At 40.0% G+C, this 144179-nt stretch overlaps 2 protein-coding genes across 4 annotated transcripts; one reads left to right on the top strand and one right to left on the bottom strand.

The window, feature by feature from the left end:
* Positions 1–5051: 5051 nt before the first annotated feature.
* Positions 5052–30875, top strand: GSDME (gasdermin E). 2 transcript variants are annotated; one of them, XM_075745991.1, is made up of 10 exons: positions 5052–5165; positions 7602–7832; positions 8963–9155; positions 18334–18505; positions 19488–19608; positions 23850–24038; positions 26014–26141; positions 26257–26440; positions 27962–28035; positions 28848–30875. In XM_075745991.1, the coding sequence occupies exons 2-10, from the start codon at positions 7622–7624 to the stop codon at positions 29076–29078; spliced, it is 1503 nt and encodes a 500-aa protein (XP_075602106.1). In that variant the 5' UTR covers positions 5052–5165; positions 7602–7621; the 3' UTR covers positions 29079–30875. The 2 variants fall into 2 exon arrangements, with proteins under 2 accessions (XP_075602106.1, XP_075602107.1); XM_075745992.1 differs by lacking the exon at positions 5052–5165 and adding an exon at positions 7040–7156.
* An 8323-nt stretch (positions 30876–39198) lies between these two features.
* Positions 39199–98246, bottom strand: PALS2 (protein associated with LIN7 2, MAGUK p55 family member). Of its 2 annotated transcripts, none has more exons than XM_075745994.1 (12): positions 98035–98246; positions 64026–64147; positions 59478–59630; positions 50449–50601; positions 49735–49962; positions 48405–48536; positions 46316–46415; positions 45701–45769; positions 44751–44912; positions 42063–42265; positions 41528–41656; positions 39199–39426 (listed from the first exon to the last, which is right to left on the bottom strand). In XM_075745994.1, the coding sequence occupies exons 2-12, from the start codon at positions 64140–64142 to the stop codon at positions 39250–39252; spliced, it is 1623 nt and encodes a 540-aa protein (XP_075602109.1). In that variant the 5' UTR covers positions 64143–64147; positions 98035–98246; the 3' UTR covers positions 39199–39249. The 2 variants fall into 2 exon arrangements, with proteins under 2 accessions (XP_075602109.1, XP_075602108.1); XM_075745993.1 differs by having other exon boundaries at positions 64026–64144; positions 98035–98204.
* Positions 98247–144179: the final 45933 nt, after the last annotated feature.

Genomic DNA, 144179 nt, shown 5'->3' on the forward strand with positions numbered 1-144179 from the left:
ATAAGGCTGGTTAGTTGATTTGAAAGACACAAACAAAAAACTTGCTCAGATCTTCTATTCTTGCAACAGGAAATGGAGGAAAAAAGTTCATTCTTTTGCTGGTGATTTGGCTTATGTTGCTGGACACCTTTAAAAAGATGTGCTGCCCCAAATATCCTTCTTTTCTAAATGGAAGCCCAAAATAGTTTCACACTTTCTTCCCATTTCCTCTGTAGAACTGAAGCCAGCAGACCCTTCTCCAGCCAGTGCGAGGGTTTAAAAAAAGCCTAGCATGCAGCAACAGAGCACTTTAGACAGCCTCTGGACACGCCAATATACAGGCTGAATTTCAGTCAAGTCTCTCTTTTATAGAGAAAGAGACCCAAAAAAATAGCCATTTAAGAAATTCCCCCTTGCAGCCAGTTTTGGACTTCCATCCTAATGTCAATGGTTGAAAAAAATAAGGCCAGATTATACCATCATACCAAAATTAAAGATTTAATACAAAACGCTTATAGGATGCAAAGACCTTTTCTGTACCTGGTAGGAAGAATCATTCTGCAATGCTGACATCTTGTGGCGGCCTGTTCAATGATGTCTTATCTTAGTATCACACCTGAGGAGTTTCACAGAGGTGTTCAAAGAGCATACAACTATTGTGTTGGGTTTTGTGGTTTTTTTTCTTTCAAACTACTATCTTTTGTGTTATTGCTCACTTATTATGTATATTACTCATTTTTTAAGTTGTGGCTGTGAAGTTCTCATGTCGATTGTCTCATTTATTTAAATAAGGTAGCCAAATCTTGTCCTATACGAAAAGGAGTTTGTCCCAGAGGCAAAAGCTCTGGTTTCCTCCTTCTGCTCTTTCTGCTAGAGGATCTGCAGTAATGCAGAAGGATCTTCTAATGCAGAAGCGATGCACTTCATGCTTCAGCTCAGGAGACGGAGTGCGTGGCAGACAGATCCCAACACAGACAACGCTCACAATGCGTATTTGCAGTACACCTGAAGAGCATTTCCATGAAGACTCAAGGTGGGTGTTCAATCCTAAACAACTGTTTGCAGCCAGTTTTGGTAACAGTCTTAGAAGCCTTTAAATTAATTGCTGCATAGCCCAAAACCTGTCTGCTAATATCCAGACTTATGTTTGTCTCTTCTAATTAATGAGAAGCATCTGAAAATGATCCTACTTTGCCTTGTGTCTTTCAAGTGGATAGAAGATTTCTGCTCCAAGTCTTTTCTTGAAAAGATGGAAGAATTCCTGGTGTGGGCACCCTTTATTTGGTGTGCACGCAACTGCTGGTAGCATCCTTAAAATAACTAGCAAGTTTTTATTTGTGTCCTCCCTCCCCGGTGAATATTTCCATGGTAATCTTGTTCAGTGCAACTTCCTGGCTTCATTTCTCAAAATATGCTTTAGCAGACACTTGCAATTGAAATGAATCACACATTGCCACTCCCTGGAAAAACACATGATAGCTGATGAAACGTGTGCTATTACTGGCCACTGTGGGAGATTATTACAGGAGCTAGCGATTCTGCAGCTTGGTGCTCATCCTAAAAAGAGATCTCCTGAGGATGTGTGGGTGCTTTTTCTCAGGAGGAGGCTCTAAGAATGGAGCTTTATATATTAATCCATAAAAAGTAAATTATCACAAATGCAGATACTTGCTTAGTTTCGTCCAGTGTATTTGTTCAAATTTCTGTAAGCAGGTGGAACCCCTGAAGGGAAATCTGTTTATCATTGATTTGTTATCAAGGATGTCACCGGGGGGAATCAGAAAGGGGTGATGGATTAAAATCTGCTGAAAATAATTGGAAGTTTTGGATAATGTACATAGTTAAACAGAACCAAAGAAATGAATACTACTTTAGCTATATGCGTTAACTGTTAGCTCTCACCCAGGAATATTGATTTAAGGACATGCAACTTTCAACTTCCCTTTGTTCCAAAGCCCAAGTGTTACTGTGTTAAGGTCTGGTGATGTGACACTTGGGACTGTATCCCACAGCCTCAAATGCTCTCTCTTCAAACCACAACAGAAGTACCTGGCCTGTGGCATGGCTCACTTGAAAATATTTTTTTGAGGGTTATTATTTTGGAAAAACTACTCCTTGGGTTTTTGCGGACTCATCTTTTTCTCACTGGATCAGTCCAGTTGGTATCATAAACAACTAAGTTGTTTTATTTTGGTGTTGCATTGTTTTCAAAAGGCTGAGCTATGGTGACAGAACTCAGTATTTCACACTGCAGTTCATGAACCTGCTCCCTGTGTTCCATTGACCACATTTCTCATTTTCCACAGTGCTGCTCTTCAAGGTCCCCAGACTGGGGGAAGCTCCCACTCGGACTGCTGCGACTTCGCAAGGCCAGCAGTGCCAACCCCAGAGCTGCGAACCCGCAGCCAAAAATGTGGCAGGGCTGTTGCTTCCAGCAGACTTTGCATGCTGGCTGCTGATACTCTGCATTTCTGACCACGGGCAATCCGAGACAGATTTGAGAGGATGTCACAAAATTTTCAGTTTTAATTGTGTCATAAAACATCACTGTCAGGCAATTAGCAGTATGGAAAGGAAGCTGCCTGTGTTATTTGACTGGAAGGAACCGTGCGAAACCAGCTGTTCCATCCCCTGGCTGGGCTGATGGCGACAATTGAGCCTTCCATCTCAGCCCCTCACAGGGCCGCACCACCATGCAGGGCAGCCCCCATGGACACCTCTGGCCGGGTGTCTGTGCCAGACAGCTGCCCTCAGCACGGTGGGGCCAAGGCTTGGTGTGCCACTCCCGGCAGAGCCCGCCATGGCCGGCAGCCCGTTCCACCTGTCCCCTGCATATAGCTGCCTCACAGCTGGATCTTCAACCCCTGAGGGAAGATGAAGCAGGCTGGAGGGAAGGTGAGGGAGCCAGAAAGTCAACAGAAGCTGCCCCGGGGTTTCACAGGCAGACAACGGCAGCGCCCGGGCCTCAGCCAGGCGCAGCCCAGCCCAGCTGGCATGAGCTGGGGCGGCGGCCCTGCGCACCAACATGGCGGCGCCGCCTCGACCAGCGCCCCAGGGCACCGCCACCGCGCGCTCCTCGCACGGCCATGAGCACCCGGGCGGGGCTTGCGCTCTTCCCGCCTCGCCCCTCGCCGCGCCATAGCGCCGGCAAGAAACCCCCTCTGCTGTGGAGGCTCTCCCTCTGGCTCCTCGCTGAGCTTCGCCCTTGGCATCTCGCCTCGGGGCGCGGCGCGGCACGCCCCGCGGGCGGAGCTCGCCGCATCCTCGGGGCCCGGCGGCGGGCATCAGCGGGAAAGCCGTGAGTACGGGAGCGGGCCTGGAGAGGCGGTGAGGGCCAGCCGTGCCGGGCTCCGGCCGCCGCTGCTCCTCCCTTCCCGGCGGGTTGACCCCCCCGCGTCCCGCCGGCTGCCTGGGGCAGGGGGAGCGGGGCCTCGGCGCGCCGTGTGCCCCCCGCCGCCCCGCCCGACCCTGTCACACACCCAGGGGGAAGCTGCTGCGGCCGCCTCGCCGACTGCTGGAGCTCCGCTTTCCTTCCCTGTCTGCCTTTGTGCGCCCTCCGGCTTCGCGGGGAGAAGAACAAGGCTGAATGGCTGTAATTCACGTGTGGTGGTTTTGAGAGGGGTTTAAGCGCGGCGTGGCGGGGCCGCAGTAGCGTTTGAGGGCGATGCCCACGTTGGGACGTCTCCCTGAGCAGCCTCAGCACAGCTTCGGTGAGGTGGGCAGTGTTTTGCTCGCCAAGGACAAAGACAGCTTATCTCCTCATGCTTTGAGCCCATTGCCAAAATGCGCGGCCCTCATGGCGTCACCTTGCAGGTCGGCACCCTTTTGGGTGCATTGAGCCGCCGTGTTTTTGTGTGGCGTCGAGTCTTTGGAGATGAGAGCTGTGAAGTCCTGGAGGCACAGAAGAGGGCTACGTCCAGGGCTAAAGTTTATTGGATATGTTTTCAGGGACCATGTACATTCAAGAACTGAAATTCATTGTGTGAACATCCCTGCTAGGCTTTGCGTGTTAGCTTTTGTGGCTGTTTTTTATCTAGAAAGGAGGTGAAAATAAGGTTTTGTAATAAAATACACATACTGCTTGTCATCACTTCTACACTTGCAGTTGCCTTTCGGGATAAACTCCAACTTCATTAGGATTCAAAGGCCGTTACGACCTTAAGTTAGCGAAGTTAATGCCTAAGCTCTTCTGACGCCATGGCTCCTGCATGGCCATCTTTGGCCTTTAGGGATTGTCCTTTTAACCTGTTTCGTTACAACCTGGGTTGGCAGTGGGTGTACTAACGTATTTGGCAATCCAGTTGTCACCCTTTTCCCAAATTCCCTGTATACTGTGCCCGGTGCGATAGGTAATCTTGTATTAAATGAGGAAAAAAAGAGGTTTTTTGTATTTTTTGTAAAGGTCAATGTATGTGTATACAGGGTGTAAGAAATATCAGGCAACTGTTCAGAACTTACTTTTGTGCTGACAAAAGTAAGCACTGATTATTCATAAAATGTTTCTTTGGATCTAATGTCCCACTCTGTTGAGCTGTGATAATGGAAGGGAGCAGAGTAAGATTTGTTTGCTTAAGTAAACAATGAAGTTGCTGTAAATATCTTTGCTTGAGCTCATCCTCTTTGTCGAATAACCTACCCATAGCCCAGGTTCAGGCTAATTTTAGATTTCTCGGTAGGCGAAGAAGGTACTCCTTCCTTTTCTGCTTTCACGCCTAGCTATCAATCTGCAAGAGGTAATTCACTCTGACAGGCTTTTCCTACCAGCTTTGATATCTCTCCTTTTAATTCTGCCAAACCAAGCACAGCTCTAATAAAATTTCCAGAGAAAGAAACTCCAAAGGCAGAGTTTTCTTAATGCTGTGCCCGTAACCGCTCCGTGTCCGTTCAGTCAGGATGCCATCGATCCTGGTAGCTGTATTAACTCCGTGATGTTGGCTAAGGGCATATTCAACTCCTCTTTGTTTTGTGAACTAGTGAAACAAGGTATTTGGGTGCATTTTAGAATTTGTGTTAAAGGCACTATAACCAAAGAGACATAAACAGGAATTTAAATAGATTATTGTTGCTTGCAGGTACAGCTGCACAAGCAAATATGCTTCCTGCAAAGAGGTTCCCAGCACAGCAAAGTGTGGGAGACACTGACATTGCCACTCTGAGGCTGAAGACAGTCCCACCTCTCCTGCCTGGTGAGTCTCAGCAGTTCTCATAAGCACTCTGTAGTCTTTTCCGGATGACCTTTTTGCTAGTCAGAAGTGTGGTGACTGGGAGTGAAGACAAACCACCATGAATCAGGAGTTTTATAGAATGGTGTTAATGGTTCTTCTCACGAGATTCAGTGAGTGTGTAACAATGCCAAATCATAGGAACTGTTTTTTGCATTTTGTCTTATCATTAACTCCTCAGAAATTGGTGCGTCTTTTTCTTTACAGAGACTATGCCCATGTGAGTTGGTTATGTAGGAATGGGATCAGAATGAGTGAACAATCATGTAAAGCACGGAAGTGTTTCAGGGAGGTTATGCTGGGAGAAAGGAGCTAATGCAGGCAGTGAGAATTTTTTTGATGGTCCTGTCCATTACAATTCAGTCATCTGGTTGGTTATGAAATACAGTGTCATGCAAAAGAAGTCCCAGGGAAAAAGAATACTAGTTTTTTGGGCTGTTGGTTTGTTTGGGTTGGTTTGGGGTTTTTTTGGTTTGGTTTTTTTTTTTTCTGGTGCAGTGGAGCTGCATTGCTTGTTTTGTTAAAGTGTTCTCTCTGACATTAAACCCATGGAAATTAATGAGGAGAAATTTAAGAATGCAAAAAATCAGTCTCAGTTCAGAGTTTAGGAAAAGGTCAGAGAATAAGAATGTGAGTGGAAATATTCCCAGGGCATCTAGCTGGGGCTGTGCTGCGTGTTTGTTGCAGCCGCAATTACAATGAAAGTCCCAGAAGACTCTGCAGTGAAATGTGACATGACTTTGACATCATTCAAATCCTTTCCTTGCGGCTGTTGTGGGAAACACCCGTTACTTGCTTACCTAGAGAACTAGAAGTAGGTCATCGGGGTTTAAGGAGTTGGTAGATACTTCAACATGAATTGCTAAATGCTGTGGGAAATACTATCTGAAATGGGATATTTGGGAAACACTAACGGAAGGGGAAGTTCCCATCCGCAAAAAAGGCTTTTTTTTCCTCCAGCTGATAATAAAACATGGAGCCTGTGGTCCAGCCACTAATATCTATTCAGTTTTCCATTTTTCTCTCAATAATCCTGGAGTGCCCACTGCAATATCAATTTTTATTTGAAGTCTGTTCTAACTTATTCTGGCCGGTATTTGTAAATGACAAATCTAACATCTCTGTGGAGCAAGAAATGTAGCTGATCGTGAACGGGTGGATAGCCAGCTAAGACATCTTATGCTCTTAGTTGAACTTCCCAGTCAGCGTTAGTTGGGGGATTCAAAGGAAATGCTGCCAACTTTAAAAAAAACCTGATTTAATTCTGGAAATATCATGAGGTCAAGTAACACAGAGTTGAAGAACTAAAAAAGATTAGATTTTTTAAAAAGATCAAAAATTAGTTTATTAGAATTGTGTGTTTAGCACTTGTGAATGGTCATTCTTACCATTTCTCTTGTGAGTTCAGCTGGTTTCCAGTATTGAAAAAGTTCCTTATAAATACAGCAAAATGCATTGCTTAGGATAAAGGAAACCTTACACAATAAGAGATGCCAATATTTTTTAATTTGAGAGCTAGAATAAGATAATATATGTAGCTGTTTAGCAGGTACGAATAACAGTTGCAAATAACATGTTCAATTTAGCTGTAGTTATGCTAATGGCAAACAGAAGATTGGAAAACATTGAAGGTAAAAAGGTTCAGAAAGAAAAAAATTAATTGGGGCATAGTTCAGAAACAAAACTTAGTCACAAAGATGCCAGCACAAATATTTGTTGCTTTTTATAGAATAATTTTTATTATCCTTATCTGTGTTTACTCACTATTAAAAAGGTCAAGATAATTTGTGTGAATAATACCCAGTTACCTTATATGGAGTAAGATAATTTTATCTTAGGTAATAAAAGGATTCTGTGTCGAGGCAGAAATCCTCTGCCATTGCACCAGTGCTCTCCTCATCCCAGCCAGTCTCTGTGGGGTGCTCATTAGTAGAAGCTTTTACTTAGGACTTCAGGTAAGCTGTGTAAGTTTTTTCCTCCCTAACAGATTAATTACCTGTGAGCACTCCTTGAAGGAACTTTTCAGCTGTAGATGGGAATATTTATTTTCTCACACATCTATTTTCTTTCTTCATTATCTGTGTGATCATAAATTTCATACATTGTCTTCTAATGTTTAAGACTTGCATATTGTGTTTGCAGTGCATTGTTCTTTGCTTATTCACTGTTGCTTATTTAAAATTTCAAGTGAAATTCTTTCATCTGTTATTATGAGAACTTTTTAACTTTAGGGTAAGTGGTTTAAACCATCATGATTCCTAGCTCAGAGTGGAGAAGGTGGGGTGAAAACACTAACTATCCCTGTACTGATACCAATACAACTAAGAACTTCTTAAAGTGACAATGTAAATATTTATACTTTCCAGCTGTAGTTGTTGAAAAACAGATGTATTCTTTCAGGCTTTAACTGATTCCCCAAGATGTTTGCAAAAGCAACAAAGAATTTTGTGAGGGAAACTGACAGTGGAGGTGACTTGATCCCTGTCTCCCACCTGAATTCCTCAGACAAGCTGCAGCTTCTGAGCTTAGTTACGAAGAGGAAGAAATTCTGGTGCTGGCAGAAGCCCAAGTATCATTTCTTGACAGTCACCCTGAGTGATGTGCTTACTGAAGACAAACCAATAAAACCAGGTAAAGGCACGCTTGGGCAGCACTATTATTGCAGATAAAAAGAGTGCATAGCCTAATCTTTTTTTGTTATTATTCTCGATCGTGTTACTAGAGTGCTCCTTTTAGAGGAATGCTCTGAAGTATTCTCCATCTGTGGAAATGAGATGACTGGATCTTTTCTTACTTGACTATTCGTTTAACTGAAAGCAGTAATAATAAATGTGTGTTTAAAAAACATAATGTTTTGCCTAGATAGACTACTGAAATAGTGCTGAAGGTTATCAAGCTGTACAGTCCTACTGTTTAGTAACAGGGCTGACTGCAGCCACAGGAGCTCCCATAGAATATTTTTGAAGGATTCAGTATATGACAGTAGCGCAAAACCATAGTGTGCTCCAGGTCAAAAAGCACTGGACGAACAGTGTCTTGGCAATAGTTGCCCAGGGAATGCTTGCACAGGCAAGGCTGAGCAAGTTTTACCACTGCTTCCTTTCTTCTTGCACAGACTGTTAAAAATGGTTGACCCTTGTACTTCTTTCTTCATCCAGCTGCAGCAGTCCTAACCAAGTTTTAGGATTAACGATCTGGAATCCCCCATTTCTGGGCATGTCACAATTCCATATAAGAAAATAGATAAGTCCCTAAATTTAGATGTTAATTGTAGCTGGCTTGGAAGATTAGCTGATTCTGAGTCAGTTCTTTGGCTTTCAGATGTATAAGATTGAGAGTTGTTTTAAGCCAGTTAGATACTTCCATTGGTTTTCAGTCAGCTTTGGGACAGCTCTGTAATGAGATATGTCAAGATAATGGCAAAATATTAACCCTATTGTACAAGCAGGTGTGCTTTGTATTTTTTCTTTTAGCTGAAATAAGTTTCAAACATTCTTTATATATCTTCCATAGCATCTGAGCTCAGCATTTCAATCACATTATGTTTTCCTAAAATGGCAAAATATAAAAGATAGTGAAGCAAAGATGATGAAAATATGGAGGAAGCAGAAGTAAGAGTTGCAGAGCTGTAAATTTCGTTACTTACCTACTCAATACTGTTCCTTACCTTCACTACCTTGTCATATTTTCTGTAAGTTTCACTTTAGGACCATTTCAGCACTTCTCTTCACAGGTAGAAATTACTTTTATTGCTTTCCTAGTAATTGTGGAGTCTGACTTTGCAAAATATATGGGGAAGTTTGAAGATTTTCTTCAAGGAAGTATTGAAACTTCATTTGGAAAGATCAACCTGGGAGCTGGAGGGAAGGGCTATGTGGAAAACCAGTCCTCATTTGGAAACCTGAGGAAGCAGGAGATTGACTTGCAGCAGCTTATGAAAGACGTCAAGGACAGGTATGTTTTTAATGTGGGCATTGTAATGGCCAGGAAAGATTACTGAGCTGAAAAGACTTGGGCCGGCTGTGATCACTGAACAATTGATGCTATCGTGTTGCCATAGTTTGAGAATTATTTTTATTGTAAGCTCTCATTTTCAGGTGATAAATTGTATAGACAATAATGAAAATTTCCAGATTTTGAAAGTTTTATGGCCAAACCTTTCCCTTTCATTTTAAAAACATCTCTTTGCAATTTCATCTTGTGTATTTGCATGAATTACCACATGGAACAAGAGCCAAATCCTCCCGTCTTTGGGGGACTATACTGAGGTACCAATCTGGGAGAAAAATGGATTGGTTTCTCTCTGTAACTGGGGCAAATGCTATGGAAACTGAAATCAGAACTACTAATGTTCTTGTAAGCAGGCTTTATAATTTTGTGTGTGTGAGCGACTGTGCTAGAAAATTGGATTATTTGAAGTTGAAGGAATAGCAAAGGTGAGCAAGCATGGTCAATGCATATTCTATGGGTTGAACAAAATAGTTTATAGGTTGCTCACTGTTATACACTGTAATAGCTATACGGAACTAGAATCTTAATTTTACAAGAAATGCAGCGCTTCCTGTCCTACTCTGAAATTGGGACCGATTTGATCTTGCAATAAGACAGTCATGGACCAAAGCCTACTTGGCAACCAACTGACAAGTCAGGGGGCTGCTCTGTATTGCAGGTCCTGACTCGTGGGAGATGAGGGTGGTTTGTTTGTGACAGCATTGTACCCTAGGTCTGTAGCAGGTGATGTAATGCATTTTAATAGACTTTGCTGATGCTCTGAAGATAAAGATGATAGGTTTTTGTTATCAGTGCAAAAGTGGTCAGGAGCAATGTGCATTTTTTTAGATACACTGATGTTCTAGAAACAATCAATTTTCAGTGTTCACAGGAACAAATGGCTGCTGTTCTCTTTATCATGATCGTTCACAAGTCAACAAACTTACTCTAATAAGGCACCTTGCTATCTTTGTACTAGATGCCTTAATAAAAGCAGAAAATACTGGGCTAAATGTGCATACCAGGGCTGTAAAATTAGTATGCATCTGGTATCAGAAAAATAGTGTCAGCCAAGATGTAGAATCTTGTTTCTAACACTAGATAGAGTCCTATGGAAAACCAGACTAGAGTGACTTCTATTTAGATCAGTAAGCTTTTACTTAGTTTTCTGCAGGAAGTTACCTACTGTGTTCAAATGAATAATCTTCCCATAGCCAATCAGATTTACTTCAGCACATCTTAGGGTTATAATCCTGAATGTAACTAAATACTTAGAAATATATTATCTTCTTTTGTGTGTGGAAAATCAGTAGTTCTACACTGATCTGAATATACCTGTAAATGAGGTTAATGTGTGTGCCATTTTATGTAAGGAGCTACTTCCTAGTTCATAGAAAAGATGCTCATAGCTTATTAAGGCTTGTGATGCAAAATGTGTAATTGATACACAGTCTGGCTTCTGCCAGGTCACTGAAAATGATGAGGATAGCATAATTATTTTTTTTTTCTTCATCATAACACCAAGGCTTACTGGAAATTGTGGCAATGCCTTACAAATGAAATTCCAGTTACTCATTCATAAATATTCTATGATTTATGATGGACTGTGTCCAAGCTTCTAGCTTTTGTCTCGTTCATAGGGCATTGTGTGGAATTCAGGAATTCAGCATTCGGGAGTGCTGTTGTCTACAAGTTAGTGTTTTTTGGATACAAAGCATTATGGTACTAAGAGGATGTTTACTTGTCAGTCCTGGTGAGATGAGTCAGCTAAGTGTTCTTGATGTCATCTAATGACGTATGTTGCTTGTGCTTGCTAGATCAACTGTTGTTTCATTTATTGTTTCTACATATATAGCCTAATTAAGTTGTATTTTAAACTGTTGTTCTTGTATTAGGCTGTTTAAGTCAAAGTTGCAGAAAAATCTAAAAAAAAATAAATAGTCAAAGCTGATAGAGCTTCTAAACTTCTTCAAGGTTCAGCAAGCTGGAAGTGCTGGGTGGCAGCAAATCGGTTTCCTGTCACTTCTTATGTGAACCTTCTGAAGGAGAATCTTACTGATCTTTTAATTAGATTCCAGATGCAGCATTGGCTCTCCTTTTCTGAGAAGGGATGACAGCTGAAGGATGTGGGATGAGATCCTTCCTGATTTGCAGAAGCAATGACATTTTAAATGCAGAGCACACTTATTAACATAATGTGCAATATAAAAATAAGGTTAAATGGTACTTTTAGGTATACAGACTTAGCATATTTTATTTTACATTATTCTTTTCATATTACATTATGCTTGCTAATTCACAGAGTACTGTAACGTACTGCTTTTAGGTCAGGGTCCTATGCCTTTAACTCTGTGAGATTGCTATGGATTTAAGAGTATATTCCATCTTCTATTTTAAGGCTTTCAGTACATCTGCCATATCGAGAAGCTGATGAAGTGTGGACTGGATGAGCAGACAGTGAGGTGGATTGAAAACTGGCTGAGTGGTTGGGCCCAGAGGATATTGATCAGTGGTACAAAGTCTGGTTGGAGGCCAGTGACTAATGATGCTCCCCAGGGGACAACACTGAGTCCAGTGCTGTTTAACATCTTCATTAGTCGTCTGGGTGGTGGGGTCGATGAGCGTACCCTCAGCAAGTTTGCTGATGACACAAAACTAAGAGGAATGGCTGATACACCCAGAGGGTCATGCTGCCATCCAGAGGGACCTCAGCAGGCTGGGCTGGTGGGAATGTCATGCAGTTCAATAAAAGGAAATGCAAAGTTCTGCATGTGGAACAACCCCAAGCTCCAGTACATGCTGAGGGCTGACTGGCTGGAAAGCATCTTTGCAGAAAAGGACCTAGGGGTCCTGGTGGACACCAAGTTGGACATGAGCCAACAACGTGCCCTCGCTGCAAAGGCGGCCAACAGTATCTTGGACTGCATGAGGAGTATTGCCAGCAGGTTGGGGAAGGTCATCCTTCCCTTCTACTCACCGCTTCTGAGGCCACACCTGGAGTACTGTGTCCAGTGCTGGGCTCCCCAGTACAAGGGAGAGATGGAGCTACTGAAGAGTCCAGCAAAGGGCCAGGAAGATGATGAAGTGACTAGAGCACCTCACTTTTGAGGAAAGGGTGAGAGAGCTGGGACTGTTCAGCCTAGAGAAGAGAAGGGAAGGTTCAGGGGGATCTCATCAGTGTGCATAAACACCTGAAGGACGGATGCAAAGAGGACGGAGCCAGGCTCTTTTCACTGTGCCCAGTGACAGAACAGGAGGCAGTGGGCACGAACTGCGACACAGGAGGTTCTGTCTGAACATCAGGGAATACATTTTCACTGTGAGGATGACCAAGGACTGGCACGGGTTGCCTATAGAGGTTGTGGAATCTCCTTCCTTGAAGACATGATCCTAGGCAGCCTGCTCTGGATGGCCCTGCTTGAGCAGGGGGGTTGGACCAGATGACCTTCCAACCTCAACGCTACTGTATTCTCCCCTCCAGTGACAAGGATTATGAGAAGGCTATAATCTCTGTAGTTTTCATGGATTAACAAATTTGCTTGTTTGTTTTTTAGCATTTCACTAAGTTGTGTTAGGTGATTGAAATAGAAGTTCTGAGAGGACAGTGACAGCAGAGGGAAAGAAATATGACCAAGTGGCAGCAGTCAGTCAGACCACATCAACTGCAGAAAGGTTTGCCTGTCACACTTCCATTATTTCATTTGAATGATTCCTAACTCTATGATTAGGATATTAGAAAAACAGGGTGTTAGTAGTAGTATACACTGGCGTGATTGAAAGATATTTTTTACACTATTGCATATTGCACTTTAATATGCACTGTCATTGATTCAAATATTGTCCACACTGAGACAAAAAATAGGTGCCTGTTCCTAATCTGAGTGCAGTAGAAGTTCAGCCCATTTTGTTATTTATTCTTTAAAACTCCCGGAGCATTTATGTGTATGATGAGAAAACTAGTCAGTTTTCTACTGAAGTTACTGCATGGGTAATCTGAAGTCATAGAGTGTTACAAGACAGGATTGAAAAAAATCTGTTGTGTGTGTCTGTTATTTAAAAAATGAGGATGCCAAATAGAAAATAGAGGAACTATCTGTCACTTGAATTCTCAAAAGTCTCCGATATTCTTGGGGAAGATGTTCTATATTTCAGGGTATTCTGTAGGGAAAATTGTGAAATACTATCAGTAAACTGACTGTAGCAGGTACTGCGTTCTGGTATGACTGTAAGAAGTAGGTCAGAGAGGTTATATTTGAAATGGATTAACAAAAGAAATATTATGCATCTGTGCTTGGTGGAAAGTGACAGAGTGAGGTCTGGTGGATTTTAGTCCATGGCACTCATCATCTAGAGGTCTCTTAATAGAAGGAACAAAGGTAGGTGAAGCCTCTCGCTGTGCAGCACGCATCATGGGTATGGAAGACATCAGATTATAACTGAAGTGTAGAAGACTGAACAAGCTGAGGAATTCTGGCCAAGCAGTGAAAGATGTTCTGAAGTCAGTCACGTGAATGTTATGGAAGAAGTTGCATTTGGGCAAGGCTGTGAGAGCGGGCTGTCCATGTCTCTACAGGTGGGAGAGGAGGTGTGTTGAGGTGACATTGCCCAGTGCAGGACTGAAAAGGTTTTTCACTTGTGGGTAGTTTGGACGAGTGAAAACTTGTGCAGGCAGGCAACAGTGCTGACTTCAGTGTGAGAATGGAGAATACTCACAGCAGCAACTGTTCTTTTTGGTATTCATAGTAAATTGGCAAGCACCTTGCTTTAAGGATTTGTAGGGTGGGTTACTAAGAAGGCTAGACAGGATTTGATGGAAGAACGGTCCTAGCCCCCCTCCTTTGTAGACGGTCTGGTCAGAGATTCTGTGCCTAAAGGAAAGACCCTCAGTTGCAGCTGTGGGGTTTAGAGCAGGCTCCTGCTCTCCTTTAACTGTGAGAGCCTGCTCTATTGCTGGGTGTTGTCTGCTTTCTCTTGCCTTCCATGGGTTTCTGTCTTTTTCCCTTCTTTTCTGCTTCCAGTCTGGAGCAAATTGCCTTTGTGCATCTCTATTCTCCACTCCTGTCCTCATGCAAGAAGAAAAAGGTTGAATAAAAGTGAAGGAAGCCTTTGCATTGTAGGAAAGTGGAAGTGTTTAATCCAGTTAAATGTGGAGAGAGACCAAAACTCAAAAGAAATTGTTTTCTGTTTCATGCTTGACCTAAAGAGCTTCCAGCATAGTAAATCATTGATCTCAGGAAGGTTATTTAAGCAGAACAAACAATCAAAACCCCATAATCCTTATATTTTAAATTATCTTTATTTATACAGGCTCATACTCTGTGTGTTGATAATGGGACTTAGCAAACCAACATCTCATTGTGTTTTATATAGTGTTGCTTTTGAGTACTTCAGCTTAGCTTCTCAAGGTGGGAAGAAGTACGCTGATGTAGTAGTGCAGGTCACACAAGATTGTTGAGGGCTTCTGTACAATAGGTGGTGACAGAGATGGTAAGAGTGGTGGTTGTAGAACAGAAATAAAAGCTCTGAAACGTGACCTGTAAAATAAAAAAATGCAACGCGTGTGCCTGCATGCATGTATTCTCAGGGATTTAACTCAGCCATCTCTTGTTACTTAGATATCTTCGTGACAGTCAGAGTGTTATGCTAGCAAAGTAGTTCAGCTTTTGCCAAAATCCACTCACAGATTCAGTGGCCATTGTCCTGCAATACTTTAAGCTCTGCTCTGCTTGTCAAACTTTAACCCTCTTGCATTTTCCTCCTGATGATTATTTTCAATGGTAATTTAGATAAGCTGGGTATTTGCTTACCTCATGTTGTCTCCTGTTTGAGTTGCTGAGAAGAGCAGAATGTTTTGTCTTCCACAGGCTGCGCCCCAGTGATAACATGATGTCCCCACACACAGCCCTGCAGTCTACAGGGTTTTATGATAGTTCAGTGCCAGAAGTCTAGAGGAGATCATTTAACTGTGCTATCCTAACAGAAAAGGTATTTGCAGCTGTTGGTGAGGGTATGCGTTTTAAAACTCTGAATCCAGCGGGTTTGACTCACGAAAGTTATTGGGAAGAGGAGAGCATTTCTGCCGGCTTTGCAGCAGCAGCTCATCCTGCGCTGCCTGAGAAGTTTCTTCACTGCACCTATTTGCAAGTTTACCTATGTCTTCTGTCTCTTGCACTCTGCCACTCTGTTGTTAGTTCTGAACCTCAAAGCCCGGAGCACGAGAGGGCCTGAGGGAGTCCCACCTCAGGCAGAATACTGTAGAAGTAGATGGAAGAAAAAAGTCTCTTGAATTATTTTGGTCATTAATTTGTATAAAGTTAAATCATATTCTATATGCTTCTGATGTTAACACTCATTCAGAAACAACAAATCTCTAATCTGTATTTTTCTATCTTTCATTGTTTTGTTTCTTTTGCCCTAACTTTTAGAGATATCCAGTGAGTTTGTCATCCTCTAAAACAGGCAAAAAATACATCATATGAGAGCAAATGACAAATTGCTTTTGTGCTTCTTCATTGTATTCCTCTGTGGCTTCTTTGGTCAAATGTTAAAATTGCAAGTTCTTAATGCCTTAATTTGTATTTTCAAGATGCTTAGTGCACCTCTTCAAAATCATAAATAATTACTGTGAAGTGTATGATAGGCTTGATGGTCTGTTACTGTGATAACTAATAGCTCTGGTTTGGCAGACACTTCCAAGAGCAGCGGTGTTTGTGTTTGCGTGACATTTCTTCAATTTTTGCCTAATCCAAAGATTCATTGCATTCCAAGCATAAAGCATGGCATTGCATCAAAAGAAAAAAAAGTTATATTAATAACCTCAGGAATGTTTGGGGGTGCTTTTCTAGTGGCTACTACGTTGCTTCAGAGGTATTTTCTTTCCCTTGTTTAAACAATCAACTTTAAGGTTTTCAGACAGTTCATTCCAACTGATTGAACTTTCACATAAGCATGTAACTCTCCAAAGATCAAAAATTGCCTCAGGATATTTTTAATTTAATAAAGAACCTAGCTGACTACAGACTTATACAGACTGCATAAATCCCAAACTCCAGAATCTAATAAATCTAAAACTTTTTAATTAAAAGTGGAGATATCTTGATTTAAATGAAGCGGAGTCAGACGTGTCTTTCTGTCATATTTTGGGGGAATTGCCATTTAGCCCCGTGAATAGCCATTTACAGTAAAAGGGAGAAAGACTGAATAAGTGAGCCAGGGATAGCAATCTTTTAATTTTTCGGCTGTCTTGCTAGAGTTATCTGTTCAAAGAAAATATGACATCTCAGATGAGGACCACCGATGGGTATTTTGCAAAAGCGTAATACATTTGACACGTTTTAATCAATCAAGTACAATTAAGAAGTTGCTTTAACTGTTACCGGAAAGCCTGTTAACACCCCAGAAGACAGGATAGCGAATTTTGTCATCTTTTCTTAGAAAATAATCCTCTCATATTGTTTCTGGGAGTTCACTTTCTTTCTCCCGCTCATTCTAAGAAGAACCTAACTTTAGAAATATCTCCAGCAGGATTTAAATGCACACTGAATTATGTTGTGGAGTAGGGATGACTTGTTAAGTTGGAGGCATGGGCTGGAGATTTGAGGTCCCTCCCGCAGTTCATTTTTCTTTTGACTGTGAGAGTCCTGGTCAATCACTGTAAATTGTGCGGTTATACCAATGAATAACACAAGAGTTTATAGCGGGTGGGGTTTGGGTTTTTTTTTTTTCAGTAATCGCCTCCAATCCCAAAATCTATGAAGTATTTTCTGTGTTTTCTCATCCAGCCCTATGAAGTACTTGCTCAGTGCTGATCCCACTCAGGCAGTTTAGGGTTTCAGCGAACACCGAAACAGATCCATAGCAAGCTGTGAGGGTTGGCATTGAGGCGTCACTCAGCAGCGTGTCAGGGCACTCCTTTGCCTGCACATGGGCTTTCAGAGGCCAAACCAGCATTCCTAATGGTGATCACCTCAAGCTGTCCTAGTCCAGGGTGAGTCTGGACATCAGCACTTTGGCAGGAAGGAGCCCGTGTCACCTCCCCTGTTGAGAAGCACCTGGATGTACAAAGGATATACAAAGACAAGGGTGACAGGACTGAATGGTGACAAGGAGATAAATGAGACTGAGCTTGGCCAGATGGCTGGAAAGTGCTAGCCATGAACTGTGAGGAGGAGAGACTAAGGCTGGAAGCCATCATCAACAGCTGGTGTCACCTGAGGGTAGAAGATAGCAGCGAAATCACATGAAGTGGGACTGGTGAGCTGGCTGGCTGTGGGACAAAGCTGAGATGAATGAGGAGGGGGAAGAAATGGGACTTGATCTGATCAGGTAGAAGAGAGAAAACCAAGAACTATTGTAAGGAAAAATGGGGCTCGATTACAAAGAGAGAAACTAAGCAGACTGAAAGATTGCTTGCTATGTATTTTCTAGCTTCCAGTAGCTTGACTGCAACTTCACTCTTTCTAAGCAGAGCTTTGTGATGTGTGGATAATACTATTACATTACGTGCTTATTATGTTTTACACTGTTACAGGTATTTTTAATGTGTGCGCATGCATAATATATGCAGTAGTGTGGTAGGCTGCAGGGAGTTCATAGTACGGACTATGAGAACAGATCTTTTGTTTGTACTCCCTGGTAACTTTTTTTGGTTGAAATAATTCTTTTGAGTAAAGACTACAGGATGCGACCCATTGAATTATCGACACTTTTTGTGCTAACGTGAGACTTGGAAGAGAATGGTTAGCTGGCATCCCATGCCATGGCCATGTTAATGTCAGTGTGAGTTCACAGTAGCAGAGGATTAAATCCAGTGTCCGTAAGCCTGGCTGGTTGTTTTCATATTACACTGGAAGCCTGAAGTTGTCTTTAGTTCTCCCTTGCTTTTTTTTGCTTAGAAAGTAGCCAGACAACTGACATTTTTACACAGAGTAAGGAATCAAGAATTCAATACATGCGTTGGAACTCACTGTGGAATACAGATATTTACTGCTAGCAAATAACAGAAGAGGACATAATAATTTTGAGGAGACTGCTCATACAGAAGCATTGTTATTTTTACAATAAAAGCTTTTTCAAGCAATTAAGAAAGTGTTTTTTCTCAATTCTAGTATTTATGTTGTTAATGGCGTCTTTTCTTTTTCAGAACAATAAATCTAAATAGTAGTTTACTGCAACAAGTAATAGAAAGAAAACGTGAAGTGCTGTGCATCTTGAGAGAAAAGATAATAACAACTCAGAAGTGTACGATATCTGAACATATCCAGACTGAAGAAAAAGTCAGTGGTGTGATGGGATGCAGTAGAAAAACAGTAAAGGTAAAAGATATTAAAAAATCTACAAGGTATATAACATTTGCAGATTATCTGAGAAGAAATTACGCTTTCTCATGATAGATTTCAGAGTATTTTTCATGCTTACTTAATATGTTGAACTCTCCCAATTGCAAGAACTCACTGCACTGTTTAGTTTTGGAACCTCAGAAAGGTAAAATATTTTATTCCGTTGTCTCACTGGCAAAAGATGCCATCTTTTAGTGTGAGCCTCGAATATGGTTTCCATCAATACTGTCAAATTGTGATTCAGTTTCTGTGTAGATTCCTGCCTACAGCAGAACATAAACCAAACATATAACAGTTTAGTGAAATCTGAAGAACAAAAAGCATTGCTGAAGCATATGTATTTGAAAACCGAAGTAATCATTCATCAAAAATGTTTGCAGTGTTTTCTACTGAGAAGCTATTTGTTTTCGATCATGGGAGTAGAGATAAAATACATGATGAGGCTATCTGAAAAATTGCCTATGAATCGAGAGGGAATTACCAAAGTCAAAATATATGCTCGTTCATTGTAAGTTGTTTTTTTTTTTTTTTTTAAAAGCTGCAGATGAGTCACTTTTGTCTCCAGTAGCAGAAATCTGGGAATTGCAGTTCAACAACCCTCTTGTGCAAATGCTACCTTTCTGGTACCAGTCTTCAGCTGGGCAAAAGGGGTGTCAGGATAGAAGAGGGCAGGGCAGGATACTGGAATGGGTACCCGTTTCCTAGTGACACAGGCAAAAGCTGCACCAGGAGCTTGACTTTGTACAGGACAGTGTAGCTAAGAGTTTGAGAGCTGCTCTTGGTATTGTGCTTCTACCTCGCTGCTCCATCTATTTCCTTTCATAGGTGTAACCTGTGCTTTAGTTAGACATCATGGAGAATAAAGCACATTGTTTCTCTGTATTTGTTTCCCCTTAATTCTGTGTTCAAGCTACACAATAGCTGAATCAGATAAACAGTGAATAAATCTGTCCCCTAGGTTTCAGTGAGTGAAAATGGAAGTATGCTGAAGGATTCTAGTGTGATCCTTGAAATTCCTCCTGCAACCACTATTGCCTATGGTGTAATTGAACTCTTTGTAAAACGCAGTGGCCAGTTTGGTAAGTATAAAACTCGTTTTTGGTGTCACGCAGTTCAGTGTGGACAGAGCTGTCTGTTGTGCAATGATGTTTGCATATCCCTGTGTATGAAGGTGATGATCTTGTATGGTCTCCATTGTCTTGATAGTTATTTGTGCTGTGAAATGCTGCTCTTCTGATTTAGTAATGCTTTTTCCCTTGTTTGAATAAGAAGTCATAAACTCAGAATAACTTAGGTTTCAGGGGACCACAGGAGGTCATCTAGCTCAAGGCAGGGCCAACTTTTGAAGTTTGATCTAAGTTCAGAGTTTGATCAGATTGCTCGTATCCTTATCTATTGAAGTTTTTATCATCTCCAGAGACAGATATTCCATCACTCATTTGGGCAGCCTGTTCTTCTGTTTGACCACCATCATGGTAAACTTTTTCTTTTCCTTCCTTCCTAATGAGATTTCCCTTTCTTTAATTTGTATCACTTGCCTTTTGTCCTCTCATCATACAGAAAAGTCTGGCCCTGCCTTCTCTTTGTGTTTCCATTGGGTAGCTGTAGATAGCAATTATGTTCTCCTTGAGCAATATTTTCTCCAGGCTGGATGACCTCAGTCTCTCAGCCTCTTCTCATACACAGTATTCTCCAGCCCCCAGCAATCTTGGTGACTGTTAGATTTGCTTCAGTATGTGAATGTCTGTCTTGTACTGGGGAGTCCAAAACTGGACACAACACTCTGATTGCAGTCTCCCAAATGAAAAATCATTTTCATCGATCCACTATGTACAATCTTGTCAGTACAGCCCAGTATGCAGCAAACATCAATAGCTGCAAGGGCACACTGCTGAGCCTCTCAAATTTGTAGTCCAGGTCTTTCTCTGCAGTTTTGCTTCTACCTAGCTGGCCCTCAGCCTGTGCTGTTGCCTTCACCTGTTGGCAGGGAGAGTGAACCAAATACAAATCAAGGGTCAACGAGGAATGTTTAGACAACAGTCGTGCTAAGAAAAGAATTATGTGTAAAGTATAGGACTGGAATTTAAACTTTTCTGTCTATTTTGCACTTTCAAATATAGGTTGTTTTCTGAATGGTGGCAGAAATGTCTTTGTCATGTTTTTTGGTTATACTTATTTCAGGCTGAATACTTCCAAGTGTCAAAAAAAAAAATAATCTTGCACTTGGCTTTGGGGGGAGTAGTAACTCTGCTCTGCAGAATCACCTGGGTTTTTCTTTCTTGCCTATCCTCAGTTAAACTCCCTGACCTAAAGGACGTTTCAGGGGATGTTATGCAAGAAGGAAACAAATCAGATGGACTGTGTAGAGCTGGAAGTTGGAGAGGATTTATGTGGAGAGAAACAGGAGATACATTGAAGAAATAATTGAAGTGCAGTTGAGATTTAAATCCAGGATGCACCTTATTTGGATAAGAAGTGCAGAACATACTCTCCATCATTCTCCTTCAGCTGACTTCTGGTATTAAGGAAGTCTGTAGGTTCAGGAATATAAGTAAATATTATGTAACCTGTAAACCAAAATTCTGCAGTGTGTAATTGCTGTGACGTAGACTGAACACAGAAATATGCCAGAGGTCATTGACTTCATGGTCATAATAGAACTGTAATTCAGAGTAATTGGGTGCAATTAAGGTTAACTACCTAGGTGTGTGGCTTGATAGCCTACTTACGTGATTTCTAGATGAAAATTCCTGTGTTCTGCTAGCTGATAATACCTGGGTCTTGTTAATGATCTGTATTTCTCTGCTCTTTTCCCACTTCTGCTTCTTCTTTCACTTTTTTCCCATATTTAATGTTACTTCTTTTAAGCTTCAAAACCAGTACAGCTTGTTTCATGATTTATCTCAAACAACCTATGTCTTGCTTTTTTTTTTTTTTTAAATTTGTGCTATCCTCTCTTGCCTGAGTGTCATTGAGTAGGTAAAGTGGAAGAACTAACAACAGAATTAGAGATTTGCCAGCAAGAATTAAGTATGGTGGAGCCTAACCTTCAACTTCTTAACGTCTGAGCAGTCATCAGTGTCTCTTTATGGAAATAAAAATAGGCTTTGAAGTTAAATACAGAGACTAATGTAGCTCTTTCACATGAGACTGAAAGTGACCAGTAGCAGGTGTAACATAATGGGATTCTCTTCATAGATAATTACAGAATAAGATGCATGTAAGTTGTTTGTTGTTGTGTTGTTTTTTCTTTCTTGTTTCTTTTTCTTGGCCACTGACACTGCTTAAGTTATTTTGTAAAGAAGAATGGTACATAAACTTTATTAAAAATGTTCTGGCTAGTTTGACTGGACATTCTTGGACATTTTTATAAATTAAAAAAAAGAAAAGGTCTGATCCTTTTCTAATTCCTTTACCACAATGTTTTCCTGTAATCATTGTGTTTGATTTCTGTAGGCTAATTTTCCACATTTAAAAGCTGTTCCTGTTAAAGGTTTTGCAGTTCTGTGTCTCTAAAGTTTCACTGCAAGTCCTCTTGTTCTTGCTTTACAAAACAGGAGGCATAGTAGCACTTGGCTGATTTGCTTTGGTCTGTTCATTGCTATGTACGATAGAATTCAATAGAGAAAACATCACAGTATTATGTATGTTCTTTCATTCACTTCTTTTCCCTTCTCTTTTTTTTGAGTATCACAAAATTAATGAGATACAAAATTAATTAACAGTCCTATTAATACAAAACTTTTCAGAATCCTGAATTTTCCTCTGAATTGAGTCCTATTACAAGATTTATCAGCAGACTCTGTATCTCTTAAAACTTTTCACATGATGCTGTGTATTGGTTTCCCTTATTAGCATCATTCTGCCTTAGGAGGGCAGGTAGTTTATTAGCCCACTCTTGTTCCTTCAGGGTTTGTGTGAAAGCATTGTTACCATCAGTGAAGGTAACGTGAGCGTGTTGGCCTTATGGTGCCTTGGCTGCTGTCCGGAGTCTTGTTGCTTTGGGAATTTCTTTAATTTGTGTTAATCACTTTTTGCTCCTCTGTAGCGTGCTCTTCTCTGTGAAGGGTTATGCAGGCATAAAGGTCTCTGTCATCTTTCTTTCTCTGTGGCAGAGATTTCTTTGTCTGCTCTCCCTTTGAAAAAGCTTTTTGCTGATGGAGTGCTCTCTGTGCTTTCTCATCTGCTTTGAATGTCCTTAATTTGGTGAGACAGACTCTTAAAACTGCAGGAAGGTTATATTTAGGTTTTTGTGCCTGGTACATGTGAGCACTGTGCTTGATTGCTTTTTTTTTTCCCCCCTTTGCTGTCAGATATTACTTTAAAATTGAGTTTCTCTTGGTAGCCTGCCTGTGTTCTCAGACCTGCTGCCAAGTGCCAGGGGTACAGTTTCAAGTCTTACATTTGAGCCAATAAAAGATGATCAAAATATGCATCGGGCTTTGATTATATTCTGCATCTTTGGGGCACAATATGGAACACATGAACACAGAACTTGATATTCCAGATTTCTCAGCATAACTCTTACAAAGGCTCCCTGTGTACCTTCCAGGAGTCCCTTAGCTTCATCAAGTTGGGGGTTATTGGGGTGGGAGGAAATCAACAGTCCTGCTTGGTAGAGATAGGCCAGTGCTCATCCTGAAGACGAGGCAGAAAGGGTAATCCAGCCAGGGTGTGTTATTTTCTCCATGAAGTTATTGCAAAGAGACAGTGTGTTGCAGAGTGAATTCTGTTCGTGAAAGTGCCTGGGTGAGGTCCTTCAGAGACTCTGAAAAGCCCCCTATTTTCCACTCATCTGGAGAACTTGAGGATGGACCTGTGGCTTGGCTGAGAAAGAGGAGTCTGTCAGTGCCATGATCAGAAGGAGCTCTGTCAAGGACTCTCGGTGTTCTTGCGAATCTCAGAAAGTGCTTTCATATGTCTCCATCATGAGTGGATCCTGTAGCCCACATTACAGTGCATCTCTTAATTGGTAGAAAATGTGAAGAATTCATACCCACATCTCTTGTATGCAGCATCTGGGTTTTCAGTGTCAATGAGAAGTTTTCATGTTATTTGCTGTCTACATGAATTCACAGGAGTTGGTGTCACATTTTGTAGTTGGTAGCAGTACCACAGGACCTTTGTGCGCTGTACCAAACATCAGGGCTGCAGTAATGCTCAATAATTCACATACATAGCAACCATTGCAATTCTTTCTATCTAGAAGAGATGAGACATGGAGAAATCACATGCGAGAACACTAGATAATATAAGCTAGCATCTTGTTCAGTAATTGCTTGTTTATTAATTACTTTTTTAATTGAATTTTTAATTACAGAATTCTGTCTGCTAGATGAACAGCAAGGAGGTTTTGAAAAAGAAAGCACAGAAGGCTCAACTTATCCCCATTCAGCACTGTTCCGAGATGCTTTGTTTCTCTATCAGCCAGATGCTGTCGATAATGAGATGTACTCTGAGGCTAAAGACCTCATTCCTAGTGATGCTTCTTTAAGTGTGCTGAAACAAGGTATTACCAGAAATGCTTTACATTGTTTACATTACAATGAGTTAAGCAACGTGACAGGAGGAAATAACCTGGTACAATAGTACATAAGAAATTATGTTAGTTCATTTTAATAGCCCTTATCAGGAACTTTTGGAGGAATGAACTGAAAGAATACAAAAATTTACTTCTGCAATAGGTGTATGCAGCAGACTGTTCCCTAGGAACATCCTGAATCCCTTTGTCATAAATATGATCTTACAAAATTAGTTTTTTATGCCAGTTCTGTTACATTCCAGATAAGCACCATAAGATTAGTGATGGTTTATGCTTTCATTCAGAAAGGGTCACTGAAAGTATTCTTTCATGATTTGGAAAATACTCTCCGTAAAGCTTCTCAGTTAAAGATTATTTGAAGTCTCAAAAATTACTAAGACATCTCCCCTGCCTTCAATTAGCCTTCTTATTTTCTGAGAAACTTTATAGAAATCTTCGGTATCAACTAAGGCTTACAAAATAAAATGTGATTTAAATGGAAGGTTGCAAATTGGTATAACGAGCCAGGCACACCTTCTTTATTGTAGGGATGTGGAAGGAAGGGGCAGGATTGTCGCCAGAGGAATAAAAAAGGGGAAAACAAATTAAGGTCTTGGAACACACTTCACTTTTCATCAGTTCTTGGTAGAGTTCTTACAGCCAGTTCTAATGATGAACATCACTTCTGTTGTCTCTGAATTTCACCTTTTGTTCAGTAGACTGTAACCAAAATAGATATTTGTTGTCCTGAAATAAATTCTGTCATTCTCCAATGTAGACTTGTTTGAAAGGAGTAACTGTTCCTCCATGTTATTTCTGAGAGACTGGTGTGCCACTGTTTTGTTTTTTGTTTTAGCTTGACATACCTTTGTGCCTTTCTTGCTTAAAAGGCTTGGAGGTTTCTTTGAATTAATTAACCTGAACTATCTCTTGGAAAAAAATTTTAAAAATGTTTCTACTAAAGCAATTTAAAGTAGGTTTCCTCTTCTGTTACTTGTATAAGCAGTCGTACAATTGCAGCAGGTATAAAAAATATCTGCCTGTGGCTGGGCTTTTTTTTTTTCTTCTTTTTTTCCTGCCCCAGTGAAGTAATTTTTAGATACAAAAGGCATCTTTAAAGAGAGCATGTTTCTTGACCGGAGTGACATGAAGGGAAATTTCATTTAAACAAGGTTAAGAATGCTTCCATGCCCATATTTTTGGAATGTGGAAAAATACATTCCAACCTTCCAGTTGGCATTATTGACTTGAAAACTTATTTTCTTTTAGCAAAGTGGTAATTCGATGTCATAAAACATTTTGGTTTAGCGTTGTAGTTGAATTGTGGAGAAAGAAGTGTAGAGAACACTCTTGTGCTTCTGTTGTATGTATTGTAATCGATTCAGTATTTCAATCAAGATGACATTTTTGTCCTGGTTTTTGTAATAAGTCTTTTTTGGTCAGGGGTGAAGGGCTGTAATTCTTTGATGCACTCGATGAAATACGAGGACAATAAGAATTTAGCATCGCAATAGGAACTTTTAGTTCTGTGTGTGGACTTATACCATTGCCTTTGTAATTCCCGTTAACCTACAGATTAAGTAGTAAAGTTAGGAGCAGAACTCTTCATACTGCCATATAAACGAACATTCTCTGGAGATGAACTTTCAAGTGAGAAACTTAATATATGGTTCAGTTAACATCAAAATACTGACTTGTAAAATATTAAAATATTGAACACTGAATGTTGATTCTTGATAGCTATTCTTTTTTCTCAGAATTTTCATTGATGCTTCATTGGCTCATTAGGAAAATACAATGAGAGGTGTTGCAGCCTTGCATTATAATGTGTGCTGATTGAAATTAGGATGTCAGGATGTGGTGATAAATAAGCTTATGAAATGCATAGCAAAAATGTTAACTGTTTTGACTGGCATTTGTGTAGAAATACTTAGTTTTACTTTTTACTGCTTTCTTGGGAAAGATCTGTCACGGTTGAAGACTCAGTTCCAGCCCTTTGTGAAGCTGCAGGAAGACAAGCAAAGAGCTTTATATAAAACCCTTTGTGAACTCTTGCTCCGTGAAGAAATGGTAACTGCCCTGGAGGACATGGTAAGATGAAGAAACTTTGGCTTGCTTCCTAAAAGTAATTTCAGGATACAGCTAGCACTCTCTTTTGTTTGAACTTTTCTCTTTTCAAGAAGTTTTACTTATCTTTTGCTTCCAGTTAGATGCTATCTGCACAGGAGACAAGCCAGATCTGAAGGAGTTAAAACCTGCACAACAAGGAGACCTCACTGACTTCTTGCAGCTCTTAGGTTACAGTTTACAGAGTGAGCTGTTGCAGAAATATCAGCCTCAGGATGAAGAACTCTTCTCAGCTGCTCACCTGCTCATCAGTGCTATCTCTGGTATGTTGTGAATGAAGAGAAGAGCCTTTTTTTTATTTCATTTTCCTTTTAGAAGCTTCCTCTGTATTAAAGTGTTTATGGCTCGTTTGGTGAGCTGAGTGAACATAATTTGTTCTGGTCCTTTCTACGGGTTTTGTGTACCATGCTTAGCATTCTTGGCTGTGAATTAAACTCAGCCCTCGATCACTGACAGATTTTGCTTGTAAAATACGCATTTTCCCCAAGATTGCTCAGCTCTACTTTCTGCTGAGTGTGGGCATTTCCAGTTTGGCAAGCTAATTTCTGTCCTTATTGCATACCAGAGTTCTTCCCGCCTAAATCCTGAGAATTACAAATTAGGTGGTGTCTTCAGTGTAACAATGTTTATTGTCGAGGTACAAACTATATTTAGCAAAAATGAATGTAACATAGAGACACTGCAATTAGAGGGTTGTTTTGCAGCTGCTGAAAAAGGAGATTAAACGTAAATGTCAAACAAATGCCATGCTCACAATCTAGTTGGCACCACAGTGTTAATTAAAAGCTACCTGCAAAGTCCAAGACAGGCTCCTTCTTGGCGTTTCCTCCTGTCTTATACAAAGAATTTCCTGACATTAAGATAATGAAGGGAAGTCCAGTGCAATATTACTTAATGTGGCACGGTGCAGCAAAATGTCACTGTGCATCCATATACGCATGATACCCAGGTAGGAAAGCTTAACTCATTTGTGGAGACAGAAGAGAAATAGTAAACAGAAACCTGCTGATGTGCTAACACTTGTCAGATGCTATTAACAGCAGGGCGCAGTTAATTGAGTGTGTTGCATTATCACCTGGCTTTGGACATAATGTCTACTGCTAATGTCCAAGCGTAAGTGCAGCTGGATCAAGAATCAAAAGCTGATTTATGCCTGTTGCTTCTGTTAGGAATTACAGCCTTGAGTTACAGAGCTGACAGGCACCACAGGGATAATTTGGTCCATCTCCCTGCCCCAAGGCAGTCTCAGCTCTGTCATTCCTCATAAATCGTGTTTTTGCTGAAGTCAGCATCTCGTATAGATTTTGAGAGTGGAGGTTCTTGTTTTATTTAAGGCCTAAATCATTCATCCAGCCTGCAGACTCAGAGTGAAACACTGCAGAGACAAGACACTTGGGGAGGAGACAAGAATGATGGGGAGGGAATCGCCTTTCCTATAAGCTGCCTCTTTTCAAGGGCAGGGATAGTCAGTATGGGGCTTGTACCTGTTGCCCATCCCACTTTATTCAGCACTCTGGGAAGCAGGCAGGAAAGGGCTGAATGAGCCTCTTCCAGAGTTCCAGCAGAGCACTTGTGACAAGTGTCCTCAGCATTGGAATCGCTTTGGTCTCCATTTCACGAGGTGCCGTACTTGCACATGGGCGTCAAAAATGCAGCTTGTCTGTCTTTGCTCAGCAGGAGAACCCTGTAACAAAGCTCACTGTTAAGAAAGTTCCCTTTCCAGCAGCCAGCCTGGTGCAGTGTTCACTGGAAACAATCTTTCCCTTTTAATGTTTCCTTCACAGAGCTGCCTGATTACACTCTCGTCCTTCTGCGTGCCTGCTGTGATCTTCAGGTTGTTCCGGCATTGTGTTGTTTGGTGAGTAATCAAAATGTGACTGTGTAGTGTGTGGACCCCAGCAGCAGTAATGGCTCTGTTCTCTGCCTTACTGAGTTTCTCACCCAATTAAGAAGATGGCAAGCTCCAGTGTGAATTTCAGCTGTAGGCATTGCTTAGGCACCGTCAGAGTCTGACAATGGCAAACGATGCAGGTAATTCACTGCAGGTGGATACCTGACTTCTACAATGCTTTATGTATTTGGGAGATTTCATGGGCTGTGAGCAAAAGAAAATTGTAACTTAAGCTCAAATGTTAATTTACTAATAGTCTCACTAGCCCATTTTAAAGTCTCGGTAATCACCTGCCCTTGGGAAACAGAAATTTCAGTTTGATAGCAGCAGTGCTTGGGCCTTGGCAAATTCCAAAGTTCCAAAACTCTGAGGCCATTCATGAAACTGCTGAAGCAATGTGGGGAGGGGCTTTTAAGCTTTTCAAACTCACCGACAAAAATGATAGTAAAAACCTTTACATATGTAGGGCAAGGGGTGTACTACTCTTTGCTCAGAGTAAGAGTGAGAGTTAAGTGTGATCTGCAGTGAGAGAAGTTGGACTGGGGGAAAGGGTGCGGTAGGAGAGGTGTTTCTCCTAAAAGGGTGCCATAGAGCTCTGGTTCTGGATGAGTACGTCTCACTTGTCAAGGCTAACAGTAAAGGGAACCTTGCCCTTTTGCTGCTGCCTTGTAAGCTCTCCGGTGGTTTTGTAAGAAGGAACTGAGCTGTGCCATGGCAGGAACAGCAGTGCTTGGAAAACCTTTTTAATGTCTCTGTCTTTTGCTCTCTCATAAATACAGCCTAACATCGCTTCAGCCGATGGCACCGTGGCGCTGAGCAGTCCTTTGGTGGCTACTCTCACTGACAGGGGAAGATTCGATGTCGTGCAAAGGCTGTTTGCTTCATCAAACATTAATTTGGAAATGACAGAGTCTTCTGTAAAAGCTGTAACTATGAAAGAACCTAGATTCCTCCCGCTTGTTCTTTATGTTGCATTATATGGATTTTACGCATTAGCTGGGAATGTATAGGAGCTTTGCTGCATATCCACTTACTGCTCGAGCCTGTTCTTTCTTCTGTAGCTCCGCAGCGTAGCATTGGTGTGTTTGAGCTAGCAGTACAGCCACATAGTCGAGTACTTCCTGCAGTACAGCCAGGTGGTGCGGAGGTCTGGGTGGACTTGGCACTGCTGTCAGGTGTGCTGCTGCTCTGCAGCGTCACTAGGGTACGTCTGCAGTGGAAAATATATAAATAAGGGGTGAAGGGGAGGAATTAAAAAAAAGACAAGCCTGGAACAGAAATTGAACACAGCTATTCTGGTAGTTGTCAGATCTGCAGGGCAGTAGAAGCCTGATTGCTTGTATTAATATGCATGGGAGAAAACTGCAAAGCTCAAACTGCTTTTTGTAAGCAAGCAAACAAGCAGGCTGTGGAAATCCAGGGTTCTGCAACGCAGGAAATGTTTTGGTCATTTAAGACTCGATGTGCAGAATGCCTTTACTCTGGAGCAAGTGGAATGGAGGGCTCTCAGAGAGGTACTTGATTAGGTTTTAATTTATTAAGTGTAGTCTGGCTTTATGGATGTGAACCGCACACTGCAGGAAATAAAACCTATTTTTCAAAAACTAAGATCACCTTAGAGACTTATGCCTCTCTACAGCGTTTCTGTTTTCTGATAAGTTTTTACTCACAGCAAGTTTCAGCTGTTTAAATTGCATTCTGAACTTTCTCTTTGAGGTACAGTGATGCCTTTTGGTGTGTGCACATGAAACGTCCCTGCTGCACTCCACACAAATAATCATTTGACACTTTAAGCGCAGATGTTTTGCTTGTTTCTTTGACTAACAGCAGTGTTAGTAGACCACTTTGTACTTTGAACTATTTTGCCTTTTTTTTCATTGTAATGTTTTGTAATCACGTGGATGGGACAGAAATGCAACAGAGATCAGTGTAAATAAGGGCTTGGGAAGATGATGGTCCAGGTAATGGAATATCAGTGCTATCAGATGAGATTGTGAGATGGCTAACAGAGGACCAGGCAGGCACCTGTGTGGGGGGCGATCAGTCAGCAGGCCCTGCAGTTGAGCTGGTGGGTAGGAGTCCTGGGTTCAGTTTTCTGCTGTGCTCTCGTGTGGCCTTGAGCAGATTGTCTGAGGCCCATAAAACCGCATCGGTTCAGCTTTCCCTGAGGAAGCGGACTTTGCAGAAAAGCACTGTGGTACCTTTCTGTACCCTGAGAGTGCAGGACGTACCCCGAGAGCCTTGCATACTGAGCTGTTGGCGTTTCTGTCTCATCTGTTCCATGAAGGTGATGGCGTTGCCTGAACCTTGCGCCGGTGCACGTGGAAATGGCCTTTAGGAGGATGGAAGCACCTTACTCTGCTTCTGGGAGGGATGTGTCTTTGTAAAGGGGAAAGTCTTCTTTTGCCAGTCACTACTCAGAAGTTGCCTCTGTAACTAAGCAATTTATCAAAACAAACCTTTGTATTAAATGTTATGTTTAAACAATAGAATAACTTATAACCTCATACATGTCATTTCCATTGTTCTTTTTTTTGGGGGGGGGGGATTCCAGTCATTCCCCTGGCCTTGAAAGATGGTGCACACAGATGGCAAATGCGTATGTGGGCATCCACGTAGTGCCACTGTCCACGTGCTGTAATCTTCCTTAGAGCTGTGGCGTAAGCCTTGCGCACGCTGTATCACGTATCTGCTTTCAGGGTGTGCGTGTGGTCTTGTATATGTAGGATAGGGGATTTGTTTAAGGGGGAGCGGGGAACGGCAGACCTTAGGTGTTCTATAGAAACATCATTAAAAAAAAAAGAAAAGGTTTTGTTTGTTTCCTCCTATTTTGCTTTCAGATGTAGAACAGTCTTTTGCTTCAGCTAAATCCACTGCACAGGTTCAGGCTGAGTCATCTAAAGGTTGCCAACACCCAGAAAGGAGGAGTGCAGGGGGACTGGGGCCTCGGCTCAGGAGGACAGAGGCAGGACTTGGGGCAGCCTTGCACTCCCATGACATGAAGCACTTGGGCAACTGGTGGTGTGCCTCAGGGACCCCCCCTGCTTCCTGCCAGTCATGAGGATGGCTTGGGCTCCTCCCTTATCTGCTGCCATACTTTGAGGATTGATCTGCACATCTGCAGAAGCCACTGGTTGCACTTCAGTCTTGGCTTTGTCCTTTCCGTGCTCTCCGTGGAGGGGTTTCCCAGCTTTCCTCCATCTGGCAGTGCTGCTGAGACCAGCAGGGAGCCTCGGGTGGCCTGTCTAGAACTGAGCAAGCAGTGCAGCCGGGGAAAAAGAAACACTAAGGCAGTTTCTGTGTTCACCATTTCCCCCCAGTTCCTTCTGTGCAGGATCCTTATGCACATTACTATTAAAAATAGCTCAGGCTGGGGAATTGAAGATCCAAGGGAACAGCAGAAGCGATCTGTCCAAGTAGCTTGTGTCCTGCCCTTCCCCAGGCTAAGTAAGTGAGGACAGCTGCTTCAGGGACCCAGCCTCAGCTGCGCTCATCCTCATTAATTCAGAATCTGCTTCAGAAGAGCTGGATGTGCATCCACTGTGTCTTGGATCAACCAGCAATTTCCTGTGACAGGCTGGCCTCATACAGAAAAAGCTTTTTCAAAGTTAGATGGGGTCTTCCTTAGAAAAGGGAGGTGGTGGAAGGGCTGAAGGGTCCTTCAGAGAAGACTGGAGCTTGTCTCATAAAAGGTTTGATTTCACACCCTGACTTCCCGCCCGAAAATGGTGCTTCCCTGTGCTATACTTCCACATTCCCCAGGAGGAAGGGGGAAGAAACCACCCCAGCACAATTCAGGACCTGGGAAGATGAGGCCAGCAGGCTCAGCCCTGCTGCCAGGAACCAGTGTTCACCTAATACAAGCTGTGGTCCAGACTCCCCTGGGCTTCTGTATGCTGGCTAATTACTGTGTGGCCCCAGAATGACTCCCTCCATGCTGCAGCACTCAGAAAATAAGGACCCAAACTCAGGAATGACATTTACAGGATGGTTGAAGAGGCCCCAAGAGGTCTATACACCAAAAAGGGATTCAGCACATTCAAGAACATCAAGCTAAACAAGCCAGACTGAGGTGTTTCTTTTCTGAGCTCTGCGCAGTAAATAAGGCTGAAGGTGCGATTCCAGCCCTGTGTGAGGCCTGCTACCCTGACCAAACCAAAGCAGTGCGCAGTGAGCAAAGCCCGACCTGCGCAGATGAGGTGGTCAGGGTAGTACTTGGTACTAGCCCACTAATACACTGGGGTACTGGCAGGAAGTACTTCACGTGTGTTCATGTGGAGCCCATTTTCAGCTATAAAGGATTAGGTAAAGATAAAAGGCAGATGTGTGCAGATTGCTCCTTGAAAGCTTCTTTATATCTGGCTAAAACTCAGAGCATGGCCAAAAAAACCCCACCAACCCAAAAAAAGCTAATTACATTTTTTCAATATTAAATCTTTATTATATACAAAAATATTTTGTTGGGAATTAACAGAATTTCACAATTTGTACATTAACACTTTTATGTTTGGCTGTGTTTATTGTGAAAATATTAGCTGTGAAAAAGACGAGGGGTTTTAGAAAACAAGTCACAATTTAAAAATGTCCTATGTACTAGCTGACTTGATCAGTATGAAGTCAGAATGCTAACAAGTCCCATCTCCTAGGCCTGCTCTACAGTATTGTATTCAAACAACAATTACGTACTAAATCATCTTCAGGTTTACATTAGAAAGTTTAGCTAAGAGTTAGGGTTTTTTGGTAGGATGTTTTCAGCTAAAGAAAGAGTTTTGTTTTTTTTAACAGGAGAGCAGTTTTTAAGTTTTACAAATGTGAAATCCAGTTTAATTTCATATGCTGTAGAAGAAAACAAACCACAAGAGCTTCCAGTAGGCAAAAACAGTTGTAAGAAGCAGCAAGGTAAGGAAGTGCACAGCGACAGACTTCTAATTCACATTTACAGCCAAACACTTCACCAAGTTAAAAGTTTACAGGGATTTCGGAGTGGGAGAGCGGCAAATTTTATTGTATTTTAAAACCTAAGGAAGCAGTGGCCCTTCTTACACCGCAGTATGCCGATGTTACACCCAGGCAATATATGATAAGGGCGTGGGGGAGGGGAAGGAATGCTCAACATGCATTTTTCAAAGGGGGAAAAATACACGTCAACAGTTACCTCCATATATTGTAGAATCACAGAATGGTTTGGGTTGGAAGGGACCTCAAACATCATCTAGTTCCAACCCCCCTGCTGCAGGCAGGGACACCCTCCACTAGAGGGTTGTTGCATACAAGAACTAAACCAACAAAAATCAGTCCAAAAACATTTTGCAAACAACAATTGTGCTGTCCCCCTGCCCTAAACGGTGCCATACCCTGTGCTCTTTGGTACGTATCATGCAAGAGGGCAAATCACAGAGAAGTTAGTTACGGTTTTGGAAGAGGTTTTTAGGGTATTCTAGGTAAATGTTGGCTACTTACAGAGTAATACTTGGGTCAGGCGTGAGGACAGCCAAACGTGTGTGGGCAAGCATTAGCCAGGAGCTAATGACATGAAAAGGATAAATGGGAGAAAGCGTTTCCAGGATGCCTTTCACTATTTTAGCCTTGCAGGTCGGTCGGGAAGTATTCCACACCCAACCACTGCCTTGGCAGCAAAAGGAACTCCATATCCAGCTATCACGAGAAAGGATTAAAAATTTTGAGAACAAAATTCACATTTACTTTAAATGTAACTTATTCTATAAAATACAAATATTGCTGAGACCCTGCTTTAAAAAAAATTCTGTTTGGAAGTGAAACCGCTTAGCAGCCTTCACCAAGCTGGAGTTTATTTTTAAGCCTGTAGAGGTAAATTCCAGCTGCAGTACCAGCAAGCGAAGGAGAATTCAGCTGCTGAACGTGTGACAGTTTGGAATAGTATCCCACTGTGGAGAATTCAGCTAAATCAGCAGATACTGTCTGAATTACTTGTGGTACTTAGCCCTAGGTTTCATTTATATATTTTTATGTGTGTGTGCACAAGCACGAATGCACTTTTAATATGTTTGGAAACCAAAGCTGCCTCTGAAAATTTGTCCTTGACAAGTGCTTTCACTTTTTTTTTTTAAAAGTATCTGTTTTGGGACTGAAAGCAGTGTTACACCAGTTGAGAATCCCAGACAATTCCCATCTGTGAGCTTGTTAAAAATACATGAAACCCAAGAAGGGTAGGCCAAAACAGAAACCTACGGAAGAAAAAAAAAAAGCTGGGCCAGGACTTGACTTCACCACCTTCAGTAATGACAGTTCACCAGAGAAAGCAAAAGCAAGTACCTTTAGCCACCGAAATGCTTTTAATGGCCCAGGAAGTTATTTCCGGAGGGATGTTTAAGGCAAGAGAGCCCACAGATTACAAGTCTTTGTACCGAATAACCACTACCTCAACACCAATAAACTCGTTTCTCACCACTTTTGCAAAAGCAGTATCAGGAAGTTTGGCAATAACACCAAGGAACTTTAACTCTTCAGAATCTGAGTGAGGATATATGAAGCAAACAGTCCGTATACGTTTGCACAACAGATGCTACAGACCTCCACCTGCAGTTTGTCTTAAAGCTGCACCTACAGGCACAATGAGTGACGGGGAATCAATCTACTGCAGTAGGCACTACAGCTGTACTGAGAAACAGCATCTGCCTCAAAGCTCAGTCTGGACGATGAACCACGATAGATAAAGGCTGTATGGTAAAGGAAGTCTGAATGTGTCGTGTTCACAGGAACAGCTCGTGCCAAGACAGGTAATAACCGCCATCCCCTGACTTCTGGAGTGGTGCTCTACTTCATCACTCTCCCCCGGTCCTTACGTAAGCATAGCAGAGAAGAAAGCTTGGCCCCAAGGGTGCCTAGCCAGGAATCTTGTGTGTTTAAAAGAGAAAAAAGTTTCCTATTTCTTATCTGAATCACCCTGTTCAAAACAAAACCAAACCCAGTTGACTTCCTGAACACTGAGCTGCAGGCAATTCGCACAGCAAGTCATGTAGGTTTGATTTTAGAAGATGCAATGAGTTAGAATTGTACAGAGGATTGGGAAAAAAGAAGTGTCACATTCTGGGCCTATCCAAGACATGACAGGTTATATAAAATGCACATTCAAAAGCAATGAACTGCTCTGCCCTCCTGCTCCACAAAGCTTTGTACGGCTAAGCACACAGAGCTGCGCTGATCTGCGAACACGGTGCAAGTTAAGGGTACTGCATTGGTTATAAATGCGGTTTCCCTTGCCTATGGCGGTCTGTGATTCTGCTCCAATTTTACCTTAATTTTTTATGTGCAGAACACTTCGAAAGACCTTTATAAATCTATGCAAGATGACACATCCCATTATAATTATCCCACTAAACTTTAACTGACTGCATTTTGTCACATGATGTAGAACCTAAAGTGGACCTGCTAGTGGAACATTTAGACACAGCAAAGTACTCACTGGGTACACACGCACCAAAGTATTTACATTGAAGTTGAGACTGGTGCACAGTTATGGGAATTTTTGGTGCATTTAAGGAAACAACTTAGGGGTGTTGGCATACTGGCTGTACTTTTACATAAAACTTTTCATTCACAGGGCAACTACAGTGTTTCTTCTGTAAGTCTCTATATGTACAGAATTTTACAGCACCTCATGCACTGTCCAAAACAGATAGAAATTACAGATAAATATAGAATTTTTAGATTGAAATATCTGTATATTTAGAAAAATATACATTAGTAAACACAATAAACCAGGTAGAGAAGTGTACCAGTTCTAAAGTCTCACATGCAGGTACATTTCTGGATTAAGTCATGGTAGCTTAGTAATGTGATATCAGACATGAGCAATTTTTGTTTTACCATCCACATACACACATATACACAGACAACTATTTGATAATTTACTTTTCTAAACTACTTAAATATTTATCTTGTGATACATACCACATCTTAAACATTTAGCAGCATCTTCACCTCGCTCAGACACACCTATTGTTATCATTAACAGTCAACGTAAAAAGTTTTCCTGTTAGTAGCTGGAAAATGAACGTTTAACAGAATGAGATACATGAAACCATGTTTCTTTTACCCCCCCCCCCCCCCAATACTTCAAACAGCCGTTACATGAAATATTTTCACTTGCTCAAAACTAGCCTTCCATAGCATCTTTCTCCCCTAATTGCCTGATGTACAGGTCTAACATCTGAGCTAGCCTGCCCTAACAGCTAGAGACTGTCACTCCCGTGTATATGACCAGAACAGCACCACCATTCTAGGAACCTCTGAGAATGCTCTTTTGAAAAAAAGGAGCTGTCATTCTCACTTAGTCATCCTACCAGGTAGTGATAAGCTAAGCAGAATATCTGATGAAAATCAGATTTTACTAAAAAACAAAACAAAGCCCACCACCACAAAAACAAACCAGCCCCTCTTTCCCCCCCTCCAACACTATATACCTGCCAATCTGAACTCTCAATTGTCAAGATTAATTTAAACAGATGCAAGGAGTGTGGGGTTTGGGTTCTTTTTCCTTACAATCTGCATGTGGAAATCCCATTAAAACCCATGTGCAACCTAAGCGAGCCATCTTCTCTTCCTGCTTCAGAATTGTACTTCTGACTAGCATCAACACTCACACCACCAAATGGTCAGTCACAAGGCTCCACTGTGTGAACTGCTTGATGTTAAAATGCTCTGTGAACCTGCAGTGAAAGCTAAAGCTTTAGGCTTTAGCAAACACACGGTTAGTTGGAGATTGCTAACTAGGGAGGCTCTTTTGACAGTATTCTCTCTGGGATGGAAATAGGAGCAGCAGAGAGGTTTTCCTGACTAAAACTTGGTGCCCATGTTTCATTTGGTTAAGGAAATTTATTGAAAAAAAAAGATGAAAATAAGTGATATGTGCAATATAAAGTACTATGGTATAGAAACTGAAGAATCTTCTCATTCCATTCATTAGGGAAGAGTGAGCTCAGCCCACTTTTGGCATCACAAATAGAGTATTTTCTAACTCATAATGAAAAGGCATCATAGCTGTCCAGATAGCACATTTACAGCATAGGTAGCTCTCCTATTACACAGCACACAAACACAGTTTAGTCATGTTCAGCGTATAGTGCCAATAGCAAATCATTAAAATAGTCAAGCAATGGTTCTGCTATCATTGCTGCTACATACAACACTCGATTCATTTCTCAAAGCAGCCTCTGAGGGACAGGATCACAGAACATGTCTCCTGGGAAAGGAAAATAAGTGTCATGCTGGTGCCACACTTAAAAGCTCTGCCAAACTTAAAACAAAACCAGAGAAAATGCATGCTGAAAAGTATAACAATAAAACAAAGCAGCAGTACAAATTTTCCTTAGAGAATTTCAGATTCCCTTTAAAAGACTGAAATCTCAGTATTAAAAGCCACAAAGATTACCTGTGCTATACTCAGTTTCAACTTAAACATTTTCCACATACACTGGGATCTCAAGCCCTCCCTGCCCCTTTCCCCCCACAACAACCAACTTTATAGGCTTTGTAAAAATCATCTATAGCATACGAGTGTTTTGAGGTTTTTTTGAGATTTACACTTTTCCTATACTGCATCAACTCCATTTTTTTTTTCCTTGTGCACATGAAAGTCTTTAAGAGCCCCAGGAAGCTACACTGTTTTACAGTGCCTAAGCCTTTTTTCCTTCAGAAATACTTCTGAGGAAGTTGCCTTTTGACAGCATTCCATGTCACACTTTGGTGTTGAAAAAGAATTCAGAAGCCCAGTGCCTGTCACCGGATGGAAGAGAAATTAAGCAAATAGATGACTTAGTTGAGACACCTAACCTGGTAAGTGATGATGAATGTTACTATATACAACAGCTGACATTGTAATATAAAATATGGTCACAAAAAGAGCTAGTCTTAGCGACAAGCTATATTTTCGTTTTGTTCTTGTTAAACAGAAATGTACATCAGCATAAGTTTTGATCGATGAACTTGAACCTAATATGAGTTATATCAATGAGCCTACTAAGTGGAGTACTGTCACTAAACAAAAGGAAATATGCTGTAAAACAAAAAGTTATTAACATCATTGCTTTTTAGCAGTAAGCTTCCAATTCACAAGCTAGCTAATGAAAAATGCAATTAAAACCAACATAACAATAAGTACAGAAATTCTATTACATCACACTCATAAAAATACAGCAGTTAGTTACACACAAATATTCAAAAAGATAATATAGAACCCAGCTAGATCTCACAGGAAATTAAGACACAGATCACTATACAAATATCAAACAATGTCCTAAGAAAAGAAAATGCCGTTTCGTTTTGTTTTTTCAAAGCAATGCATTTGCACAAGTGTGAATAAATCGTCCTAAACACTAAGCGTCACTACAAGGCTCCACGTTCTCAGGTTCTCTCTCAGGCTACCTCACCGCTATTCAAATTGCACTGAATTACCTTGCTAACATCAGTGCTTCAACCATAATGGGCTGACAGGCTGGCTCCCAAAACAGCCTAAGCAGCAGCTTGCAAGGTATTGCTTTGCATTATTTCAAGAGACACATATAAGGGAACCTAGACAACAGTTGTCTAAATCAAGAGACATTAAGAATTTGTGAAACATCAAGAATGCACCAACATTAAGCCGAAAGAAGCTGGAGCAATGGAGCTGTGTATTGGTTGCTGCTTTTAATATTTAAAATTCTGCTCCCGTGAAATTATTTCTTTTTAAGGAAGAAAAAAAAACCCAAAGAAATTAGTGTTCTTTCGTAGTAAGAGCTATAGACTTTTGACCAGTTAAACACTGACATTAACAAGTTTTACAAAAATGATTTCAAGTATCCTTTTTTTAATCACAGTGAAAATGTAAGACCAAGATGTAAATGTTGAAGTGAATGAAAGTTTCTTAGATGAAAAAGGCAAAGGTACTAAATCAAAACATATAAAAATGCTTAAACGCATTTCCTTCATGTGATATGAATAGAAAGGTTATCTGTAAAAAGTTAGAAAAATTAAAATAAATTACATATTTAAGTACACTTTCCCTTCAACATTTTTATAAAAATTCAGAATAGTGTACTTTTGAATATACACAGAGTAAAAATGCACAGGTGCTGTAGGTTATTGTCGGTATCTACACAATGTCACATTAGTGTAGTTGCTGCAGTTGATTTTATTTGTTACTTAAGCCCCTCTTGAGAAACCTCAATATACCCAGCTAATTGGGACCCACTGTGGTTCCAGCCTCAGTCTCTCGATAGCAGTCTGTAGCTTCTCGAAGGCTTTGTCTAGGTTGTCATTTACAATGGTCAGATCAAAATAGTGGTTGTACGCTCTCTGGATCCGTGCACTCTCATCCACTGTTTTTTTCAAATCGGTGTCCTAGTGAAGAGAGTTTAAAGATTACTAAGAACACAAGACTTGGCAAATCCTTATAAATTTGTACGTGCAACTGACCATCCAATCAGAATAAAATTAATGCTTTAGGAATGACTGAGTCAATCGGTTATGTAGATATATTTGTGCCCTTTATTATTTCCACAGAAAGCCTGAAAAATCAAAGAATTTAAGTTAGCATGAAATGAAAGACAATGAAAGACACATTTCTGGTACAATAAAGCTCTAGAATACTTTACTGCTTTTAGAGGCTACATTTCAGCTTTGCTCACCTGACATCAGCTCCTCGTTTGTAAACTACAGCTACATTATTTTAGTTCTGACACGAGCTGCAAAATATGCAGGAAATTTATATTCCTACATTATGAAGCCTTCATGAAGTGCTGCCACTGAGCATTTTTTTATGTTTCATTAGTCCTACATTCTTAGAAAATTCCTCTCCACTTTTGCACAAAAGCAATTTTTTTGTAAGCAGTTAAGAAATTTGTCCCCTTGACAATATTTATTGTACTATTTTCAAGTCCTGATACAGTTGTAAATACAAAAGCCAAAATTAAAAAGTTTGTGAATAGCCTTTCCTTCACAGTAAATGAAGGAGAGAAGCAAATGTAGCACCACAAGAGCCAGAATTCTTGCAATGCCCTACAATGCTAGAAATAATGTAGGTAGTCCCACTAGCAAGCAGAACATAATACTTTAAATGACTTTTTTTTTTTCATTTGTTCAGGAAGTACAAGAATATGGAATGGTAAATCATACTCTTGATATACATGTACACAGATATGATTTAGAATCTGTAAAGATATATAAACTTATATTTTAAATGTCACTATCCACTTTTTTTATTCATAAGTAAAACAAAGGCAAGGATGTCCCTTAGGGAATCAAATATTAGGAAGTGCAGGAAAATATTTTTATACTTGTCTGAACAGTTTTAACTTTGCCTTCTTGTATATGCATCACAAAAATCAGGTTCATTTGGGGCAGGAAGGAGGAAAGGCAGAGCACCCACAGAGATACTAGAACCTTTAATAACCAGAATCCATGACTAGGACTGGACAGTCTCTCATGTGGTTAAGAGAATGAGATCTGACAGGTTTGAAAAGAAAAAAAAAAGAAAAAAAAGAAAAAAGACTAAAAATCTCATATTCATTTACTGGAAATTAACCCATCCCCCATTTTATTGCTTCGAATGCCCCATCAGCGTTATACAGCTACTGGTACTATCTAAGCTGCAGCACTATCGGTGTGAGTTGTCAGCATCCCATGGGTCTTCTCAGATGGGGAAGCTGTAGTGCTGAACACAGAGGAGAGTTTTCTTAGCTGCTCAGTCTGGCTTCTTTCGCTTTGGTCCTGCAGCTGGGAAAGTTCATGCCCATACAGAATATTTATAATTTGCTGCACTGGATGAAGCATGTCTCATTTCCCTCTGCTACATACTGCATCTCAGAAAAGGAGAGAAGATCTAATGAATAAAATGCACCACTTTGCTTTATATGACAAATCCAAGGAACTTAAGGGGAAGAGCAGCTTTTCAACACTTCTCATTCTGGCAGCTCCCAGCCATTCGCAGCATGCTGAAGCACGTGCTGCTGCAGCAGTGGAAACAAGGCCTGGTTGCATTCTGTTGTCGGTTGTTTGTTTTTTTTTTAATGCAGGCTGCAATATCTTTTCCTAAAGATTACAGATCCCATTTTTAAAGCATGCCTATACTATAAGGCAAACCTGAATAAAACTTTGTGGGAGAGATGGAGGAAGTGAAGGAAAGACATTTACATAAAAGAATTCCACCATCAAATATCTACCATTTGCTGCAAATAATCAAAGGTGACACTTCCCAAAGAACACATTACAAGTAATTTTTGTAATCAACACTTCTCTGTAAGAGGTCTATTTTTGAGAAAGCAGCGATCTGCTTTATACATAGTATTTGATTAACTTCTACTAAGTAATCAGCAAAAGTCTTGCCTATCTTTTCTTAGAGACATTAATTTCAGAGCAAATTCCATCTAAAATGAAAGGTTAAAAAAAATAGATCTAAGAACATCCCCTTCGAAGCAAACTAAATATGAAATAATCTGCTTACAGTGAGAAGTTTGGTTGTAATTCCGGCATCTACCACAGCCTTGTGCATAGCGCGCAGAGTCTCCAACTCTGGAGCAGCAATAAACACCACATAGGGCATGAATTCTGAAGTCCTCAATATTTTCAGGGCCTAGAAGCAAAGAAAAAGAAAAAAAACAACTAAGTTTGAGAATGACTCACTATATATGCCCATTACTTAAGGGGCACTGCAAAACTAGTCTGTTACAATGGGCAGAAACACCTAAGCGAAGATTCTTACTTCTATTTTAGAAACTCCTACACTGCTTTTTGAAATGCTCAACATCATTCTTACCTTGGCCAAGAAGATTATTTACTACTCTGCAAGACTCCTCTTCCATGCAGAATCTAAGTTAGTTAGAATGAGTTAGAAAGAAGGAAGAAAACTAAGTGCCACAAAGGCAAGAATCCAGTTGATACTGTAATCTTTAAACCAGATAAGAAGCCCTCAAATTTAAAGGCATACCTCTTCACCATTATACCCCTACACTTGTAGTATATCATTATAAATGACATACCTGTGGATTCACATCCAAAATGCAGGTCCTTCCTGTCTGAACAACTTCAAGGATGGAATCAATTTTGGTGCCATAAAGATTTCCTTCATATTCTCCATGCTCTAAATATCTGCCAGCTTTAATATCGATCTCCATTTCAGCTCGTGACACAAATCTGTAGGCTTGCCCATCCTTTTCATCATCCCTTGGCTTTCGTGAAGTAACTAAACAAAAAATTTAGAATAGAAATTAAATGTTTTCTTTTTATATTTGGAATACAAATAGGAGACTGGACTCCCTATTAAGTTAGGGAGAGTATAATACACATTAATATACAATTACAATTGTTCCACATACAGATTAATTATTCTAGGATAAGTTTCAAAACTGAGCACAGCCCCTCCTGTTCCCTTTATTTCTATTTCTATTCTTTCCTATGTGTTGCTTACCCACCTATTTGTTTATTTCCTTTGTATTACTCCTTCACACCATACACAATACTCATTCATATAATCTTTTTAATTATTCACTTAAAATAATTATTTAACTGACTTGGAAATCTAATGGAAATTTAACTCTGAAATGCCATATGTACTTCTGAAAATAACTGAGCACATATCAGAGTCTGCCTCCACCCCCCCAAACCTTAGCACATACTTTGCTCACTGTATTTGCCCTGTAGGGTAGAATTACCTGAGCTAGCTATAAAGAAAGTTAGTTTAAATATCAGAAGAATCCCAGCCACTGCAGCAGAATCTTAGTAGAAGCCAGCTAATGCTGCTTTCCAGAACAACTTACCCTTTAAAGCAAGATAAATTTGTTAGCAGCTATCTTGGGTATTGGCTACACTGTGCAGTGCAGACATTATTTAAGCAAGAAAGTGAAAAATAAAATAAAATATATAAAAAATAAAATAAAATATTATTACTGATTTTGCTGTCCTATCACCATATTATCTGCCCACCACTTGCATTTAATTAGATTTGAACTCTAGAATATATTAAACATAACCCTTTGGTAATCCTTGTATCACCACTTGGCACAACTTGGTAATACAAGTGGAAAGCATTTTCCCCCTTCTAGTAATTCCTATCACATCTAGTTTTAGCCAAGATTATACAGAAAGATTCAAACTATAATGTTTATTACAATAAAAAAAACCAAAAACAACACAACAACATATTGGTTTCAAATAAACTTTGGAGAATGAGCTTTAACATTTTACAGCCAGAAGATGACTTAACAGTTCAGCTAGCCACACTGAATTAAAAACACAGTACCAGTTGCTAAATTAGAACTCAAACACCAGGGACGTGCTTCTTCCCATAGCAAAATGGATCCATCTCAGCCATTTAAAAAAAAAATACAACCAAACAACCCCACACATACTTGTTCATGAATAACCAGGAGAATTTTCTTCTAATCAAAGAAACTGAGGCCAACTAAGATTATGGATTATCCTACTTAAAATCTGAATATAAAGAGGAGAGGAGATTCTATGTACAATAAACTATGTACTACATGTGCATTAGATTGTCAGATTGCTAGGTTGGAAAAGTTAATTTTTATGCCTTTGAAGGGTGTTCAAGAGCTCCAAGTAAAAGCATTTTAACACTGTTTTGCATTACTTATCATATTTAAGCATCTATATAGCATTTTAAAGAAACCAGTAATTTTGAGAGCTTTTTTTTAAGAAGGGAATGAAGAATTTTAGAAGTAATTAAAAATTCCTTACTATTTGCCAATATAAAATAATGAGATTCCCAAGGGAAGATTTCTTTTAAAAAGTAATACCGAGAAGTCAACTTTGTTATCAGTCACACATAGCAATTCTTAGTGCGCTGGCCAGTTTTGCTGTTAAGAGATTCAGCAAATGAGAGAAACTGGTTCTCTCCTGCTGTACAACCTATCTTTCAGACCTGTCCCTCCACCCCTATTATCAGATCTACTTCTTGCCCACTGAAAACAGAAGGGAACAGTTTGGTTTTGAAATTCTGAAAAGCAGGTGGCAGGAGGAGAATAATAATGTAGTGCTGGTCAGCAGTCAAACAGGAGGAGGCAGTTAAATAAAGATCTTGTGAATGAGCAAAGTAACTATCTGGAAGGAAGGCAAGAAAACAATACTTCAGTAAGAGAGGAGGTTTTTTTCTGAAGTTGATAAGGAGAAAAAAAAAGAAAGATCATGGGCTTGAGGCCAGATGTATTAAAACATCAGATTATCATACAAATCTTGGAGATCACAAACACTTCAGTTTTATTGGAAGTTTGTTGCTTTTCCCTATATTTCTAATACTAAAGTAACAATTTATAACACCTAGGATGCTGCTACAGATGGAGAACTGAACAGCAGACCTGAGAAACTGCATGGGCTGTTCATTACAGAAGACTACTAGGGACTTCTAGAATCCCCTCAGTAACTGATGGTGACTGACACCGAAGAAACTTAGCAGACTGAAATACTGCACATACAAAAATTGTTCTTCTGCAAGATCAGTAACATTTAACTGCTAGTTACAAATATTTTCACTGTCATCATATGTTAGTTCAGTTGTCTGAGAAGATGAAGAACCTTTTGTTTTCCCACTCTATACAATTTTTATACTCTGACAAAATTACTCCTACCGTGAATCGCCAGGATAAACATCAGGTATTTTCCAGATAATCAGAGACTCAAAGTATGACATTACAATAGGAATGCTCACAACTTACATGGCACTGTAGTTCCAAACCTAGTAGGATTTAGTACTATAAACCTGTTCTTCAAACTTCTTCGCCCCACTCCTTGGGCTCCAATTAAGACAAGCGTTTTCCTCTGAAAAGGAGGCATTTTGGCTACTTCCTCATAGATCTGGATTTCATGACGATCAAATTCTACATTGAGAAATGTAGAAAAAAAAATAGTTAATACATAGTCAGTACTACGGTTGAGGCTGGAAGATAGCTCTGGAGGGCATCTGGTCTAATCCCAATGCCCAGGCAGGGCCACCTGGAGATGGTTGCTCAGCAGTGCATCCAGATGGCTGTTGATGTCTTTAAGGAGGGAGACTCCACAACCTCTCTGGGCAAACTGTGCCAGTGCTCAGTCAGCTACACAACAGAAAAGTGTTTCCTGATGTTCAGAGGGAATCTCCTCTGTTGTTGTTTGTTGCGTCTGGTCCTGTCACTGGGCTCCTCTGAAAAGAGCCTGACTCCATCCTCTTTGCAGCCTCCCTTCAGGTGTCTATACACACTGATAAGATCCCTCCAAGCCTTCTCTTCTCCAGGCTGACCAGTCCCAACTCTCTCAGCCTTTCCTCAAATGTGACGTGCTTCAGTCCTTCCATCATCTTCAGATGCCCATATCTCTCTTGCACTGGGGAGGAGCCCAGTACACCTCTCCAAGTAGAGGGAAAAGATCGCATCCCTCAACACACTGCCAACAAAGCTTTCACTTTTTCTCTTTTAACACACAGTTCTTCTCTGACTTCTACCTACCAAAAGATGTCCTCAGCACAACCATATCTTTACTGGTCACTATTGCTTTTAAACCATTACAACTACTTGATCTATCAAAATTATAATCAAATATTTTACTGCAATTCTTTCAGCTTTGGATACACTAGGCTCTGCAAGTTTAGAAGCGTAGAGAACTTTGACTCATATGTAATATTAAGAGATACCTGCATTTCTTGTAGTGAGATACATCATCTTTTTCTTTTTTTTGCTGCTTATTGTTCCGCAGAAAGGCCCTAGAAATAAAAATTGAGACAAATTCATCATTTTTGTTAAATACGTTTTTCCAAAGATTATTTGCATGAACATATGCAAGTTTAGATTAATTAAATTTACAAGGACTATTTTATAATTTTATATATTCTAGGGCAGGAGATCACATTTATTTTTATACACATCAAATGGTATAATAAGAACCGAACACAGAGATAAAAGTAATTTTCCTAGAAAGCTTTGTAAAAAGCAGCAGAAAAATCCATCAAATATGTTTAATTTATTTCAGTGCATATCATAAAAACTTAATTAAGAAAAGAGCTAATTCTTATGCCTTTCCCACCTCATTTAGCTTTTTATCAGCAGGTGGTAAAACTGATTCATGTATCTATGAAGACTAAGCATAGACTTTAGCCTTTGTCCTTCAGTCAAAGCCAAAATATAATTAGCAGCACTTTGCAATATTCTGTATATTCTCACACATCAGTTTTCTAGTATCTATAAAGGCAGAAAAAGCAAAACAAATGGAGTCAGAGCAAAATTTATTCCTAAAATTCATTAAATCTCACCTGAGTTGTCCCAATCCCTCCTAACGAAGGCCTTTCTCTTCTCTTCCAGGAACTGGCTAGGAATTAGCCCCGCACTTCCGCCTTCTTTGACATGACTAGCCTGGGGGGGGGGGGGGCGGGAAATCATAGGTAACTTGTGAGAAGCATTTTTCTCATCGACATGGTGTTGACTGACTTTCACACTGCCAGAGTTTCTCAATGGTGAGTATTAATACATCTACTACTGAGATTTGGAAATTCAAACCCAGATGTGGATATTAAAATGCTGTCTTACAGTAACAGTGTCTTGCCACTGAGTATTAAAATTCAGGAAACTTAAATAAAATAGATAGAAGTTTCATTACTGGTTCCCATTAAGTTAGTAAGCTCCTAAAGCCATAAACTTTTGGCATCAAAATCCTAAATGGAATTCTACAGCTCCAGACATTGAACTCTCAGGTGACAAAACTCAAGACTTTCTAGTACACAGTACACTTACTTTGTGTATTTTCAGCTGCTCCAAACAGGTTCCAGTGCAGCTTACTAACTGTCATTTTGCAGTGAATGACATTAACACATGCCTAATCATGCCTTCAAGCTTTTTCCACTAAGTAACTACAGATTTAAAATCTTAGTAATTAAGTATTCCTGGTAATGAAAGTTTGGCTAAGATTCTCTGTAAAATAATTTCATGGCACACTCAATCCTCAGCAAGCTTAACACATACAAACACACAGTTACAAACTGTTACACTTTTCTTCTCCATAACTGGTTGGCCTGTCTCTTGCTAACAGGAACTGTTTGCTTTTCAACTTGTGTGCTTTTGCCTATGACTGATGTTTTACAGTTTGCAAGTTTTCAGCACCAGTCTAGCATTTCTAGAAGGCAGAAGGAAAAACTAACTTTTTTCCCGGTGGCATGATCTGCATAGCAATACTTATAACACACTATGCTGGTTTAATGCATTTCATTTTTGCCACTGATTGGGTGTTTTAAGATTTATTTCTCCTGGACTCCCACAAGTTACAAGCTAGAGAATTTGAAAAGCAATACAGAAGACAGCATATAAGCTAAATGTCGAACTACTCCAGAGTTTTGGAATTAGTTCTGAAACTAATTAAATTGGCAGTAATACATTTTCTGCCTTCCCTCACGCTTTTTATTCTCTTTCTTTCTATTACCGTCACTGACAAGTAACAGAATTCAGCAAGTTGTTGATGCATATTCAAATATTTTTGTCACTTTTTAAAAAGTCATATATGTATATATATATTGCTCTCAAGTAACATTTGGCTCACTATCTAGCAAAGGGTGAGCTATTTAGGGGTTGAAAGGAAAATTAATAACGCTAAACTCTTTGCCTCGATTGCCACTGCCTCTTGCAATTTTGAGTATCTCAGTTGAGAAAAGTGTCTTAAATATTCACTCATCCCACTTTCAAAGGCACTGATAATGTTTAATTGTGTGTATAGTGTCTTGAAAAAATAAAAATAGCATAAGCACTGGATTACATTTCCACTGAAGGACTGAATGTAGAAATACAACCTTAAAGCAGGATGAACTGTTAATATTTGAAATAGTGTCAAACACTGTGGTTATGAAGATGCATGTTACAGCTCACAGACATTGACCACCATGGTGGAAATAAAAGATACAGCTTCTCCAAGTAGCTATTCTCACCCCTCTTCAAATCCACAGGGTTAATTGCCCTCTCTATCCTCAACTGAGCACTCAGGAAGGGGTCAGCTTCTTCCACAGTCACTGTCAGGGAAGGCTTACCACAGTTAACTTAGCCCACCTAAGACTTTTGGCTAGAAATTGTTCACTTAAACCTGAAAATTCCGAAATCAGTTTATGATACAAGAACAAAGACAAATAAATAGTACTAATAGCAAAATGAGTGTTACATATACAATTTATACCATTCAATTTTTCTCTAGTATTTCAATTGTTAATATCTTGATATTAGCTTGAAATTGGATTGCAGTGCAAATATTTTTTCTTACATCTACTGTTAAATGGAAGTAGATCATAATTTAAAGAGTTTATTATTAAGGCAACTAGTGAAAATTTTTGAGGTTTGTTTTTTTTTTTTAATCTTTTTACTAACCTGCCACCAATTTGGATCTTCCCGGTTTACAATCTGAAGAATTTCTCCTTTAGAAAATTTCAAACCTGCTTCTTTGCATGGGATGAGGTTGTCGTTATATGGATTATAATCAAAATGACACTTCACAAAAACCTGGAACGTGTAAAAATTTACAAAGCTTAAACATTATAAAATACATTCTTACTAATTTATCTGTCAAACTGAAGTAATGTCTTTACCTATAGCATAAAAAGTTTGACATGAAAAGTTTGACAAGTTGCATTTGGCAAGTACAATACAATCTATGCAAAAAACCGATATAGACCAGCTGAGAGAGCAGAAATAATCAGCAGTGCAAACCTTGGCTGAAGGAGCTTCATGATAAAAATAAAAAGCCAACTGTTCTATTTGGACAATGTATTACAAAAAACCTCATTTTTGCATTTCAGTATATACAACTCAATTAGTATTCTGACTTTAAACTACTTAAAAATATATATATATAAATCTCAGGATGTGAGCACTGTATTCAAAGCTTGTGGACTCTTAAGAATTATTTTTGCCATGAACTCAATGTTTTAAAACAAACAAGGTAAGTGACTGCTTAAGATTCAAATTTGAGGCAGAGGAAGAAACAGCAAGTTGCATCAGTAGACTGGAGACATCTCTGACTTTTTTTCTACCAGGTTGGGGAACAAAGGAAGCAGTGCACATGCCCCGAATACAGCACATTCCCTCAGCATCTACTCAATGTAAGCACAGTCTATTATAGTCGCAGGCATTAAGACCCACTACTTGAAGGAGTGTCTTACAAGATGTTGCTGATTTAGAGCAACAAATTACTTCTGCAGTGGAGAAATCGACAGCATCCAGCAACAACAAAAGGATAAGGAATAGCTACCATCCAAGCTCCTACTTAAGTCAGTGAGTTCAAGCTCATCTGTTGAATTCAATATGTTTCTGAATTCTGTGAAACAGATTACTTGGACACCGATCGTGTTATAAACACGTGGGGTTCACTGCTGTTCAGTGTGACTGTGGCTAGGCCATCAGAGGTCACTGGATGTCAAAGAAACATGTTTTATATGTAGTATACAAATGCTTATCAATCTTAGATACTAATTAGAATTCTTTAGGCAGGCATATTAGGTGTGGTATTAATCTACTGAATAAACCCATTTCCAAAATGTACTTAAAGGTGAATACAGGTATCTACATTTTAGCCTTCCTGCTAGCATTAAATACACCAAATAATCAAAATATGTCTTATCCAAAATCTTAAAATAATCTTATGCAATAAAGTACCAAGCAGAAGTTCTTTTGACAGAATTGTTAGAAATGTGCTACTGACCTGTTGAGGAATAACAGTGTCTCTGTAGCTAGGGAGAATCTTCAGAGTGACACTGCCACTAATATTTTTCAGCAGTTCCTGCAATTCTTTTGGATTGTTTCCAACCTCATGGCCATTCACCTCTTTAATAATGTCACCTACATGCAGAAGACCTTGTCGATCTATCATTCCACCATGAAGAATTCGTGCTATTACCAGATCATTGTTCTCAACTCTAAACGTAACACCCTGAAAGAGGTATGTGACACCTAGTTTACCATTGTTTGAATTTCAATTTACCATTATCTCAAGCAAAAATATACAGCTATGTGATATTCTATCTACCCCAATGAAAACAGACAGTAATAGTTACTATAGTGTAAGAGTTCCTAATACACAGATAACACCAGGTTTTCACATGACTGAACAATGACTCTACTGTTCTTGATTGCACGCAATCCTGTCATTTTGTATCAAGACCAAACAGATGTTGTGTTAGTCAGTTATGCTAGCAAGTCATTCATCCTATTCACTATCCCATAATTTCTTAAAGAGAACAGGATGGAGAACACCCAAATGCCTTCTTATTTCAACCTCTCAATACTGATCCTATCACCCACTAAATTACACAACATAATAATGGAAATAATTAAAAGGTAATGCAAGAAATCAGGCACATGTAAACATTTTCACTTGCACTTTAAATTAAAGACACACTCATCTTCAATTACTCACCAGTGGTTCTCCTGCTCTTTTGTGAATTCCAAGGATACGAATGGCATCTACTGGAACAATCTGGTTGTTCACTGAAGAATTATTGACTTCTGGGCTAGAAGGAGCGGAATCGTAACATTTTGAAGCCACAATGTCATGTGCTTCCAAGAGTGACTGCAAAGGAACAGAAAAAGTCATTTTTTAAATCATGAAATAACCATTTGCAAAAGGATTTAGTGCTGAATAACCACCCAATCTGCCCTTTTGGGACCAGATCATAAAGCTCTTACTTCACATAAGATGGAGCAAAAATTGACATGAAAATACTCACATGGACCAATAAGCCTACTGTCTTGGCAAATATGCTCTCTTTTGTAAATACAAATGCTTCTTCTTAAGGAATTATAGGAGAAATGTAATGAATTTGGGAGGAATATGAGATCTTGCAGGGAAGAAGATGGAAAAAGAAGTCCCTAAAATAGTCTTGCACTTAACGAGACAGTATCCAAGCAAACGGTTAAAGTAAACAAACAACTCACTACAAAAAGTGAAGATAAACTCATCATTAGATACTTGTGTTTAATGTAATAAAATTTTCCCCCACTGTAATTTGGATAATTGCAGGTACGCAAGGGTTTCTAGCAATCTGCAGAATGAGTGCTTTCTGCTTGCATAAAGCCAAGGCAGAATTCTAGCACCAAATCAATCTAAGTTGACAGAATTCGCTTTCTGGAAGACAAGCACTCAGATGTATAGTTAATGGTGTTTTCACAAGATCACATACATAAATACAAAGCAAAAGGAGGGGGTCCCAATAAGTATAATCATCTTTGGAAGACAATGCAGTTTAGACTTGATTTTCTCATAGAAGATACTTTAAGATTGAAAGAAAAGATTTGTAAGACAATATAAACAGGTAAAACAAAATGAAACTCGTGAAATTAGACAGTGGAGACTTTCTGTCTTAAAGAGGAAAAGGGACACCCTATAGCCACCATATACGGTAGTTCAAGATAAAGCATCCTATAGCACAGAAAGCCTCACTGACAGAAACAGAAAGAGGAAAAGAAACAAGTAGAGCAGATGCCTACTAGGCCTCAAACAACCTAGCTTTATTTCAAACAGTGACCTGATGAGATACGGTTTTAAGTCAGATCACTGGTGTCAAATAAGTAGCTAAAAAAGAGAAGACACCATAGGGACTACCACTGATAGTGACATGCACGTGCCAGCGGAAGACAGCAAACTACTAGAAAGCAGAGCAGGTGAACAGGCAACATTTAAGCAAATTTAACAATTTTGCTATGTAGCCTGCTCCATCCTTCTGTAAGCCACCTCTAACCTAAAAGTTGCGCAACTATACTAGTTTAGTGCTAAGCTCAACATGCAAGCCCTCAAAGTGTCACAAACCTGGAGAGTCATTTTAATCTGCCCATTACAGGATGACCTTGCTAATATTTCAACTTGAGGTTACAAGGAGGCGCTAATTCACCAATCCTGCCCCTGCCATCATTAAGACTGTAAAGACAGTTGCTTATTGTGGCTGCTCTGATACTGTGGAGATAAACCAAATCAAATTAAATAGGAAAAACAATCATTTATTTAAATCAAGCAGCTGTCAGATGGTAGCAATTGCTAATTCTTCATTATCCAAGACACATCCAATCCAGAAACCAGGAGAACAGATCTCTCTCTGCCAATGTTTGCAAGCAACATTTCTGGATCTTTCTATATTTCCAAAATGAAACCAGCTAGCATCAAGTACACATTTTAACACATTACCACTGACAAAACCAGGTAGATACACCAGTATAATACTTCCAGTTTTCTCTTTTGGTCATATGCTAGAACATATTGTTCCCAAACTTTCTGGCCACAAACCACTAGATTTCTCATGGAGCCTTACACATAACCACGCTTGTACAGCTCCCTGCCCTTAACAGTCATATAACTGATGGATTATAATCTGATCCACAGTCAAAAAAGACTACTAAGCTAACATTCTGTGTCAATGTTTTCAAATTAACATGCTCTGTAAGATTCTTCAGTTCTTAAATCTGATCCCATTTCACATTCTGATCCTATTTATTCACTCAGTTTTATGGATAAGCATTAATTCTTTCAAGTCATACTTAATCACCTCTCAATCACAAAATCTTTTTCCTGCTATTTACATGATGGCTGAGTCACAGAAGGACTATCAGGGACAGTACATTCCTACTCACAATTGTAAAATGGTTTCTTTAAGAAAAGCAGTTCATTGGTTTCCTCAAAACAAGCCATAGTTACTACCTTCCCATACCTAACTCTAAATTCTGGAACTCAAGAATCTATACCAATTTTACAAGACTGTTTCCAGTCAGCCAGGCAATGGCATACAGTCCTGAAGAACATTTAAACAAAGCCACCTGGCAACAGGGGCCATGTGTCTGTATCCACTGCCACACTACTCTCCAGCATTTTATGTCGCTCAGTTACTTTCTTATTTCAGTAATATGGTTGAGTGATCTGTGAAGTACAGTTGCATGAACTTCACTTGTTTCTTATGGTATTGGAAAAAGTGATATCCTATGCTCCTGCAACTCCAGAGCTCCCCTAGAATCCAACCTTTCCCATACTGTGCTAGAACACTTACCAAACCACTGCCAAAGTCTGCAAAACAACATGAACTGAATAATCAACAATGATAAAATGGGTTGGTTTCCTCCATACAGCTTATGTAAACAGGATCACCTAACTATCCAAGACTGGATAACTGCAGAAAGGTTCTCATGGCAAAAATGGTAATGTTGCCAGAATAAGGCATTCGCAAGAACTCTCTGCATATCACAAGAGATACTGCACAATGGACATACCATTCTGTGGCAGAAAACTTGCCCCTTTGGGCAAGATACTGTAATAAAGTAATCCATAAACTTAGAACATATTGACTTCTTTATAGTAGTTTTATGTGGCTGTACTTACTTCATAGAATAGCATCATATAGAACCTTTTTGGTTGGAAAAGACCTTTAAGATCATCAAGTCCAACCGTTAACTTAGCACTGCCAAGTCCACCACTAAACCATGTCCCCTAAGCCCCACATCTACCTGTCTTTTAAATACCTCCAGGGATGGTGACTCAACCATTTCCCTGGGAAGCCTGCTCCAGTGCCTGACAACACTTTCAAAGAAGAAATGTTTCCTAATATCCATTCTAAACCTCCCCCGGCACAGCTTCAGGCCATTTCCTCTTGTCCTATCGCTTGTTACTTGGGAGAAGAGACCAACACCCACCTGGCTACAACCTGCTTTCAGGTAGTTGTAGAGAGCGATAAGGTCTCCCCTCAGCCTCCTTTTCTCCAGGCTAAACAACCCCAGTTCCCTCAGCCGCTCCTCATAAGACTTGTGCTCTAGACCCTTCACCAGCTTCGTTGCCCTTCTTTGGACATGCTCCAGCACCTCAATGTCTTTCTGGTAGTGAGGGGCCCAAAACTGAACACAGTACTCGAGGTGCAGCCTCACCAGCGCTGAGAACAGGTGGACAATCACTTCCCTAGTCCTGCTGGCCACAATATTTCTGATAGAAGCCAGGGTGCTATTGGCCTTCTTGGCCACCTGGGCACACTGCTGGCTCATATTCAGCCAGCTATCAAACAATACCCCAGGTTAAAAAAAACAGTAATTCAAAATTCAGTAAACATTTAACATTCAGGGCTCTCCGCAGTGCTGAAGTCAAGTTCAAGTTCAAAACTTGTTTTTCCTAAAAAAATTCTCAGCACGATCTATACAAGTTATGCAGCATTGCCTGCCCTATATAATAACTATTTCCCCAACTGTAATCCAATAGAACAATTAAACTACAAATTGGAGGGGGGTGTGGGGAGGGCTCGGGGAATACACAAGAGCAGAACAACTCTATGGTCTTGAATTCAGGACTCCTTTCCAAACACTTCAGGCCTTAAAATATCTCCGTTCCTCTCTTATGCAGTAAATATGTATTAGTCTTCTCTGATAACACTGTTTAAATATTAGAACTTACTAAATGGACTACAGGCCCCTAAAGTGAAACGGCATTTTTAAAGGCTGCTCTGGGAAAGTGAGGAAATCATCTAAAATCTTAGAGAAATCGGGGGGGCTGGTAAGGAGGCATGAATATGTGGGAAAAATAATCCTACAAATTAAGATCTGTCTAGGAGGCAACTTAAGATCACTTTTCTAAATGAAACATTTTAAAGATACGATTAGCCATTATAAAGCTAAGTATCAGAAGAAAATATTGGCTGCTTCTCAGATTAAGTATTTTATTGCCAGCAGAACCTACTATTTAGGATGAATGGTTTGCATAATTCTCGGAAAAGTGAAAGTAACTGAACAAGTTCTTCCATAAGCAGCAGAAGTGATTCTTCTGCATATTTAACCACTCCAATGGTGCAAACTTTCAACTCCTCCCTCTTCCCTCAAGGCAGCCTCTCTTATCACTCCTGTCTTCTGCTCTCCAGGTACTGTCTGGCAAGACTTGCTAGAGCCTTTTCTATGCAGTGAGTGTGCCAGCTGGCTCTTCAATACCTAGTAGCCTGATGGCCAGCCATCAATACTGTGAAACCCATGAGAACTTAGTATCTTCCACACTTTGACCTCTGGAAAGTTTAGGTAAAACTAGTGGAAGGGAAGAAAAAGAAAGGAATGAAAGGACAAAAGAGAAAAGGGAGATAATCAAACATAACAGTATAACCATACATGCACCTGTACTCCAGAGACCAGTCCCTCCCCAATGTATCTTCTGTAAAAATGTGTAAAAGAAATTAAGTAATTTAGTATTTTCAGCGCTAAATGATACATTCAAATAAGTTATTGCACTGATGACTTGTATACCACATTTGATACTTGTATGCCGAGGTAGGTTACAAGATGACACTGTGATAAACTGGCACCATTCATTTGTAAAATACAGAATCAGCCTCTAAAACAGTTACACAATAGTGTCCATGAAACTTTAAAAGAGTCAAAGTGGTTTGTTTACACATTTACCAAAATGGAGAAAGGATGCAAATTACATTTTCTAAAATTGCAAATGACACTGTATTTTTCCTTTCTTCCTTATAGGTGCCTTCTTGCAGATTTTGGAATATGCCTCCTTGCACCAAATGAGGCAGAAAGGATAGCACTTATTTCTTTAGTATTTAGTTAATTTCTGTTTCCTTTTCAGAGAGACATATAGCCTCCCCAAGCCTTAGAAAGAATATTGTATCCACATTTTGGTCTGCAAATTTTCCTAGAAGCTCTTCTAGAATGATCTAAACTACAACATCAATTAAATAAAAACACTTAATCAAAATAATACTACTTTGGCCTTGGTTGTCTTTGTTGTCTACCTCCAGATGGGTAATGGAAGCACAACATTAAGGGCTGAAAAGTACAGCCTAATTTTAGGCTTCCAAACTGAATTACATCAGATCTACTTTTAAAGAGTAAGTAGCTAGCTGGTTTGTCCCTGTTTGCAGCAGCCAAAACTGTTCATTGTTTCTGCAAATAAGACTGAAGGCCTCACAACAGGCACTTAGAAAAGAAAAAAAATTGCAAGTTAAAGCTACTTCAGACTTTTTTTTTTTTTTTAAATGAACTCTAGTTCTGACAGAGTGAAGAATAGGTTAGTTCTTCAGGGCAGCATTTAACTATCTTAACCATCAAATAGTCTTTTCTCTTCCCTTCGTACCTAATTCTTTCTGTACCATTCAGGTTTTGCAGCAAATGAAGCAGGGAGCTCTAGAAATAGCTTATTTCTCTTCCATACCCATGACTCACACAACAGTATAGTGAAAGAAGCAGTACGCAGTCTTGTTCATAGCATGCAATAATCATGACATGACTTTTTAAACTGGGTTCCTAGGAAGAATCAACAAACTGCAAACCAGTAAGTCTGATGTTGATACTAAACAAATTAGAAAAAGTTTCCATAAAAAACAGAATGATTGGACAAAATAGATCATGGGAAAGCATCAACACACTTTAATAAAGGGAAATCACGCTTCTCAAATCTAGTTAAGTTCCATGAAAACGTCACCAAGCATGGTGGCGAGGCAGTTACAGTTGATAATATAGATCAATTTCCAAAAGGCATCAACTTTGATAGAATCTTTTATCAAAGCCTTTTAAAAGGCAAAAGAAAAAAAAAAAGGCTATTGTAGGATAAGCAGTAAGGCTTTCAAATGGATGAAAATATTGGTTAAAAGACAGAGAAATTTGGGCCAGGAATATACTATTAGTTTTCACAGTTCATGTCACCAGAGGATTTCCCACAGACATCTGGGCTCAATTCTACATCTGCCAATACACTAACATGTCAGATAAGTGATCTAGGAAATGGCGGTGAGAGGTGAAATGACAGGGTTGCTGACGCTGCTAAACTATTCAAGGAGTAAAGCAACTGATTGTAACCTGCAGGAGCAACTCATGGACAACAGAGTGAGAACAAGGCAAAGAAATTCAACACAAGACTGCACGGAAAAATACAATCCTAATTTAACACATTAACTGACAGACTCAGAAGTGGTATCTCAGAGGTGTCAACAGTACAAAATCAAACCAACCAAAAAAAAAATCCACTCCTATATTTACCAAGCCTACAGGTACCTCTTTACCAAGAGGGTGGTCAAACACTGGAACAGGCTTCTTAGAGAGGTGGTTGATGTCCCAAGCCTGTCCATGTTTAACAGGCATTTGGACAATGCCCTTAATAACCTGCTTTAACACTCAGTCAGCCTTGACGTGGTCATGCAGTTGGACTAGATGATTGTTGTAGGTCCCTTCCAAATGAACTATTCTATTCTATTCATCAGGTGTTAGAAAGGCAAACCAAATACTAAGAATTTTTAAGCAAGGAGTAGGAGATGCAATGGAAATTATCACACCTCTTCATAAATCCATGCTGCTGTGAATGACTCCGGGAAGCTCTATACAGCTTTGCTTCCCATCTTTTTATTTGAGACAGATAGACATACATATACAATGAGGTCTCTCAGATCACGAGTAACATGGAAAAGCTGATTAAGAAAAACTGTTCACTCTCTTCCTACACAAGAGCAAAGGGATATTAAGTGAATTTGACAGGAGACAGTCTCAAAACCAAACCAGCATAGTCTCCACTCTGCTGGGGGATGATGTGAATGCCGGATTTTTACATGGGTTCAAAAAAACAACCGAACAAGCTGACGGAAGAGAACACCACCACAGGTGGATGATACTACTTCTCACACAGAAGCCTGAGCAACCAATCACCAAATCCTTACAAAACATTTTTGGATGGTATCACTGTTGGCTCATCCTAGCCTTACAGTCTTCCCTAGATGCCCGCTGCTGGGGACAGGGAAGGAAAACAGAAGAGATATTTGTTAAATGGACCTTTAACATACAATTAGGAAGTACTAACAGAAGATTAGAACAAAACTGTAAAGTTAATGTAGTGTATATGCAATTTCAAGTCTGCTCTTTATAAATCAAATAACAAAAAATGTACAAGAAATAGTGTAAATATTGGCATTTTTGTTCACCAGCTACTTTGGAACTTTTAGATTAAATGTATAAGTTGCTTAAGCCTGAACTAATGGAGTAACTGACACCAGCATCATGTTGTGTCTCTCTCTAAATATGACCACTGAACAATAATGAACACTGAATTTTCCTTAGCATTGGCTATTCACCCTAATTAAAATTCTTATTTGATCTCAGTCTCCTACAGGTAATTTCTAGTCTCCACCACAAAGATTCTTTGCCCAGTTGGTCTCTGGTCTTTGCCATCTCTCTTCAGAGATCATCACTACAGTGCCTTTCAGAGGCAGTTCTTCACTTAAGTCCTTTTCATCTTCTGATTCATCCTCTTCCACTTGTCAGCTTTAGTTTCTCTATCTAACACAATGGAACTTTGTCAGGTCTGCCACTGCGCCAGTTGACCCCCAATTCCTATCTTTTTGCACTGTAACTACCAATTCCTCCAAACTCATGCTCTCCTTTTCTACTAATTTCTGCTAAGGGATCAAAGACTGATTTGAAGGTTTATTCACCAGTAAGTCTCCAAATCACAGTCTTTGATCCCTTAGTTATAATGTCCTTCTGGACAAATAAGAGCACAAGGGAGGCCAACGTACTGCTCTTCAGAAAAAGCAGAGGAACTGTCAACACTCAGAATAGCTAGTAACTCAAAAGCTGAGCTCTTAAAGTGTTCCTTCTTCCAAGAGGCCACAGCTTGCAGCATTTCCAGTGTTTATGTTAAACAGGAATGCACCTCACTGCTATGTTTGTATAATGCATAACTGAAAATTTAGGAAAAAACCATGTTTAAACTCATATATCCAAAAAATGTCTGATTCTATACCTGTCTGACAAAATAAGTACATTTATACCGTGGCAAAAGGTTTGCTTATGTTCTTCTATAGGGTACCTATAGCTTTGTACTAAAGTCAGCTGAAACCTGCCTAGAAAGTCCAGAATCTACCAAGCCTTAATCTTCAAGGGTCAGTACAGAAGCTGGTAATAGAATGGCAGCTGTGGAAAGACATCTGCTTTTTACAAGCATATATCAAACCTTCATTTATGTTAATTAGAGCAACAGTGAGAGGGATGCAGAGTCTCAAGCTGCAGTGGACCACAGAAGAATCACATTCCTTCACTCTGCAAACTGTACATCTTACATATGACTATGAATGCCAACAGCTGACCTGAAGTGCAGAATGGTCAGTATCAGGAACTGAGACCACCTGGAAATGCTAAGGATGAAGTCCTCAGGGAATTGTTATGGAAAACTCCAGTCATATACGAAGTAGATATTTGTCCAAGATTTATAACGGAAACTCAAGTGGATTTTAATACAATGATTGAAGATATTCTTGAGGTGATAGCAAAGAATAAAATTGTGCTTCTTCTTTACCCCACATGGCTTCTGCTTTACCTTTCATTTGGAGTAAAATGCTACATATTAAAGTTTGCCACAGTTCAGGTTTTATTTTATTATTATTCCTAGATCCATATGTGGACACTGATACAGTAAGTTGGCAATATACAGTAAAAAAGTGGCACCTGAAAATGAGGCTCCTTGAGTATTCCAACCAGTTCTGCAATATTTTCATCTTTATTTATTAAGGGACTGATGTCTTCAAGAATTTCATTCACCAGCTCCAGGTTGTTGTCACTGACAGCCTCAAGTTTAGAATCTTCCAGTCGCTCATGAGCCTGTAAGATTAAATATGAGACTATACTGTAAATAAGTTTCAAGTAGTTCCAATTTATAAACCTTCTAATTAATTTCTTTGTGCAACCTTTAGCAGGAAAGCCTGAAAAATTACATATAGCATAATCTGTATATTTTGTGTTTGTAACTGCTGAAGGATTTTGCATGCTTAACTACGTGACCCAACAAACTTAATAAGCAGCATCTCTCAAGAGATGCTTGTATGTCCTTATTTCCTATAACCTCTATGCTATATACACCAAAGAGTCTTCTCTGAACAGTAGAGTGCCTCAGATCTTTTCTGCTTCAGCACCCACTACAAGTACCTCTTCTAGAAGAAGGACAAAAAAGGAACTATGGGATCTGCTCAGAAAAAAAATAAAGTCTGCAACAGAAGCATTTACCTTCAAAACCAGCAAATTCTGAAGGAAAGTCTGCATAACTAAAGGAAATTCCAAATAAAAGCCTGTGGCAAAGGCAGCTAACAGTATCCTGGACTGCACTAAGAAGAGCCTTGCCAGAAGGTCAAGGTCTAACTTAGCACTGGTGAAGCCACACCTGGAATACTGTGTAGAGTTCTGGACATACCGGAAAAAGTTCAGCGACTGGAGCACCTCACATTTGAGGAAAGACTGAGAAGGCTGAGACTGTTTAGCCTGGAGAAGAGAAGGCTTGGGGGGGATCTCATCAATGTGTATAAATACCTGAAGGGAGGGTGCAAAGAGGAGCCAGGCTCTTTTCAGCAGTGCCCAGTGACAGGCCCAGAGGCAGTGGGCACAAACTGAAACACAGGAGGCTCTGTCTAAACATAAGGAAACACTTCCCTATTGTGAAGCTGACTGAGCACTGGCACAGTTTGCCCAGAGAGGTTGTGGAGTCTCCCTCCTTGGAGATACTCAAAAGCTGTCTAGACATGGCCCTGGGCAACCATCTCCAGATGGCCCTGCTTGAGCCAGGGGTTGGACCAGATGCCCTCCAGAGGTACCTTCCAACCTCAACCACTCTGTGATAACTTTTCATCTCTTTCTAGAGCTATTGCTGCAGACATAATCCTTTCCTAAACACTGCAGATACTTAAATTCATTGAAAGGTAGCAGCTTTGAGTTGCAAGAGAAACATCTCATAAATCCAAATGCTTCACTCATTTATTACAGGCAGTGCTGTACCATGAAATTAGGGACTAAGAGGAGGCCAAAGCTAACTAAGATTCTCAACACAATTAAGAGTTATTTACAACACTGTAGCAACAAGAAGTTCAAAAAAGAACAATCACTTTGGCATGTAAAAACACAACAAATAACAGAGATATTTGGGAGTCATCTATATATACTTCCCATATATATGATTTGAAGGTATGCACAACACATCTACTTTCTTATTAGTGCTTCAAAACAGATGTTAAAATAAAATTTTGCTAAAACCAGAAAGCTTTGTTTCCTGAAATCATCTGAGTATTAAATTCTACCTCATATCTATAAAATGGAATTTCTGCAGGGCTGATGATCAAACAGTGAGAAGGCTAACTTAACACAGAGAAAGGCATTTCAAACATTCCCCAACACCAACACGCGCAAACCAAATGACCATGATTACAAAGCCATAGGAAGCTTGGCTCCTACACACATTCTCCTTAATAAGGGAATGCTATTTTGTATATAATATGTGCAGTAAACAATATTCTTCTTTTAAAGTTTACTTCTGTTACAGCAAGTAAAAACATAGATCTATTGACTTTTAAACATACTCCAACTGCAAAACCTTTATATGATTAGAGAATATCTGTTACCTTCTTTCTCACTCATTTTCTTTAAAATACTAACACTAACACAGAGTATACTCTAAATACAAATATCCTCACCTTTCACTCCAAAATCAAGGTCATGTATATCCTGGGAAAGAAAGTTTACCAGTCAACAACTTCTGACCCTGTAATATGTTGGGGAGTAGCAGGATAGGGAGTGGTGCAAATAATTTAAAAAAAAAAAAAAAAAAAGAAAGAAAAAAGGAATAGCTAATGTTGATACTGCAATTATTTTTTGTTCAGTTCATCATTTCAGAAATAGTGATAATGAATTGAGTCTTGTGATTCACTTGGTATTTATTATACTTGCCAAATGTTGAAATAGTAAGGCTTTTGCCTCCAACAGTCTGACATGCTAAATACAAGACTCAATGTGTATAGATTACTCCTAAGATGTCTCCTTGATCTGGGTTAGGCATTCATCTGGTATGCTGTAGGCTATGCTACAACACTAAAGGCAATACTGTGAATGCAAAAAAGAAGATAAAATTTTGAGGTTCAAAAGAATAGTTAACAATCCAGAAGAAGAGAATTTTGATAAGACAGTTCAGTACAAAAATGAGTAAAATTCATGCATGTTCCAAATTCAACAACTGCTTTCAAAAAAGCATAGCAATTATAAAGGCTAGTTAGGATTGAGCATTAATGTCAGTAAATGACAGGAAAATGCATTTTATGTGATTACAGTTACTTCCCCTTTCCCCTACCACCCACTGAAGAATGGAAAGGTACAGTAAAAGAACTCTATCTGAAAAAAGATCTGCAATTTCTACCTTGATGTCTTTATTCTTGACAGAAAAATTGTGAAATGAACTTAACGCAATTTTAAAAGATTAGCCAAATCTTGCATTGCAAAATATTATAAGCTACCTACTATGCTTATTGCTTGCCTTCATTTATTTAAGGACTGAAAAGAAAAAATACGCTTGTATGGCTCATAGCACATTTCCCTAAGTTTCTTCTTGTCCTTTTTGGGATACTTTTCATAATGATCGGTCTTAAGAACAGACTAATAAAAGAAAATGAAAAAGCTTTTACGTTTCTGGCCTGGTCTGAAATGAATCTGCTTAAATAATCTGATCATCTCGGGCTACTGAGAATTGCCTGTTCTGTTAAAACTAGCTCTTCTATCAGAAAAACAAGTTTTATATATTTTTAGAGACAAATAGATATATATGAACTACATATACTTCATGAAGGGGTTGTCATTTTGATCTTGTCCTTATTTAGCTCTGCTGGTTAGGACTGAGTTTTTGGGTTTAACTCCAAAATAATTATAAAAGAAAATATGAGTGAGGTCATGCCATATGAGTACAATTAAAACCTTTCAGCATTCTAGATAAAGCAAGTTTATAGTTAAGAGTCTGTTTCCATTACAAGCACTTTACATCTGCTAGTCATTAAATTCCACATAATTGTAATTGGCCATTAAAGCACAAATTCTTGATAAGAAAAAATGCTTTGCAATGAACATTTTCTTCATGATAAGTATTAAATTAAAGATGACGTATGCAGCAGATACTGAAGCTGGAAACAACTCTAAGAAAATGCTTTTACTTACTCTAGTAAATTTAGTACACAAATCTTTCCCTCTGCAGTCATCTCACTAGAGATGAGACACATGTATTATTTCTAAGTTTATTACTATGCAATATCTTCCACTTACAACCAATTTTTTGAACAGCTAAACAGAAGTAAATTCTTATATGAATTCTTACGAGAAGTTTTGTGTTCCAGATTTTTATACTGAGCAAAATCCCCACACAACAATCCTTTAGCTTTACAGCTTTTTCATGCCTGCCCAGAGGGCATTGCTTTCAAATGTCTATTCATATTAAAGAGACAGCTACAACTGGTTTTTCCTCATGAAAGGAGCTTATTTTTATGACGTAAGATTAAGAAAGAATATGTGCTGTGCAATATTGACTGCATCTCCTACTACATTTTAATTACAGAGTCCCAAGATTCTTTGAAAATATCACCTTACATATTTATAAATATGTACCATCTATAGATAAAAGATTTTCATAATACAAGACCAAAACTAAGGATAACCCATGTCTCAGAGAGCCGACAATCAAAGGTCCCAATTACTCTGAGATCCAGGAAAGGGCATGGAGAGACTATGTCACTGGGCTGATCAGAAAGTTGTTTTGAGCCACAGATAAAAAGAAAACTTGTTTACACCATGGGGGGAAAGAAGGTTATTGCTCTCACTTTTAATCTTTGGCAAAACTGCTAAAAGTCAGAAGGCATATGGGTTTTGCACACAACAGTGGTCATGAAACTATATTAAAACCAGCTTCTTCTAATTTCAAGTATTTTGACATTCTCTTCGTAAATAATTTTACCATATTATTTCTGGAGTCTCTGAATTTTACTTCTTCCTCTAGATTCTTCCATATAACAATAAATCGGCATGCACAGAAATTACATTATACCAAATCTTCACCTTCAAGAACTCCGTCAAGTCTTTCAGTAAGATGTACCATACATAAAAGCCATTGTTAATACCTCGATCCATACTCAGTGTTCATACAATAATTTAAGAGTTAAAATATTCCTAGAGTCCTCTCAGAGCAGCGAGTTTAAATACCTTAGCAAGTGATCTTACAATAGGGTTTTCCATAATTCCTTTAAGAAAAATCAGGTCTATTTCTTCAGCGCCTGTTGACGTCGGCAGATCAGTAAGGTTATCCAGGACCTGCTGCATGGCTGCTGACAAAACAAAAACAAAAAGTAAGTACTGACCAAAACAGGCTTGCATAAATAGCAAAAGCTCTGGGAAACACCACAATATTAACTTTAGAGATGTTAAACAGCCAACTACATCTACTGAGAGCAAGTGGACAGAAGAGAAAAATAGACTTTGTTGTTGTTTGAAAGGTGGAAATAAAGGATCTATCCAAATCCTTATCATCACAATCATACGAAATCCACGCCCAGCACATTCCTTTCAAGATTCACTACTACTTAAAGCTTGAAAAAACCAAACAAGTATAAACTACATATAAGGTATGCATAATCTTCCAAATACAATAAAAGTAACTCATTCATGACTCTTCTCATTTAATCTCTCTTTCAGAGGAAGTTTTCAGCCCTCATACGTACACCAATGAACTACAAGTTTTACAGTTCTTGTATAGCCAGACATCACAGTTCCAAACCAATTTTTTTTAACCACAAATTTGCTTCCAAGGCAGCTCTTACCTTGGGCACATTTGCCTATGTCCCCAGCAGTCCTTTACAACCACTCCTGACTTTACAACCAGTTTCTGACTTACTGCACTCCAGCCCTTAGTGGAGAGGGTAACACCAACCTGGCACCACAACACACTGCAATAGGAAGTATATCCTACAATGTGAAACATATTGTGCCTGCCCAGTACTCTCAGTGGAGATTTTCCTAGCTACCTACAGACTCACAGAGAGAACTGCAGCAACTTGGGTGACAGCGAACAAGAGTGCCCAAGAAAAAGTCTGAAAATCCCACCATCCCAGCTCTCCTGTCCTGTGAAGTCATGAAGTGAGTGAGGAGAATTTATTTTATTACTGTGTGCTTCAACACTCCTATTTAAGATAAAGCTGAACAAAACAGATCTTTTATGTCATCCAACAGGTTCAGTATGTTCACACATTACAGAGAACTTGGCACATGGGCACCACACATTTGGGCGCACGCGCAGCAGCGCTTAGCAGGGATTGTATCAGCTAGCCCCAAGCTTACAGAGATTAATGTGTGCCAGTTTAGACTAAGCACAAAAGGGGGCACCACTGGAGACAGTTATGATGTCCCTTGCAAGGTAAATGGTCATTCTTTTCCTGTTTTCCAACACATGACTAAATATTCTTATTTTCTAGTATTATCTTATAGTGAATAACTGTGTTGGTTTTGCGTGGCAAGGTTTTGGTAGCGGGGGGCGGGGTACAGGGGTGGCTTCTGTGAGAAGCTGCTAGAAGCTTCCCCTGTGTCTGATAGAGCCAATGCCAGCCAGCTCCAAGACAGACCCGCCGCTGGCCAAGGCCAAGCCAATCAGCGCCTCTGTGATAACATATTTAAGAAAGAGAAAAAAACCAGTTAGAGAGAGCTTTTGCAGCCAGAGAGAGGAGTGAGAAGATGTAAGAACATCTGCAGACACCAAGGTCAGTGCAGAAGGAGGGGAAGGAGGTGCTCCAGGCGCCGGAGCAAGATTCCCCTGCAGCCCGTGGTGAAGACCATGGTGAGGCAGGCTGTCCCCCTGCAGCCCATGGAGGGAGGATGAGGGGGTGTAGAGATTCCACCTGCAGCCCGTGGAGGACCCCACATTGGAGCAGGTGGAGACACCTGAAGGAGGCTGTGACCCCGTGGGAAGCCCGCACTGGAGCAAGCTCCTGGCAGGACCTGTGGATCCGTGGAGAGAGGAGCCCACGCCAGAGCAGGTTTGCTGGCAGGACTTGTGACCCTGTGGGGGACCCACGCTGGAGCAGTTTGCTCCTGAAGGTCTGCACCCCGTGGGAGAGACCCACGTTGGAGCAGTTCATGAAGGACTGTAGCCCGTGGGAAGGACTCACGTTGGAGAAGGTCGTGAAGAACTGTCTCCCGTGAGAGGGACCCCACGCTGGAACAGGGGAACGATGAGAGGAGTCCTCCCCCTGAGGATGAAGAAGCGGCAGAAACACCGCATGATGAACTGACCGTAACCCCCACTCCCCGTCCCTCTGTGCCACTGAGGGGGGCGGAGGTTGAAGCCAGGAGTGAAGTTGAGCCCGGGAAGATGGGAGGGGTGGGAGGAGGTGTTTTAAGATTTGGTTTTATTTCTCATTCCTCTACTCTGTTTTGCTTAGTAATAAATTAGATGAATTCCCTCTCTAAGTTCGGTCTGTTTTGCTCGTGACGATAATTAGAGAATGATCTCTCCCTGTCCTTATCTCAACCCACAAGCTTTTCGTTGTACTTTTTCTCCCCTGTCTAGAGAAGGAGGGGAGTGATAGAGCGGCTCTGGTGGGCACCTGACCCTCAGCCAGGGTCAACCCACCATAATAACTTATACTGTTCTTTTTAACTGTATTCTTTTAAACTCCTGCAGAGTTATATATGTATACTCAGACACACACACAGATATACTGAAAAAATCTTCTGTTGAGATCCCCAATAAACCAAAAAGCATTAAAACAACCACTGTGTACTCCAATGCTCCACATGTTGCATAGCAGCATATAGCAAGAGAATTAGAAAGCCTATATGCCCCTTCTCCCACACAGGAATTTACCCTTAACTTTCCTCATTGCTTTATAATAAAAGCTATTATGAAACACTGCACATAACAGAACAAACAGCATTTCTCAACACCTACTTTCTAATTTCAATTCTTCCTAGAAAATTCCATCCCAAGAAAAAAATTTCTGGCCATTCTTTCTGTCAAGTAGAATTGACTTTTCCAACAATCAAATCGTCTTGTATGTCAGAAGACTGCATTTTTAAAAAATATGTTTTAACCATACTTCTCGTTTTCAAAAAGTGAATCTTCTTGTGAAACCATGAGTAGGAGGGAAAACGACACTTTATGCTTTCAGATTTTGAAGCAATATTATTTCTACTTTTTTTAATAGACAAAGTGCTGTTAGCAACCACATATTACGTAAAGTCAACAAATTGATCTGTAAATAGTCCACATCTTCCACAGGCTAGGTATGTCCTGTATCTTTACTAGTTCAGCTGCAGATGCAACTGCCTTGTTTCACATTTTCTCAATTCCCAGTTATAGATTCATGACTCTTAATCATAGAATCGTTTTGGTTGGAAAAGACCTTTAAGATCACCAAGTCCAACCGTTAACCTAGCACTGCCAAGTCCAACCACTAAACCATGTCCCTAAGCGCCACATCTATGCATCAGTTATGCAAGCTACAGTATTTGCACAAGTAGATAGATCTTTCTAGCCAATTTACATAGTGTACTGGGTGCTGCATAAATACTGCAGGGGTTGTAATAATAAGCTTTATTTACATTTTAAATGGTTATGTAAATCATTTTTAAGGGACTTCAATTTAGCGCTTTTGTTCTTATAAATAATCTAAGTAAAAACATAAAGCTTCCTTCAGGTTAAAGCATGCATCTCAAATACCAGTTGCAATTCCAGCACTTGATGCTGACAGAGGCGTGCATAATAAAGACATTCCTTATATATCTCCATGTTAATAAGCTGTTTTCTACATAACCCTTTCAGAATTCTGCTTAACTTAGAATGATCAAATTAAAAAAATAAAACCCCTACATAAAAACTTTATCATGAAGGAGAAACTGCTAAGAGCAACATTTAGCTTCACAAGAATGACTTTCAAGCTTTGTGCAGCTAGACAGGATATTTTCAAATTAGTATTTTATTTAATAAAGGTTTCACAGATTCTAGCATCAAAACTACTTAAGTATATTTTAGCATTCTTGGAAAGTAGCAAACACCTTCATTAACATGCAGAGTTGATAAAAAACTTCACAAAGGCAGACTTGTATCCCATGTGATCAAAACCAAAACCAGCTGTTTTCAGAAGTGTCTTCCTATTGCTGTGCATCAGATGGTTGCCTTTTCTCATGGCACAACCATCATGGCAAGAGTCTTCTTAGCTATAGTGTTGCCTCAATATTAGAAAGAAAATCAAAAAGGCAGGCATACGTAAGCTGGGATAAGGCACCTTTACTCACCCTGGATTGTTCACATTTGAACACAATGTGGGTCTCTACATTGCTTCAGTGTAGCTAGTTCCCCATCCTAAGGGGAAGATCTTTCTAAGCAGCTGAATAAAAAAATACAACTGTTAAGTACTCCTTTATTTTAACCAGCTACAAGGTTAAGTAAAAGATTTTTAGCACAAGAGAAAGCTTTAAGAAGCTTCAACAAAGTCTTTGCACTTGTGGTAACTAGAAACTAGAGCAATGTTTATATGCTTGCCTCTGTTTATACGCTTCACAATGTTCCACTGCTTTACACTCACCTGGCAAAAAAATTCAGAACATGACCAAATGTTATTTTTCAAAAAGTCATCAGGAGCATTTTCCAACAGGAATTATATCAGCTGGATTATTTAAAAATAATAGAAAACAATACATGGGTACTTCTTGTGACAGACTAGACCGAGCACTTTAGTGTCAGTGGTTTACATTTATTATGCAAGTCATGAGCCACCTTCAAACGTAGTTCCCATTTAATGTGAAATGCTAACATTTGCTCACACGTGCAAATACCTTTGAAAGTCTAAGCAACATACTGACCCACACATGCCTTAGATATTCATACGTGTACTTTCAAACAATTTGATTTATCCAACGACAATTTAAGGGGAGGAAGAAGGGGAAGACACTTTGATAAATGTATTATAGACCCTGTTTTTATGTATCTATTCAACAGGCTTTTGTTTATTCATTTCTAGTGAAAAAAAATAATCTTATTAAAATACAAACAGCAGGAGATATGTGGTTTCCAGGCTTAATTACAATGATCTTTCAGAATAATGTAGATACACATGGAATTTCAAGTAGCAGTCTTTAAAACAATTTCACTTTTTCTTTCCTGTGGCAAAGCCACCTTAGCTCTTTTAGAAAAATATTTTATCTTTGAGCAGCAGGAATGAAAGCTGAAGATGTAAGTACTCATCATAGGAAAGTTTTACTTAAAAGATCCTATCGAGCAAGAAATAGATGGAACTAAGGAGTTTGGAGACTACCAAACCTAAATACCCTATCAAAAATTGCCTTTTGAGCCTCCCATCTCTTCTCTGGCAAATCTGCCGTTGAAATGTTGATAGAGGTTACTCGCTGGGGTAAAGGGGGAAGACTTGTAGAACGTGCATTTAAGTCAGGCATACAAGAACTAAGGACTACAGTGAACAAACACACCACCTGGTAAGCAGTCAAACTGCATAAACCAGGTTGTCAGGAGTGGTCCTTATTGTTGAATACTTTGGTGTACAATAAAAAGTAAATGTATGCTTTTTCTTCAGTGGAAAATTAATTTGGTCTCTCTTGTCTCATCTTTTAGAGGAAACAGGTTAATAACATCCTAACTTTGAGAATTCTACTATGTACCTCCTTCTCTCTCTGAAGATAAGCCTTTTCCATATTCAAGGACCTACCTGGGTAAAATTTTAAATTCTCATCACAACACAAAAAGATTTGCTTTCATGAGGACAGCATGAGATAACCATTGTAGCCAACCATGCCTAACAAAACCATATAGGAACACACACATTACAAGAAACACATATTGACAACAGCATCCAGACAGAACAGGAGGAAATGAGCAGCAGAAACGGTCTCAGTTGAGGCAAGGTTTTGAAATAAAGGGATTCTTAGGAAAAAGTGCCTACAGAACTGAGTTTGAGCTGGAACTCCTAATAGAAAATGAGATTACAAAGGGACACCCTCCACCCCAGCCACTGGCTTTGGTGACAGGGAACATACACACACAGAGAATTAATTTCAACAATCAATCTTCAAAGAACATCTTCATAACCATAGAAAGCTTAAAGCCTCAAGCAAGACTCAGCAGGAGCATACTGGTCTGCTGTGTACATGCATTGAACAATTTAATCCTACTACGCAGATGATCCCATACTCAGGAGAAACTAGTTTGTCATTTGATCACTGTATCAAAAAGGGAAAGGGGGGAGGGGGGGAGTATTTCTGTGGCAAATACCATGCATCCTGAGGCATAAGAATACAGAAATTCTACTTAGGAATGCAATATTTACTAACTAGAATTAACTCCTCCTAATTTTCACATAGCTCTTCAGACAACCAAAGGGTGCTTCAAACATTTAATCTACATGCTGTACCTTACAATGGTAAATTCAGATCAAATATAAGTAAAAGATACTATGATGACTCTTCTCTTCTTGTATTTGTAAGAAAAAGACAGGTTTTTACCAAGCTCTCAACTGTGACTCTTCTATCAAATTTGATTTTACTCTTTCTTTCAGTGCCTAATTCTTGTCTACATTAATTCTGTGTAAAGGAAAGAAGAAGCATACATTTAAATAAATTTTCCAGATTTGCAGACAGAAGACAAATGTGTCACTCACTAGGGAAAATTAAAGCTTTCCAGAGTGAATACCTTGCACAGATTTTTTAGCTCAATTTCATTTTATTAGTCTCCAAGCTTACAAACTAACAGGAATTAAAAGAAAATTATGTATAGTATATTTAAATAAATGTATGCATATATATTTCCACATGGCCTACCCATCTGGATAGGAAGGTGTAACAAATACCTCAAGGACTATTGGCGAGGCTGGTCCTTCACACAAAGTCTAGAAAGTTAGATTAAAATCTCGTCACATATATAAACTTTGGAAACAATTTCTTGTGTGATTTAAAACCTTTTCAAGACGAATATATCCAAAAGAAAAGTTTCACGAGACACCCAATATGCACAGACAAAAGAAGATTCACTTGTAACTCATACAGCCATTAACCAATAACAGCTGTTTTCATTTTTTCCATTTCTATTCATGTTTTTTGTTAAAAAAATTGATTTATGCTTTAACACACTGCAGGCAAAAAAAGTTGTTTTGCATTGGCCACTTCTCTTCCCAGTTATAACATTTTCGGCAGCCTAGGTCTGAGAAAAGGAGTACCTATGAGTACCTAGTACAAAGGAGTACCTAGGAGTACCTAGTACAAACAAGTTCATTCGCTAATAGACTATTGATCAAGAATACATGAAACACTGACAAAGCCCTCTGTTGCTACTATTAGCGTAAGTTTCAGAAACCAGGTTTTAAGATAAAAGTCTCTGGGAAAGCATTATGCAGTGAGCACATACAACATTACTTTTGCATTGTCACAGCCTACAACTGTATTCACTAAGCAGAGATCACATTTAGAAATACCTCCAGAGAAGCGCTATAAAAGTGATGTACAATTGCAGTTTAGCCCCTCTGCTCCTCTATGCCAGGCTACAAATTAGTTACATAATCCCATAAAAGGTATGCCTACAGTGCTTATTGTAGTAGGGTACAATGATACTTGGGCTCTCAAGCTTCCACAGACTTCGCATCTACATCAGTGTGAGGTTTTATCCAGGCTATCTGACAAATAATTGCCAAGCAGGGAGTGTTGGGGCAATGCAGCTATAGCCACCTTAACTCAAATCTGGCCGGCAGTCCACTATAGCATCATGTAGGCACATCTTCTAAACAGGACCCCTTCCTCATTCAGTAAATACAGTGGATCTCATCCAGAAGGACAGTAAGACTGCTTAACAAAGGAAGCATGTCTGCAGCATGCGTACTTTACTGACTGCAGAATCAGAGAAATTAATAGCATGTATGGCAGTGAATTAGTAGAGGAAGGAGGAAAAGTCTAATTGAGAAGAATGAATGCTCCTCTGGATATTCAAATTCTACTCACTGGATTTTTGTATGTTGCAAAGAAACATAAATACTTGGAAATGTTTACTAATTTTTTTTACTTCATTTTCTCCAAGTCTCCTGGCAAGCCAAGATTGAGCCATTTTAGGAAAACTATAAATAGAAGCTCTAGCAGTCCTTACCCTTGTGAAACCCAGCTCAACTACATCTTACATGCCCATTTTTCATGCCTCTTAAGGTCACAAAAGCTATGGGGAAGAGCGAACAACCCTTCCCCAACACTGCAGTCATACTTCTTTCAGGCTGTGAAGTTTGTCTAAAAAAAGATGAAGCACAAATTTTCTGATGAACAGATGGACCTTACAGCTGCATCTTCTGTAAAGAAAAGCACTATTTTAAAATTATTTCAGCAAAGATAAAATGGGAACAAAGCATCACATCTCCAAAACCACCTGAATTAAAAGGTTAAGTCTTATTTGAATATATATATCATGAACAACAATAGGATATTGGTAAGAGATACACTAAAACCCAGTACTGAGGAAATTGTGTTAGACTTCTCTTTCTTAAAGGATTGTAAAGAAAACAATCTGAATTGTAAAGTACAAAGGCAATTAACTTAACTTTACACTCACTAACTAAGCTTGACGCTTTGAAGATAAGCCTATACAGGTGTTAAATACTACCAAGTTTTTTGACTTTTTTTAATTAGAGAAAGACTGATGCAAGCTTCAGGCACAGATGATGATTAACTGAAGAAGTATACACATGCACACACAGAGATATGCTCAATATGTCTTTTCTGACAGAGAGAAGCTTCTCGTATAATGGTTTGAAAGTTCTCTGCAGCAAACAAATGGTAGGACAGCAGAAACCTGCACAGTGATTCCTCTAGTGTAGTCTGAGCCATCTAATGAATTTGCTGCTTTATTATAGTATTTGTGCCACACTGGAAGAGGCAGGAGGGCTTAAGATGACTTCTGAAAGGTTGAGGAGATGCAATTATTTAAAAAGATAATGCACTTTCCCTTTTTGCTGCCTAAATAGTTTTCATACTCCACTAAAAAAGTAGCATTTCTTACTGAATTACAGCATATACAGCTGTTTGAGACTAATCAGTTAAAACGATTACTGAAAAGCAAACATTTTCCTCCCAGGAATACGTTCAGGAAAATAACTGGATCAAGTCATGAAAGCTTAACTTAAGTGGGAAGGGTCCCCATGAAGTCTCTAAATCCAACCTCATGCTCTAAGAAGGAACACCTATGAAAGCATACCACACTGCTCAGGGCAGTAAAGTCTAGAAAACCTCCCAGGATGGAGACTGTACAACTTCTCTTGGCAACTGCTTCCACTTCTTCCTAATGATGAAAAAGGTTTTCCTTTTCTCTTGATTGCATTTATGTAATCTGTCTCTTATCCTCACTGGAACAGGTTGCCAACAGAAGTTGTGGAGCCTCCATCCCTGGAGATGGACACAGTCCTGGACAAGCTGCTCCAGTTGATCCTGTTTGAGCAGGGGAGTCGGGCCAGATGATCTGAAGGAGGCCCTTCCAACCTCAACGATTCTGTGATTCTGTAATTATTTCCTGGCATCCTTCATTCTGATGGAAAGCTTTGTTTACTACTATTACTCTTCGCTATATACTCTTTCATACCATGTAAATACTACCTTTAAATAAATACTGGAAACTCATCTTGATACTATACTAAAAGATAGAAATCTCCACTCTTTCTATAATCTAAAAGGCCCTAGTTTAAACCCATAAACACCATCAAGCTCAGTTATGGATGCCTGCACTTCTCCAGGGAGACTCAGGCAACACTGAAACAGCTATGCTAGCAGTGGTCATTTTGAACTAAACGTAAGAATTTTTACACCATTAGAAAGAAGAAAAAAAGCAGACCTATGCCTCAAAATAATTCCTTTATGAATTGACACTAACTTGCTATGCTGTTTTACAGCTTCTAAATACTGTTCATCAGAAACTTAATAACTACAGTAAATCTTTGCTGAACATCACCACTGCCTGTTGCCAACAAATAAAAAAATTTACTTCTGGTTTCCGAAATCTTTACATATTGCCCTAAATATATGAAGCTTCTGCTCTAGCTGATATTTGCATTAGTCTTCCTAAAATGTAGTGCTAAGGAGCCAAATTTTGAAACGTGTACCATTTCCCATCTAAATCATGTAATACACAGTTATAGGGCACAGCTTAAAGGAAACCACTACTTTTCCTCTTGCTATTACAAATGTTCATGCTGCCATTTAGAAGAAAGAAACTTTGAGGAGATCTTTGAGAAAACTTCAAAACATAAGCATTTCTCTGCACCTGCCAAGTTGCACAAATACAAAGACCAAATATTCCAGACATTGAAGAAATTATTAAAAAAGCATTTAAGTAATCCAGAAATCTAAATGTGTTGGAGGCAGTGGAGGTCAGTGGAAAGAAAAGGAGATACTCTACACTTTTGAAAGCCTCTACCTATAGTATAGATAAGTGGGACTGTATATGTAAAAGCTTCCATTGTAGAAAAAAATATTAAGTGTTCCAAGAGGAGAGAAATTAAAAACTCTATTGTGCCTCAAACTAGAAGCAGCAGTTGCATTTGAAATAAAATATGGAATGAATTTAATACAAAAGCTTCAACCACCATAGAGCACGAACTGCAGTGTGTAAAAGCAAGTCACCTAAAAGCTTTTTAGAAAGGACAAATTAAATTATTTCATTTTTCTTGTAGTGTTCTTACTTTTCAGCTACAGATGTTAGGAAAGTATGTATTGATGTCACACAAAAACTACTGTACTTTAAATGAATACTAGCATATGCCCCAAGAGAAATTTCAGTTTTGGTGAACAAAGACTGTACTCCCTTAGTTCTTCAATGACTTTAGTACTTCAGGTACTAGATGATATTTTAAAACTGATTTTTAAATGAAGGCAAAATGCATTCAGTGGATATGCAGTCTAAGATACTACTTTGTACCCTAAGTTTCAGTACAAATTCAACAAGTTTCATGATGTTTCCTGCACTCCACTCAACTTACACAACAGGCTGACCTTACTGGATCACATCAATCATCTTCCCTGGTATTTTGCAAGAAACAGCTGGATGAAAAAACTTGTATTCTCTGCAGTCACACAGGCAATTAATGTCAGTATTTACAAAGTCTAAAATGCCAGCATAACAGATGCAACAAAGTAAGTACAGCTTTTGAAGTATGCCCCTCTCTGTATCATTTTTCAGCTCTAATGTGAATGAATCAAAAAAATGAATCAAAGATTTGTTTGTCTCTATTTCTGTCACAGGACTCTATTTATCTGTTGCAGGGTGACAGAGCCTAAAGACAGCATAACTGACTGACAGAATACTAACCACATAAGTAAAAACCACAGTTATATACCCACAGGAGTAAGTTACGTGTAACAAAAAAATAATTCAGTTTATTGTACCACCTGGTGGAAAAGTTGAGGTGAACTCATGCAGAACCATCTAAACAGTTTTATCCCATTGCTAACTTCATCCTATGGCCAACTGGAAATCAATGAAGAGATCTCCCTAAAGCAGATCCCTTTTTCACACAAATACTAAATGTACTAACTAAAAGTACTAACTTTAGACCTGAAGAGAAAATAGTGAACACCCTTCCAAAAAGAAAGGAGAATTTCACTTTAAGTGTTACATGCTTGCATCTTGTTACTACTGGTCTACAATCAACATTGCCACAGTGGATAAAGGCAAGCTGTGAGACTTCAAGTTGAATGTTTGGCCCCACTTCTAAGAACAGGCACCCCAGCAGCAACAAAACGGGAGGTTCAAGTTCTGCTAGGAACATGTTTCTTCAACCATTTGCACTTCCGTCTAGGCACACTATGCAGGCATATTTTCAAAGAAGAAAGCTAAAATTCACAAGGATTATAAGGTACTCTACTGTCAGTGCAAATGTCATGGCTCAGAACAATACTCAGAGAGCTATTTTGTAATGTGGTTTGGGTACATCTGCAAACAAGACAAGGTACTTTTAATACACAAAATTGGATACTCTACTGCATGGCAAAGGAACAACGCTGTGCATCTCCAGAGACCCACGATGAATCTGATCACAGAAATCTTGTTGGTTCCACTGGAGTCTGCATCTCAGGGGTGCTTACATCCTTTCATCTGAAAGCCACTGATCACTCAACAGAATACCAGTAGGAAATAATTTTTAAAAATCCACATTTCAGATACCTGGGCATTCCCTTAATCTTGGTTAACATGAAATTTAGTTTAAACAATTCTTTCTGCTCCCTGTTCTTAACGCTTTTTTTTTCTTTACATCTAGCAAACAATGTCTCAGTTTTCATTCTTCTAACCTAAAGAGGGTAATTTTCTGCCTTACGGAGGGCAATTTCTCCTCTCCTATATTGACTGAAGAAGAAGCAAGCCTGGCATAACTCCCCTGTACCTCTTCCAGTCTGCACCTTTTTTCAATATGGACAGTCAGAATTGTGCAAAGTATATCAGACAAGAGTCTCATGAGTGCCTTGCACACCATTAACATTTCCCTTTCTACTGATACAGACAGGGCATGAGATCTATTTTGACTTTCTCACAGTGACATCACACTGTCAGCTCAATCTACTGGTCTGTCACAAAAGAATATAACAGATCATTTTGAACCTCTGTCTCCTCCAAACTTTAAATTTGTAGCTGAACAAAGTGTCCTCTTCCTTAAGTGCAAAACACTACGTGTATATTTTGTCCCAATGCTATTACTCTAGGCTTCAAATCAGTTTTTGGCACTTTGGTTTTGATCCTCTTTTGCTTCAGTGAAAATGCTTAGACAATTAATTTCATCAGAATCCACCTTTCATCCAGATACTACTCCTTTTAACACTACCTCCTTCTACAGCTTTAAGTGTAGTAGACACTGAGGAATTATAACAATTAAGAATTTCATGATGAAGAGTTTTGATATTCAGTGAAGTAAGGCTGTATTAACACATTCCCAGACTTATTTCATAACAGCAGAATGTTTTTGTAAATGCAAGCATCCAAACACAGTACTTTCAAAAATCTGATTGCCCCATTATGATGCAGCCACTTCAAAAACTACACCTACGCCCTTTTCATATTTCACACCCATATATTAGCATTTCATGCATGCCCTGTTTCAGATTTCTGTTATTGTGAATTATTTGTTGAATTAATTATCACTTCCAACCTAAAACATCAGAGTATTTAAATTAGATCCGTGCAGTGCAGACATAAAAATATTTTTATTTGAGGTTCTATTACAGATGCTGCACAAGCATTTGAAAATTGCTCAGTAAATTCATATGCAGAAAACAGAAATGCAAGACAGCTTTTTAGAGCACAAAATAAATTAAAGCACTTTGGAAAAGATTTAGAGTACCTCAACATATTATTTAATCAAAATGAAAGTCATTCTAATTTAAAATAAGACAGATATTTGACTATTATGTGACTATAATATCTACCTCATTTTTCTAGAAGGAAAAAGACCCACTATGCAAAACTTCCACAGGGAAGTTCTCAGTTAATTCAGAGTCTACTTAATTTCACTGAAAGTCTTTCTCTGCATCACAACTTGCAAGCGAAAAATTTAAGACAGGAGTGAAACTGCAAAAATTATACAATATAAACAAAATTATCTGGCCTAGGACCCCAGTTTTCAATTTTACATGATCACCTAGTACATTTTCCAGAAGTTTCATTTGAAGTTCATTCCTAAACTCTAACACTCCCACTTGGACTAAAATAATCTCTCTTATGCAAGCATTCCCCATCTCTGCCCAAACAAACTTATTAGGAAGTTGTAAATTAACTAAATTAACGACATTACAGTTCAGGGTGACTGACAACAGGGAGAAAAAAATTAAGTTTTCTTTACTACCCTTGTCATATGATGCAGTTATTGTTTACTCTAAGGACACAAGGTAAAGCCTTACCCACAAAGAAAATTTACCAAAACACACTTCGAATGTTAGTAGTGATGCAGTGGATAGAAAAATGACTTTTTCAAATTTGTTTGCAGAACAACATTGCTGATATTTTTAAATGGTGAAAAATACCATTGTACCATGTTGTACTTTAATACAGATGGCAAAACATGATGGCATGTTAAATGCTTACTTGACCTGCATGAATGCCCAAAATGCATCTCAGTCACTTCCCTAGTAACAGACTCCTAGAATCACAGAATATCCTGACTTGGAAGGGACCCACAAGGATCATCAAGTCCAATTCCTGGCTCCACACAAGACCAGCTGAATCAGACTCTATTCAACACTTTCAATTTAAACGCAGTCAAGATTTACACAATTACCTGTTCATTATCCTCAATAGCTACCTTCCTTTAGTCCTTTAAAGGGTATGTTCAAGAACCCTGGAAAAGGAATAAAAAGATCACCTTGACAGCCAGATTGTGAAGAGAACTGAAAAACTCCATGGAGTAAGTAACACTGCACTTAGTCATGTGTTTCACCTCCCAGACTACTTCCCTGCAATATGCTGTCAGGATTTATTTAGGACAACAAATGCTTACTTAAAAGTGGGAAATTTAGTTTCAATTTAAGAATATTTGGGCACAATAACAGGGGAAAAAGCTATTTCTAGTGGTCATGGGACAGTTTGCATTAAGAACTACATGTTTTTAAGAAAATTACCACTTTGAATGTTTACCACCCTCACTTTTAAGTCTGTTTCCAACTTACTGCTGTGAACACTGCGTGATAATGTTCTGTCTTTTATAAGGTGGATGCAGACAAAGAAACTGCAAAGGGTATCTTCAAAATGGTATTTTGCACTTGTACCTGGGATGCATAATGACAAGTTTGAAATTTTCTACTCTATTTCCTTAGAATACCAAGTTTGATTTCATTAAGTTTTGCCTAAGAACTTCTAAATTGTCAGTCATACTCTGTCACCTCAACTGACGCAAAACCAGAGAACTTAAGTAAAGGTTCACTGTGAATAACTTGCGATCAAATAGTTACAAGTTTTCTAATTAAACAATGAGTTTTAAACATCTTTCCATTCAACTCTTGCTTTGGAAAGTGGCACACTAGATGACAGAAGCTGAAGGACACAAACTTCAGAGTAGTGGAAGAGCTACAGTAAAAGACAGGGGAATATAGTTCATGCTCAGAAATATAATGATCAGCTTTGTATATAAACAAAAATCTTGTTTCCAACAACTATTGATGGCTTCATTCCCAATGTCCAAAGAATATGCTTAAATTAATATGCTGGTTTTGGATGGGATAGAATTAATTTTCTTCAGAGTAGCTGTAAGGGGCTATGCTTTGGATTTGTGCTGATAACAGTGCTGATAACACAGGGATGTTTTCGTTATTGTTGAGCAGCGCTTACACAAACCCAAGGCCTTTTCTGCTTCTCACCCCACCCCACCAGCAAGTAGGCTGGGGCTGCACAAGAAGCTGGGAGGGGACACAGCTGGGACAGCTGACCCAGACTGACCAAAGGGATATACCATGCTATATGGTGTCATGCTCAGCGTATAAAGCAGAGGGAAGAAGGAGGAAGGGGGGATGTTCGAAGTGATGGCGTTTGTCTTCCCAAGTAACCATTACGTGTGCTGGAGCCCTGCCTTCCTGGAGATGGCTGAACACCTGCCTGCCCATTGTAAGTGGTGAATGAATTCCTTGCTTTGCTTTACCTATTAAACTGTCTTTATCTCAACCCACGAGTTTTCTCACTTTGACTCCTCTGATTCTCTCCCCCATCCCACCAGAAAGGAGTGAATGAGTGGCTGTGTGGTTCTTCGTTTCTGGCTAGGGTTAAACCATGACAACGAAGTACAACTTACCACCAGAACTAAAGACTAAGGGGAAAGTTGGAAAAATGTTACGTGCCCAGATATAATCTACTGCTACTGTACCAAGCCTGTATCAGATTACACGAAAGCACATAAAGCCTAATAACTGCTGTAGTGGAAGGCAGTCATCTCACTTCAGTTTATTTCTCTTCTTCGATAGCAGTACCTATTCAAGTACATACTTCCAGTCACTCACCTTACACAAATCACTTAATTACTGTTGTTACTGTTCAACAAGCCAAGTTCTGCACATCTTCAGTTCAATTATTTTCTTATTTTCAAAAGAAATTCTGGCAAATGCAAAGATAGCTGAACTTTTCTTCTTAGACAGTTCATACCTCTGCAAAATTTAATCAAAGAATACAGTCTATCAAGGCTTTTTATAATTTTCTGGGACAGGTAAATTTCTGTAATATCCGAAAGTCGAAATGTTTAAAACCACAACTTTTACTTGTATTTCATTATCTCTTTTATAACATATTTCCTTGTAAAAATGAGGCCATGATGGAACTTGGCTTTTTGAGTGCATCAGAAATATGAGAAAGTCTACAGAAGGGAAAAAAATTAAAGAAATTTTAAAATAATTTCTTTCTAGACTCCAGACTGCAATTGCTGGTTTTTTAAAAGCAGTTCATACATATCCTCATGTGCTAACTCTCTTCAATCTCATTTATAGTCAAACAATAAAGACCAGACTCTTGGTTTTGATCCAAGTCCTTTGTTCTATTCTTTCCCCCACTGCTTAGGAGTCTCAGAGAAAGGGATAGGAGGAGAGAAGAGAGGAAGGTGTTAGTACAAGCAGTATCTGACTGAGCCAAGAATCTCATTGGTTTTTGACAATGGAACCTCTCAGATTCACACAAGCGTCTAGGCCCAGTTACTTGGGTATCTGTAGTTAGAATTACTAAGAATATAACACCATCAACAGAAGAGGAAAGGACTCTCAAAATAGCCTATTAAAGTCCTCCCACGTACAATCAGAAATGGCAGGTTAGGGACCATGATTCTTCTCCATGCCTAGCCTTGGAATTCCACTGCAATAGATACATAATTCCATGTTTCAGCTTTTCCACAAGAAGGTTTTAGGAAGTCTGGGTCCTGACCTGGAAAAGAGTAATTGCCTTGCCAACCACCTTCAGCATGGCAGTTAAGAGGACTGTCTCATCACATTAAATGAGTTCTCAGAGTAGTCAGTCCCATCCATAGTCATTTCTGCTTATTATATTCCCCATTAAATTCCTCTTTACCAGAAGAGTATTGGGCCTGAGAGATATATGAAAAGAGAGCAATGTACCCTCCTATGGATAAATTGGTTCTTTGGACACAACTAGCTTTAAAATTGTGAAATAATTTAACATGAAGTTACTCTCAAGTTCCCAAGTGAACTTAAAAGGGCAATGATGTCTTCTTCCATAACGCTAAGATACCCAATATTTTCTGGGTGTTACAAGGTCAAAAAAACATTCATGACATTCATAACTACTGGCAACAGAGAAAACAAGTACTATCTCAGCAGACAGATCATACAGCACACACAAAGTAATAAGAATCAAATAGATGGAGTAGTCATGGCTCGCGCACACTCAGAACTGAAGTTAAATGGCCACGGTCTTCCTCATAATTTTGAAAGGTCTGAAACAACATGGTTTAAGAACAGAAAATGTAAATGACTCTTGATAAAAAGGAAATCAACCTGTTTAGTTGTTTTTTCAAATAATCAGCTATATTTCTTTCATTTTCCACTACACTGTTCCTGGAGACATGCCCAAGCATGTAGAAAGGTATCATGCTGGACTTCAGCTTGCTTTTTGGTCCAGCTGGGAGGGGAAAATAGCTTGAGGAAACAGAAAGTAAATGAACACCTGCCCCTGGACAGATCCAATGGCACACTAATAAAGGCTCAGCAGCCTGTTCATAGCCAGGCAAGCACTCACTGGATTGCTGGTCCACCTACGAGCGTTAGTCTGCACATAGTCTGATCCATCAGAAGCATGAGATCTTCATGTTGAACCTTCCTTTGGAATAGACCTTAGCAATAATAATAGCACACTGCTTGGCAAGGTATCTTTTTATTTTCATTAATATAATATCCTTTCCATAAGTCAAGCTTACTGATGGCACCAAGCATTTCTCTACAGAAACTTGCCGTCGTAGCAAACAGCAATGACACTTGATCCCATAAGAAGGAATTTGTGTTCAATAACTGAAGCAGTTGAAACATGAAAGAAGCTTTCTCAATTGCAGAAATGCTGGCAGAGTTTCTGTTTTTCTGAACACAGTGTCAATTTAAACACCACATCACTTCTCAGCATAAGTTTTCAGACCCAGACAAGCCAACTTTCACACAGAAGGAATCAACTCTTTAATACCAGAGACTAGTTTGAATGAGCTCCTGCCAGGAGTTCAAAAAAGAAGCTACGTCTCTGCGTTTAAAAATTCTTTTCCCAAATTACCATCCCCCTGTCCAGAACAATGGACATCAAGGGCTATGAAGGAAAAAGATACAATCAAGCATGCATCACTTTGGCTCAACATAGGATTAAATTATGGCTGAAAGGGTAGAGAATTAAATAGTTTAATGATTTTTTTAAACATAGATTCTAAGTACTTGAAATTCATGATGCAATTACATAAATTTCAGATGTGCTCAAAACTGTGATTTTCCTGTGCTTAATAAATGAATTATTAGCACACCGAACAAGTTTAAGCAGAGTACGCCAAGGAGCCCTGTAATTTCCTGGTCTTGTGTGCCTGTTATACTTTTCTTGCTCAGAGAATACTTGTAAACCCATATTCTGGCTCCATATAACTCCTCTTGACCTATTTTATATGTACATACTTGACTACAAGAAAAGAAAGAAGCATAGGAAGCAAGTCCACGTGCAGATATCCAAACTGAAGACTGGGTGTGTGAACTATGATTCAGAAACAGCCGTTCAGATTTTCACTAGTGGCAATAAATTGATTTTTGTATCAATGGATTTTACACCTCTTTAGACTCATGAGGTGTCAGTCTTCTCCATTCCTACAGGTAGTGAGTCCAAATAAAATTAAGCATTACCAAATCCCCTGACTGCCTGAAGACAAACAACAAAGTTCAATTACCCAGATACTATTGCTGTGCATGAAAAATGTCAAATGAGAGTCTCAAGACAGTCATTTGATCTGAAAGCCAGTAGTAGTCAATGGCCCATATTCAGTAGTATAACACATGGAAAGAGTCTAAACTTAAGTACAAACCGAAAAATATTTTCATCCATTCTGAAGACAATACTAACAATAGGAAACTGTAGAACTGTTCCCCTCAAGGATTTTCACCAAAAACTTACAGATAAAGCACTGTCTGTCAGTTTTCTGTTTTAATTCTTATTTAACCAAGTCCATCACTCAGTAGACAGTTCTTGTTCTAGACAGAAATCTGAACCTAAATGGGTATATTTTTTTGTGAGAAAGGAATGCTCATACAATGTTGTATGAGCATATATGTCAGATCTCTCTTGATTTACAGTATCAGGAAGCCTTCAAGACTTAATAAAATAAATAAATCAGAAAAGTAATTCTACCAGTATTGCACTTCAATTATGGGGCTTTCTAAGAATGGGTGGATACAGGTTTTTCTGTATGATGGACTGACAAGAAGAGAAGTGCATAGTGCAGCACAAATTTGCTAGTTCCGCAAAGCTGCACAACTCAATTGTAAATTTTAAGCACAGAAATATCACTGCAAGTGCATCTGAGACATTCTTGCTTTCCTTAAAAATTTTTACTTTAATCTACAGAGCTAACAGCAAAGCCAATGCAACACAGTGTCATATGATTTTTGAGGAAGAGAAATCCATCATGCTGGAAGGGGTAGTGTTTAAATGGGACTGCCACCTGCTCCACCTGCCTTCACATATACAGCCTGGCATTTCTACCTGGAAGATGACATGATGCTTACTACTCTTTCCTTGATGAGAAAGAAAGGAAGGTTCCCAAAGCTGAGTAGATCTAACTTGCCACTCATTTTGCTCCTTTTTCAGACTAATGCCTTAAAAAAGGTTTGTTAGACAATATTACAGAGAAGTGGGATTTGCTAAAATATTACTGAAATGATTTAAGTATATGTTCAGCTGCAAGGAGGTAAGTAGTCCCAGTGACTTCAAAGTTAAGGCATCTGTTAAAATTGATTTGGGGAATCAGGCTAGAGAAAAAGAGTTAAAAGGAAGGAAGTGACCTACTTGAATGAAAGACTCATTCTGAGGTTTATATGTTCAGATCCCTTCAAAAGAGGCTGACAAGAGGTATTTGCATATATTTCCTTAAGTACAAACTGTGAAATGTCACATAGTATAACTCTTGAGTAACCCATTTGGTTCACAAAGGTTATTCATACTCATACAAACTCAAGATTTTTTCCACTATCTTTCGACTGACTGCCTATTTCCCTTCACCCAAGAAAGTACTCCTCCTATTTCCTAAGTATACCCAGATGCTTAAAAAACAGAGACGAGACTAAAAACAAAATGGCAGCTTAGTTACATTAGAAGGATGAGTAGTTTGATTAAAAACAATGTGTGCTATAGACATTTAGAGATCTTTCTAACGTGTGTAAATTCTATTTTAAAAGATGGCCAGGATCTAGAGTCCTGGCGACTCTTCAATTCATTTGCCTTTCTTCATCTTGTTAACTCAGTCAGAAGCTACCAATGAACTCCAAAAACTACGTAATAAAAGTTTTACCAGGATTCTAATTTTGGTCACAGATAACCAAGTATAGTAATTCTAGATAGTATTAGCTGAGATTTATGATGCATTCAATATCTTCAGATGCACAAGAGTATTTTTGGGCATCACTTGAACAGACAATATTCAATGCACAGCTGGTAAATTTTACTCCTCTTTTTTCTCCTATTTCTATATAGGAATATACGCATGCTGCACTTTATCTCAATTCTCTTCCAGTCTATTTCTTCAGCAAGAGAAAAGACAAGTCTAGTCAAGCCTCACTTTTAAGACATCAGAAGATAAAACTATAGCTACTTTTGAGAATGGAAGTTAGATATACCATAGTTCACTTCTCTGAGCAAGAAATAGTTAGTTAGAAGAAGACCTACCCTCCTGGTGCAACTTTGGATAAGAACAGTTGGTCAATTTTTTTCTGAGCTCTGCTGTTGCATTTTTTCTAAACTACAAAAACCCCCTAACAAAACCAAACCAAACCAAACCAAACAAAAAAACTCCACAATTATTTGTTTTACCCACCACTATCAAAATCTCTTACCCCAAGAAGAAAAAGCACCTCAAAAAGCCTAGATCAAGTTCTTGGTAATGGAACTGCTTTTACTTTTATACACTTCCCAACTTATGTCAAGTGTGAGAACTTCTACATTCCACTTATTCCAAACCAGGGATTTGCCAGTGACTACACTTCTTACAAGGTAATAAGAAAGTCACCTTGAAAAAAATATTTTTTAAAACATTTTTAGAAAACTATATTGGAACAATGCTTCCTTATCACCTCTTCAACTGACTGATGAAGGGATCAAACACAAAAACTTCAACTTTTACCAACAAGTAAAGTGAAAAGATGAAATACTGAAAAGCAAAGAGGAAAGAGCTCTTTACATTCCTCTGGCTCCTTGTCATCACATTTCCAACAGGCAGCAGAAATTATTTCTATAGCATTATGCCTCTGTTCTGTATGGCAATCACTGCCTGGATTCTAAGACCTCATATCAAACTGGTTTCACTGAACAAAATACATCTCCTGTTCACTGTTAACACAAGAAAGTCTAGAAGTCCTGACTCCATCCTTCTTACTTGCATCAGAGGACTGAGCCAAGAAGCTTAAGTCATTGGGTATTACTGTAAACTTGGAAGTGTTTTCCAAGTGATACTGAACCTAACAAACCACTAGCCACCTATAGAATAACTGAAGTGAGTGAAAGATGAGCCAGTTGCTAGTTTGTTCCCAATTCTGAGTATAGATATAGGACAATGTGAAGAGGGACTTTAGGAAGAATGTTTTTTAATCACAGCAATCTAAACCAGATCACTGTTTCCTTATTTATGCATTTCCCCAGATGGGTTGAAGATCTGTTTCCAAGCACAGGCTACCATACTGTCAGTCTGACTTGAAGGAGTATTTCTATTGCTAATCTAGAAGTCTTTCCTTTAGCTTCAGACGACCACCTGTTATCAGTTCAGACATGTAACTTCAAAGCACTGAGACCAACCAACCCAAAATTCAGGCTATTAAAATGTTCTTCATTTAGCCCCATCACACTGTATCTTTCTGTGTTTATTAAAACCCCACATTGAGGACAGAAGAACCTTTAAAGCCATACCAAGATCTTGGCCAGGGCTAGGTCCACCTTACAGAGGGTGCCTGTATGGAAGATGGGGTCAGGGGGAACTCATCACACAGCACCAGTGAGATGTCTGGAGAGCAGGTAAATATGTAAACAGGCATATGGGCTCCAGTGCTTGGAGGCTAAATACCTAGTTCTGCTCTTTCATCTGGACACATAATTAGGCAGAATGGAGAAATGGTCAACCAAAGAACAATCTGTGGGTATCCTGGTCAGTCTGACATGCTTCCTAAACTACATATATGGGTAATCATTAATATGCTGCAAACTTACCACCAGCTCTATTGCCAAAACAAGAACTAGTACTGGCTCAATCTTCACAGTAGGCTACAATGACACACATAACACAGCTCAGTTATCAAGCACTCCAGAGAAAATCCATGTCAATTATTTAAAGAAACTAAAGAGTAATCCAGTTCAAGGTTAAGAGTTTCTCACGTTTAATCAAACAGATCTCCAGTTCACAGTAGCAAATTATATATAAATATTAGTTCATTAAGAAGTTTAGACTTGTTTTGAAATGGAAGCATCTTGAATAGTAAAAAGCACACAATATGAATTACATTAACAATCCTCAAACTTCATTTGGTTCAAAAAGTCTTGAAGTTAAGCATTAGCTGGATTCTGGGAGATTACCTGGGGAAAATATCATGTATGCTTACTTTGGTTTTATACTTTCCTAGATGGTTTATGGATGCTGGCCTTTTTGTTTACAGACAGGTGTTCCATTTTTTAAGGTATATATGTGTGTATATACACACATACACTCTTAACACATATAAAGTACTATACTTTATAAAAAATGCCCTGTTTTTAGTATGTATGCATACAGTCACACACACGCACAAACAAAAATAAAATATATATATATTTTTAAAGAGCATTTAACGGATTGATTCCCAGCTCCAACCCATTACTGATAACAACCTCATTCAGTTCAAACGTGTAATATCTCAACATTGAGTACGACATCAAACAGGAGAACAGTCTTGATGCAGGGTCCTTTTTCACTGCAGTATTAGGGAGTATATTTTTTTCTTTTTCTTACAGGTAGCCATACCCACAGCTGATTACCTGTGCCTGGTATTTTAGGTCATCCTCTTGCATTTATACTTGCTCCCTAACAACTTGTAGAAAAGTAGAGAAACAGTGGCAAATGTGTTATCTTTTTTGTCTACAAGGGGATGGACTTTCTGAAGACCTTCAGACTTATGCCTTTTTAGCATTATCAGTCATTCTGCTGTCTCAGTTTTCAATCCCCTCTGCAATTACATTCAGATCTTTTTGGAAGCTGTTAATGTGCAGGCTCAGGGCAATTACATAAGATGTTATTTTAGTCATGAACAATACATTAAATTTTGTTTTCTGCCACTGTTGCAGATTAGCACAATGAAACTCTTCACCAGTTTGTGGCTAAAGATGTCTGGGCACATGGGGACCACAATATGCTTCTTTAGCCTTAATTTCAGCTTCCAGAAAGGGACATCCAGACACTAAATTTTCTGGGCCCAGCTCCTTCTCATCAAGAGACATCCATGTCTTCTGTCTTCTTGAAAATCTGCTCAGAGATAATGTTAATAGGAACTCCTGGTAGGTTCTGAATGGTGTCAGAAGTTTCATTGCATGTTGGAAAAAGGATATGGAGTTAGATGGAGCTTCAGTGTGATCCAATGACATTCTTATTATTTGAAAACTTACCTTATTAAAGAGCACCCAAATACTTTCAGGTTTGTAACGGACTCAAGTGTTATGTAGCTAGGCTATAGGGCTTCACTGACGATGCAAATAACAAATTTTACCCATTAACATTGTATTTAATAAACAAATCTTGCATTAGTATATAATGCTCCCGCACTGTGATACTAGATGCCAAGTACAGAATTAAAATCAACTGCCCCTACAGATATCCTTGCCAGTCTTGTATTCAACACAAACAGGAAGTCACGTCCTGAGACCTCAAAACACTAAAGATTTCCTTCTGCCTATTTCAAAACAGCACTACATTCTCAAACAATGAGGTTCACTTACAAATTCATCTTTCTACATTTCTCAGGTCAAATGCTTAAGTGCATAGCTACTTCTTAAAGTAAGTAAGATCCAAATAGAAACAGGCCATCTACATAAAAGCATTTGCATTTTTGACTTAAGTGTCCCACTGTGGTTCACAATCATCTATCCAGAGAACTGGCCTTCCTGCTGAAGTTCATGAAGAAAAATGAGAAAAATATTTTCTTGACTGTAGTATCTCCCAAGACTAACTCTGCTCCTCTGTTTATTTCATACTGACTGGCTTTCTGTCCTGAGATTTTGTAGTGAAGTAAAATGTAGTAGTGACTTGTTTTATTCACACAGCTTACTGCCAAAGTACTTGAAAGGTTTGCAAACCCAGATCTCTGGAAATAGAGAATTAACAAAAACATTGCTCTAGTTAGACTTACTTAAATGTCACAACTGAAAGATTTAGTGTGTTTACTCTCTGGTTATTAAGTAAATATTTCCAGTATTTCCAAATTAAGAAACTCTACAACTGAAACTAAGTGAATACAACATAAGCTCCAGGAGTAGAGCAGTCAACTACCTGGAAAAAACAGTTACAGGTAAAAAAAAAAGTTAATGTTAACTAAAAGTTAATGTTAACCTATAAAATGCAAGTATTCTTAGCTATCCCAGTCTAGTAATAAGGAAGAATAGTCAGCATTAGAAGTGATCTGAATTTTGCAGTAATCACAGAAAGATAAAACTCAATGTGTTAACTCACCCTGGAGGAAAAACCAGAGTAATCTAATTCAAACTAGTCTATGGCTGTCCAGAGAGATTACCTTCTGGAAGTACAGTAATTATATTTGTAAAGTAAAATCACTTATGCCTGGGGTGGGGAGGCCCAAGGGATTTTTTTTTTTAATTTGAAATGCATAAAAGCTTCATAATGGCATGAATACTGTGAAAATAATTTTGTGTACAAAAGTACACAATCTGTGCAATCGACTTTTTCAGTGGTGGTAAACAGATATGTGTAACTGGTAAGACTGTAGAACACCAGTGGTCAAGAGTGAACAGACATATAGTTCCACTTTTCTGTATAGTGTCCATACATTCTAATCTAAGTAGCAGAGTGTTTCGAAACTTCTTGCAAAAGCACTTCTTGCTAAACTTGTAATAACTCTCCTTATAACTCTAAAGAAAAATCTCCTACTGATTTCACTGGAACTTCCTCTACATAGGTTTTTGTCAGTACCTTACAAATTAGATTACTTAAAAAAAACAACCCCACTATATTCTTATGAGGTCTAATTTACTTAATAGTCCACATAAAGTGTCTTAATGCAACATCTCCTGTTAATAGCAACACCTAACGGCACCATTCTGACAGTCTCACTGTGATACAAAACCGTCTCAAAATAGTTTCGGCGGCTTTATGGAGAAATAAGATGTGTGGTCAAACAAGGCCTAACCTTGTATCTTGTATATAAAAAAGAACTTTACTAGGAGCCAGAAGCTCAAGTTTTGAACAGTTAAAAAAACCACAGTGAAACAATACCAGAATCTTGGAATCAGGTATGAAGCATTCACTTCTCTTCAAAATTTCAAATTACTTATGATAATACATCTTGAGACCTTCCACTTTATTAGGAGTCCAGCTGCTGAACAGTCCACCCTTCTCTTTTCCATTTCCTATTCATTAGTACCAACGAAGTACTTCCTACTGAAGACCCCTGTTCAACAGTGTTGTAGTTTAACCCTGCAGGCAGCTATAACACACCCCCCCCCAGCGGGATGGGGGAGAAAATCCAAGAGGAGAAGAGAAGAAAAAAAGAAAAAAGTAAAACTTGTGGGTTGAGATAAAGACAGTTTCATAGGACAGAAAAGGAAGATGATGATGATGATAAAAGAATATACAAAACAAGTGATGCACAGCACTATTGCTCACCACCCAAAGCTGATGTTCAGCTAGTTCCCAAGCGACGCCACCTCCCACTCAAACCCCAGTTATATATAGAGCATGACATCATATGTTATGGAATATTCCTGTGGCCAGTTTGGGTCAGCTGTCCTGGCTGCGTCCCCTCCAAGCCTTTTGGGTGCCTCCCACCTTCTTGTTGGCAGGCCAGTATGAGAAGCTGAAAAGTCCTTGACTGCTTAGCAACAACTAAAATATTAGTATGTTATCAACATTATTCTCATCCTAAATCCAAAACACAGCACTATGTCAGCTTCTAGGAAGAAAATGAACTCTATCCCTGCCAAAACCAGAACAAACAGTTTTACTGTGGCTGCTTACAGCTTTCCTGAACTGTAATAGCATGGAATCTGACCTAAGACTGAGAACTGTATGGTAAACTTGGTAAGAACTACGCATTTCATTCTGCTGCTGTTTAGTTAGTCTGTGCTGTTTGCAGAGCTATTTGCCAAGATTTGGCAGTTAAATGCACACACTTCAGTTCATAGCTAATAAATTCCCTTCAACAGTAAACTTGCATTCTTCCGGCCAACAGCACAAAAAGCCTCAGCAAATAGACTGCAGCAACTTCCCCAAGCAATAGACTACTAGATGGGAAAATCACTTTTTGATCCTAGATTTGATCCTAGACCAAGATTTCTAAATGTATCAAGTTTTGGCTACAGTGGATTTTTTTTTAAATGTACTTAGCTACTTACTTGTTAAGTAGCACCGGCTTATTTATTACTGCAGACAGCTGAGCAAGCAGGCAGCCATACAAAAATAGTTGGCTACTGTCACTCATCCAGAGCAGTAACTAACTTCCCAGAGCGCTTCCCCAACGTAGATCTCACAGTGTAACCACTAGAGGGAGCGTTCGAGCTACCTTTCTACCGAGAAACAGGAGGGGCTCTGCTTCACGCTTTCATACTTGACACTCAAAACTTGAAAATAACAAAACACCTTTCTACACCTTTTATCCACCCCCAAAGCCTCTTATCCTTCCCACCAGTGTACACATCCAGTTACTCTCCTATTCCAACAGCAAGATTTCTAACAATGTCTTGATTCCTAAGATCTACATCTTGGGAGCTGGAGGGACACACACACACACACACACAGACGGATGGATGAATTTTTTCCTACCTAATTACGTGTCCAATTTAAGAGACAATTCAACTGCCAACTCTTCAGCGCTCTCCTACCCCTTTCCTAACGTTTTGTTTAGTGTATTTACTGCCTGTCCTTGAAAATGCTCAAACATTTCTCTCTTCTAGCAAGGGGAACACGAAATGGACATGATCCCTGCAGGCAGCAACAGAAGGATGAAGAGTTCTCACCCATCAGTCAGAGCAACTCAAGCACAGATATTACCTCTGTGTGAAAGGCTAATGTTACAGAAGTGCCGTTTAAAACCCAGTAACACTGGTTACCAGTCTATCTTGCTTTCTAAAGAACAGTGACTCAAGCGTAGTGTGGCCATCCCATCCCCCTTGAGCCAAGATACCTATGAGATTATCACAGAGATAACGTTGGACAATTCCTCTCATACAGCAGGTTCATGCAAAGGTTAAATTTTATCTATGCAGCAAGTGGGCCATCCTGGAGAAAGCTATGAATGAAACAAAAAAAAAAAAGAAATCACAGAGCTCGCCCAAATATCACTAGTGTTTCACTTCATAAATAAGCTTCACTTGAACATTGCTTTAAATACCGCATATAGCAATGTACACAAAATAAAGAGTTTGTCCTCAGAAGCAGGATGACATATGACAAACGCCAATTACATCAAGCAATATGCTTCTGGAAGTTGATCAAATACTACATATATTAAATCTATATAGAAGAGCTTCACTGATCAGAACTGACACAATCAAGCACTGCTCATCTCATTTTGCTATTGCTTACCAAATCTTACAGCAGCACTGTACCAGTAGATCTGGGAAGAGTGACTGAGTATCTGCATGATTCGCATTCAGATGACTGCCTCACAGTCATACACTTTACAAACATTAAGTTTCACCTGACAGTTTCTCCCTGCCTGCATGTTCTTTACCAATGAATGCATAACCTGAACTTTCAATTGTTAATTATACCTCCTCCTCCTGCACTTCTAGTGACCCGAAAAATGCAAGTGAGGCTGCTAGAAGCAGTATCACTATGGTAAACTTAATATCATTCAAACAATTTCTGTCCAGCAACACTGCACTTTGCTACAGCACAATAGTTCACAATACAGTAAGCCAGAATTGCTTGGAAAGGCAAAATAAACTTTTCGCTCATTTCATTCACTAGACTGCAGTTTGCCTTCCCAGTTTCAGAACTTCTGCTGTATAAGCAGTTTCATCTTGCCAAAAAGACTTCTGTAAACTTCAACAGTGGATCAGGAAAGGCATGGGGTGGAATTTTAATAAGATATGTAACAGCTGACTTACCAATTGGCCCACTGACTTGTTAAAAAAATAAATCAATGTCACACATAAAGTTGTTGAGATGTTTTACATACAAAGCCTCTCACATGTATCTCCAAACATAACATTGGTAACTAATGAATGAACATGGAATCAAATATTTTTTTAAATGTATCAAAGAATGTATTAACACAGTCAGAATGGCCAATACATGTTTCTCTCACTCCCATACAGATTTACTTGAGTGGTCCCCTACGTCGTATTATTAGTTTTAAGAAAAAGCTTTACCCTATCTTTTTACCCGATCTATTTACCCTCAATCTACTTTCCTCTATCCTGTGTTTAGATATTTAAAATGGTATCACTTTAACTTTTCATTAATGCTCATTTGACCAGTGGGTAGAGATAAGGCTTTAATTAGAAAGCTGAAAACCAAACTATTTGAGTAGCTACACTTATTAGAGAAATAATATTTGAATGCCAAAACTATCTCAGCAAAGAGGCTTAAATGAACTATCTTAAAATAAAAATTTAAACCATTTTCCTTACATCCTAATTTTCATTATTTCAACAGTATTTGACAAAATATTTGGAATCAAAAAGTAAAGGCTTAAGCTTATTTGAAATCAACAGTTGTGTCTCCACCTACTGGAAAAGTGAATTTAACTGAACCACTAATTTGATCCTTTGAGATTTGGGTAAGCAAAAGCTGTAAAAGCAATGTTTTTTGTGTAAGATGCAAAGAACTGGTTTCCTCCCCCCCAAAAAACAGTTTGCAGAAACCACTGACATTTGCCACAGTCAGCATAGATTTCATGAGGTTCCTACAGTTGCTTGTCAGAATGCAAAACTAATCAATACTTTAAAAATAACATATCCAAGTAATCTCTTAAATAACATTTGTTGCCAGTAAATCTACAATGTCATCTAATTTCAATATCTTGCTAATTTCTACTATGCTTTCATGAGATCTGGACACTAACATTAGAGTAAGTTCTATAAATAACTGACGTGTAAAACCCACAGAATGGATGCTAATATGAAGCATTCTCAATATATAACACCTTTTTTTTAAGCCAGAGACCATGAATATAATTAAACATGAGGTAGAAGTAGAGAACCTCTCATTTTCAAATTTATATTTTTATTATTTAATACAGGTTGTGAAATCACCATCATTTTATAGACTCTAATTAAGCCAAAATAGGAATGTAAATGTTTTGATATGGAAAAATAACTCTCCTAACCTCTCTTTTTTTTTTTGTCTTCATTATTCTTGTAAGAATGACGTCAGCCATAACTAAATAATTCAGGCTTGCTTTATTCTGAAAAAAACAATTTTTAAGCCACAGGATAGCACATAACATCACGATGCTTTGTTTATCCCACTGCAAAAGACAACAGTTTTGCTGTAGTATAACCTGAGATTCAATTGCAGATGGTTATAATAATGACCAGGGAATCAGGTAATACCTTAACTCAAAAATGATCTTAACTCCTCTCCCCACAACCTGAACCATTATTCTGACATCTTGTTGAACTCAGGAAGACTTCAGTCACAACTGTACTAAGCTAGCCAAAAACACCTACTAGTCCAGCTATTTGGCACTGCCTTCTAGCTAGCACACACTTACATAAAAACTGAGATCAATCTTAAGCTCTGAAACAATCATCATCTATTATTTATCTTGTGAGAAAAAAGTCGCATTGACATCTTCCTTTCAATGACAACAAACCATTAAATTCCTCTAATAGTATTTGTGACGGCACATCTATATTTCAGCCTGCCTCTCACATGCCAGCCTGAACTAAACTCACTTTTCCCCAGGACCCTTTATGAGCTTCTTCTATTGCGGAGGACAGTAAAACCACTTTCCCGCTCACAGACTCAGTCTTAACCCTGCCATCATACTCTACTTCATGTTTCCACGCAAATAACTCCAATAGTGTCTGTGCCACTCCAGTTGCAGGATGTTTCTATAAAGTCAGGTTTTTACCACATGTGCAAGGCCAAATCCATTCCAGTTTGCCTCAGCACTGAATTTACAGAACACATACTGTGTACTTCCTAACTTGTTTGGCTTGTTAAGAAGAGTTAAGAAAAGTTTCTCCCTACACCTCAACTCCTCTATCAGCTCTCTTTTCCTCAAAAGAACAAACATGAACACCTCATTCAAGGCCAGCTAAAAAGAATAAAAAAATAAAAAAAAAAAAAAAAGAGAGAGAATAAGCAGCAAAAAGCAAGTGTATGCAGTGTTGAGAACCCATCTGTCCATTCTGTGGTATTCCTTCTGCAGCAAAAACTCTTTCTTCACCTAGTAGCGTAACCACTGCCTCAGTCAACTCCCTCAAACCAGGTTGAGTCAATTTTTATCCATTTTACCTTCAACACAGAACACAACAGGGCATTTTAACTTGTGTGAGTTTTTTATCCTTTTGAATCTTACGACAGTGTAATTCATTCCACATCTGCATGGAGACTGCAACACCTAAAGTACTACTACAAGCATTACCGCAACCTCAAGTGCATACCTGTCTCTTAAGCAAAAAGAAATTCCTCCCCCTTTTCTGCAGCATAAGAAAAGATTCACTGATCTATAGATCAGTGTCCTGCACAACAGCCTGGGACAGTTACATTAAATCAGAACTTTAAATCACTTGTAACTATAGCAGAAAGAATGGTTTTAAAACAGGACACTGAACTTTTATAAAACTGCATTCAAACTGTAAGTAATTTCTACAAATAAATAAATTTAGAAAAACAGAATGATTCAGAGACTGAGTTACTGCATGAAGAGGCTCATGCTAAAGACTCTTTTGCCTGTCATTATGGTACTACAATGTTTTCCCCAGATCAGTGACCTTTGTTTCTGCACGTAGAAATGCCCAACATAAGGACCTAATACCAAGCCGGAGCTTGATTCTGACTGAAGAAGCTGAGTGTTTGAGGACAATGCTCAGATCACATCCTTAACAGCTTAAAATAAAGCCTGCCATATTATTTGGTAGATTATTTGGATTTCCTGCTTTTACTGGGGTTAAACATCAAAAAAAATGCCAAAAGTATTAAGTTATATTGCCTAGATCGCTGTTCCTTTCTACCTCCCTGAGGTTTGCATACACAGTAATTCAGAGAAAGAGATTAGATTAAAATTTTATGCTTTAAATAAGAAACATCCTAAAAGTCAGGGTTCTTGCAGAGATTCATCCTATTAGCCTTCATTAAGACTCTTTCATATTAGCCAGGCATGTTTTCACTACTTCCTTTCTTATTTTTCTTTTATTAAAAAAAGTCCAAAACATATGTGATTAAGCCGTGATTTAAGTTAATAGCTGCCATTATTTATTTAAAGGAAAAAAATGCAACAAGAGGTAGATAAAAAAATCTCCAATTGCACATATGTTGCAACAGCTTTTCAATCATTTTAGAGACTTATAGTATGCACAGTTAGCCCACTAATATAGCAGCAGAACAGACACCATTCTGCATAGTTGGTACGGTATATTTGTCAATAATTTCCATATTAAGTAGTTCTTGGCTTAAACAGCAGTGATCCACGGGATCTGAAAAAAATGCAAGCACTCAGAATTCAAAGACACTGAATATACACACTTTTGGTTAGATGCTGAAGGTTGTATAAAAAAAATTACAGAAAAACCCACCAGAAAAACCCCAAAACCCCAACACCGAAGAGAGTAAAGTGTCTCATCTGAAAAGATGAGGAAAGAAAAAACTAACCATGGTACCAGCATTATGACACCATGCCTCAGGACTGCAGATTTTTCACAGCAATATGGATCTCAGGTAATCTATATAGTGCAGTACTTCAAGAACAAAATAAGGAGAGCGAGATCATCAATTCCAAACATTTCAAGGGAGGGAAGAGGAAATTAAAGATTTCTCTGAAGAGTCCTTTAAAAATCACATTAAAATGAGCTCAAACTAGACTCCAATTATCAGCACTTTATTTAAATGAGAATTTTCTCTATGGCATTTTCAAGAAGAATTTTGTGACAGACGCTGCATGGTCCAGTCACATGTCAAAGTGTTAAAAGCCAACCACCTCAGCAGAAATAAAAGGAAACATTATGATGCCAATGTCAACTCAACCAGTTTAACAGACACTATCTGTTCAGAAGCAGCATGCTAAGATTTGTTCAAAGCCTCCTCTAGTCCGACATCTATTTATAGCTGCCCAGCCTCTCTACAATTTCTCACAGCCCCTCCTCCTCCCAAAGCCAAGTCGGGGAAGTTTAATGAATATAATCCTGGGCCTTGTGCCGCAAGATGGCCAGAAGATCTGCAACTCTCCTCCAGCGATTCCATGTGCAATGAGATCAGGAGTAACAAGAAGAGAATGGTCTAACCTGCACAGGAGCCAAATGCATGGGATAAACCTTATCTCTCCTCTTTAGGAACAAACTCATTTCTCCACTGCCACCATGTTGACAGTAATGAACCACATAAGCACCAGAGCCTAAGCGAAAGATACCTGCCTCCTTCCTCCTCAACACAGAGCAATAGCCTAAGCCAACTGCCTTGAAAGCCAAGACAGAATCTATCCAAGTCAGCTTTGACCCCTGGACAGCAGCAATGTCATTCATGCACCTTCCCACTTACACTATAGAGCTACTACTGTACGTTGTACCTTCTTCAAAGAAACTAGGAGGCAGCTGGCTTTTTTTTCAGTGCAGTTTCTGGTTAATGTGTGATATCCACCAGCCAGCCACGCATGTGCATGTCTTTATAAAGCATTGATCCAGACAGGGTCTCTTTCACCAGCATCTCCACCAACAGCTGTAACATCGCAGAAAGGGTACAGATATTTTCCTCCCTATGGAGCGCAACGCCACAGGCTGAACTCTGCCACATCCTTGGTGCCTCTCCTACCACCTACATCCACTTGGATGTAGTACTAGTACAGACACCAAGGAGATGACAGCACTACTGGAAACTCCTGCCCACCCGATTACAACCACATTTTCTCCCCCTTCCCCAGTCAGAGGCAGACGGAAGGGGAGGGATGACTTCCTCGGGAGGAAAATAAGCAGGGAAAGGCCGGGGCAGAGATCAAGAGAGGAAGAATCACTCCAAAGGGACAGCAGATAATCCCTGAGAGGCGAGGCTGCTGAGGGGCACAACCAGGGAGGAAGGGACAGCGAACCGGGGGGATAATCCGGCAGAGAAGGGGGGAGATAATCCCCTCGCAGGAGGGGGAAGCGGAGGATCCCGGAGAGGGAGGGGCGGGAAATCTGATAATCTCCAGGAGGAGAGAAAATACCGGGAAGGGGGTGGGGGAAGGAGGGTGGGCGAGTAGATAATCCGGAGCGGCAGATGAAGAGCGAGTCTCCCGGGGACGTATCCGGAGGCGGGAGGAGGAGGGTTAATCCTCGCTCTGGGGGCAAAAATCCCTCTTCCCCGACTCCGGCGCTGCCATGTTCGCTCCCCTGCAGGCCCGCCCGGCACCGGTACCTGCGGGTGGGCGGCTCTTCCCCCCTCACGCCACACGCACACGGGGCGCCTCAGCTCCAGCCGCCGGGGCAGCGCGCCCCGCTCCGGCCACCCGGCCCCGGGGCAAGGGGCTCTGCCGGGATCGCTGCGGGACCCCGCCTTCCACCACCATTTCCCCGCCGACTTGTAGGGAGGGAAAGCGGGCGGACGAACCCTCCCCCCCCCGCACACGCGACCTCCTCACCGGTACCGCGACTCACCGGCTGGCACAGGCTCCCGCTCCCCGTCCCCTCCTCAGCGGGCGCCGCTCAGCCCCATCTACGAACTCGGGCGCGCGAGCTGGCGGTTGGCGGAGGGAGAGCGCGAGCCAGAGGTGGTGCCGCCGCTTCCCCTGCCGGCTCCGCAGCCGCCGCCGTTCCTGCCGCTCTGAGCCCGCCTCGGCGCGCGCCGCCGGCGTGGCTGTAGCACGCGCTCGCGCTCCTCCTCCCCCGCCCCCCTGCCTCCCCGGTGCGCGCGCGGCCTCCGCGGCGACGGCGCGCGAGCAACCTACCCCGCCTACCGGAGCAAACGGCTGGGCGCCTGAGGGGGCGCGCGCGCCTCTGCCTTGCCCCCCCCCCCCCCCCCCCCCCCCCGCCTGCCTGGCGGCGGGAGCCGCCCCCCGCCCGCGCGCGCGTGTGTGCGAGGGAGAGTGAGTGCGAGAGAGTGTGTAAGCGTATGTGAGAGTGTGTGAGAGAACAAGGGCGTATGTCTGTGGAAGAGTGTGTGAGAGAGCGTATGGGTGTGACTGCGCCTGTCAGAGTGTGCCCGTGTGAGAGAGCACCGGTGTGTGTGACTGCGCGTGTGAAGGAGAGACCGTATGGGTGTGCCGGAGAGGGAGTTGGTGTGAGAGGGCACGCGTGTGTTTGCGTAACGGCAAGTGTGCGTGAGGGTGAGTGTGCGATGGAGAGCGCTGGTGTGTGAGAGGGCAAGCACGTGCGAGTGTGAGCGTGCGTGCCCGTGTCCGCGCGCTGCGGAGCAGGGAGCACCCGCGCTCCCCGGCCGGGTTTGGTGCCGGTTTTGCCAGGGCAGGTTCGGACTCTCCGAGTCAGGAGGGGACACGCCAGCGGCTCGCTTGGCGCTGCCTGTTCAGTCACCAAGCGCAGGAAACGCTGGCAAAGGGTAAGCCAAATATTTCGAAGGGGAGGAGGGGGGAATTTCCACTGATACTGGTAACATCCAAGACCACTCAGATGGAAACGACACTGAAAAACTGATTTTCCTGCACTTATGATCACTGTTTACTTAAAACATTTCATTTGTTTTGAACAGTGATCATAGACTAGCTTTCGCTTTTTGCTTCTGGTTGAGTTTGCGGAAACTCTCACCTTTGGATACTCTTGAACTTAATGAAATATGAGTTGCAAACATTAAGTCAGTCTTGCATGCGCAGTTCTAACTAAAGCTGGAGTGTATGTCTCAGGGTAAAATTTGTGGTGGAAAATAAAACATTCATATCCAAAACAATACTTCATTCCTCAGCTTGTTTTCATTCATTTTTTCCTTCTCTTACTGACTTTCCAAAAATTTTTAAATCCAAGTCTGCAGTTCGAGTTAATTATGCTGTTTTAAGAATACATGGTAGCCTGGTGTGACATATGGTAACCCTTAATAATAAGCTGTTTGCAATTCACACTGGCTTTTGCTTTGGGACCCATTGAGGGAAGGGAAAGCCAGAACTATGCGAGGGTAGATTTTGAACAGAAAATCCACTAGGTATCGATTTTCATTTTAACAAATAAACTGATTTTTATGCAACCAAAGATTTCAAAAGAAGCAGCATATCTACAATGGGTGTAATTAAAGAAATTGTGGAACAGCAGCCAGCAAGTGAAAAACCTTTCTCAGATTGACCAGTAAAGATGCATCAAGTAAATAAGATCCTGCCATCCTCATCTTAGGAAACCAGCAGGTAAAATTCCTTTAGGACTTATTTTTACTTTTCAAATTACAGTAGCTACTAGAGGCTCTGCTCAGAAAAAAGTCACTGTGCTGAAAGCTTCACAAGCACGTGGAATTATGCATCCCTGGGTCCAAAGAGCTTACAGCCCTCCTGCGATTTCTCAGTAGAGAAGTCCAAATTGAATGTATTTTTGGTAATTTGCTTCGCAAGCAGTTATCTTTTTCTTATTAAACTGAAAGGAAACTTAACGTGTCGTGAGGGATTCTAAGCTAAGTAATGACCTACCACCCTTTCGGCATTCGAACCCCTGCAGCTACAGTGGAAAAACTGACAGTCATAGAAAATCTGCACGCCCCGAAAAATAACTCCAGATTTTTCTCTCTCCTTTGCCCCTCATTTATTTTTTGTGATGTTCTAATGGAAAATCTTTTGAACCAGAGCCACAAAACGCATAACTGTCACCTCATCCTGTATTTCACAACTCAACATCTTGTTGACTTCTTCTCTTACAGTCCCTGCATTTGAGGAGCCTGAACATTATTCTATTAAGGAGAAAGGGTTGTAGCAATTTATGCTGGCATCTTTCATGATATCCTGATTTTACCTTCATGGCCAATGAAAGAATATCACTTCACTGCAAAACTTAGAGATTCCTTATTACAGTTCAACTCAAAGCTTGAATCCAAACCTGTGAAACATGAGAGCTCATTTTTGGCTGTAACAGAAATATCTAAACACAAAGTACTTTGAGTGCTCCACAGCCTTTTGAATGTCTTCCATGCTGGCCTCTGCAGCTGCTATTTGGCTATTAAAGCCCTTTAGGGAATGTGTCCCAAATGCTCACTTCTTGCCCACTACTTAATCCGTTTGACCCGTTAGGGTCAAGGAAGAAACAGAGATGTATTGTTTGAGAGAAGAATTTAGAAATTGGTGTTTACCCTCTGGCAGGAATTATCATATCCTTTTGGCTTTTTATTACTTGCATTCACATGCTGCTTATAACAGAAATCCCCCATCCAAGGGTGGTCATTAGGACCTTGATGGTGCAGTTCAATCTGATAGTTTTGCATCATTCCTGCAGTGCAAAATGACTGTAAATCTCTCTTACCCATTTAAGGAGCAATTACTGCACTACAGCCAAGCCTCACCCTGTTCCCAGTTTAGGGCAGAGAGGACAGGGACCTGGCCAGGGCTGACTTATGCCCCAGCAATTTTTGGCTAGTGATCATGGTCAGCCAGGCATAAATTAGAATAGTGCCAAAGCCGAGTTGCTTTATGCCAGGGATTATCTCAGTCTCTGTCTAGCCGCAGGATTCAGGGACCATAAAGACAGTATGGTAGGTCAGCCCCAGCTCTCATACTTTTGGGCTGATTGATTAGTATTCACTTGAACTGGAGTTTATGACTCTACAGGTCTTTGAACTCTGCCTTTGATGATATGGATCTCGCTCAAACAAAATGTTTCTTTTACTATGACGGTTTTCTTTTACTATACTCTTCTCTGTAAAACTGCAGAGACTAGGATTGCTGATGTTGGGATAGTTCTCTGCTGGTACTGCAAGTAACATGGCAGAGTTCTTTTGCTAGAGCTCCTGCTCTGATGTAGAGGGGTTAGAGGAGCAGACACTCCAGTGTACAAAATGTGGGAGGGAGGATGATGTGGTTTTCAGTCCACTTACAGTTCTGGGTGTACAAATGGAAAACAAAACCTGTAATCACCACCAGCACCGCCTCATTTGCTTTTTACTGGAGGAATGATCTACTGGTTGATGTGTGTCTTATGCTCTGCAGAATTCTGGGTCTGAATTCTGAATTTTCTGTCACTGTCCTGATGACTATTTTAATGACAAAATGAACAGATGTACCCACAGAAGAGCTGCTGCTTTGAATTATTTCCCCTTATTCCTATGTAATTGTTATGGGGAACTGGTGTTGAGCACTTAAAGGACTTTGAGACAGTACCTTTTTTCTAAATTTTGTTTTAAGGTGATTGCTGGCATACTCTGTAAGTTCTGTACTTTATTTTACCAATGTCTAACTTGGATAATTAGTTGTTATGATCAGTCTTCAGACAGCTGGAACTCTAGTCTACTTCTTGATTTGATAACCCCTAAAATACACTGTCTTCATCACCTGATAAATTACAGACAATAAAGTGTCAGCTTCTTTGCTGTGTTTATCACCATTTGGGAATCTTATGATGGTAATTTGTTTATGTATCCACTGGCATACCATCCAGGATCATCATCATCAAAACAGTGAGATTTTTTTATGAAGTTCCTTGTGCCAAAGAAATGAGCTAGGGTCTTTTGTTGGTATACAGTATGATTTTATGTCTGTACACAAAATGTCATTCAAGATTTTCAAAAAGGTCCAGCAACAACAGCAAAATCTGTAAGAAATTGCATTATTTTCCAAACTATCCCAGAGGAACTAATTAAAAAAATCACATGGATGATTACAAATACTGAAGGTAAAATTAAAAGTTGTGGGGGTTTTTTTTGGGGGGGGATCAAAACCACAATAATTAGGAGATTGTTGATTTACATGGAAAGGCAATATGAAGGAATAAAAGAAGGCAGTATTTACAGAGTTAAAAGGCTATATGTCTAATTCCTATGCTATTTTCATCACTAAGGACTGTTTGCATGTGGAATTCACTCCACAGGAGGAGATAATCAAGACAAATAGTATGGCTTTATTTTTAAAAGGGGTGGATAATTTCATGGCAGCTTACAACATTGGTAACTGGGCAAGCTAAGATAATAAGGCTAATCAAATCTCATGCTTCACAGCACTAGTTCCCTACGGGGTCAGGAAAAATCTTTCCACTATATTCAACACTATACAGTTAGCAAGGTTATTATTGGGGAGCAGAGGTACAGCCTTCTAAAGCAACAAGCTTTTACCATTATCAGAGAACAGAGGCTGTACTTGGCCAGAGAGAGAAAAGAGTATTATTTTCTTATGCCACTTCTGCTCCTCTTCCCTGTCAGAATTTTAGAATTACAATACTTGAGTTGGTTAAAAAAAATGATATTTTCCCTGAACATGATTACCTAAGTGCATTATTGTCTGAAATTCATCAAAAAACTCTTTACACTTGTGACTAGTATCCCAGTTCAAAAATAGTTGTCACTGACTGGACACGGGAATGGTATTGATTAAGCTGTTGCAGGTTGCAAGTGCACATTGCCCTCTGGTTAGGTCAGAAATGTTACAGAATTTGCTTCTCAGTAGTGGTTTAGACAGAAAGACTGAGTCCCACATGATGATCAGCCCTTAGCTAGGAGCTGAAATGACATGTGTTTGGAATATTTAGTTTTGGAAGTACTGTTCATTTCTTTAATTGCCCGAACATATTGTTGTAGGTGTTCTGTGTGTATACTTGAATTTTATTTTCCATCAGTGCATGCATCAGAGAAATTATATTAGCTGCAGTTGAAAATATTTAGCTATTTTTTCTGCAAAATTTATGTTCTGTATGTGAATGTGGTACTCTTAAAGAGTTGGTGGGTTTTTTCTTATGGTTGGAGGAAGCACAATAGCAGAATGACATCCTTTGAAAACCTATATTATTAAAAGAACTCTCTATAAGCTATACCTCAAACACAAAGAGTAGGCATTTCCTTGACCCCTATCTCAAAGATATTTATTTTAAATGTACTAATTATTTTCAGGTGACCTATTCTTTTCCCCTGTGTGCAACCTATGTGCATTCTCAACTTTAAGCCCACATACTGTTTAGAGTGGGAAAAAAAACAAAACACAATCTCACCTCCATCTTGAAATTTGGGTTAAATGACAAGAAAATCTAAAAACATAAGAGAAGCTTACATAAAGATAATTTCAAGATTTCTTCACAGGTGCAAAAGTGCTAATCTTTCTTATATAAAGAGTATTCAACCCCTTTCTTTTGCTAGACTGCATGGCCGTGAGCTGTAGAAGGTTCAACTAAACAAAGTTGAATTAAAAATAAAATTTTTGTTTACTCCTCAGGTCTCAGTAGCAAGTTCAGTAGAGGATCTACTGTCTACAGTATCTTCCTGAATACAGAGTTAGGCATGAAAGGTCCATAAAGCTGAACAGTGAAAATGTGGATCTGTTACTGAATAGGGTAGGTAATTTAGTGACAACAGACACAGCTATGTTTTAGGTACTCAATGCCTTCTTTCCCTTATTCTTCACCAACAAGGTCTCCCAGGCCTCTGTACAAGGAGGAGGAGAAGTACCAGCAGTGGATGCAAATCATGACAGGGATTACTTGTGAGAACTTAGCTCATACAAATCCATGGGACTGGATGGGCTGCATATGAGAGTGCTGAGAGGGCTGGCTGATGTCCTCATAAGACTGCTCTCTACCAGCTTTGAAAAGTAATAGAGATCAAAGGAGGTCCCTGACAACTGAAGAAAGGCAAATATTGCACCCATCTTCAGAGAAGGCCAACAGGATGATTTGGGAAACTACAGGACGGACAGCCTCACTTAGGTTCCTGGGAAAATCCTGAAGCAAGTCTTCTTGGAACACATTTCTAGGCATATGAAGAAGGTGACTGGAAAAATTCAGCATGGATTTACAAAGAATAAATCATACCTTACCAACCTGAATGTGTTTCTATGGTAAAATGACTGGATTGGTGGATGAGGAAGGAGCTGTGTATGTCAAGACTTTAGCAAGGCTTGAAAAGCCTAATAGACTACAGCAATGTTTTTGACACTGACTCTCACAATGTCCTTTTACCCAGGCTCACACATTTCAGTCTGGATGAGCAGACAATTGGATGGATTGGATGGTCAGACTCAGAGGGCAGTGGTTAATGGACCGTACTCTACCCAGAGGCCTGTAGCAAGAGTAACGAGTACCACAGAGGTCTGTCCTGGAACCTGTCCTGTTTAATGTCCTTAACAAAGACCTGGAGGAGGTGACAGAGTGATGGCTGCTCAACAGATTTGCAGATGAGACCAGGCTGGAGGTACAGTTAACATGCTGGTGGGGAAGGATGCCATCCAGAAAGACCTTGATGTGCTGGAGGAATGGGCCAACAGAAACCCCATGAAATTCAGCAAGGACAAATGCTGAGTCCTGCACCAGAGATGCACTAACCCCTTGCACTGATCCAGGATGGGGGGAAATGTGTCTGCCTGTTTGGGCAGCAGCTGTTCTGAAAAGGCCCAGGAGATGTTGGTAGACAGTGAGCTGAACATGAGCCAGAGGTATCCTCTGGCAGCAAAGACGATCAACAGCAACCCAGGCTCTATTAATATAGGAGGAAAGTCAGTATATTATTGCCCTCTGTTACTTGGCACTTGTTAGACTGTATTGAAATACTGCCTCCAGTTTTGGGACCCCCAGTACAAGAAAGACATTGAACAAAATGAGGCAAGTTCAGCAGAGGGCCACCAAGATGGCAGGGGACTGGAGCACTTGGCCAGTCAGGAGAGGCTGAGGGAACTGGGCTTGCTCAGTCTGGAGCAGAGATGGCTTTGAGGGGGACATAGCAGCAGCCTGGCAGTGCCTGCGAGGAGGTCATTGGGAAGATGGAGCCAGGCTCCTCAGTGACACATGACTGAAGGATGAGAAATGAAAGACATAGATGGAATCAAGAGAAATTCAGGCTGTAGACAAAGCAAATCTTTTTCATCATTAGGAAGCACTGGAAGTGTTTGCCAAGAGAAATTGTACAGTCTTCATCACGGGAGGTTTTCAAGACTCGGCTGGGTAAAGCCCTGAGCAATGTGGTGTGCTCTGATAGCTGTCCTTTCTTGGAGGTTGGACTAGAGACCTTCTGGGGTCCCTTCCTATCTGAATTACTCAATGATTCCATGACTCGAGGAGTTCACAATTTGTATACAATACATGGGGAAAAGGAACTATATCTACAGGGAGAGAAGACAGTTCTGGCATATTTGGTTTATCTGATGAAATGATAAATCTTAAATTTTACTGGAAGCATGGACCAAAATCCAGGCTACAACTGCCTGGCTGAGCTGTAGTAAGTTGGCTGTAGTTCCATACTCCTCCTTGTTTGCTCTCCTTTTGGCCTCAGCAACCTTGCGCTCTTGGCTGCATAGCTTTAGGAGGAAGGCTTGCATGTTTTGAAGTTTTTCTTGGCCACTGGAAAATTTCTTAGTTTTCTACTTTTCCATAGCCTCCCTCCTAGAGAAGGAGGTCCCCAGAGTGAAACAGAAACCATGAGGCAAAATTCTGAAATTAATGCTTGCCAGATCTCTTGACAAGGTACTCATATCTGAAAATAATTTCTTGAAAGAAAAATGCAGAAATTCCCCTATTTCACCATCTTGTCTTCAGTCCAGACACACAAAAATGAAATTCCAGAAAAACAGAATACAGACATTCTCATTTTCCCTAAGGTTTCCTTTACATTGTTAAAATGTTGTCATTTACGCCCACTTCAAAATTCTTTTACACTACATGATGGCTGTAAAGGGACCCTAGTTTAAACAAAAATCAAGTCCCAAGAAATCTTTGCCACATTCAATAAAATCAGAGTACCAATGCAGAGAATTTTAATTAAAAACTTCAAATAAACTCAAGGGAATCAAATAATTTGTGAACCTAAGCATATCAGAAAAGCCATGGCTCAGCGGCCTACATGAGTAGACTCAGCTCATTTCCTAACAGTGTTCTCCACCTTACAAAAAGTGTTGCCAGAGAGACTCTGTATCCTCATGCTTCAAGGCAAAAATAGCTAGCTAAGGTCAGGAAGAACCATCCCTTACAACAGAGAAATGAGCAGTATTAGCAGTTTTGGACTACAAGGCCCTCTTCTCTAAGCTGCTGTTGTAGCTCTGGCTACAAAAGACAGCTCCTTTCCCAAACTTTGGCTGCAAATCTTTTCAAGACAAAATACATTGCCATTCATGTCTCCAGCTCAATGGGATGCCAGCAAAAAATTGTGTCTCCAGTGCAAATCTAGTAGATGATAATCAGTGTCAGTAGCAAACATTGCTGCCTGCTCCCTGCTATCTGCCATGGCAAATTCATTTAAAGAAACCCACAAGTCAGTCTGGCAAAGATGACAGCAGCATCAGAGGACACTTTTCTGCCTGAATGAGGAAATAAAGAAGAAATAGTGAAGACAAAATATGAGGTGATTTTAAAAGGTACATAGATTGGAAAGGGGAACAAAGGGAAAAATAAATGCTGATTAGGTATTTTACTTTTTAGAAAGGGCTCATTTTACTTACAACCACATTTAGGGATGGAATTCTTATTTTAGAAAAATATAATATCATGGGAAGAGTAGTTAAGGAATTATTCTGCCAATATTGATCTTACATAACTTCTGGTTCCTTCTTCTCTTTAATTTTGAAATGCTTTTAAGACTGTAATATGTAATTTTAAGATTTGAGCCCATTTGTCCTGAATGTATTTGAAAGAAATCCAATTATGGCCACTACAGCAGACCAAGCTTTAAAAAAAAAAAAAAAACAATTGACTGTAGGCACATGTAACACAATGTCTCCTTTTAAAGTCTAATCACTTATACTGAATGGTCTAAACAGACCCAAAAACTGTATTTTGTGCTCCTGCAGTTAATTTCTTTCACAAAATTGCTTATCATTTGAGAAAGTTGGCTTGTAGGACTAATGGTATCCTTTTGTTCTGAGTTTTAGGTCCAGTCAAAACACCACTTTTGCTGTGGAGTGCATTTTGGAAAGCCAGGGAAATTTTGGCCTCCTGAACCTATTTGTGCAATTTCTTCTGAAGCAAGGGGTGGTTACAAAACAGATGTATGGAGCTGTACGGTACAAATTTGTCTGTGGGAACTACAGACAAAGCTCTCATTTCCTTTGCCTCAGACAAATTTCTGGCAGAGGAGGCAACTGAGAACAAAGCTGACTAAACGTGGGGCAGCACCTGCCAAAGGGGAGGTGCAGACTAGTTACGTTATGTTTCTCACAGGACAAAGGCTGTTGGCAAGGCTCAATTTCTGCTTATTGGTTAAACTCTCTCATGCAAGATACTATTTTTGCACATTACCCAGGAATGTGGCAGAATTTCCATCATTATCAGTCTTTGAGAACCTTCAGAGTATCACAGGTATGGTTCATCCTGCCTCTCTCATTTATAGAGAATAATTTATAAACCAAATTGAAATTATATTTATCCAGTGTTTTACATTGCACTGGCTTATTAAAACATCATCTGTGATCTTTTACACAAGAGAAGCTGTAATACATAAAGGAACTATCCTTTTTTTACAATATTTATTAACTATATACCTTTTTCTATATTGCTTTTCAGACTTGTTTATTTACATTTAAGCTCCATAAGGCAAGGATTATCTTCATTCTGTGTCTGAACAGTGCCTAATCTGTTCAAACTCTACTTCTTGTTGGTCTCCAGACACTCCTGTGAATAAAACTACTAAAAATAGTAAATTATGATTCTTAGTTGTCAGCAGCATTACATACAGGGTCCTCTTTTTTTTGTTGTGATTTTACTAAAAATCAAATGGTGTGAAGCTTAGGACTTTTTTTAAAGCAAAATTTAGAAGCATTGATATCTGAAATCCACAGCTCAGTGCTATCAGGAAAGGTAAAAATCAAAAAATCCTTTTTCTTTTTTTTTAGCAGGCTGCCAGTGACTTTTAATACCATTTCCTTCCTACCTGGCTTTTCAATTCTCATTAAAGAAAAAAAAAATGCATCAATCAAAACTGAAAGTTGGCAGCAGTAGTTTCCCAGGCATAAGACTACTCAAAGTAAAGCTAGATAATAGTGGTAACTACCTACAACCTTTCAGTGTATTGGACTTCAGCCTAAGAGAGACCAAATTACTTTATAAACTCACACACGTATTATGTGGAGATACTATTTAGTCTACCAGTCAAATACTGGAATTTGGAGGGGGGAAGGGAGAAAGAAAGGGGACATGCCATTGATATTTAACAGTGCACAGCTGTTTCAGAAAAAAAAAATTTAAGACAAGGGGTAAAGAAAGTATTCAGCTGTAGGTTGGATTTATGAAAGTGATGCACAAAATTTGGCCAGGTCACAATCATGTGGTTAATTCTAATCACAACCAGGGATCAGGTTTCTGAATTTATGTCCTATCTAGATTCCTATCTGTGTCTGAAGAATGCAAGACACAGCTCAATGGCAGGGCAAAAGTGACTTATAGCAAGGCCAGGTGCAACCACTCTATAGATGCAAAGGGTACATAGCTGTGTGCTGCTTCCATAACATGCAACCTCAAAAGCACACTGTACCCACTGGTACTATTGCAGAGGCTGTAGTTGTACTGTTTCTGGTTATCTACACTGACCTTGTGGTTGTTTGAGCTGGGCACAACTGCTCTTGTCCCAGTACAGGACAGAATACAATCCACTAAGCACTGGGTGCAGGCTCCAGCACTAGGCTTTCAGTTCATAGCTGCTTCTGGGCGAGATGCATCCATTCTCAAATCACTGGTACCGTTGCTCACAAGAGCTCGTGTTCCCAGGTTTACCCCATGCCACTACTGGTAGGGCCAGCAGTTGAGGTTGTGTGACAGCTAATTGATGTGTTCTTCAAGCTGGAAATGAGTTGGGATCCTCCAAATGCAAAGCAGACAAAATCAAAATCAGGCTTAAAAGGCCAAACACTGAATGCAGGTATCAGCTGTTAAAAAACTTGAAATAAATGGTTAGAAGTTAGGTTCTGAGGTTCCCATTCTTTCCCAGATGGTGAAGGCTCACCTCTGCTGTTTACAGCAAACACAGCCTTTGGGGGGGGGGCAGGGGGGGGTGTGTCCTTCACAGCAACAGTCTCAGGAGTAAGACCTACCTTAGAGAGAAAGGGATATCAAATTGTAGGGGATATGGTATAAATTAGTCCTTCCAGGGTTCGAGAAGTGTTTCTGTGCTGCAATGAAAGCCAACATGGAGTTGGCAAATCCTACTGGGGATCCATCCTGTTGCTGGGATGTGCAGCTGTCTGCCCTCTCCCACTCACAGAAGCAGAAGGGAACATATGGTTTCATACATCTATCTTCTGTGGCATGACCTTTTTTCCTCTGTGTAAGGGAAATGGAGTATTGAAAAATCCTACCTTTTTAGTGGTGTATTAATCACCGGGTGCAAATTCACAATCATCTAAACTAAACACTTGAGTTTGATTTTTGTTTAAAGGAAATCTTAGCCCAACAGATATGATTTGTCATTATCACTCACATTTCCAGTGTACTAGATTAAAATGACAGCTTTAAAAAGTCATTATAGAGTGCACTAGAAGCCCTCTCCTTTTATTACAATCTATTTTTCCTTAAGTAGGAATATGAATGCATTGAAATATATTTCATTAAAATGAATGCTTTTTGATAAATACCGGAGAGCCATATTATTATAGGAATAGCACACAATAAGGCATGTATTAATTGACCATTAGTACAGTTCTTGGGTAGCTGAAGTTACACAACCTTGAGCTTCTTGAAGTACACGAGGTGCATTTTAATAGACCATTAAAACATGGCATGTTGTATCTTATTGCAATATATTACAGAGTGAAACAAGCTGCATTTTACTGCGAACATATTGACTGCTTTTAGTCTGAAAAACGGATGAGAACACTGTGTTCCATACATGTCGCGAGAACCAGAAGAAATTGTGGCATTTCTCCCCAGTGACACAGAACTTTATGGAAAGATGTGAGTCATACTGGGTAGGAATCTGTTGCCTAAACTAAGACATTTTTGACACTGCAGGCAGCCTGCATGGTGTCCAGCTGTCCCTCCAGAAGGTGCCAGCCTCTTCTAGGTCTCTCTTCAACTTCACTGTCATTTCTATGCAGATGTCTTACATACTTTATGTCATCTGAAGGACTTCAAATGCCTACTTGTTGGCACCTGAATGACTACCATTGCAACTTCTGCCTCCCACAATAAACCTGCTAGACCAGTACATAAATACTTCAGCCGTGAGATATGGATGGTCAGATGTACAGATAGACAGGTGGATAGGTAAGCTCTCTGCAGCACGATTTTCCAGACTTTTGTGGAGCTTTGCTGTTGAGGCCTTCTGGTTCTTCCAAGGCGACAGGAAATAGATAACACAGCTGGTCTCAGTGCCGTTGTCTCAGCTGAGACAGCTGATGCATTTCTCACCAAGAGTTTTTACCACCTCGAAGATTAGTTCCTGCAAGGCCTTCTCCATGAGCTCTTTGGCTCTTCCTCCGAAGGGGATGAGCTAAGGAAAACTGTCAGCTAATGCCTCATAAAGCTTCTCAAGCATCTGTGTCCTCTCTGTGGATATCTAACAAGGACAGGACTTTCAACCCAATGTGTTGAGATTTCCTCTTCCTGTCACAACTCAGGCAGTGTTATCAGAGCTCAGAATGCATTGCCACTGCTGCAGGTACTGGGAATGAGGGGCAAAAAAGATCTTAAACCAGAACAGATTAATTTAGAAATGTTCTAAATTTACCTGCTACTCTAGTGGTCTCAGCACATTTTTTCTTTTTTTACTTTTTTTTTTTTAACTTTTACAGCATAGAATTGTCTTTATATTTGTGCCTAGTACTTTATCAGATCTTAATAAACACATAACAATAAATGATCCCAAACTGGTATGCTATGATAAGTTACAAATATGGCAATGCTTTTGAGTTTTCTAGTGCATTAAAAAAAGATTACATTAGTGCTTCAAAATTAGAGTGAAGTAAATAAGCTATGACAGTATAAAGAAATGTTGGAGAGAATGGAATCAAGTTAGTAAAAGAGCTTCTCTGTTTACTCAGAACAGAGTTTGATGTGCTAACTATTAAACATTAACGTATTATCTTGATGGATTTTGTACCTACACACTTCAACATCATAGACAAAAAAGCTTTAAAAATAGTGCATTGTAATATGTGCTTCATTTATTCAAGATGTATGGACAAAATAGATGGTATTTTTCATCCTCTTCACATTCTTGTCATTGTTCTCACAGTGAAAATCACAAATTCTATTTTGAAGTTGAAAATGAATTGCAGTTGTCATTAAATGTGGGTGTTTACAGATGTTATTAATTGAGAAAATAGTGCACTGTTCTCAACAAGAGAATGCTTCATTTATACTCCAGAGAGCTGAAAGCTACCCTAGAAGGAAAGAAGAGCACTTAGTAGCTTTTGAGACATGAAGAACATGGCACATGAAGAACATTATCTCTCTCTTACCTTTTTTTATTAATAACCTGAAATAGTTTTTACTGTGTTTCAAATTTCTTTTATCTAATTTCTCCAATAACTTTGGCAGCCAAAACAAGGATCTAATCCTTCTGAATTTTTAATAAGTTTTACAAAGTGTTGAAAGCTCACAGTGTCCAAGGTAGATTATGGAATGGGCAGCACCCAAAATCTTCTACATCTTGTGTCACCACTTCTAGTTCTGCTAGTGGCCTTACCACACAACTTTCAGCAATTTCAGTAGGAGATTCATTTCCAGCAGAAATATTTTATGCAAAATACATCTAAAAAAAAAATTTCCTATTTAAAAAGTATTTTACTCCTGATTTTTTTGTTTGAACTGCTTTGTATCAATGGAAATCAGAATCAGTGATTTTAAGTTATGATAGGAAACTGAAGGCAGAATTGGCCTGTAATTATCTTGTTCATTCCAAAATAATCTGAATTTTAATAACATACATTTGACTCTTATCTTTCAGGAATCAAAATACAGGCTATTAAGACGGATGTTCCATTAAAGCAAGTATGCGTGTAGATTTTGGCAGGTAACAGAGAATGGGGAAAGTACAGAATGAATGATGTCTATACTAAATTTTCAAATTAGCCTGTTAAAGTTTTTCAAAATGTTTTTGTTGGTTTAATAGGAAAATATAGAACTCCTCTTGTGGTCAAAACATTACCTTTCAATTCCCTAGTGTGGTATCCTAACCTAGCACATTTGAGTAATAACAGTATTTATCCTCTATACATTTCAGTAGCACCAAATAGTGTTGCTATGACTAACACATATACCAAGATGTCACTTACTTACATTTTTTTTCTAATTTGTGTTTTTTAATGTGTCTTACTACTTCTTGAAAGAGAAATATAAAAGCAAAAAGTGTCCTACATAAAAATAACCAAATGAATAAAAAAACAATACTGCATGCCAGGATGTATAGCTCACATCTGCACTGCTTCACACTGTGCAAAACCACTTTCCAACATCATGGTGTCTTATAAATATGTGTTTGACAGCTCAGTAGCAGAGTAGATTCCCACTTTGGATGGAACATTGCAATTCTGTAGGATGTTGATTCACTGTGAGTTTGTCCAGTTGGCAAGTTAATTAATGTCAATCAATGAGAAGAGTTATAAATATCCTCATACACCTCACTCTTCCTTTTGCTTCTTCAGCTCTACTATGTATGATGGTTTTGACCTGGGCATGATCATTAGGTTAGCTTGAAATGTGTCTTGCTTAAGAAGTTGATCATTTAAACAGCTAACCCTTCCTTAATATGGCAGCTCGTTACTGAAGGGCATCTCAAAGCACAATCTTTTGTGGCTCAGCAGGGGCTTGTGGGCAGATGGTGACAGCTTTTGTGCTGGAAAGTGTTTGAAAAAATCACACAACAAAATGCTTAAACTAAGATTACACCTTAGTCATATCATATTTCTTACAGGATTCTTCAATAACATTTCCCAAACTGGGGGTCTGATGAACCTTGTCAGGAAACAGCTCTACTGGGTTTGCAAAATACTGGAAAAAATGTGATTACACCAAATCAGAGTGTTCTTCTCAGATGAGATAGCAGCTCAGTGCTCATAGGGCTGGACAGGAAGAAGCACTGCAATTGTGTTTGTGCAGCAGCACTGCAAGCGTCTTTTATTTGCATTCGACAGTTTGCAGGTCCCTGGTCCATACAAACATCTGCAGACGACATGTATACCAGCTCTCCTTCTGTGCTCCTGAGGTGCTAGGTACCAGCTGACAGTGCTAGGACTGCACCCCTGAGCTCAGCCAAGCTTGGGCTTAAATTCAGCTTGGCTCAAAGTGGCCATACAAGTTCCTATGACCTGTCTGAGAACTTAGATCAACAGCAGTTTTCAGTGAGCTTTTCTAGCTGGGCTTTTTCAACTGAGACTTTCAACAAGTTGGTTTCTTCCTGGTGCTTCTTTCTTATTTCAATGGAAAATACAGAGTGTTGCTTATGTCCCCGTAAAGTAGCTCAAGACAGCTGGGCAAGGGATGTAAGCACATGGTGTGAAAGACTCATGCGTGGCCAGAGCATTTCCTGTCAGCCAGCCCCAGGTGTCTGTGTGCTCTCTGTTCACTGCTGCAAAACCTTTCTGAGCATGCCCTCAGCCCCCGCACTGAGTTTAGGAGCTCAGGTATTTACCACAGAGTACGGCCTCCCACTCTCTGGGCCAAGTTTGGCAAAGACAGGCATTTCAATGCCTCAATTTAATTACCCACATTATTTATTGGCTCCCACATCCTTCCATTGATTGTATGTCAGAACCTAATTTAACAGTAGTGGAGTGACAGGGAACAGAGGGCACCCAGGGGCTTAAGGCACTTACGTTGTTTTCCTAAAATATCCTAAATCATACCGATTTTTTTTTTTCCAGGAATGGGAGAATATACATTAAAATCAGAACTAAACATTTTGACACATGAAGTCAATGAGAGTTTTGCCATCGGCTTCAGTGGAGCATGATTAAACTGTAGCTGACCAGCTGCTAGCAAGGTAAAACATGTCCATGTGTTAATATATTTTCATGACGTCCAGATGTGTACATTTACAAGCCCAGGAAAGGGCAGCCTTGCTAATCTGAATTACAGTGTGTCTTTTCTAAGTTGACAGAAGTGCTGCTCTTGCTGCTACTCTTTAATATGGGGCAGATCCTGTCACCTGCCAGGAGGACATCTATTCACTACATTCCACTGCTTATTTGAAATATTTATGTAGCATAATAAGTAGGGAAGAGCTTTGTCAGTAGAAAAACAATAAACAGAAACATACAAGTCTAAAGATGCACATTCTAGGGAAAAGCTTAGCTTTCATATGAAGAGATCTTCACAGAGCAGCTGAAGTCAAATTATTAGAAATTTGAATGAAGAGTCTTTCTTGCTCAACTAGGGACTACTCTGGTCCTGCAAGCCAGCCAGCTGCCCCATCAGATGCATAGCCCTCTCATTGGAAAAAAATAAGATTCTTTCATGTCCTGAAGTTAGATTCTTTCATTTGTGTATAGACTGTTGTATCACTTTTTTTGGTGCCTTCCAGGAAGATGAGTCATTAGGAGAAACTTGAACGCGGAGAAGGCTTTACACTCTGGGATGGGGAGGATAGGAATAATAAAAATAATGAATATGAGTGAGGAGATGGGAGGAGAAGGCAGAAGAGAGGACTAGAGTATTGATATTGCCTGTGACTGACAACCTCAGGAAAACTAATTAGGGCTGAGGAAGCTGATGAATTCCATATGAGAAAATGGAGTTTGAATATTAATAGGCTCTGCCCCATTATTGTCCAATTTTAAATCCATTAAATTTGAAGGGACTTAAAGTTTGGGAAAACACATTTTCTCATTCTTGTGACGTGATTAATAATGCAAGGATTAGGAGATAGTACTTTTTGCAACAGCCCAAACCCATGTGTATACTGCATGTTAGCACATAGCTAATGCACAACTGAAGTCCCACTTAAATAATTTGTTTTGAGGGTTTCCATGAAACTTAAACAGTGAGCTGGGCTCTGTTTCTGCATAAGCTTGGCAATGTCACTCAGTATTTGCCGTCAGACAAGGAAAAAGTGTTACAGAGCCTATATTTCATTTGGTTTGCTGTTAAGCTGTTTTAAGAATAATGATTTGCCATTGCTTGACTCTGTGATTCATTTGATTGTTTTCCCTCATTTTGAGATGAATCGTAGTTTTTAATCTGTTTTCTGTCATCTCTTATTTCACTGAAGCACACATATTGCTCTTATTGCCATGCAAATAGGTGCTATATAAATAAAATGTATTATTATGATCATCAAAGTAAAAGAACCCGGAGTCATCTGTTACACAGTGTGCTCTTTGCCAGACTCGGTGCTTGTGCTTACAGTCCCACCTCTTCACTTCTGCTGGCAGTGCTCTGGGGAAGTGGCGTTTCTGAGCCATACCGACTGAGAAGCATCAGGGCAAAAGAGTAAGTGGAAGTAATGGGGCAGATTTATCACCGATACTTCCAGAGAATTACGACTTACTTTCCTTAGGCAGAAAGCAGCGATAAGAATACAGCTGTGAGATTTGAGCTCATCATACCTCAGAGGAATGGAGATGGCAGATTAGCTCTTGGGTGGGAAGCCTCCCAGGAGCACCTGTAGCCACAGTCTGACAACTGTATTCCCATGTCTCTCTCCTGCAGTTACCTGCTGGATGCTCTTCTGCCTCAGCTGCCTCCCAGAGGAGTAAAAGCAGCAACTGCAGAGGTACAAAAGCATCCCCCCCATCTGCTTTTGCCCAGCTTTCCATCCACCAAGCAGTGTGTGGAGAAGCACATGTGGGGATATGAGAAGCAATTGTGGGGTGGGTACAGCTTGAAAGGGCTATAGGTACTCCTAGTCTTACTGACAATATTGCCATAGTGTAGTGAGGGTTTTTGTTTGGGTGTTTGAATTGTAAACCAAACTCCTGGAGATATAAATGTGTCAGCCAGCCATCTCTTGCTTTGCTCAGAAGGATGAGGACACCTGACATGTTCACTCCGGAATGACATGTGCTTGAAGATAAGAAACCTCAAGGAATATATTTTGGAGTGCTGTCTGCATGGGTGTGTTGCAGGGGAGGAGAAAGAGATCTTACTTACATTTGATTAATTAAGTTGGTCTGCTATAAAACAGAATATATATTGTGCTAAATTAGGCCAAAAAATTAAATGTGTTTCCTGGATGCCTGGGTTAAAGGGGCTGATCTATATCAGTTCCAAACACATGGTGATTCATTGTATTCTCAGGACTCCTGAGAGAGGCTAGTTAGCTTGCATTGGTCACATCTTGCTGCTGCCACGTTCTCTGCTGGTGGCATGTAATGTGTCTACGGGCTCTAGATTTCCTAGTGACTTGTGTTCCTACTGCAAGCCAAGACTAGCCATATTTTACAATGGTCCTGAGGGAGTAAATATATTCAGCCTGTTGAAGCTGAATGCTCTCTCACTTCTTGAAGGTTTTCTTATCATTTATCCCAGCCACCAGCTGGGTTATAGTGTAATCTGCTTCCACCGGACTTCTGCTGAGCATCCTGAAGGTATCTGAATGCAGGGTCCACACCAGGGAGGTATCTCAAAGTGGGAAGAAAAGCCTGGCTGGGTGTGAGGCACAGGGAGAAGGAAACTGCAAGACTGCAGTAGCTCTTCACAACAGGGAAATGTTATTTTAAGGTTTAGGGCAGGATACATGGAGGATTTTAAAGTCCAGTATATATTGTACTGGGCAGGAGAGCATGGAAGGGAGGACATCTGCTTAAGGAGACTTCATGGGATACAGTGGCAGAGGGATGGTTGACTCCGAAAGAGGAGTTAGGAGCAGAAGGGACAGGAGACGGTTGAGGCGTCTGGAAAAAAAGTGGTGGTTGAGAGCATGGAGGCCTAGAGGCTACAACATATATATACAGTGCCCTTTAACACTGACCTATACAGACAAACACCATACTACAGTCTCTCCTTTCCTTGTAGGGCGCTGTCAGTCTGGGAGAAATCTCCCCCAAGTCCTGGCTGTGCCAGCACACATCATGTCAGCATCAGTGGCAACCAGCAACATGCAACCTGTTTTCACAGTGAATGCGATGTAGAGGATCCTCACTTGATTGTACTAGAGGCTGACAAGAAGTGTGTGGTGAAAATGAGTCAGGTGACAAATGCTCTCTTATACCTTTGCAGTACTGCAAAGGAGCAAGGGAAGCTGCAGAGCTTGAGCTACCATGTGGACATGTCTGATGTGGGCCAGAAGCCAGCTCTGCAGATGGGGCACTGCAGAGTCAACACAACTGGGTGAAGCCAATTGGCACAGTGAATTTGAGGCCTAATGCTTGCTGCTCCAAGCAGTGTGACTGGGTCACTCCCCACTGAGCTGGTCTCCTCAATAAGGCTGGAGGACACTGATGCTGGGGTTGGGGTAAGAAACAATCCAGCTTCTTCAGGGCTTCCTAACCATATCAGCATGGCCTCAGTCCTCTGTCCTAACAGCACTGCGGCTCAAGGATGGCAAATTACCAACACTGAAATCCACCTCAGAGATAAACCTCTGCTCTTCTGGTGCATTTCTGTTCTGGCATGTGCTCCACCCCTGAAGACACATTGTATGATAAGCTACAGCAGAAATAATAGTGTATTTTAGTAATGACAGCTTTTTTTACCTGGCTGGCAAGCCATCGAAAAACACCTCTGGATTTGTGCGGGAGGGTCAGAAGTGAAAGCTGCTGATTGACTTCCTTGACAGCCCTGTTCTTAGTTAATGTGTCCCAGTGGCCCACAACATCAGCCTCGTCCCGGTTTTCACAAGTGATCCTCTTTTTAATCCAGTTTTTCATGGCCACCCTCAGGGGGTTGTTGTAACTCCACCAGTTAACAGATATCAGCTCCGCAGCACTTGTTGCACCTTCTACCTTCCCTGTCTCCATGCTCTGCCTCCCAGCGATCAGAGGGCAGTGGCTTTTTGCTGGAGATCTCTGCTCAGCGAGGAGGGGGCATCCCCAGGGCTGCCATTTTAAACATAGGAACCCCAAGACACCTATCTTGCTGGTGTGGTGCTTGATTCATGCCAGGAGCATTCTGCAAATTTACTGAATTTCATTGTTCTGTTGAAGGAAAACAGCAGAAAAAGTTGTGGCTTTCTTCATCCTAACAAGAAGCTTTTTTTCATAAGTAAAATATTAGGTCTTTTCTGTGAACAATATCACTACTCGTTTCGGTGGGACCTTTAAATACAACCAGGTAAAAACTATCAGAGAACAAAAAAAATGGCTCCAAATGTATTGCTGATCTAGACAAACCGCTGCTGACTCATTGCCAGCTCATGCAGAATGCAGTCATAAAAGTTTACAATTTTAGCTGTTTCCTGGTTAAGTACAAAAGCTGAAGGAGTTTTACACATCCACTGAGGTGCTGGTGTACAATGTCAAGGGACAGACCAGTGCAGCTCCCAGCTGCTGAGGACATGCAAGGCATTTATGCTGGCCTGAAGTAACACTTCATGTCTCAGGAAGACTATCTTACATGCTGCAGGAATTGCCTGGGGACTCCCTTTCTGAGGTTGGACTGGGTTTGGGGTTTTTTTCATAAAAAATGGTATTTTTCATTTTGGTTATCAAGGAATTGAAACAAACATCAACAAGAAATACTGAGGTAGTCTCAGAAACCACCCACAAGAAGGAAAGCTGAGCAAGGAGGATTTGTGGTAAAAGAGAAGTAGTTATCTGATACAGACAACCCAAATACCCCCGTAAATGGCTCTGCTGCTTCAGAGCTGAGTCTCCAGAGCCAAGTGGCCTGAGCTTGCTGGATCTCTGTGGACTGTGAGGGCAAAGCTCAGGCTTCTCTCTACATTTGGATTTTCCTGCCAGGAAACCAGGATGCTTCCTCCAAGCTGGAGGCAGGGCATGAGACAAAATTGTGGACAGCTGTAGACAAGCAGGGAATTGGGGGGGGGGGGGGGGGGAAGTGCAACCACAGCCCCAAATGAACATCAAGGTGTGGATGCACCTTCTGGCTACCTCAACCACTGTGAAACATGGGACTTGCTTAAAAGATAAGGAGGTTTAGGCAAGGAGACAGCTAGTTAGGTCTGGACTGAACAACGGGGAAGGAGTGCCTTTCTCTGTCACTTCACAGATAATTCTGCCTCTTGATGAAAGTGGTTATTTGACAGTGTGAAGTCCCTTCCAAAATTTCCATTCATAACAAGTTATCATCAGTATGGCTGAAGATCCTTTCTTACCAACAAATGTGGAGGAAAAAGGGGAAAATTTATCTGAAGTTGTTAAACTTTTACTTACCACTGAATCTTAAAGACAACTTTGAAACCGCCGTGTTCTGACTTCCATGACAACTTGCTCAAGAACAAGCATATCCATCATGAAATAGATGCTCTCAAAAAATCTCTCTGCAGAACTTCAGCTACTTCAGCTGAGCAATTCAGACTATCTATATCTCAGTAACATCTGGTATATGTGTTTGTTGCTCAGCTTTGGTTTGTAAATATGTTTGCTCTTAGCACCATGTGTTAATATAATTTTGCTTGTATGGGTGGATTATTTTCCACTGTGTGGCACAGTTAAGAATTTCCCATTTGTAACAACATATCTTAACAGTTTTGTCAAAATATATACAATCGTTAAAAGCTAATAGGTAACTGCTATTAAATTGCACTGAATGTTGCTATGTTCTACATTTAAGTAATCCTGAGTAGAGGCTATTGATTTCACTGGGCTATGAATGTTCAGCACTTCTGAGATCCGGGTCCATAAAGAGTTGTTGTTTTTATAACTGTCCAAACTAATAGCCTTAATGCCTGAGAATTGTCCTTTTCTCTCTTGAAAATAACAATCATGTTCTTATTGTGACTCTTACACTCCCTGCAGATTTGTTTGCCAAAAGATCAGGGCAAATGACTATAATCTCTAGCATATCAACATTTAAAAATAGCATGACAACACTAGTCTGTACATACTCTGTCTTCATCACATCAGAGACTGAAATGTCCTGGCAATTGGAGAAAAAGCCATTAATACTCATAGCCTTTTATTAGCCAAGCCAGATTTGTTTTAATTTTCCTTTGGCAATAGCAGTAGCTCCTTCAGACTGCACAAGCAGCTACACCTGAGCAGAATCCAAAAAGGACACCTTGCTTCCACTGCAGAAATGTTAACTCTTGCACGGTGGCTGTGAAAGAGCTCCTGGTACTTCAGTGCCAGGGGAGTCCTCCTGACAGTCAGACAGCTAAAACTGACTATAACTTACAATACAACCATTATGTTAGCCAACGTAACTGTAAGTGTGAAGATTCACTTAACCTGCACTGCACACCACTGCTGAAAATCTTCTAGTGCTTTTCAGAGGCAGACACTCCCGTTTTATTCTATTCAGGAGAGAAGACACAATGCAATCTTCAAACGCAAAATTTATTGGTGGTATGAAATCAGGTGTTTGTAGAGAAACCAATGATATTATGAGGTAATAATTTGGTTCTGATTAAGCCCATTTCTAGGCAATTGATTTTTGCAGTCTGAAGAGTCTCCCCCAAACTACAATTTTTGTGCCGATTGTCAAAGCTGTGAGTTTGCAAAATTGTTCGAGACCTCCCTCTTGGAGTCAGTTCACCTGAACTGTTGGGTGATGGTGACTTCCCTGACAACTCCCTTCTGAAGGTAATGGCAGAGCTACCTTTAACCAGTCATTCCCCCCCATCAACACCACCTATTTTTGCATTCCGTTCTCATCTCAATTCTAGTGAGAATCGTGCTTTGCAAACTAAATAGGGGAAAAAATGCAGTATATATGCATTCACTTTTATTTTGTTCATAGTCCAAGCATGCATCGTAAAAACTTTGAGCTTTTTGTTTTGTTTGAAGCCAGCACATTACGGTTCATTTCTACTTACAAAAATATATATGTTGAAGTTGTTGTCTTTGAGAGCATCTAATTGTTATTCTTTGACAGAGCTGTCACTAGAGGGTCCATTTTGAGCTCATTCATTGAAAGCCGTGGCAGCAACAGCAGCCAGCCTTAGCTCAGTTCTGCCTCCAGAGATTTGCAGAGAAGCTATTTGGAGTTTATCACACAGTTTTGCAAAACACTACAGCCTCAGCAAGCTGTCATAAAGAGCCTCTCATTCCAACTGGGCTCATTTACAAGCAGTATTTTATTACTCTCTGCTCTGTTTTACCCTGCACCTTGCAAAATTTTTCTTCACCCCTTTTACTCTGCTGATAGATTAACAAATTCTGAAATATGACTCTGAAAAATGCTTGATATTTTTAATGCCTTTACAATTCAAGAGCTATCCAGCTCTACTCAGACCGGAGCTCTTTGATGCTAAGCTCTTCCACGTCTCGAAGCCCCCCTGGCCAGGGCCTGCAGCTGAAAGCCTTATCCTGAGCAGAGCCGCTTCCCAAAGCCACTATGCAGGCCTGCGACTAGTTCCCACCTGTGATCGTGCCATTTGCAGACAATCAGCCACTTCCATCTGCTCTTTTCGTAAGAGAATTTTTAACTTGAGCACCAAAAGCCACTGGTGTCTGAAAAAGCAATGCGCTTTTCATCCCATAAGGAGGATATCGGAGCAAATAAACAAGTCCATGAGGCCAATTTCACCCCTGTATCTTGCCCTGTGCATGTTGGCTCTGCCACAAATCTGTCTGCCTGAGGAACTCCTCTGGGAGCTGGCACAGCGGCTCTGTGCCGCCCTTTCCTCAACGTAGCATGACAAGGGATTTGAGGGTGTTCCGCATAAGAAGCTCAGATTTGGGGTTGTATCAGACTTGTCATCTTAAGTATGCTAATCTGCGTCAATAGAAACCTAGGTGTGCCCTCCCCACGAGCTCCTAGCATTCCAAGCAGCACTGCTGCCAAATCTCACAATTTTATCTCAGGGCATATAAACATTTGGTGCTTTTCCCAAAGTCTCGGCTCCTCGAGTCAAGTGAGTCAAGCACACCAGCTTGTAAAGGTGAAGAGCCAAGTTCTTGCCACCACTCTGCCCTTTCCAGCAGAGCTAAAATGTCATGGGAAGAGAAGCAAAATGCCCCATTTGACAGGTAAAATGTAGTGGATGATACAGTCTTGCAAGCCAGGTGCATACTGTAGGCACATTGCTAAGGATCTGAGCCACATCCACCAGAAGCAAGGATATAAATGAAGGAGCCTGGTTTGCGCAGCTGCCCGCCCCCCCGGGGATGCTCCGATTTTAATTCCATGTTTGATGCAAATCCATCCCACAACGCTGCGTTTTCCGACTGGGAGAGAAAAGCAGCTGCCACCTTAAAGTTGCTATTTTGCACAAGACTGCCTGCTAAGCTTCCCTCCCTTCCAGTGCTTATGGTTAACTCCTGCTCTGTTTTCCTGTGTCTCTTAATCCTCAGCAGCGATGTGTCCTCACATACTTTTCTAGTCGAGAAGGAACTGTCTTTTCCCTACACATCAGTTTCCTCAGTCACATGAATTCCGTGTGAGACTTAAAAATCATTGGCCTGCATGGGATTCTTGTACCTATTTAGTGGCAGTAATTCAGGTGATTTTTCTCTTCCACTTCTTGTTCATCCATATTAGTGGGTGACAGCCTGTAACAAATGCATCCGTAGCTGGCAGATAGTATTTATTAGCACAAATTCCAGCTCCTTCATGAGGTAATTAATACCAAACATTTCTGTCATTTCATAAGATCATAATTCTGAGAACCATTTTTTTAACCCATGTAAACAATGATGATTTGCAGCTTTGCAGATATGTGACTGAAAGCATCTCATTTTTTATGCAGGAGGCTCTGTTTGTTGTAAAATGAAGTTTTCTCAAAATCTGGTCTATGAAGCAGTCAACCCACATTCATTTATTTTTCCTCAAAGACTTTCTTATGCTTAAAATAGTAACTCCTTTTAAAACCATGCATTTGTGTTTCTGATGTCTGTTGATATAGCAGCAATTTCATGGTTTCCAGCAGTAAGTTTTCTAGGTGATCATACCAGGAGTTTCACTCCTCTCTTGATCAGAACTCAGTTTCCTTCTCCAGCTCAGCCTGGTCCTTCCCACTTTTGCCTTCTCTTTCACAAGATAAGCTTTGTTTCCATGTAGCTTGAAGAACCTAGCAGGTAGGCTTGCTCTTTCAAATTGCTTTTATGACACAAGGGGAAAAAAAAAAAAAAAGTTGAGTATCATATCTGTCTCCGGGGTTGGGAGCAATGCAGTGCAGTGATACACACTCTTCCAGCACTCCGTGGGTGCAGCTCTCTTCTGTGGGGATGCACGAATCCTTAGTGGAGAGGTGTTGGGGGCAGGCACCCCAGGTCCCCTCTGAGGACCCAGAGCCTATGTCACAAGTGAAGTCTGACAGGGCTCTCAGCTGAGGGCTGTGGGTGCAGGTAGGCAGGCGCGAGACCCTCCGCCTATTTCATGGGGAATATTGAAGGGCTCATCACACAGCAGCTTTTGATCGCTCCCCACTTTGGATGAGAGCCAGAAGCAATGACGTAGAGATGAAAGCTTCTGTATCCCAAAAGCAATCCTCTAAGCCATCCAAGTCCCTCTAAAGCTCTGACTGTTTGATAGCTGAAGAGTTTTAGGTTGGTTATGTAGCAACGATAAGAGTGAAAGCACTCCTGTAGAGAACACCAGCACTCTTTTTATTTTGGATGCTCAGTCTGTTTCCTTTCCAAGCATGTATTTATGTGTTTGCTTGTTTGTTTGTTTGTTTTTGCTGTACCACTGCCCTTTGAGAAATTCATGCCCACTCTGTAGTAAGGAGGATGTGGCTGGCTTAACTTCTAAAAATGTGCCACCTTGTGTACCTCTCTTGTTAGTTCAAACAAAGGAGTCTTATTAGTATAGACTTTTCTATTTAAATTACATGTTTGTACTGCTTGAGTTTATGGACCTACATTAGCTTTAATTCTTACACTGAAATAAGCAGTAAAATAAAGCTGAAAAACATCCAGTGCTGCCAGGGTCACATTTTTCAGCTGAACTGCTAAGGGGATATTAAGCACGCTTTGGCTTTTTTCGATAAATTGTGATTTCTCCTTCTCCCAAAGTCAATGGAGGAGTAGTATTATGTGTTTGTTTCTTCCACCTCTTCATAAAACTCAGGCTGTTTTACAGTCTTTGGTACAGGGAGCCTAAGTCTGCAAAGCACTTATGCACGTACAAAAAAATCCTCAGAGCAACTCCCAAAAGCAACTGATTTAAAGCAGACTGATTTAAGAGGCAGAGAATATTCCGATCTGCCTGATTAAAATCAGCCTGTTTCAGGAGATGGCCCTGATGCTCTGTGTTATTTTCAAATGCTTGATCCCCACGCTACATGAATTTGCTATTACAGCAGGGTTGGTGAAGTGCTATCTCTGCTGAGATCAATGGGAGTTTTGCTACTGACTTCAGTGGAGTCATGATTCACCACTGATATAGCTGGAGTTTATCTACTTTTGATTTGACTGCTGCAGCATTCACCTGTTTCTCATACATACCGAACATGGATATTTATACATATTTGCCATCTGTGGACATCACTGGCTTTCACCAGATAATCCCAATGCAAACACTAAGTTTAACCATTTAACCATTACAAACACTAAATTTAAATTGATTCTACTAGTGAGGGCATAGCACACAAACATCCATAACACCATTTGATTCTTGAGCAGATGAGTCTCTGTGAAGAGATTTGATGATCTGTATGAAGACTGTTAAAATCACTGTGCAGGATTTGAGTGCAACAGAACAGCTCACAGATCTGGACTCTTATGAATTGATTTAAGTTTGCAGAGGAAAAGGTACCCAGGAGGTCTCTATCAAAATTTCAGATGTGCTTTTTTCCTAATCACAGAAATATTTAAATAAAATCACACTCCTTAGCACTCTCGTTACCAGATTACAATATTTAAAAGATGCCTCTTTCAATGCATACCTAGAAACATGCCGATTCACTGCGTGCTGGAGAAAGGAACCACACAGCTTGCTGCTAAACATCATTCTCTGATCTGAGCAGCTTCTCAGTCGAATCAGGCTGGTGTTGCATGCTGTGTAGCTGGTAGAACTGGTCTAATTCCCTGGTATGATAGTTCAGGGAATTTAAAGAAATAATCCTATACTGGAAAGTGTACAAAAGAAATAATTTAATTTACAGTTTATATATACAAGAATAATAAATAGAATTAAATTCATTAATAGACTCATTTGGCTACATTCACAGCAATGTGCAAATCCATTAAAAGCTCCAAGTCAAATTCTAAATAGAAAGTTGAGGGTGGCTCTTCATTTAATTTAAAAGCTTTTTTTTAACTAAGAAACTAACTGTATTGTGGGCGGTGTGCTTCTGCTGCTGAATAATTTCTGAGCATCAGAGCCCTCAGCACTTCAAAAAAGGTGATCAGCACCTCAAAGAACATGGACCTAACTCCAGCAAGCAAGAGAATTTTGATCATTTAATGTTAATGAAAAACAAATTTCCAGTAAACATTAAGCATGCTAATGAAATTCATTCTAGTGGCAGTGGATTTATTCTCTGTTTATTATTTTTTATTCAAGCAATTGCAATTACCTAAAGAGAAATGGAGATTCATACACAAGTTATTAGTTTGAGTTGTTAGAAAAAACCCTTAAGAACTCTATAAATCTCTTTCAAATTTCCTTTAACTTCAGATTCCTATCGAGGAAAGTATTTTAATGAGGAAATGAAAGTGTAAGTATGTCATATCTGAAGTTTTAATTGAGTTTGTTGATGATACCCTAATAGCAGCAGCAGAGTGCAAGCAAGGACTTTGAAATAAAGGCAATGAGCCAGCCAGTTGCTGAATGCCAGCTTACATGCAAGTGAATATACAATCATACAGAATATTTGGTCCTAGCTTCCGTTAGTAAGAAAGTGTGTGTGTCAGTGCATATGTGTGTGTGTATGCATACGTGTATATTCAGCTTGAGAGTGACACTCTGGAACCTGCATCCGCAGCTGACGTTGTCTGGATGCGGTTGTGGTCCCGATTCAGCTGTTGCAAACATTTACTGTTCAAGAGTCATGGTAGACAGAGGGATCATTTAATTCAAGCTTTAGTTACCTATGGAGATGGCAGAAAGTTGGTGTGGAGATCGCAGCTGCCTGTGCTCCAGTGGCTAAAGAGCAGTTTCTCCAGACACCCCAGATACCAAACTTGCACTCATCTGCACCATACCTCGAGGTCAGAGGCTGCTTTTGGCAATGTTCGCTATTTTTTACATTTGCCAAATTAAATGGGTACATTAGCTAGTGCTCTGATCATCATCACCTGCTAGTAGGATATGATGTCAATGGAGTAAAGTACACCACTAAAAGTGCTATTCAAAAGGGCACATTCAGCCACACTCTTCTCATCACCCAGAAGAAAGAAATCTGCAAAACACAGCACGTTATCTCTGAATATTGCCAGTGGTACTTCTCATGTACACACAGCCAGGATCAAAATAAACTACTGGAAATATCAAACCATTTACAAGTATAAATACTACTAACCAGCTGACTAACCAGTCAAAGAGGAATCACAGTTTTCTCACGATTCCAAGTCTCATGTAAAATATCAGCTGCTTCTGGCTTCAGAGTAAACATGTGCTTTTGTTATCAGGCACCTGACATTTGCAGGATGAATCCTGTGTGAATTTTAAAATAAAGAATGAAAGTGAAAATCCTTCTCACTTGATGAAATGTAAACTGAGTAATTCCTGGGAAGATTACAATTTTCTGCTCCTGAAAGGAAGGTCCCAGGTATTGTCAGGGCAACTTAATTGTCCATTTCCAGCAGATAACAAGAAATGAACACTACAAAGCTCTGTTTGTGTCACCAACGCAGATCACAAATCTTTTCCATAGAATTGGACATTGCTGAGATTACTCAGAAACAGACTTTAGTACAGGAGGAAATAAGATCTCTTTGAAATATCATGTTAGAAACTTCCAGCCCTACACAACAAGATACCTGAGAGGGAGTGAAAAATAGCAATTTCTCAATTAATTTGATCTTTAAATCAGACCTGCAATGATTACTTCAATCCTTTTGTATTCCTGTCCTGAGAGATAGAAAATGTTTCTGGGTAAACAGGTAGGATGAGAACTAGATAGCATTTGTATCCTGTTTCGAAGACCTCATGAATTTGAATTCATGGCCACCATGGTTTTGAAACCATAGCCCATTCTTGGCACAACAGAAGGAACAAGTGATTGGAATTGCATTTCTGTGGGATGAGGAGATAAAGACTTACCAAGGAAAAATGTTAGCAGTTCCCTGATGATGTGACTCCACCAGAGTTAAGCCCACAGAGAATGTGGCCATTTTTCCTTGGAAAAATTATACATTCTTGCAGAAAAATTCCTACCACACACAAGACACCTAATTTTTAGGAGATAGAGGCACCTCACTTTACATTAGTAAAATTAGTGTTAGAAATGGTATTTTTGGTATTGTGGGAGTTCCATATCCAACCAGAATAATAACTACAATTAAACGGAATCAGATTATGTTTTGCTGCTATTTACCAGTAAAATTAACAATGTAATAATACAAGACCCGTGCATTGCAAAAATTTAAGCCCTAGTGACCTGAGGTTAATATTTGTGTATTTAGATTGCTGTCAGTTCCCAGGATTTAAGAAAAGCCTGAGATTTATCAGGGTGGTTTGAGTAATCGTAAGAAGCTGCTGTTAGAAACACTAGATTGAGCTTGAACTGTCAATCACTTCTAAAAGTAATGTACATATATAAACAAGATTATCAGGTGACCATGAAATGTCTTTTATCATCAGCTAGCAAGAGCTTCAAGAGCTACAGGCTCTTGAAGTGGCAAAAGCTCTTGGAGGCTGGGTCAGAGGAAGGGCTCAGAAAGCCCTGCAGCTTCCCTAGCGCAGGCTGAAGAGAAACGTCTATATTCCTGGCTGCTTCTCCAGCAAATGTTGTTCAGAGGGTTTTTTCAGCTGGAATAGTTCTTTAGAAGTGCCTGTGTTAACAGAAGAGAGAGTTGTGGCAGGAAATCCCAGCTGCTGCCTTCATAGGAAAAACTGTAATGCAGCCATGCAGCTTCATGGAGAAGGAGGGACCTCACTGCTCATACAGTATCAGATATAAAGCTTCATACAGAGAAAAATTCTGTTCCAATTGGCCCACAAGTCAATATATTAATAATGGCAAAACCCCCAAAGAAATATGAGAAAAAAATATGTGGAGGAGAAAGCCCCTTGAATTTCTTTTGCTGAAGTACTGTAGTACAAGCCTCAGTATCAAAGAGTTCCCTCTGACTTTGAGTGGGAGGGATGAAAACCTGACATAATCTGGGGCAATGGCATGGACCATAATTCCTCCACAGCACTGTCCCTCCATCAGCTGGATACAAAATAAGATGCCCTGACGTATTTCAGTGGGCCTGGGGTAATCAGTGAGGCAGGAGGGATAGATCAGAAGACCGAGTCCTGTCTATAGCACTGTCCTCAGCCGACCCCAGGGATTTCCGACTGGAAATCAGAGCTACGGCTAATGCTGCTTGACACAGAATTAACTCTCCTGGGGCCTCTTCTTTGCTTCTGCAGAGCTGCCATGGGAAAAAAAAATACCTGAGTTGGTTTGTGTGCTCCCAACAGGGTCGTGCTGCGAGGAAGACTAGAAAGATGGAGGAGAAGCGTGAAAGTGGAATCCCTTAAAAGATCCATCTTGCAGCCCCATAGGGTACAGTCTGAGGGAGAGTCCATAGTTTAAACTTGTATAAATATCATATATCTGCGATATCTTGCCCACAGGAATAACAATGGTCTGCAGCAAAAAGCAGCAGGAGTTGTATCGTCTTTCATACTGCTGTATTTGGATAGGAACTAGAAAATAAACTTTGAGTTTCATCACCTTTTCAGACTTCAAACATATATATAGCACTGCTTTCTCTCTCTTATAATTGCAAGCAGAAGAAAGTGTTTTATCTGTTACAACCAATTTAGCACCACTCAAGAGCGTAACAATGATTTCCTCCTCAGTCATTTTATCATCTTACTTTTTAGGTGCAAGTCATTGTTTCGTAGATTTGCTAATTTAATATGCACATATCTCTCTGGTGGAGAATGGTTGCAAGAACTTTTACATCTATAATAATGCAAAATTGCTCCAAACTCTGCACCAAGACGTGAGAGAGACACTTGTGGTGCAGAGCCCCTGGGATTTCCATGGATCACCTGTGCAGCATCACCTAACCCAGGGAGGCAGGGCCCACATCACACGAGGCAACCCAACCTCACGCATTTCCTCCTCCCAGGCAAGAGCCAGCTGGTCCTACAGTGTCTGTCATCAAGGAGAGTGCAGGCAGATAGGCATTCCTTGAGGTCGGATGGGGAATATAGCATTTCAGACTGGAAAATGAGCCCTTCCCAGAACCCAGGCAGGCCAAGAGGTGTCGAGGAACTGCAGGCAGCAGACCCCTTAGTGGGATGTTTCCTCTCCTTTGCAGAGAGACAGCGTTTTCTGCCCTGTGAACAAGCTGACAACTATTTACCAGGAACTCAGTACAGTGCTGGACCTCCAGTTAACTGGAGCATGTCAGCCCCAGGTCAGCCCAGTGCTGCCTCAGCAGTTACAAGGGGTTAACCTTCACCCGTGGAGCCCCCGTTAGAACTTGTTAAAATTTGCAATCAGTAACGTAACAGCACAAATTCTTCCGTTGATGCAGAGTGAAGAACTTCTGAGGGATGTTGAGCACATCATAGGTTAGACATTGCCCTGGAAACACCCCTGGAGCTCCCTTCATATACTGCATTTTTTTCCCTCCTGAAAAAGAGGTATTTGCAAGCCATGCAAATTCAGCATGTGATTCCAGAGCAGTATGCAGCTCTTCTTTGGCCGCATAGACAGGCACTGTTTTTAATGCATATCATCACATAGTGATTAATGGCAACATGGCATTTACTCCAGGGAATGCAGCCAGCTTAAACATGAAAACCCACATTGACTCAGATGGACAGACAGGCATACAAATTTTATTTATTTTGTCAGTCAAGTAAGCAAACTGTAAAAATAAGAATACAAAAATCTGCTCTGATGTTTGCTTTGCTCAGGGATAAAGTGATTTAACAGAATTACCAACCATGATTTTTTCTGAATAGGGTTACACATACTAGCCTATTACTGCCGCTGTAGCTAAGCTGCACTCGGCACAGTACCAGATGCAAGAGAGAGAAAAAAGAGAGGGACTTTCCACCGTCTCTTTATTCCTTTCTTTTGGTGTTCTCAAGGGATGCATAAAGATACCAGCCTCAGTTATGGTCAAACCTAAGGGGCTGTTGCAACAGCGAGAGCTCACTGGCCTGTAGTAGCATTTTACACCATGCTGCCTCCTCCTCGCCTGGCCGCTCCATGGCAAGAGCTGTCACCCGGGGTCCTGCTGGGATGGAAAGGCTCCTCGGGAGACCAGTTAAGTTGCTTTATGGCCCTTTCTGTTGTGCTGGAGTTGCAGAAGTGCTATATATATTGTGAGACTAATGTTCTGGTCTGATATTTGTATTCCATATATATTTCATCTTTCATAGCCGTCGGAGACTCTATTGGATGATAAACTGGCTTTCCACATATTAAAGGTTTAGTGCCACTGATACAAATAAATGAAAAGGACAAAGGTTTGTGCTATAAATACGAAACACAGAGTGTAATTGAATTACGTTATTTTTACATCTTATACTAAAATGGCCCTTTTACCTTAATTTTTCTGATTTTAGCTTAAATCTTTCAAAGTCAGTGCTTCGCTGGGGTAGTTTTGTGTTATCTGAGATCCCCTTTCCTGATTTTCTCAATGGTGTTCCTCAAAAGGATTTTCTCCTAAACTTTTCATCTTCTTTAATACAGGAATTTTCTTCCCTGAAATTGTTTCAAGAAAAGGAGATAAATCTCTTTTAAAAAGTCATACTTTTTTTAGAGAAAGATTGCTTTCTGTCAGAATCATTCCACATAGCATGGCATTATAATTCAGTTTTGCTAGTCAGCTACAAGAAGAAGCATTTCTGAATCAGGTTGAAAGGACAGGAAACTAGAAACCAGCAGTCTAATGCCATTCGAGTGCACTACTCTATGCAATCTTTTTGTGATCATTTTTACCCTACTCTGTTGGACTAGATGGGAGTCTATAAAATAGACTATAAAATATATAAAATATATATATAAATATTTATGTATTTAATGTATAAATCTTAGTTCAAGTCCTTTTGATGGAACAGAAAATCCTCCATTTACTTAGTTTCCTTGAGTTTACGTAAGCATATAAAAAGGAAAAACACATACAACATACTACTTTTGTGCTGGGAGGAGGAATCCTTCATTTTCATCACCAGAAATATTTTTAAATAGCTGTCTGTCCATGGCTGAATTTTAAAATATCAGAAATCCAAGTGAGTCAAAGACAAATATCAAACCCCTTACATGATACAGGTATGTCCTTGCCTTGATCCATGCAAGTATTTGTCTATCTTGGATAATTCTGCTGGTTTAGTATTTTAAATCAAGACCATGTAGAGAAATAAGACTAACGAAATTATCACACTGTGCTACATTTCCTTACACGAACACTGCCATAATTTTTGGTAATGAACCCAAGGTAATAGGAAACAATAATGGACTCTTTTAAAATACAAACCCCACATTCTGTGCAAATTGTAATACATTCAGGAAGCCAAATTTCTCACTAATACATTATGGACTTCTCAGCTATTTGCATGCAGCAAGAGTATTAGAATGATAGTATTTTAAAAATAGGCTCACATAACATTTTTTAGTGTAATCAGCCATGGATGAGGTCCATCTGTCATATCTAGTCTGTATGACTAACTGTTAGTGGTCTCTAATTGAAATTTAGATTTATTAAATAAACAGAGATGCCATTATAAATGCACTAATTCAATATGTGGAGGAGGGAGGACAGGATATGAAACTGGGCAGTAGATTCTGAGCATTATTTATGTTTATACATATTCAGATTAATATGTTCCCATCTAGTACTGGGCCAATCCCTCTGCAAGGCACATCAGAGCAGGCTGGCAGATGTCTAAATCATGGCAAACATTCTCCTCGTTTTTCCACACTTCAGAGAGGGTCGTAAATGGAAGATGAGCTTAGTCTTTTTGGAGGTTTATATTTCTGAGGAGCTCCTAGGAAAAAAAGAAAAAAAAGAAAAAAGAAAAAAGAAAGAAGAAAAAAGAAAAAAAGAGAAAGGTTCCTTGTTATCATTACCATATCTGGTAAGCTCCAAAAGATAACCTGTGGTTTTATATACACCATAACAGCGGCCAAGCCCAGCAATGTCAAAGAATCTCTATGCAGACAGCAGACAGATCTGTTTTATAGACCTAAGATGAAATCCTAGCCAGATTGATGGCAAAACTCCCACTAAATTCAAAACAGTCAGGATTTCACTCCTTGGATGTGAAATGCATTTCTGTGATGTGCTGAGCATCCTCAGCTGGCATCAGGTAAGCTCATTGAGGAGGGAGGTCACTCAACCCCTGCAAAATTGCATTCTTCATCTCTAGAAAGCAAAGCAACTTTTTCATACTGTATGAGAAAATGTTTTCAGAATGACTATATGGCTAATTTTTCTTCAGTGGAATAAATAACCACTGAACATACACAGATGTCATCACCAGATGCAATTTCTCAGTTGGTGTCACTGTAGAAGCTAGAAGCAGAAAAATCACCAGTAAGCTCTATATTGTTTTATTTTTGCTTTATGTTGTCACTTATTTTAGCAACTCCATATTTTCTCCACTAATCTGTTTTGTTATGGAGGTGTTTTTGTCTTTCTGTTTGGAAAATAAGGCTAAGCACCAGATTTAATCCCAAGGATATAAGATCATGCCTTCTGTGAGAGCCTGTAATTCTTTAATGACTGCAGCATCGGCATGTCGGGTATGTGCATGGGCAAGAAGTGGGGGATATTTTTTAGCAGCTAGTAGCTTGATCCTGCAGCCTCCTGAGCAGCTTTAAATTGCAAGCACTATCCTGAGAACTGAGGGCACTGGGTGCCCTGCAGGGACTGCCAAGGATTTCACAGAACTGGCACTTTCAAAAGAGTGCAGCTTTGTGTGTTTTCAGAGATGAATTTTGGGACTTCTGCCACACAGAGGTTTTTTCCTGAGTTTTTTCTTGTTGTTCTGAAAGAGCTGCTTTTTTTTTTTATAAGAACTAAACACAATCCACTCCAAGTAAAAAATGCTCATTTAAATAGATAACCACTTACAGCAGATGTACCAGAGAGCAGTGTCAGAAAAAGGCTGGAAATGCTAAGGCTATTAACATAAGAGGTCATATCAGACACTGCTCTTGGATTCAGCAGAGCCTCCAAAACCAGTTTATGACCAGAAAGGTCTCCCTTTTGCTTAGGTATGTTGCTTTTGCTTCTCAGCTCTGCCTTGACCCTGTTTATATTGGCGGTGGCAGAGCTTCTTTCCAGAGCACACTTGCAATTAGGGTAGGAAATTTTGTGGGGCTGTTAGGAGACTGCAAGCAGTTCTCACATGGAAATAAGCAAGACTAAGGGCAATGTTTTGGAGAAAAAAAATAGCATATGAATATGGATGTCATGGTTGCTCAGTTGAGAGGAATGAGGAGCCACTGTGGGAAGAGAAGTCAGATCCTATCTTTGTCTAAAACATTAATGCCCCGATTCTGACTGCTAAACATAGAGCAGGATCCACAGTCATTTCATTACCCATAATTATAATGATTATGCCTGTACGGTTGCAGCTTAAAAGGATATTTTTATATTCTACTAAACATTCCCACCGTTGATGAGAGGCATTCTTCTTTAAGTGTGAGCAACATTGCCCTTGAAGCTCAGTTATTGTATCAGGTGAAATCATGGATAAACCCTGTGCTCATTCCCACCTAAACACGTAACTCTTGCTGAAGAGGAAGCATTTCAAACAAACAACTTTGTTTTCCTGCTCATACCATTCAAGGCTGCAACAACTGTTTGTTTTGTGGTCTAGTAGGCATTTCCCCCACTTTGTGACATGCAGCCTTCTTTTTAGTGCAAAGCTGGTACGAGGTGTTTTTTTTACCCGGGATCGCTGAACTGTTGTTGCATTTGTTATTCTTGTTGGAAGAGAGAAACTCCACAGTTTCGGGTAATCTTCTGTACATCCTTCTCTGCATACTTCTTGCTCGCTTCCTATTTTATACATGATTATGCTTTTTCTTTGTGAGCCACTGTCACAAATGTTAGCAGGCTAGGTTTGGCCTTCATTATTCTTTTGTCCCTTTTCTAAAAAATGATTTTCTCTCCTTGGCTTTTTATCACTTTTATGGTGACTTGCTCATATTTTGAATCCTAGGATTTTGCTTACTTTATGTTGGCAATTCCTTCTCGTGGCTTGCTGTAAATTACAAATTATAAAAACAACCTAATATTTCAGAAAAGTGTGTGGGATGAACAGAGGGAAGGAAGGATTTTGTGTTTCTTTGTTTTAAAAACCCAGTCTCCTGCCTGCTTTTACTGTCGCACGGTTCCATCAGGCTCTGCCTCCCTAAATCCAAGGCGTACTATTTTAAAAACCTTCCAAGTGACTCACAAACAAAACTTAGGGAACTTGAGAAACTTGAGCTGCTAATTTACAACAGCGTTTGAAAATGTTATTGTCAGCCTCAAAGAACCTGCTACTTTAGCTGCTGTCCCGGTGTCAGCTCATGTGTTCTCCCACAGCGGGTGCGTGCTAATGCCTTTCATTTTGCTGAGTTGCACGCCACAAAATCCATCCCTCTGCGCCTGCTGTCTCTGTAGGATCCATTCTCTCTCACCAATCCCCAAGCAGAGGCCAAATTCATCTTCTAAATTTTGCAAACTAGATGCTCAGGTCTGCAAACTGGCATCACACTGCTGACTCAAAATCATAAAAGACAGAGAAAAGCATAATACTTTAGACTGAACAGCCATGCAATATTGATGCAGTGCTCAGAGCTGGGAAGGATCTTTCCACCTTATGCCTCAGTCCCTGAAATGTAACTGAGATCTGTTGCATCAATAAGCGATGAATGAACTCTCTGATACTTTTTTGTAGTTATTTTAAGTCGTTTTCCCCAAAGCCCAAGCCTGGTTTGTTCTGCCCAAGCCACCTGCTGGGAAGTTGTGTGCCCTGCAGCTTGTCAGCGTTGTAGCCTGTCAATCAGCGTTCGCTGTCATAGGACATCAGCGTCTTGAGCTCTGGTAAATAAAAATGAGGTCAAGCCTATAACGTTTTCCAGTGAGGGAAAATAAATAAATGTTGCCATTGTGATTAAACTCTCTCTTTTCTCCGCTTGTCTTAGGGATTTATTGCTTATGTGCAAGCTTATCAGAATCATAACTTGTTCAGTTTTGCACCTATGCCTCCTAGTTTTTATCCAATTATTTCAGCTCTCTGGTTTTGTAAACTTTTATTTCTTAGGCTGTGCCCCTTCCCATCAGGAAATGTCTTCTGGGGTCAGTTTTGAAAGCAATGCACTATGATTTAGCCCCATGACTGCCATTAATGTCAGTGGGAATTGGGCTGCTAAACCTCTGAACGCTGTCTTTAAAATGTACTCCATAGTATTTGAGCTCTCACTGCATTTACAAGCATTTCTTTATATCTCATGTCAGAACATATATGCTGGCGGACTAGCCAATGAAAATGCACTCTTTTTTTCTCCTTTCTTAATTGAACTGGCAGAAGAGATGAATGAAAGCCCAGGGGGAGTGCAAATAAAAGGGTCAGGGTCAGACAAAGAAGGTTAATGCTTTCTGCAGAATCTCATCACCGGACTTAGCAGTGCTACGGCACAACCGCAGAGAAGATTACACGGCTTGGTCAGCAGCGTACACAGGACAACATCAACACTGAGCTAATTAAATGAACACAAATTACGACAGCTTTCAGGATTAACAACCCTCCTTGTAGCTTGTGTTTAAAAACTGATTTCAAATGTTACCAGAATGAGCAGCTCCATATAAGATAAAGCACAAGATCTTTACAGAACTGCCTATTATTTCCTTATGTGTCCCCCAACCAGTCTACACAGAGTTTGCATATGAAAATTTACGTAAAGCGTTCAATCATCCTTACTAATGTTTTTGTAATGATCAGCCTGCCCAGACATCCCATCCCTCTGCCAGGGGAAACTGCATGTGGGAAAAATACTGTATCATCAGAGGAATGTTTTAATAGTTTTACATGGCATTTGCTAGCATCTCAATAATCAGCTCTGTAACTGTGCATTTTATTAAAATCCCACATGTTTATTTGAGCTGCTGGAATCATTCCCCCTAATTAACAGGAGAGAAGGGGGCAAGGCCCTGCCTTAAATTTACACGTCCAGACCTGAATCCTGTAAATTCCTGTGCACCCGCTTAACTTTATACACCTGAATAGCCCCTCAGGGGCCAGAGCTACCCAGTTGTGTCATTACAGAGGGGTACTCCACTGACAGAGATTCACAGTGAAGTACCTGCAGGCTCTTGAAAGTGTTCCAGGTGCATCTAAGTTTCCAACTTGGGATGTGCTTGGCTCCACTTGTATTTCTGCAGCTTTTTGCGATGCTAGTGCGAACGGATGCCCTCCCACAGCACCTGAAGCCTGCAGTCACGGAGGTACCCATGATGCTTGGACAAAGCCGGGGAAGGAAATTAAGGTCAGTGGGATCATTCAGACAAGAAAGCCTATTTAGGGAGCCACAGTCTCCATGTGGAGACAGCATCCAGCAGAAAGGGGGAGGATTTCATGAGGATCCTTGATCAGCTCCTAGGAAGTGCTGGGGAGGATCAGATTGTCGTAGTCCATGTGGATAGCAATCCTGTAGGAAATGCAAGGAGAGAGGAGAGTGGGAGAGAGGTGATACAAGGTACTTGAGGTGAAGCTGAAGCTCTGAGGTGCTGACAACCAGGATTTCTACAGTAGCTGTCTCTGAAGTGCTTCTAGTACCCATGCACTACCAGGGAAAGGCAGGACACTTAATGCCTGGCTAAGAAAAAAGATAAAGGAACAGGTGTGTCTACTCTAAGAGAAGGCATCAACATAACAGACATCAGAAATACACAGGAAAGAGGACAGTGAGTGGGACACTGTGCTACCAAATATTCAGCAAGTTTAGAGTAGGCCATGCTAGAATCAATAAAATTCACAAATTAACCACATCAGTATGAAACATAAAATCTGTGTGGATTGAAATTCCAGGCCTAGACATGAAGAACATAGTGTTATTGCTATAGCACGGGAAGAACATTGTGTATGATACTGCCTCTGCCGCCAGGATGTCGACACTGGCTACAGTGTATGGGGTAATTCTGAAATGCCAGAGAGTCAGGGAAGGCAATATCAAATGTCAGACTTCAATTATTTCCATGCAAATTGGCCAGATACTGTGCGAGGATGTAACATGAAACAGTCAATAACTATTTCATGGAGGAACTGGTTAGGGATATTGATCAGAAAAGAGGCAATTCTGGAACTGGCTTGGAGGAGAAACATATATAAATGAGGAATTTTGTTTAAAAGAAGCAAAATGGGACAACAAAGAAAATTAATTCTTTCCTGCAGGCAAGGAGTCTGCTAAAGGACACTGTGCTGAAAGTACAAGGCCAATGCACATTATTCATCAAGTAGGCTTGAAAATGGGCAGTACATGGCAGCTTTGCAAGACAGCAAGATAAGGGAGGTTATTAGAAGAATAACTGCAAATCCTTCGAACAGCTAAAGTTGGATGCAAATGAATAAGTAAGAAAGTAACAGACACTCTGGAAGATTACATGTACAAAAACAATTAGACAGCCAAAAAGGGTTTTGATGAGTTTCTAGCAAAAGGAATCAAAACTAGCAATAAATCTCTTTTCCTGCAAGTCAGGAGCAGCAAGCTTGCCAGAAAATCTGTGGAGTCCATTGATTACCAGAGTTCAAAGCAAGCACTCAGAAAAAATAAAGCTATTAGAGAAAATAAATGAATGTTTTGCATCCCTTTATTTGCTGTAGACAAGTAGATTCCCATAGTCTGTCTGAAATAGCTGTGCCCAAGAACCAGGTCTGGGAACACTGTAACAAAATGGACAGCAACTGGTTGCCAAAAACCAGGTGATAACACCCAGGAGTTTCAATGGACCTCAAGGATGAAATCACTAAATGACTAACAGCAGATTATAACTCTGTCCTTAAAACCCCCTTGATATCCAAAAAGTGATTATCAAATATCAAATGCCAGGCCAACTTTTTCAGAAAGGTTCCAGGGGAGATGTGAGAAAGAACAGACTTAAAAGTCTGAAATCTGCACTAGGCAAATTAGTAGAAAATGTAATGAAGAACAAAATTCATTGACACTTCAATAAATTTGATTTACTTCGGAAGAGTCAGCATGACCGTTGCCATTTTTACATATTGGAGTTGTTCGATGAGATCAACGAACATATAGATAAGAGCAATTCAGCTGATGTAGTCTACTTGGATTTCCAAAGGCTTACAGCAAATTTGTCCCTCGATTCTCCACTACAGTCTTTTAAGGGAATTAAGCAGCTACGTCATGAGAAGGAAAGTCATTGCACAATGAGGAGACATTTAAAAGATAGGAAACAGAGGACTAGAGAAATTCTGCAGGGCTGCAGAGTGCAAGCCTTGCTGTCAGGGTATTCGTAAGCAACCTGGAAAAGGGAGTGAACAGAGAGGAGAGAAAGTTTGTTGGCAACGGCAAAATATTTATGCTGTTAAGGACAAGGGCTGACTTTATGAGTAGAACTTTAGTAGTACTGTATGAGACTTAGTGACTAGACAATGAAATGGTAAATGAGATGCAGTGTAGGTAAATGTAAAATGATACACAGAGGAGAAAAACAATCATAGTTTCACAGCTAAGATGATATGCTGTGAGCTGACCATTAGTGCTCAGGAGCAAGATCTTGGGTCACCTGTTTTGACAGCTCCATGAATGTGCTAGCTCAGCACTCAGTAATTGTCAAAAAACCCAAGTAAAATAATAGGCCTTAGTAGGATAGGAATAAAGAACAGAAGAGGGAAGAACATAATGTTGGTGTGTAAACTCATGACTGACCTATATTGTGAATAGTCTGTGTGGCTCAGGTCTTCTCATCTCAAAAAGGGTACAGCAAAATGAGAGAAAGTTCAGAGGAAAGCAGCAAGTATGGTCAGCTTCAATACCTGATCAGCTACACAAAGCTTCAGTACAGGCAATGACTTTACCAGGACAGGATGCTCCAGTCTGGAAGAGAGACAACTTAATGAAAGTGGTTTACAGCATGAGGAGTGGTATGGTGAGAATGTTCAGAGATCAGTCACTTGCTGTCTTCTCCAACACAAGGGCTGAGGGGTATGGGGGTGTTAATATAGAGTTATAAGGAGCCACAATAAGTTCAGGGGACGTTGGAGAAGCTCACGGATGGGAAAGCCTTTGGAAACTAGTGAATATAGAGAAACCACATCTATCTCAGGAAGTTCCTGACAGAAAATAGCTTGAAATTGGGAGAGTACCATTTTGGGTATCTGGTGGAAATGCCATGTATGTTTATCCTGTTCTTATTCTTCACTAAGCATCCACTTACAGCCACTGATAGAGACTAGCTCAGTTCTGGGTTTGAATAGGTGAGGCCATATGTGTGCTTTTATGTTAACAGCTAGACACCCACGCAGTGTTTAGTCCCATCCTAGGTTGGGCTTTCCTAGGTAAGAGCCCACACTAGGAGGAGCATAACCTGCACCCCACACACGTGCTCACACAACTGCACCTCCATCCCATCCATCTCTCCCACTGTCATGCAGAAACAATGGCGCTTGGTATAGAGCCAGAAGGAGGGAGAGATGGGGATCTGCTGGGCAAGCAGCACAAAAAGAAGGGGGCAGCTGCTCCTGGAGCTGCCAAAATGTTAAAGCCTGCCCGAAGATCGCTGCCTCTACCTTTCCCCAGACTTTCCCTTTCCCAGTCCCTTGCCCCATGCTGTGATCTGCCGGCAACCACCTCCAGGCAGGTGGTGGCTTGGGGGTTCCTCTCTTCTGCCAGCAGCTAACAGCCTGCCTGGGAATGCAGGGCGGTCCTTCTTACCCAGGGACATGACAAGTCCACCCAAAGGTTGCTGAGCCTGGAAGATAAACATGTAATAAAACCCAGAAATAACACACTGTTGTCAAGTGTAAAAACCTTTCCTTACCGTGCAGCAAGCTGTACTGGCCTCACCCAGAGGCTGCTGGCAAGCATTAAGCCTTGAAAGCCAGCCCACTAGTCACAGCCCAATCCACAGGGTGCTTGTCCCATCAGAAGATTTAAAACAGGAACAGAAAATGTTTGCATACAGGCTTAAGCCCCTTTATGGGGCCCAGAGCAACTACTCAAAGACTACAGTTGGGAATTATCTTTAGATTAACACATCTTTGCTTTTTTAAGGCCAGCTCAGACCAGTCTCAGACTTAGCCTTTTGAATCCACTCCACCTTTCTACTTTGTTTCTCTTTGGGCTTACAAAGAGTGCAGTTTTAATACTTGAAGTTCTTTATTGGTACTATCTTATATCTTATTGTAACATATCCCAAGGACATCAGAGCTCCACACCCTACAGAGCTTTATTTAAAACTTAAATTGAGCCAAACTATCTCATTTTTTAAAAAAAAAGGTATTATTCATTTTTCACTGAAACAGATACTGAAATGCACAAGACTAGTTCCTCTGGGATTTCCATTCTTCCTGGAAGCAAAAAGTATGGGAACTCACATGGGAGTGCCTGTTCATGTGAAATCCTGAGCTTCGTTTTCAGTCTCAAGTGGTTAAAACTAGTTACAAAGTGGTTCAGATTAGCAGCTGTGCTTGGGGTACTTATCTAATTGACCTAATCTTGGCAAGCTTTTGATGTTCCCTCATCAGTGACACCGCTCTGCAGTACTAAGGATGTAGCTCAGTAATTACAGATTTAATTAAACTGAAAAGTACTTTGTCTTTTTATGTTGATATTTTTTTCTCCAAAAGAATGAAATCTTCCCACTCATGGAACAAAACTGATGACATTAAGGATTAGACCTGATCTAACATCAGTTACTGAGGGTTTATGTGTACATCCTCCTAAAGTACCTGCAAAGAACCTATGTCCAAAAACCAGACAGCAAACTTTCCAGAAACAATTGTTTAGCAGCTCTGTCCTCAGGCTGAAGGACTTTTCCCTCTTGCTAAAACAATACTTCCAATTTAGAGCCCTGCAGCTGGTTGAACTACAGCCTCTCTGAATAGAAGTGGATGAGAGGGCATAAATACGCTCCAGCAGTTGCAACATGGCTCTGAGCCCTGGAGAGAGGGTTTATTTCCACTAACTGGCTGCCAAAAGCCTCTCTCTTGTCAAAACACAACAGATGAATTCACAAATTCCAGATTTACGTTCCCTTGCATTTGTGGGCAGGTGATCAACTGCAATCATCCTGCAAAAGGCTAAATAATAACCACCATGGCAGCCAACTCCTGAGCTCTCTTCTGTTGCAGCCTTCTCTTTTCACGTTAGTAATCAAGTGGGCAGAGTAAGAGGCTTTGTGACAACAGAATTAGCTTCTGTGAGCCCATAGCATCTTCCTGTCCCTCCGTGCCCAATGCATCAGAGGTGGCTTTTTACATTACTTCCTCCTAGAAATCTGGCAGAGGGAGGAGAAGAGTTCTTCTTGCTCTTAGGGTTGAAGATAGTCTTCTGGATAGGGATTTCTTTTGCTCTTTCCTTTGCCAAGACTATGGATGCTGCTGACAGTGATGGTGATGTTAAAGGGACTGTATTTTAATAGCAACGGATTTTTTAAATGAAATAAATATATCCTTTTTGTGAAAGAAGATATGCTTTTAATGGAAATGTTAAATATTTCATTACACTCTGAGCATCCCAAAACCACAAAATATTTATTTCTCTTTTTATTTGGTTGAAAAGTTAAGATTTCTCATAGGAAATAAAATGAAGTCATATACCAGGTGCATTATCTGATCAGTCTTCCAGTAACAAATTTCTCCTTTCCTTCAAATGATGGGGAAAAGCTATGATTTTTAGCTCACGCAAGTTTAACAGGTTGTAGGTTGCTCTGACTACAAGTATAACTTCCTGAGATTTTTTTCACATACACCTCATTACTTTTCTTTGTAAAGTGAGAAGTAAGAAGTTCTCATTAATCATCTTCACATTTAAAAGCATGCTATAAACATCGTAAAGCCAAAATCATCCTTATGAAGGTTACATCTTTCTTAAATCAGTCTTTAGGTTTAATGTTCCTCTCACTCCCCTCCCTTAAGAGTACATTCACAGCTCTGAAAAGTTGGGAAGAAAATTGCTCTTTCCCTGAAAATCAAATACACAGCAGTATTTTCCAAGTGTTGCTCTTGCCTTTCTTCCTTGGTGAAGCTCCTGGGTACTTCAGGCTTTTATGTTCCTTCTACCAGGAGGGGAACTCAGAAATGTTACCTTTCAGGCAAAGTTCTTTGGCTGGAAACAGGTGGGTTGATTTTTGCCTGCAAAAGTCCACCTGTCAGGGGGTTAATTCTGATGTGAAATGCACATTTTCATCACCTCTTTCTGTAAAAACAGAATGTGTTTTATGGTAAGACATAGCGAATCACATTTTAAAAGACTTTATTATAGAAGGTTTACCATATTGTCAGTTAGCTGAAATTCTTCTATAGAATATCAGCCATGGGCAAACTAGGTGCCTGATCACTGCTTATTAGAAATGCAAGAGATTAGATAACGGGGTATCTGGAGAGGAAGAAAATAGCTAAATGCAATTATTTTAATTCTTTCAATTTCTTTCACCCCCACTTCCTATTGAATAGTTCCTGACTACAGGAAATGAAATTCTTATCTGTAAATTGGGTTTCTACGAAACAGATTTCCATACATCACTGGATATGTTGGCTTATTTTGCATTTATATCAGGAAAAGATCTGCATTAAGTTTTGCATCTGGAGCAAACAGTCCTTCTGGGTGCTGTATGAAAAGCAGCCCATGACCAGGAAAAGGATTTTTTTTCATCTGAAATGATCTTATCTGAAAGCCGGAGAGAAAAGATACCAACCTTGATTTGCAAGCCTGATTTGTGGAATCCAGTTATAGGTAAAGATGTTCCCTTTGCCTTCATTCAGGTGCTTCATTTTAACCATGATGTTGATTACCCTGTGTTCATCATGCAGCCAAAGTCCCCCTGAATTCAGAGCGCTCCAGGCAAACAAAAGATGCAGTCAAGGTCAGTGTAATTTTACCATGTGATAATAGTAAGCAAAGGTAAGTTGCTTTCTCCCATTTCAATCTAAATGCTAAGTGCCCCAAGCACTAAAAATTTATGTGTACTCTTCTACTGAAGAGGTGCCAACACGGATAGCAAGCACGTTGCAACTTAGCTAAGCAGCAGTGCTTTAGCAGGGACCCAGGAAAGGGGTTAGTGTTACATGTTCCCCACACTGGGTCTGGCTTGATACTGCTCTCCCTGTTCTACCCTTCACTAAATTCAGCAACAAATCCAAAAAGCACTCAATGTTTGCATTTTCCATGATGAGAAAAAAGAACCACAACTGGCTGGAAGTGGTCCCTGTTGAATATCTTTAGATATTTGATATCCTTTCCCTATCAAATATCTTGGGGAAAACATAAAAGTTAAATATCTCATTTACTCAAGTTCTAACGCTGCAGGCTGCTGGCAGGGCTGGCAGCTTTGTTTGGTCTAGGTGGTACAGAGTAGAGCATGCTTACATCCCCCCATTTGAGTTAATTGATTTTTTCAAAAGTCAGTGCACACATGAAATGCAATATACAGCCAATCAAAAGACCAATTTCAACAGCAGAATAAAAC

Source organism: Balearica regulorum, chromosome 2 (genome assembly GCF_011004875.1).
Source record: "Balearica regulorum gibbericeps isolate bBalReg1 chromosome 2, bBalReg1.pri, whole genome shotgun sequence".
Lineage (NCBI taxonomy): Eukaryota > Metazoa > Chordata > Aves > Gruiformes > Gruidae > Balearica > Balearica regulorum.

Bases quoted from the DNA above. Each gene is read 5' to 3' on its own strand.
- GSDME (XM_075745991.1), top strand. From the start codon at position 7,622: ATGTTTGCAAAAGCAACAAAGAATTTTGTGAGGGAAACTGACAGTGGA. The intron at 7,833-8,962 runs GTAAAGGCACGC...TTGCTTTCCTAG, and splicing joins AGACAAACCAATAAAACCAG to TAATTGTGGAGTCTGACTTT. The intron at 19,609-23,849 runs GTAAGTATAAAA...TTTTAATTACAG, and splicing joins AAAACGCAGTGGCCAGTTTG to AATTCTGTCTGCTAGATGAA.
- PALS2 (XM_075745994.1), bottom strand. From the start codon at position 64,142: ATGCAGCAGGTCCTGGATAACCTTACTGATCTGCCGACGTCAACAGGC. The intron at 50,602-59,477 runs GTGCCACTTTTT...GTTCCTTTGCAG, and splicing joins TCAAGGAGCCTCATTTTCAG to TCACTCTTGGAAGCACATGA. The intron at 46,416-48,404 runs GTTAGTAAAAAG...CCCCCCCCCCAG, and splicing joins AAGATCCAAATTGGTGGCAG to GCTAGTCATGTCAAAGAAGG.